Raw genomic sequence first — 144,179 nt, 5'->3', positions numbered from 1 at the left:
TAGGGGTCGTGCAATCACATGATCAGCACTCAGACAATAATATGAATGCTAATCATGGTTTCAACTCTCTACTCATTTTGCCTTTGTTATTCAAGAAAACTTCATCCAGTATCAACAGGTCAATCCTCAGACCGTATTCAAAGAACCAATTATCTGGATGAGAATTAACAGGATTATTTTAGCCTGATTACAGCATGTTAACCTGAATCAGTTAAGCCACATTTCAAGAACAGCACTGGTACCTTCTGGGGGTTTGAAAACATGGGTATGTGATCATCTGTATGCAGAAAGTCATGGAAAGCAGCTTATTCAATAAAATATATGATCAACAGTATGAAAAGCCTTGGACAGATTTACAAAGAGTGCAACACAATGTTGCTTTTTATCAAGCAAGTCAATAATGTCATCCACAACAGCAGTTATTGTACTATGAGTAGGACTAAAGCCTGACTGCTTTGGATGAGGGACATTATCTTCCTCCATAAAGATTTATTTAGTATAAAATGTTATTTAGTATAGCACCTTTCACAGAAATAAAGACTGTAAGTACACACACAGCATAAGACCATAAAACATAAAAACAATAAAAACATAAGCCACAAGATGAAGTTAACATGTAAACAAAACACAGGCAACACACAAAGAAACACACAAAAGAACAATCACTAGACATCTTAAGGTGAGACAAAAGCCAATTTGAAAAGATGGGTCTTAAGTTGATTTTTAAAACCTTATACAGAGACCGCAGATGGTATGTCTTAAGGAAGAGAGTTCCATAGTGCTGGAGCCACTACTACAAAGGCACAATCACCTTTTGTTTTCAGTCGAGAGTGAGAGACAGCCTACCAAACATATCAAGCATGATTGTTGTAAAAAGGATCTTTTTTGCATTAAAAGGTTTACTGCTGGCACACCCTGTTAGCCCCCTGGTTAAGACACATGGCACATAAACACAACCTCCATGTTTGTTTCAGGGAGCTGACCTTTGTTGCATGCTTCCACTCATTTCATCTCTAATAATTCACTGTTCAGCTGCTTATTGTCAAACCCAGTTTGCTGGAGTTTCCTTGAATACACCAACAGAAAGAAAAGGTAGTTTTTTTTTTGTCCAAACCAATCAATATGACAAATTACCCCCATGTGACTGTGACACTAATGATTATGATTTGGTACATGACAATATTCCAAACAATCTCTGCTCACAGCTACATTGTCTGTTAATGTGACTTCTACAGAAGAAGCAGCAGACTAAATGTTCACTGTGATGTGCGTGTCAAAGACAAAGAAAGAGGTTGACAGTGCTGGATGAATCACCAGTAAAGATCTGTACCATCTGTCTGCTGAATGTGCCACTCCATCTGTGGAAAGCCTCATGCACCCATGTTGATGCCAACTACACTTGTGAGTCGAGATGAATTTTTACAATGTGGTTACACAGCAAATATGATGTTGCTCCTGATAAAATGATGATTTGGTACTTGACTACTGTATATTCCTAACAATGCTGCAGAGAATGCAGCAAAAATCAATCCCGTCAATTAGTCATTAGCAAGCCTTTACCATGCCCCTCTGTTGCAGGTTAATACTTTGATTATATTATTGCAGCATCATATCATTTTTAATCTGAAAACATAACAAAACTACTCGCAAAGAATTGAGATACAGTAAGACAAAGTATGGTTTATTGTTGTAAGCCTCTTTAGAGGGACAGCAGTGATCGGTGATATTGATTAACCTACTTACTGTATCTGACCTGGCTGACTGATAACTAAGAGCCACGCAGCTGATACTAACCATTAGTTTAAGCTGACTGCTAACTGTGGCAGCTGTACTGTTGCAGTGATGGAACAGTTCTACAAACTGTTCTAACTGTACCTGTAACTGTTTGTGACTGGTTGCTAATGGATGATGTGATAGCCCTCTGTATCATGTATAACACCCTCTGTATCACTGCCAACCATTTTCCAAAGTATATCATAGTGCTGTAGGTTTATGAGAATGTCATATCTAACAATAGCTGTTGCCATTAATTTCCATATGGTAACTAACCAACCACAACATTGACTGTTGTCAAAGTCATCACTGTGTGGTTAAGCAGACCTCAAACCAATCTGCAATCTGCAGTACCATGGGATAAAAACCAGTGGCTTCCTGAATAATGCAAATAAAGAAATAATACCACAGTATGCCTTGAACATGGATGGCAGTAATGTAAAGTATAGAAACAGTGCACTGTAAAACATCATACAGGAATTTAGAGGAATCAACTAATATTTTGTAATTAACTTAAAGGGCGGCTCCATTATTTTTTGTTTTGTTGAGGTTTTTGTATCATTCCATAGCTTCCCAGTAGTGTTCCATATGTATTCAAATCCAACAATTCAAATTTTGGTCAAAGCACATATGTTTTAGTGTCAAAATGCCATTTTCCCAAGCCCTTCTAAGCAGTGACTGTGCACTCTAACCCATGTCACTACTTTTTGCTAATGGCTGAGTGGGCGTTTCTATTTGAACATCCCGGGAAAAAATGCAGATGGAGTCGTCCTTTAACATATATATTAAATATATTATTTTAAGTTCATTCAACTAAAATGTTCAAGTTTTTATTTCAATACCATTTCAGAACTCATATTTATAAAAATCTTCTAACTTGAAGTATTTTGACTTGAAATGATGAGTTGAATGAATGTACTGCTGAGAGTTCACTCAACTCATTAAATTTAGTTTCTAAAGGAACATGATCAGCACATCAGCAGATTTCCCAGCATGCATTGTTTAGTTAAAACTGCAGAGACTCTTCTTTCTTGTAGTTTGAAGAAAACATACAGTACATGATGGAAACTTGCTGTGTATCTTTAATATATGCTTAAATTAAGAAACAATAAAAAGAATGCAAACCATGTTGAAGGTCAGTATTGAATTCAGTTGCAACCCGCGTATACTTGTAAAATAACTTCACTGAATGTTGCACATCAGTTGAGCAGCAGCAAATATATCTTCACTCTTCAAATTCAGAAAATATAAATGACAACCAAAATGAATCTAAATCAAATTTACATTTTCAAACAACTACCTGATCAGTTTAATAAATTAACAGATCTAAATCTGCCAAACATAGACAAGGCACTTATAACATGAAATATGTAGTCAAGATAAAGTTTGGTGTATTAGAAGAACTATTTGTATTTGTTGACTAACATTTTAAGGCAGCCGTTTCACTCATACTTGTAAGTTGAAACAGCAAGTTACATTTTACAGTGTGAGACCAAATCTGACTATTAATAAAATGATCTGGTCATCCAATATAATATATAATATATTGGACAGATTTAATATTATGAATACACTGTAAAATGTATTCAAATGCAGATCAAAATGAGCTTTTCTCATATAAAAACCAAAAACTTAAACAGAGAGAAACAAACTAACCATGTGCCTCATTCTGCACCAGGTGTCAGACTATTCACTAGACTGCTCCAGCTGCTGAAATGTAGCCGTCTGAAATATCCAGATAGCAGAACAATAAACATACTGTATATGCTTTGTTAACAGCACCAGTTTTGGTGCAGGCCCCCCAATAAGGGGAACTGAACATTAGAGTGTGAAAATGGAACAGTTCATAGTTGCCCTTCAAAACATAATCTGGGAGGAAATTCACAGATTGTATGGCACTACTGAGCACTGTGAGAAGAAAATTAGTCTGTCAGATAATGCTTTAGATTACACAACATACAGTGTAATTTTTTATACGGTGTACCAGTACAATATATATATGGATACATATATGTAGAGGAACAAGAAGTGAAGATAGGATATACAGGGAACTTAAAAAAAATTATATTGTAAGTATTTTTTTAACAGTTTAATGGGTGCCTATTCTATCCTAATTACAGGGTAATATTAGAATATTACATTTGGGAGAAGACGGGGTAATGAGTTCTTCAGCACTTTATAATTCTACTGTGATTTATTTCAAAATTATCATATACAATTTACCAACACTGGAGGGGTGCAGTCAAAAACAAAACGAGAATAAGTTTAGGGTAGTTATTTAATAATTACAGGGTACATTTGTGTTTGCACTTTGGAACAAACAAAGGTCGAGGGAAGACAGCATTGTCAGCAACATATTGTAGGCCAATAGTCTGTATGTTACTGTGTATATTGTAAAGTAAGCCTGAGGTGGTTCAGGTTTATGTGGATTGACACTGTTGTTGCACAGGGTGCTTCATTGTTTTTATGGAGTACAAGAAGTAGAAAAGCTATTATCAGCTCATAATGAGATTTTAACAGTAAATACAGAACCATCTAACAGCAGATAAGGCAGATAATTGATTTTATGTGCTGTCACAGTACTCAGGAAACTACAGTTTTGTTGCTCAGTGGGTAATATTAGAATAGGTACCAAGTAGTTAAAAACACTTATGGTATAAGTTATCTTTTAGTTACTCCTAGACACCAGATTGTAGCTCAGTAGGTCACACTGTACCCCTAAATATTAGAACAGGTACTGGTTAGTTAAAAAATATAAAGTATATACCTATACTGTATATAAAATATAAATTCTTATAAGTTCCCAGATTGTTACCCCCTTCTGCTCTAACTTCACATCTTGTTCCATTGCTGTGAAAATGATGCTGAATTTACACATGAGCTGTTGTAACAGGCTAAGGGGAACTCAATGTTTATTCTGGGCCTTTTATTACCACCAGGCCTTCATTTGTTTGTGCTGACCACTGATATTATTTGAATACCAGCTTTTATTTAAGAATTTACAGCCAGTCATTGTTTGTACACCCAGCAAGCTGAATTGTGATTAGATTGGATTGGATTGGATATGGATCTGGGTGACACATCATCCCAGGCTGGTGAGCATCAACCCATTAGGATACAACACTCTCCTATTTCCTAGCATTGACATGCGTCAGTAATTATAATCATATTCACTCCTCAGATCAACACTTCCTGGATACTGTACCCTGACTGCTTCTTCTGTCTGTATGACACAACTGCTGTGTGTGTACTTACATCCTTGAATAACATTACTGCTCATTTCCATTCATCTGATTAGTATTCATGGGGGACTATGTTCTTCTAGGTCTTATTTCTCAAGAACCACATATATATGTATCAATATAAAACAAAAAGGAAAAAGGACAAAAAGGATTTTAAAAAGTAAATGGTTTTAATCCAGACAGAGACTTCACCAGTGAGACTAAACAGAGGATTAACCATATAAGCAGTTTACAGCCTTCCATTGGTTGATTCTGCTGACAATCAAACGTGTCTGCTTAAGTTTAGTAATATTAATCGTGTCATGTGCCCCAATTCCACCAAATTCGACATTACACTTCCTTTGTTCCCCAGCAATGCACCCGCAAAGTGTGGAGTTGATATGATGAATGGTTCAAGAGATACGCAAAGGACACACATACACACAGACATACAGACAGAGATTCCTTCCTTTAGTAGATAGACATAGATCTTTCAAAGGATTAACCATAAGATAGAAAAGGACACACATCTTAGTGTATATAACACTCTCTCATCACTGCTCTCATGTTGTGTGTTGTCTTTTTGTCTATCTGATAGTTCAGCATTTGATAAATGTATTTTGGTTCAACAGGGTGTGTGGCACACAGAGATGATGTGGTCCTCTACAGTCAGAATTAATATGATTTTAAAAGTCCTAAAATCTACACAAGGTCCCATGAACAGAAAGAAGTTTACACACTTTTGGATTGGTGGACTACACCCTGACAGTTCCTGTCTATCCTCTTTCCTGTTTATCTTTGCCATTTTATGTTTGCTTCCATCTGGTGCACTCTTGTGCTACATTATGCAATTTTTTGGCTTGAGGCAAGAGGTGCATTGTCCTTCCTCTCCCACTCCCTTAGCTGGTCAAGTTAACACAACAACACGTGTCAATCATACTCATGAGTCTGATCATCAGTATGTTGAGGCAAGATAAAGCCACCGCAGACATCAGATGGCAAACACAAACAATAAAGAAGATTAAAAGACTAACTGCTTCTCCGGGACAAAAGGTTCATTACAACCCACAACCTAGAACCTTCAAATATAAAGCAACAGTTTAAATACAAAGTTTGTACTGAGGGTGGCACTAAAGGAAAGACCATGAGGTCATTTTAATAAAAAGGTTTATTCTCCATCAGACAGACATCAGAGTATGTTTTAATGTTTTCTGTTATCAAGTTCTCTGTGTCATAACACTGTATCTGTACAGTGCTCTCACTGAATTGAAGGATGTGATTATGTTTTTATGTCAACCCTGTCTCCGAGAATGTCCATACACAACTAAATTGTTTTCCCAATGACGTTGCTCTGGCAAACGTAATCTCTACCTGGATTATTTTCACAGGCAACGGTTTTTCAAAAGAATGAATTATTTATAACTCACTGAGGTGAGGGTGGATGGGGGCTTTATAAGATGCAGGACCCTGACACCACAGACCCGGTTCACATCCTGAATCCTGTGTGTGTTCAGGTATAGGTAACAAAAGCACATTGGTTCAGGTTAGTGAAAGATGGTGGTGTGGCTTAAATGTTAAAGAACATGTCATGCTTCAATCTACTTTTAACTTAAAGCATGACTTAACCAAGACCATGATCTTTCTCTAACCTTAACCAAGTGCTGCCAAAGTCTAAACATAACCATAAAAAGATTCTTCTAGCGGATATTTTACTACAAGATCTGATATTCTGGTGGGAAAAAAAGGTTTTCTCTGAACAGTTCACTCATATGTTCAGTATCAACATTTACAACTTGCCAAATATGTTTTTAATTAACAACATTTTCTCATTATGTTGAGAGAAAACGTGACTGAGCAGCATTACATTTCTAGCAAAATGTATCTGCTGTGTATGAACATAATTCCTAGGTGACAGGGTTGTTTTTTCATGCAGTGCTATTGTCTGTATGAACACAGCCTGAGGTTATGAAACATCTAATGAACAACGCTGACATTTCAGCCATATGGTGGTGGTAGAGGAAAGCACCTGCAGTGGCCATAATTGAAAGTGTTCATCTCTTGGGAGCATGAATGACAGTAAATTCTGAAAATAACATGAGGGTCACATCAGAACATTGAGTCATGTGTCTGAGACAGGAGTGAGGAAGTGACACAGGAAGAAGGTCCTGCGTTCTGGGTTAGTGCACTGCATACTTCAATGAGAGGGCATCTCTCTTTTTTTACTTTAACACAGCACTGTTCAGCAGCCCGTTTCGTTTCTCCTTCAGCAGGTGACAGACCACTTCCTCTAAAGAGTTCTGGTTGAGTATGATTGCTGTGTTCACAACTGCAAAATTGAATTGTGCCAAGGAGAAAAACCAACCAGAGTGGGAGCAAATGGACTATGCGACACAGGTTTGATGACATCCTAAAAATATTGGATGGACCAGCTGACCAACAGGCAAACCAAAGAAGTGGAGGAGGGGATGTGTCACCACCAGTCAGCCGCACTGTAATTATGGTGTCAAGGCTGAATATGTTTTCACTGTCCACCGCTGCACACTCAGAGCAGGTCAACAGTGCTCTGTGCATGACATCTGTGTTCCGGGCTATTTATATCACTTCAATTAGTAGACCTCGAATCACACACACCCTTTTCACTCATGTCTGTTTTATTTCAACTATACATCCTTCAAACAGTAGACATATCTAATTATACAGAATAAACACAATTTTCTTCCAATTACTATCATTATTTCCAGGAAGGCAGAGTTTAATGTCTGATTTTTATCAGCATCTGTCATCCACAACAGCACAATATGTATGAGGTCCTTCCCTTTCAGCTAATTAACTCCCCATCCAAAGGTGGCAGGTCTGTGTTCCATCTGCAGGCTCTATTGTCAGTGACAGGCAGTGCCTATGTGTGATTACATATACCAGATGCAGGGCTAAACCTCATGACATTTTGTATAAACAGCACCTGTGCTCATGCCATGTAAAACTAGTCGCTCATATTTTGGTATCCAATACATCCTAACAGTTAATGTAATGTTCCGAAACCGACAATCCAACATCCACCACTTCACGCCATGATCGGTCAGAAATGAGAGAGGAGGCAAGGCGTGAACTTCTCTCTCTAATTCTCTTTTTTCATTCTTGACACAACTATTTCTGTCACTTTTCATGTGAACAACAGGAGTACAACACTGTGACTGCCTTCCAGGAGAGACAGTCTGAAAATGTGCGTCTTGAAACAATATCACGTCTCCTCCATCTCTCTGACGGCCAACTTTCCACTCTGTCTTCAAGTGTGGCTGTTCGGAACAGCTATAAACAGTAGTTTAGTCCAGGGGTTCCCAACCTAGGGGTCGGAGCCCCTCCAAAGGGTCACCAGATAAACCTGAAGGGTCATGAGATGATTAATTAGTTCTGATACACAAATCTGTTTTCAGTTTTTGGACTTTTTCTCTAATCTTTGATTTTTGGTGAAATATTGGATCATTTGAACATTTATTGAAATGAAAGCATGTTTAGAGGGAAACATCACTATTTGGTGGAGCTGTTAACAACTCATAGACATCTGAAATGTGACCTCGACTACACACTGCTTTTTGTAAGACGTCAAAAGCCAAAAAGGTTGGAAACCACTGGTTTCATCTTTAACAATGTGTTGTATTTTAAAAGCTTGTTATATTATCCATTGTGTCAAATGTTCATCTGAAAAGTAACTAAAGCTGTCAAATAAATGTAGTGGAGTAGAAAGTACAATATTTCCCTCTGAAATGTAGTGGAGTGGAAGTATGAAGTACCATCACATGGAAATACTCAAGTAAAGTACAAGTACCTCAAAATTGTACTGAAGTACAGTGTTTGAGTAAATGTACTCAGTTACTTACCACCACTCCTGAAATGGAACTTGAATGGGCTGGATTTTGGGGAAAAAACATGAAAATCACTTGAGTCTGTTACTTCCAGATCTGAACCAACTGGCAAAACATAGATTTAAACTCGATTAGCTTCAAACTGGAACACTAAACCTTCCACTGGCATTACAGCAGCCTTTCACAGAGACATTCATGTGTTTCAGTGCCAGTGTTTCCTTTTTCGGTTCAGGTTTTGTTTTCAATGCCAAATTTTATTTTCGATGTCAAAATTTAACTGTTGCTGTTCTGGCCCAATATATCGGAAATGTCCCCCCAACCCCAGGGAACATTTTGCACTATATTAAAAGGCGATTCAAATACTTCTCTCTTCTCTTTACTGAAATCTCTCAGGACCTGTAGCTGCAGTGAACAACATGAGTCACGACTCCTCTGATTTCCCCGCTTCACATGGCAAACAAAATGTCACAGTGTTCCTTTAAAGCTGATGGGGATTTCACTTTCACTATTGTACAATGTGGGGGTAAGATTTAAGGTTGTAGACATCCCTGCTGACATTTCTTTCAAAACCTTCTAACTTCATGATGAATATACCTCATCTGAGAAAGATGAAGAACATACGCACACACACACACAAACACACACACACACACACACACACACACACACACACATACACACACACACACACAACATTGGAGTGCCACAGATACAATTGATCCTTACATAACTCCTCTGGTGAGTCAGGAGAATTGACAGCCGTGCCAGTCTGCCCTACCCCCACCACTCACACACAAACAATCCCATCTGGATTACTGATTGTACTAAATTATGTTGAGATTATGCTTCCTGCTGGCAGTGACATAAGAAGCCGTCTCACTATCGGACCTCAGACACGGGGATGGACATCCTTGCTTTTCTGAAATGTTAAACCTGAAATCAGACACGAGTGATGACATTGGAAAACTGAAATTACACATCTGAAGTAGGGCAGGGGAAAATCTGGACACATTATGTAATATGGCATTCAATGCTTGGCATCTGTTTGTCGTGATTCAGTTCAATATCAGACAGGCTTTTCACAAATACACAGGTTTATATTGTAGACTGTAGCCAGAAACATGACACCATCCACGTCCAAGCTTGTGAGGGAAGATTAATAATAACAGATTTAGGATTTTATGAAGCATATATGAAAATATTTTCATGTGTTGCATTTCAATCATATTTTCTTATGAGACGGTTGTGCTGTCCCTACATGATATCTCTGTCACTGCCATACCCCAGGTGTGAAGTTACAGCGTGTGCATGTAGAAACATTAGGCACAATATAACCCCTGCAGCACAATAATGCAGAAGTATAAATGAAGCTTCACACATCGGGGACCCAGTGCAACTCTCGTGGGACTTACATGACTGAACTGTAGTCAACACTTAACCAAAACCATTCCACAGCTCTCTGCTGGTACACCCTGAAGACAGGGGATCTTTTCAGTGAAAAAAATGACATTTCAGCTTTCTAGAACTAAAACTAAGAACTAGGACCTTGTTAAGACCTCACAAACTAAGAACTAGGAATTCAGGGTAAATGGTAAATGGACGGTACTTCTATAGCACCTTTCTGGTCTTCCAACAACTCAAAGTGCTTTTACACTATGAATCACATTCATCCATTCACACACATACGCTGAATGGGTACAGGGGCTACCATGCAAGGTCCCAACCTGCCTATCAGAGGAAATCTAATCATTCATATACATTCACACACTGATGGTACAGCCATCAGGAGCAATTTGGGGCTAAGTATCTTGCCCAAGGACACATCGACATGGGGACTGGAGGAGCCAGGAATCGAACCACCGATCTTCCGATTAGTGGACGACCCGCTGTACCTCCTGAGCCACAGCTACCCCACAAGTCTCTGGGTGTGGTTAGTACACCCCCTAATATCACTGTTAGGGGGTGTACAGTTCATCCTCTGTCTCAAACAGGCCATTTTAGCTCCTGTCTCTTTAAGGCCCCCCTCCCAATGAGCCCACTCTGTTCTGATTGGTCAGCTTCTGGAAGCTGCATCACAGTCGACTTCCACTGGCCCTGGAGGTTACATCAACAAACCATGAAAGAAACTATAGTATTAGGGTCAACTATTTTTTTCTCGTTCTTTACTCGAACTGTCAACTTCTCAAATATATCTGTACATGTTCAAGCCGGAATCCAATTTGAAAATATATTGTGCCAACAACATTTGGAAAAACCTTAGCAATAACCTTAGCAACCAAGGCTGTGGAATGGCCGGCCATTTATGAGCATGCACAACAAGCCGACATCAGTTCATCAGCGTGATAGAAAAAACTGTTGCAAACGAAGTGTTCATATCCCTGACTTTTGACTTGCAGGGAAAATTTCTACATATGTTAACCTCAAGTTTTGGAACTTTGACTATGTTTAGCATTGATATCCGACATCATAACAGTATGTAAATAACAGAAAACCACACAAAGCATAATATGTCCCCTTTAAGGTGAAATTATGATTCTCCAAGCTGCACATAGGCATACATACACAGGGGTTGCTCAGAGACTTCCTTTATACTTGTATGTAGCACATTATATTTGTTTCCATCTCCGTTTTGGACCCACCTCACAACAGCAATTGAATCCAGCAATCAACTTACACAGTGTGCATGCTGGCCCCTCTGCAAGCCTCTGTGACATACAGTTACCCATAACACCCTTTTGTGCATACGTTTGCGGTGACATTGCGGTGACATTTAAATGTGTATCTTCGAAGAACCATAATTCCAGCTTTATATGTTATATACTTACTATATAAATATATATATATGTATATATATGTATATGTATGAGTAACACAATTCTGACCAAACCTGTCACACCTGAAGCTGGGTGTTCTCAGAGGGCAACAGATGTTATCTGTGTACAAATAAAAGAAATAATGGAAAATATCCAGGTATCAAGGGTCAAACCTCATCATGTATGTTTACCTGGAGCAGTGAGAGGGCAGCTGTCACAGGAGAGGCCTGTTTATGGAGGAGGAGGGACTCCAATTAGATTAGAGACTATCAAACACCGACAGTTTCTAAGGCAACACACATGGCCAATATTTTATTCACAGGGAAACAACTGCAACTACATTCACATTGACACTACAGAGGGCTGTAATGTGACAGAACGATAAAAGGAACAGCTTCTTTTAGATTATATTCTTCAGCTGCCTACCAGACTAACTGACTTTACAGCTCAGTCACAGTAGCTGCTGTTAGAGGACTTGGGCATATAAAGCAGCTAGGCAATTAATTTAACTTTTACACTGTCTCTTTTTTAATCCATTCAGAGGACTTAATGTTGAATATTATACTTCACTCACAGTGACCTGGCAATAGCTCATATTATGGTTAGGTATAGTAATATAGGACTATACAATGTGACCTGACTGATGAGCATACCCTGGACAGGAGAGGAGGAAACTAATCAGTGGAATCACTGAATGAAAACCTTCAGACTGTAGGAACTCTCTGATAATACTCATGTCACTGGGTTACAATGTCCAAAATTTTGAAAAACAATTTCTAACATTACTAAATAAATCCATATCTGTATCACAACATTCTTCCCCCAGAATTCCTTTTCGACCCTGGTTGTTACACATTTAGTCACTATTTGTGCATAGTCAGACCTCCAGTGGGCTACTGGCCTGGTTGCTGGGAGATTTGTAACCTTACTGCATGATAACATTGTTTTGGTTCCTCACTGACTGAAAATTGTGTGGTCTGGATGATAATCTATGAGTGCTGAGTAGCTGGCGGCTACATAGAATATGAGTGGATTTCAAAAAAGTGAAAAAAGCGATTCACTCTATAGGTGGTTGTGTTCCAAATCCAAGGACAGAGTTGTCACAGTGCAAACTGCATTATCACATCAACTAGCGCTGAACACCAAAGAAGGAGATTAAATCTAGAAAACTATGGATTTGATCACATGTCAAATATGCTTATTGTCATGTGATCCCCCCTCTGTGGGTCCATTACAGATGTACATTCAGGACATGTTTAGCCTAGCTTAGTACAAACACTGGAATCAGCTGAAGACTGTGTAAGAAATCACTCCCTTTTTGTTAAATAGTGCATGAATGAACAGATGCCGACATACTGATAGATTAGGTTTACTGTCGGGTTTTCTTCCCCTGAACATAACCAACACCTACTACATTTTCTACCAATAGCTGCTGTGATTTGTCCAACAAGTCCTCCAAATTAAAGGTATAAATACGTAGTTTGAACATGTGACTCCAGAATAACACATAGGAGCGTTTTCTAATCAGCAGTGATCGGCAGGACATCATTTGTCTGTGCTTCCCAAAACCGTTACACATCACTGTTAAAAAATAATTATGTTTTATGGTGTAACAATACTGTGGTTGAGGTCTGGTTAGGTTTAGGCACAAAAACCACTTGGCTAGGTTTAGGGAAAAATCATGGTTTGGGTTAAAATGATCTCTTTGTTAAGATTAGAAAAACATGTGGTGTGAGGTAAAGTTATGCAAACTTCATCATCATGGCAACAATAATAACCACAAGGTTAAGGTTAGGGGACGGTTGTAGTTTTGAAAATATTGTCCCAACTTGTGGTTGGAAGCAGGAAACAAACAGTGTTCTCTTGTGGCCGAGTCCACTGTTAGATTACACCACCCACCCAACCCGCCACATCCATATGAGGAAGTCTGTCAGCTTCTGAAGACATCATCTCAGCTGTGCCACTACTCTGGGTCATAGTTACTACAGCCAATAGACTGCATCTGTCACTCAAACTAACTATGTGTCATTTTTGGGCGACTGACATTACCACCTGTTCTGTTCTTTTTCTTGGAAGGACAGTCCCGATTTGCCTTTTGCAGTGTCCTCCTACAAGAAATGTTCATGTACTGTGCTACAGAGTCTTGACTAATGGTTTTGAATAGATAGTAAATTAAGTAAATTCAGTACAGTTCAAAAAAGACTACACTGCATGCATCACCTCTAATATGCAGGAATAGTTAAAAAGACAAGGACTTGATGTCCCAGTAGCCTACTGGTTAAGACGCATGCCATAAATCCACAATGTCTGGCAGTGGACCTTTGTTGCATGTCATTCCCTGTCTCTCTCTTTGTGTTTCCTGTCATCTCTCAACTGTCGCTGCCCAGTAAAGACATAAAATACCCAAAAATATATTTCAAGACATATACAAGGATTTAAAAAAACAAATTATCTGCTGGTCAACATTTATGCCATGTATGACTAAATAATCTCAACTCAATTTTGGCCTTTTCTGAGCTATCAGCTGCATCTCATGGCCTTCATCAGCAAATAGGGTTGGCTCAGGTGTCATCATGGGACCTATTTCTGTATGGAACTTCAGTCATGTGACCCCAGGTGATCATGCATGGGGGCAGATTATGATCTTGTTCAAAGATGTTTTCGAGCAAAGACCTGGACACAAACCCACTCATAGCATCCACTACGAAGAGGTCAAAGGTCATTGACCGGAAGTCAGTGGACAACCAGAGAAAATCAAGGAGAACACTCACATTTGACACCAGAGACCATCTTTGAACAGAGACAGGGGTAACCATCTCCTGGGCCAGCTCCATTCACTGAATGAATACCCTGAGATGCAGTTGAAAGCTCTGAAAGCTAGTAAGTGGCAAGCTAGTAACAAATACATCTAAGAGTCACCTGGTCCTGGTTCATGGTAGAGTTCAGACAGATACACAACAAAGACAGGACTTTTGAAATGCTCATTGCTGCCATTGCACATGTGGTTGCTGGCAAAGAAACTGATTCAAAGCTTTTACTTCTAAAACCGAAATGTCTCAGATCAAAGCAGATCAAACAGATCAAAGCTACCAATTTCATCCTGCTTCCAGTTAATGTGCTTAAAAGACAGGTTCACGGTTTTTCAAGTCTCTCATAAAACATCAGTCAGGAGCCCAAATGAACATTGAAACATGTATTTCTTACTGTAATCATTCCTTCTGTTCAAACTGACCGTTAGAAGATCCCTTCATAATGCACTTACAATGTAAGTGCTCCTTCTGTGCAAAAATGTATTTAAAGTTTATCTGACGCTAATATGAAGCTTCAGTCTTTTTAGTGCCAAAGTCCCTCTTTTTGTTACTTTACTTCCACCGCAGCTCAACAGGGAAACACAAAGAGGGAATTTGATGCTAAAAAGACTGTAAATGTGGCAGATATCCACTTGATATGACTAACTCAGACTGCTGAAGGCTCATATAAGCTTCACATCAACTTTTAAATGACTGTGTGGACACACTGTGGATTTTGGCCTCCATCACTTACATTGAAAGCACATTTGAAGGAGATCTTTTAATAGCCAGTATGAACAGGAGGAATGATTAGAGCAAGGAAAACCTCTTTCACTGTTCATATGGACACTTGACTGTTGTTTTAACACACACTTGGAAAATTGTCAACCTATCTTTTAAACTAGGCATAACTCCTCCGTCAGCACTGGTCACAGAGAGGACACTGATATTGATCTTCTCACTCTGGCTAAGATGGGAAATGCACATCAAAAATGTCAGACTGGACCTTCAACTGTTTAAATACCTTATAACCATACACACATACTAGTACACGTACACTTATGCAACACAGGCAGGAACAGGCAGCGGTGTAACATTCAAGTAAACCAGGTTAACAGGAAGTGGAACACATTCCAGTGTTTTTTTTGTCTTGTTCTGAGTGTTTCCTACCTGTAAGACACCTGCTTCCTGAAGGTCAGCTGGGCAAACTCTGCTTCCACCTGGGACACTGACAACTGGCCCTCCTCCATCTCTGCCTTTCCTCTTGGTACCTAAAATAAATACAAACATATATTACTTTCCATTTTATATCAAGCAACCTACTGGTGGCTATTTGCTGGTCAGTGGAGCGCTGTTTAATGTCAGATGTGGTTTAAGCACAACTTGTTTACAGACAACAAAGGATTCATAGCAGACATAAATACACATACATAAATACTGTACTATTATGACCTATTTCCTAACTAAACTAGGTGATTTTTGACTATATGTTATGTGTAGATAGACAGAAGGAAGCACAGTTTTACAACCAGCTCACACACCCACACACACCCACCTGACAGCTCCCTGGCAGCAGCGAGCTTTTGGCGATCACCTCGGCGGCGAACACGTCCTCCTCCTCGGCCACGTCCTCCAGCCCAGGCCGCTCTGCAGCCGGAGGAACCGAATCTCTCATCATCCCTGCGGTCTCTCTGTCCTGTATCTGTTTAACTATTAATAATGTTACAATATAGTAACTGTGTTATCCACACTATAAACGTGACTGTTTTTTTTAGAAGTCGCTGTTTTGGTGCGGATTTAAATGAAACTCGTTTGTCCCATCCTCCGTCTACCGACCGCGGTCTGTAATACGGTAAAGTCGGTCAGTCAGTATGAGAGATGACGGACAGATGAGGGACTGTAGGCATGAGATGTAAAAATGGCAGTAAAACAAAAGTGGTCAAAGGCAGGTGTTTGTCCTGTAGTTCCACTATGCCGTCAAACTACAAGTTGCAGAAATCAGCTGTGAGCGCGCTCTCTCTCGCTCTCTCACTCTCTCTCTCTCTCTCACACTCCCTCTCTCTCTCTCGCTCGCTCGCTCGCGCTCTCAAATTCAAATAATCTTTATTGGCACCAATGTTAAAGTTCCCTCCTGACATGTATGAAGACATAAAACACTCTGCTTGGAACAATGTGTGTCTGATATATTTTTTCACAAAAAAAGAATAATTACCATTTGAAATCCTTAAAATTACATCTACTCCTTCTTCCTCATTAAAAATTCCAGAAGCCATGAATATGCAAATGTATTTCATTTCAGAAGTTGAACTGTACACAAGATATCTCCTACTTTGTAACTGTAATGTTACTACATACAGCTTGGTAGTTTAATCTATAATGATGCATCATAGTTTATAGGTTGATATATCTAGTATCTAAAATCTTACATTCTTAAATCCAACAGCTCTTTTCACTTAGAATATATTTTTACTTATTTCTTATTGTAAATTTTTATTCATATTATTTACGATCACCTGTATTTTGTGGTATTTTCTTTTACCTTCTATATTATGATTGTTATGCACCACAAAAAGGCAAATTCCTTGTATGTGCAAACCCAGTTGGCAATAAACCTGTTTCTGATTCTAATAAATATGCAAATTTAGCTGAGTAGAAATATAAAGTAGCATAAAATGAAAATATTCAGTTGAAGTACCTCACTTAAGTAAATGAATTGAGTAACTTTTCACTGGCTGATTCAGTGAAGCAGAGGAAAAGAAAGTAAATGATTGCAGATATAGAAATCATTAACCTCCATAGTGCCAGTGGTGGAAAGTAACCAAGTACAATTACTCAGGTATTATCCTCACAGTTATGAGGTACATGTACTTTACTTGAATATTTTCATTTTATGCAGTTGTACACAGACCGAGTTCCTTATATTTCAGAGGGAAACACTGTACTTGTTATTCTACTACATTTATCTGACAGCTTGTGACTTGTTACTTCATAAATTCAGACTTAACACACAAAATATAGGATCAACAAATAAAATATGATGCATTACTACAGATAAAATTATCCAACATTATCTAGAATAATTAAAATGAGCTCCACCTTGAATAGACATAAAGTACATTTTGTTGGTAATTGACTTTTACTTTTAACAGTAAAAAACAGAGTATTTTTAGAGTGTGGTATTAATAGTTTTACTCAAGTAAAAGGTTTGAATACTTCTTTTAGCATTGCCAATGTCAACATTCTCAATTAGAGAAATAAGGCATGATGGAGCCCCCAAATCACAAACTCCGCCTCTGAACAGTACAATTTATTACAACATATATACAAACACAAAATGATTTAACAAAGTAGAATGAACAAGGAGACTCGTGTTCTCTTTTTAGTTATGGCAAACAGATAAATATTTTTCTGCTTTCTCCTACAATGTAAGGAAGTTTGCCCTCATTTGTGTGGTGGAGGATTTATGGACATTAGATGATGGCTTTGTGAAGAAATGTATCTCTTATTTCTGAATAATAATAATAATAATAATAATAATAATAATAATAATAATAATAATAATAATAATAATAATAATAATAACAATAATAATAATAATAATATAGATGCAGACAAAGATGGCTACCATAATGTTTCTGTTAATTTATCAGTCATGTTACACAAATAATGGAATCTGGGTTTCAGTTGGGTAATTTGTGTTTCACAGTGTTATATTTTGTTGAAAGGCTTCAGTCCTGCTGTGATTCTTTTTGAGAGTTTTGTGATGGTCGGGCAGATGGTCTTCTTAATCAGTGATGGTGACAACAGGTGTGTATCATTACCTGCTATAAGCAGTGAGTCACAGCTCTGTCAAGTTGAAGAAGCAAGGATAAAACTGTTCTGTAGTGAATGACATTCTGTTTGATTTGCTGCTCTCATAGCTGTGTGTGTGTGACCGAGGAAGTCTGTGATTGTCAGCAGTAACAGAGAAATTCTACATCAATTGTATCTATATGTTTTGAAAGCTTTGTATCAGTCTAGCTCACTAGATGGTATGTTCTAATTAGGTGAGGCTGAGAAGGTAGAAGGCCAGCTTGCTGTGAGGCTGCAGATTGTATTTGTTTGTTTTTTGCTTTAGCTGAAGTTATTTTTGTTGGATTTCCTGGGATTCATTTTTGCGTCTGTTTCACTGGTTCATCCATCCATCCATCCGGGATTGGGTCACAGTGGCATCAGACTGAGTAAGGAAACCCAGACATCCTTCACCCTGGCAACGCCCTCCAGCTCCTCCTGGGGATCCCAAGGCGTTCCAAGGCCAGGACAGATATGTACCCTCTGCAGCGTGTTCTGTGTCTGCCTTGGGGTCTCCTACCAGCTGGACATGCCTGGAACACCTCCAGAGGCAGGCGTCCAGGAGGCACCCTAACTAGGTGCCCAAACCACCTCACCCCAGCTCCTTTCAATGCAAAAGAGCAGTGGCTCAACTCCATGCTCCCCCTACAGTGTTCCTGTGATCCTGGGAGCTCTGGTGTCAGGGGCAACAGCCCCTGATAGGGTCTCCCAAGGCAAATTGGCCCAAGGTGAGGATCCAGACCAAGAACAATTCATAGACCTTAATGAAGCGTTGAACCTCGCCCGGAAGAGGTTACCCAAGAGGTGACCCATGGGGCCTGGTCGGGCACAGCCCAAAGAAATAATATGGAGTCGCCGCCCTTTGGGTCTACCATCTGCAGGGATAAAGACTGGGGTCTGGTGCATTGCCAAACCGGTAGCAGGCAGGGACGGGGACCTGCTGATCCCAGGCATCATAAACTCTTTTATTGGTATTTTTGTTAAACGTCACCTTTTTGCATATTGTCCTGCCTGCTGACCTGCTTCCTCAACATCCCTTTAAAATTTCCAGCGCAAAATAATATCATCTGCCTTTTATATGGGGTGGCAACACTACAGTCAACCTTCATTCATAGGGGCTTTATTAATGGTTCATTCTGATTTGACTGACCTGTGTTATGGGTTGCCAGGTTGTGAAAAAAATCCTCTGGTTGCGTTTATCCTTCTTCTTCAACCCTCAATGGACCATTCAACCATGTGTCACCTGGAAAAGAGCTGAAAGGACTGGACTACATTATATTTACTGCAACTTAACATCTACAACTGCAGACGTGATTGACATTTATGATTACAGATCACATACTAACAGTTTGTTCATTAGAAAGTGAGAAATCTGACTTAAGACTGACTTAACATTCGTAACTGTAGAAATTATGGTTTATTAGAATCTAGACGCATTAATGACCCGACTTTTTTAGTGAATTAAACAAAACAGATGTGACAGGAAAGGTCAAGAAGCCATAGGCTCATTCAAGACCTCCCCCTCCAAATAAATATAACATGATTTAGTAAAATAGTTTTCTTAAATTACATTAAGAAATGCACAAAATGAACAGAAGAGTTCAGCATTCAGCAGACAATAATCCTAAAAATATTTTTGGCATACAGCTTGGTCTGGTCTCTTTGCCTCAGTCTACTAAAGTCTCTTATTTCTCAGTCAGAGATGCAGGTGTGACATCACTACATTCCACCTACTCTACCAGCTAATGTAGTAACCACTACATAGCTCACAAAAATCTTATGCAAGAAAGTCTGAGGTGTGCTACCCCACATATCTGCTGTCTAAAAAACTGCAGCCTGTTCAGCATCTACAGGACCACCAGGGAATCCTCCCACAGCTCTTCCCTGAGACACTGGGGCTAAACCACAGTGCAGAAACTATAAAAACATCACAGAATATTATTTCAGTAGGCAACTAAGTGAAACAGGAAGGATGTTTGGTTAAGTCATACAAAGCTGTTTTAACTTCTGTTTTAACTTCTGTTACTGTAACTCCTCTAGAAAGAGCAGTTTAAAATGCAATGGAGCTGAAAGTATTTAAATTGGTTCTCTTCCTTAAACACTGACATGTTATTCTCACACAAGTTTGGGGTTTCGTTGTAAAGGAACAACAATTTTGATGGAAATGAGGATTTTCTTGAGGGAAAGTCTACAACATTTTACAGTTTTTACAATTGGTTACCTGCACAGTTCAAGTCCACATCTTCAAAACTCTTCAAACAATCAACTTTAACAACAGGAAGTGAGGATATAAACATGTAAAATGTTCTGCAGATCCACAGAGTTTTGTTGCTTGTTTGTTTTTGAGTGAGAGTATTCAGGAAATTTGAAGGCTGTAGTTGCTGAATGGTTTTTTATGTGAAAACAATGCAAATGTGTCACAGTCTGGTTCATAATTGTTGCTGTTGTGTTGACTGTGTGAAGAGTTTTGAAAATGTGAACTCAGTATTGAACTATGCTGGTAACCAACTGTAAAATACTGTGACTATTGGAGCACAGTTCCATTCGAATCAAGGCAGATATTAGGTGTTGCCAATTTGTCTGGTATGTGTTTTGTTTTTTTTAATTCTTGTGTCTTTCAACTATCTCTCCATAGCAGAGGTGATCGCGTCCCATTTTTATCCAACATCACATTCTAAATGTGACATTGTTTTTCAACCATCTGTAGAGTATAGTGCAATTGCATCAGTTCAGGTAAGAAGGTACCCTTTATGTAAGTGTCTGTGTCCTGCAGGTGGTTGGCTCTGACTAGCTGCCACCAGGGAGGCCTTTAGTAATAAGACACCCACTGTTCTTAGTGAGACATGGCTGTCCGTGGGTTAACAGATTTATATTGTGCATGTCCAAAATAATGAAAGGAAAAAAATAGCACAGCTGTACAAAAATAGTGATTTGCTTAAAACAAAAACTGAGGTCAAAAGCAGAATATGAGCTACAGCTGCAAATGCTGACCAAACTGACACACCACTACACCTGCTGGACCAGACAATGAACACAACAGTTCAGTTTATTCTATAATATTCATTTACTAGAGTTAAGGTTAAGTCAGGATTTACCTGAATTTGATTTTTATGCCCCAATATGAATTATGTTGAGTTAGTACTACTCAGTTACCCAGCCTATATTATAAACTCATAGAGAACTTTATTGGGAACACTTAACACTGGATGGAGCCTCCCTTTGCTCTCAAAACAGCCTCAATTCTTCAAATGTTAGAAACACTCCTTTGAGATTCTGGTTGTTATAAAAATTATGATTACACTGTGTATGAGTGTTTATCTAGATCAGGATAAATTGTTCCTGCCTTGTACTGCAACTCTGCAACATCAGCAGACTTATCAGCTAAGGTTAAGGGAAGTTCAGCATTATATTTGTAAGAGGAAGATGTAGAAATTAAAATTCGTTGGAGACAGGGTGTCTCTGTCATCTGGGGATCAGTTGGGCAAGATGGCTCCTGGACAGGACAACTGAAAACCGACATGACGTTATCTATAAGTCTGTATTTTGATAGATTAAGAAAAGCACTGTAACACCAACGTAAGGTGTATAAAACCCTGTTATAGGCGCTCCTTAAGGAGCCTTTTTCTTTGTAACCTCATCCTGCGTGTTGCATTGTGAAACGCTCCTTCTTGTACAAGAAAATAAATTCTGTTAAATTTGATACTTCAGCTCCGGTCTCTATTGTTTAATGGTCATTAAGAAGAAATTTTTTTAACACTGGTACATGTTGACATGATTGCATCACATATGTTCTGCGGATTCGTCAGCTTCACATTCACGCTGCGACTCTTCTGTTCTACCACATCCCAAAGGTGTTCTATTGGGTTCAGATCTGGTGACTGGGGAGGCCACTGAAGTACACCTGACTCACATTCATGAAACCGTTTTGAGACAACTTTTGCTTCTTGACATGGTGCATTATAATGCTGGAAGCAGCCATTAGAGGATGGTAAATTGTGGCCATAAAGGTCAGCAACATACTCAGATAGGCTGTGGTATTCAAGCTATGATTGATTGGTATTAAGGGGCCCAAGAAAACATTCCCCACACCATTACACCACCAGCCTGGACTGTTGACACAAGGCAGATTGGGTCCATGGATTCATGCTGTTGACGCCAAATTCTGAGCCTACCATCTGCGTGCCTCAGCAGAAATGGAGATTCATCAGACCAGGCTACGTTTTTTCCTGTCTTCAGCTGTCCAGTTTTGCCGAGCCTGTGCCCACTGTGGCCTCAGATTTCTTTTTTGAATGACAGGAGTGGAACCTGCCGTGGTCTTCTGCTGTCCATCCACCTCAACGTTCCATGTGTTGTGCATTCTGAGATGATTTTCTGCTCACCACAGCTGTAAAGAGAGGTTAGCTGAGTTACCATAGCCTTACTGTTAGCTCCAACCAGTCTGTCCATTCTCCTCTGACCTCTCTCATCAACAAGGCGTTTCCATCCACAGAACCATTGCTCACTTCTGACAACACTCTAGAGACTGTTTGTGTGAAAACTGCAGGAGATCAGCAGTTTCAGAAATACTTAAACCAGCCCATTTGATGTGAGCATTAACTGGAGCTCTAGATCTGTATGCTCTGCATGATTCCATGCATTGCACTACTGCCACATGATTGGCTGACTGGATAATAGCATGAATAAGCAGATGCATATGTGTTCCTAATAAAGTGCGTGGTGAGTGTATATACCCCTTGTTAGAGCAAATCAAGGTAACAAGACAAAATACAAATGAAACCAGTTAGGAAAGTCTACCAGAGTGAGCAATAATATAATGACAAGTTAAACAAGGTAAAATAAAGGGATCATACAAAGTTCAGTTCACCTGGTTAAAACATACAATTTTCCCATTTTTCCCTCTTAAGTTACTTTAAGATAAAACCCATCCTGTCTGACAGTACATCATTTATATTCTGTATCATCTTGTTACAGCTCTTTATTGATCATTTTTATGACTGCACCATTCCATAAAATGGAAATATACTAGATGTATTTTGGTATTTATAAGGTGAGATGATGAGGCAGGTGATATAATATCAATCCAGCAGGGGGCAGCAGAGTTCAGCCTCTCTGATTCTCTGAGGTTGTTCTGACCTTGGAGAACTCTGAAAGAGCAGGAATATCTACTGAACATTTCCAATACATTGTTCAGATACAGCTATCTACTATTTCATGACCACATGCCATATAAATCTCCATATACGTAAACCTGATATATTCCTGTTGATGGAGTTGAAATTGGTTATGTTCTATCATACCTTGTCTCTAACACAGAACGAACAATTCTGGATTTCCTTGTTGCGTCACTAGAGAAGCTGACGAAAGAATAAAAATGATTTTGGATATTGCCTGATCCACCAGTGCATCTTTACAAACTCTGACTGGAAAACGCAAAAGTTCCCAAAGATTCACTTGGAGGAAATGTCTATAAAATGTAAGACAGAGGACAGAGACATTTCTCTTTTTAAATGGATAAAAGAAATACAGATGCTTCCATATATGTCATGAGTTCTCACTGAACTACACTGAACACCAATGGGAGACTTGGAGCAAAGTGTTCGACAGCGTTGTCCACCACCAGCATCAAAACAACAAGTAATGGCCTATCTTTTGGAAGAATGGTGTTCATCCCTCCAGTAGTTATACACACTTGGAGAATCTATGACAAGGAGTATTGAAGCTGTTGTTTAGCCTCATGGTAGAACACCTTACCAACACACTTTATGTAGGGATTTACATTCATTTGTCACCCATCTGTCTTTTTTCTTTTGGTGATTGAGGTCATATATTTATGCAACCATAAATATAAAGCATTGTGTTTTGTATATGTAATAGAAAATACCCTGAGTGAAGTGTTGAAATAGGTAGAGGCACAGCACTGGAAAATGCTTTTAATGTCTACTGGTGCTGTCTACTATTTACTGCTGATGATGACTTTAAGGTCAGATTTTCCAATAAAGTTTGGCATGACATTTGTCTGCTCCCCACATGACTGTCATCATGTACTTTCTTACCTCATGAGAGAGAGGAAAAATCAGTGAATGAATATGAGCATGTCCACCCTGCCAGAACCAGAGGTCATTGGCCAAAACAGCCTTTCAGAACTGCGGAAACACAGAGCACACAGGCATTGTCTGTGCCATTGATAAAAACACAGAATGCTGACTCTGCTGAACTGTGGCCAGTCTAACCGCATCTACGTCCGGTCTGCAGCAGCTAGCCGACCCCGAACCCCAACAACCTCCACCAACTGTCCCCAAAACGGCTGCCCGGCCCAGTTGCTCTTGGCCTGTGGGTGCATGGAGCCGCTAAGCCCCTGTGCTGGCTGGCCAAAGCCCTGCGGGATTAGACTAATGCAGGCGGCGGGAAGCCACTGCTGGTGAAACAACAGACATGCATGGGAAGTGACCCCTCCAACATCTTTACATTATAGTTCACTCTTAAATACAAACTACGGCCTCAAACATTACTATAAACATGGATCAACTATAAATAATGAAAACACTCAACTCATTATATTACTACTCAGACCTCCACCCTCACTGTTGTCCTTTTCTTTCCAAATAATCTATTCTTACTTTTATGATTTAAATATATATTTAAACATTTTCCACAAAGGTGTATATCCCACCTTCCAATGATACATAAATTAATGTTTCTATATCTTTAAAAAAAAAAAAGAAAAAAAAAAGAAGTGAAATGGAGGTTATAGCACCTTTAAACAACAAGGAAATTCAAAGTGCTTTACGCAGGATATAAAAGGTCTTAAAACAAGATGAACCCCCAGAACCAGGCCTGGGAGGTAAGCTTGCTGAAGAGCGCTTGCTTACTGGGCCTACAGCCCAAAGGAAATACATACATCATGGGCCGTTGGGCAGGCAGATGAAGGAGGGGACCTTTGAGTGACCCCAGGCTATGAAAACTGTTCTGGGTATGTGGAATGTCACTTCTCTAGTGGGGAAGGATCTGGATTTTGTGCAGGAAGTGGAGCGGTACCAATTGGATGTAGTTGGACTGTGAAGCAAAACTCCTAGATAGGTGCTAGACTCTCCTTCCCATGTTTCCCATGCTGAGATGCTCTGACATGCACATGAGCATTCTATAGCTCTGCTGGAAGACTTCAAAGTATATGTGGGCAACAACAGAGAAACCTGGAGAGGGATTATTGGTAGGAAGTGGCAGTTGTAGCCCATTTAAACCACAGGGGCCAGACTGGAGTCAGGTAAATTCTCTTAAACTAAGTGCTCATTTTTGCCCTGGAGTGGTTCAGAATGTGTCATTTTACCAACAAAGTTAACTTCAAATTTATAGTACTGTACTATTGTGACAACAGATTTATGTTCTCATCAAAAACAGACAACATATCATATGATTTACATGTATTTCCTATGACAGCCTGCAAAGAAAGCATTATATAATCTTTGCCTTATCTAGGTTTCTGAAACCAGGAGAAGGTACTTACATGTGCAAACATAACCAGGACACTCCAAAAACCCGATCATAACCAGTATACTAGTGAGCATTATGTTTGCTGGTTATGTTTTGCAAATGTAAACATGTTATCCTAGTTTCAGAAACCTGAATATGGCCTTATCCAAGTTTTGAGAAACCTGGATATGCTACCTGGAGTACTACAATAGAAGCTTAGCAAACTGAAGGAGTCCGAGTCCTTACAGGTCTAGTTGGCCAACAGGTCATGTTGCAGGAGGAGTTTGGGGGGTTCATGGACAAAGACTTTCACTCAGCCTGGAGAGTTTTTGGCAAATTGTCACATCTCAAAAAAGAGGCACGATTTAGCTCATGTTGTATCCAGCAGGGGCATGAACTGCTGAGTCAGACTCAGAAAAGGCTGAGCCTCCATTCTCAGCAGGAAGTCAGTGCTTGTTTGGCTCTGCTAGGGCCTTGTAAGCTACTCTGATGTGATTTTTTTGGACAGAATCTCTAGTTGCAGCAGAGGTTAGAAGAGTGTCCAGGATGGAGGCCTCACTGGGCTCTGCACACTTGCTTTTCTATCATCCGATGACCATCTTAGCCAAAGAATATTTAAGCCCCTTAAACTGTTTTGTCTCTCCACTGTCATTGCAGTCTATGTCAACTATTTAATCAACAAGGTCAATGCCAGAGACTGTCAAATAAAGCTTTTGAATTCATGTCAACTTGTGTCTTCCCTGATTGACCTGCTCCTGTTGGCTTCATCAGACCATGACCTCTCATGCACACTGGGGTGGTTTCCAGTGTGAGTGTGAGGCAGCAGGAATGAGAGTCAGTAGCTCCCACTCTGAGGCAAGAAAACATTGGTTTTCTCCTTCAGATTGAGAGTCTTGTTCACGGATGAGGGTTAAATTGAATGTGAGACTGAGGTGAATTGGTGTTGTGTTAGCAGTAATGCGGAAAATGTACTGGACAATCATGGTGAGGTGGGAAGAGGAAGCTTTAATGGTTCTAAACTTCACCTAAAGCTGTGAGCTTTGGATAATAGTTGAAAGAGTGAGATTAGAGATATAAGACCAAATGTAATTTAAGACCCTAACAAGACCCGTGACGATGCTGTTGTGTGGTTGATGTGCAGATCCATCAACACACTTGTTTAGCTTTTTTAAGTGATTATACTTAAAGATCGGTGGTTTGATATGAGACATTAACTGTTTATTAGCAAAGTGTTGTTATTCATTATCAAATAAATTAGAGGGAAAAAAGGGTCTTCTCCCCCCGGCCTTCAAAAAAGGGTTTGTATTGGCTCCCTTTAATTGGGCCCATTAATAAATTGCTTCCATTTTGGCCATTTGAAATAGTAATCATGATTTCAATTCAAAACCATCAATGGCAATTTTTCAGATGCTGCAATTCTTTTGATTTGAGTGATCTGTATTAATAAAATATCTGTAATATGTTTGCACCTCAAAGCATGTGTTCTCAATTCTGTTGTTGCTCCATTGACCCTTGTCCTCCCCTGGGCAGCAGTGTCTCTAAATCTGCCCTTCGTCCAGGCACAGAAGCAGAACAATACAGCAGCATTATGTCACAGACTGTCTAACTGAATAGATATGTGTGTATGTTTGATGCATTATCACACAGGTATCCCTCTGTGTCTGTAGTTCGCTTCCTGACCTTATTGTCTCTGTCATGCCCTCCTCCTCATCCAGCAGGGTTTGTTTTGGCAGCCCTGGGTGTCTGATGTGTGGGTGGCACTGAGTTGCACCAGGGTCTGGACCCGTCTGGCGGCGAATGGGTGCCCCCCCATCCTCAACCCAGATTCTGCTGACGGGGCCCAACCCACCATGAGATAATGCCATTCCAGAGGGATCGTGGCTAAAGCCTCTCTTTCTGGCTCTCAGGTATATAAAGAGGAGGCAGCTGTGGAGCAGAGTACAATCGCTCTGGAAACATTATTCACTCACTGCCTTGCATCATCAGTCTGTTCTCTCTATCTCGCCTAACCTTCCTCTCCACCTGCTGGACTCTGAGCTGAGCAGGTACATCTGCCAACCTGAGCCAAGCCAAGCTGTGCTAGACCAAACTTTCTCCAGTCACTATGGATATTGCCATCCAGCACCCCTGGTTCAGACGCGCCCTGGGCTCTGTCTACCCTGCCCGACTCTTCGACCAGTTTTTTGGAGAGGGCATGTTTGACTACGACCTCTTCCCCTACACCACCTCCACCATCAGCCCCTATTACAGACAGTCGCTCTTCCGCAACTTTTTGGACTCTTCCAACTCTGGCATGTCGGAGGTAACAAGACCAGATACAGGCTGCTTCATATTAGGAAGCACAGCATGACTCTGACTGCATTAGTACTTTGGATAAATATGTAGACAACTTATATGTTCATTGGAGAAAAGGTTTTAACTTTTTCACTTCATTTCATTAAAGTAAAGTGAAGTTAAGTTTAGACAGAGAAAGACTGTTCATCTCTCAGGACAAACAAGAAAGTCTTTAGTTATGTTAAAAGGATGTCAAAGCTCATCGTAACTGTTCATAGCATTGCATTTTGTACTTGCCTACAAAGATTACATACATGTCTTTGTACTTTTATGTGATCATTTTTGTGAGTCCTAAGTTTGGTTGCTCTACCTCAACATATAACGTCTGATGTGCTTGACATAATCTTAAGTGAAGAAATTGCATTTTCAAAAGTTCATGGAAAATCTATATTTTGACAGTGTTGTGATATAATGGACCCTCTCTGTGTTTGTGTGTATCCCTCAGGTGAGGTCTGACAGGGATAAGTTTGCCGTCTTCCTGGACGTCAAGCACTTCTCTCCTGATGAGCTCAGTGTGAAGATCACTGATGACTATGTGGAGATCCAGGGCAAGCATGGAGAGAGACAGGTGAGTCTCACACCCGACTCACACACACAAACACACACACACACACACACACATAAATAAAGTTAGTATGTGTGTATTTAATAAGGCATGGGGTTAATTTACACAGCAGACAGGGTATCTATATTTTGATTCACTAACCTTGATGCTAAAACAACTAAAATTAGGATGTTGTAGACTCAGCTATAACAACTTCAGTGTGTCTAACTCATATTTCAGAAGCTATTCGAGCTGACTGGTAGACCTTTTCTGGAAGGTCAACACTGTTCTTTGGTGTAACTGCACAGTCACAACAAAATTATTTACATCACAAGATGTAAATGGTGTAAATGATGACAATAAAATGTCTTGGTGTCGACAAGGTCAGATCTTTACCTTCATGGACTAAATCATTTTATTTTGTATTGCGAGTGGGAACAAGAGATAGAGTAGGGAAAGCTACAACAAATCAGCAAGAGTATCTTGAAGACAAGTTTGATGGGTGTTTTGTTTCTGATATAAAACTTAAATGACAGAATTTCCTTCTTGGAGTGAACTGTTCTTTTAATCAATATGCCATCATGGCTTTAACCCTGCTGTTTTTCAGGATGACCATGGTTTCATCTCTCGTGAGTTTCATCGCCGCTACCGCCTCCCCTCCAATGTTGACCAATCATCAATCACCTGCTCCCTGTCAGCTGATGGTCTGCTGACTCTGATTGGGCCAAAGGTCTCTGGGGGAAGTGATTCCAGCCGCAGTGAGCGCAGCATCCCTGTCACCCGTGACGACAAGCCCAACGCTGCTGCGTCCTCCTAGAGGCTACGTGGTGGGTGTTGGAAGGGCCCTGCCCACCTACAATCGACCAACTGGGATGGATGACTACAGAATCTCTATCCTCCTCTTCTTCCCCCTTTCCCTTAGAGGATATCTGTGTCCTCGCTTCACTTTCTCCTCTGTAGATTATTCTTAGTACACTCTTACAGTATTACTAGTATCATTGTTTTGAGTTTAACAAAAATCTCCCCATGAGGATGGTTAAGTAAGGGGCGGCTGGAGTTTTTCAGGAAAAAACTCATCTAAGGACGAGACATTCACATGACGTGACTCTTCATCCTGCTGATCGTTGTTGGTCTGTTTCAGAGCGAGCCCTCTGACAGTGCTGATGGTTGGGCTTGGAGGTAATTGTCACACGTCTTGTCCCAGATTTTCCATCAGTAAAGTTCTCTGAGCCCCTGGCTGCTTCCATTCTTGTGCGGACTCTTTGAACCCTCTCCTCTCTTGTCTTGAATATATCCTGTCTAATGTAGGCCTTGTTCAATGGATACCTGCTCATTACTGAGAAGTCCATACTAAAGAATTACATAATAAAGCTGTACAATTAACAAAAGGCAACTTCTGTGTGTATTTATTCTTTACTCTTCATAATAATCAATGTGGTGCTAAATGCTAAATATGACATTAGTGCAACTAATCTGAGTAACTATTACAGTGTTTCTCAACCTTTTGTGGTGCATTGTGAACATGCTTCCCCTTAGGCAACATATAGAAAGTTCCAATCTTTAAGATTTTCATGAAATCAAACCCTGTTTACGATATATATTTGAATATTTAGGGTTGGCATTTTTTCCAGCAATAGCCATTAAATGTATTTACATTCAGTAATTATGTCTCTATAATGCAGTTTTTATCGTTAGTGGTGGAGTTTGCCATTTCCGTGCTGGATTGAAATGAACTAAAAATGAGGGATTCACAGCAAACGATGCAGCATGTAATCCAGCTAAACTCTTTGTAATGTCACTGACATCACTGTTTACTGTTCAGTTCCCTACTTCTGAGTCAGAGCTATGTTGAGTTACTGCTGCTACTTATATTAATACTAACCCAACATTTACTGCTGCTTCTAGTTCACATCAAAAGACTTCAACAGGCAAAAATGAGGGGGCTTTTTATTGTGAAGCAGTTAATACGTCTAAAACAAGACATTGGCATTTTTGCTATTTATCGCCAACCCCTCAACAATGCAACCAATCAAACTAAAAAAAAAAGGTTTGTGGTTTCAATTATTATTGACCGACTTTTTTATTCAAAAAAATGTGAGTTTCTTTGGCTGCTCTGTAAACAGATACACCAGCAGCTCATCTGTTGTATTTGTGACAAAATAGCTGCAAAACAGCTCCCAAATTCTGGGACCTGTAGTATTAAATTGCACCTATAGTTAACACCACTAACCACAAGTGTCACCAAATCAACCAGGAATTAAATCTAAGGGTTAGAACTTTAAAGGTATCTCCTATCACTGCTGTGCAGATAATACTCAATTAAACATTGTAAATCAGTGTAAATGTGTCTATATTACATGACTGCTTAAAACTATCAAAAATTTGATGGATCATTTTTTAAAGCTTACTGCTGATTAAACAGATGTTCTCTGCTCAAGGAGCAGGACAACCTTGGTTCCTTCTCCTCATCTATTTAAATCTCACTCAGAAAGTTTTTTTCCAGCTGAGGAACTTTGCTAAACCCACACCCACTGTGTCTTTGCTGAGATGGAGATGATCATTCACACTTTTATTTCATTCCATCTAGCTTTGAAGTTGCAACTCCTAATCTAAAAATGTTAAGGTTAAGGGCCTTGCTCATCATTTTCTATGAAATAGAATGATAGTGCTCTGAAAGTGTGCAAACATCATCTTTAATTTTCTTGTACAAACCTGTATTATCAAATTCACATTAAGTGTGTATCAACCAAGTAAGACACAGTGACGTGAACAAATGTGAAGGCTCAACATTGAACAGTGCAAGTAAAATGGTTATAAAAGTTTAGAAATACCAGTGAGAGGCTCTTCCTACTTTGATGAAAACTTTCATCTCTACAGTTTATTTTCAGTTACCTCACTTTGCAAACAAAATGTGCTAATAACAGCACACAGACAGAAGTAATGTGACATGAAGAGACAACACAGGGGGAGGACTGGACTGAAGATGCTGAATCCACAGCTGAATCTCAGAGGCTGCTCTGTTTACACCCCTGACCCTGGAAACACACAAACACCCTTCATTTCATCTGTCCTGCACTTAGGCATGAATTATTTTCTATTATAGCACTGCAATTTTAATATTAAACATAAACAGATACAAGTTTCAGATGAGAAAGTACAAATGTATCAGAAGTAAAAAAAAAAAAATTACCAACACTTTCACTGGAAAAGGCAAGCACTTTGGCTGCTCCTTTTTCTCTTACTTAATTGCAGGATACATTGAGGATGATGAAAAAAGGAAAATCTCCAGGGCTGGATGGGTTACAGCCAAAGACTGTTAAAAATAATTGACATAGCCACCGTGACATCACCCATTGGTTTGTGGACTCCCGTTTTGAAGCCTCAAGTTTGTATTTTGACTGTTGCCATTTTGGATTTTTGGGGCCAGAAGTGACCATATTGGACGAGAGAGTGGAGCTGACCCTAGCACTATCTGCTAGCTTGGTTAGCATGGTGCATTTACAGTCTATGGTTAACTGTCATAATTCTAATGCTAATTTTCAATAGCGAAAAACAGGCTTAAAACCATTGAAACAAAATGTACTTATTGGTAAAAACTGAACATCTGACTCCTTAAAGGATCTTTTAGTACAACAAAATGCTGAATAAGACTTTTTTAGGCGACCAAAATATTACAATTAACTTTCATGAACTGCAAATACACTGAAATAATGACAGCTATGGCTACGTCTATACTCTGTGAATCTGGGGTTTCGCCATGGTTATGTTACTTAACAAATGTTGTCGCCATAATAGCAATTTGCCTGTGAGCGGCCACGCCCTTAATTATGCATAACTTTAAGCCCTAATAAAATTTAAACAGGTGAGTTACATAAAAATTCTCCCCCCATACAGTTGTCTATGAACGGGGAAATGAGCTATCAAGACCAAAACTGTTTTTCGTACCAGGCTGTAAACATGTTTATTTCTGCTGCAAAGTTGGGCATTTTAACATGGGGGTCTATGGGGACTGATTTGCTTTTGGAGCCAGCCTCAAGTGGCCATTCGAGGAATTGCAGTTTTTGGCACTTCAGTGTTGGCTTCATTTTCAGCACTGGAGGTTGTTGCTTGGTTACAGCCAGAAATATATTATATATATTATATATATATATATATATATATATATATATATATACACATTATATTATATATTTTGGATATTTTGGCATGATGTGACTACTTTTCCATCTAGTGTGAGCAGCTGTCAGTTAATGTGCAATCCAGAATTGATGCTTCTAATCAATGACCCTTCCTGTAATATGATTTTCCATCAGAAATGTATCTGGCTTGTAAGTTGAATGAACAGCAGCAAAAAAAATGTGACTATTGACAAATCAAAGGGCTTATAGTCTATTAGAGATTTTAATCATGGAATTTTTATCAGCAAAATGAAATGAGGCTAGTACAGACACCATTGAGGCTTGGAAAAGTTATATAGGCATGGTGCAAGACCATATTCTCAAGATGAATTCTCTTTTTTGGCTGGTCTGTCACTGCGTCACTGACTGAGTGATGAAGCTACACCATTGGTTGGCCGAAGTATCCCAGAATGCATTTTGCACCAACTGACAGCAAGCATCAGAGATCAAGCTGTTGTAATTTTTCGCTGTAAGGCTGATAATATGTAACTTTATTAAGTTTTTATATTTTTTCAGAAAGTAACCATTTAGATTTCCGTAAGATTCCTGTGTGTGGTCAGTTTATCCAAATTTCGCCTATCTAAGAAGAGAGGATCTGTGCGCCATCCCCAGTGTAACTTCCTGTCAAATTCTGTTTTATGCGTGTAGAAATAAAGCATTGCTGTATATAAATATAAAAATTCCAAGTACAAATATCTGTGAAATGTGACAAATTAGAGGAAACAGGAAATATTTAGTTCTTCCTCAGAAAAAAATTCGAGGGAACAGAAAAAATTTCACTCTCTCCTAGAGGTGGTGACATCATCAACTGACTGCTCTGCAGACAGGCATATTGGATTCACACTCTGAACATGGTGGAGCCCTTTGGCATTAATGAGGAACTGAATTTTTCATGTTTCCTCTGAGTTGTCATACTTGATGGATGTTTGTATCTGTACTTTATGTACTTTTATAATGTTAATCCTTTGGCATGAATGAAGAGCTAAATATGTCATGTTTCCTCTAATTTGTCACATTTCACAGATATTTGTACTTGGACTTGTTGGATTCTTATCTTTGTAACTTTTAGAGAGGTTTATGTTCTTTTGTTTCTGACATGATGTTAGGGGTGTGGCACTTGGACACTGACAATGGCAACTCCCAACCTCTGATTTATTATCCAATAGATTTGAAATCCTGTTCAACCAATTATTTAATGACAACTGGCACACCTTATCTAGGTTGATTACATATGCTGTCTGCCTCATGTCTTTGTTCACTCTGACTCTGATGAAGAGACACAGTTATGTCGAAACGTTAGTCTGTTTGCACAATTAAAGGCTGTGAATTTATCAGTGTCCTCCACTCCCTTTTGTTCTCTGGAAATAAATAAATATTGATCAGAGTAATGACAAACTGTAAAGAGTGTATGAGAGCGAGCTACAGTTTGTAGTTTGGTAGTGTGATTAAAAATGGTGATAAAACACACTACAATAATAACTTCTCCATTCCCAAACACAGCACAGCAGTGTTTCCATTTGGTCAACGTCAAACAAAGGTGAACTGTGCCCTGCGAATCTGCCAGAGCAGCTGGAGATCTCACTGAAACAGGAAATGCATGCATGAATTTGTCTGAAGTGCAATGTGACTAAACCTTAATCCACCAGGAATGTGAACTTGTATGTATGTGATTGGCAAATGCAGCTGGATGGCAGCAAATGTTGAACCTGGTTCAACTTTTTTGCTGGACAGCCCTCTGCGTCGGTGCCAACGGACTGCCTCCATTCAAGTGAAATAGAGGAGTGTGTTTTTTCATGCAGGGCTAATGTCGGCCTGAACACTAAGAGAACCAGGTTGCAGCGACATGGCGGACAACAGTCATTGGCCCAATCGAAGTATCCCCCCTGAACCCTAAACCCTGAACCCTCACGGATATAATTGACGTCACCTGGTAAGTGCTTGAGTGTGAGAGGCTGTAAAGGCCCAAAGTGGTATATAGGAATGGGACAGCACTTTGTGACATATCATGTTACCTTGACGACACCAAAACATGTTGTGTATGATCGTGGGTTTGGGACTTTTTATTTTACAGTTTTTACTTTCTCCATGGCCAAGGCATTTAAGATTCAAATTCAGTACTTTATTGCCATATCAACATGATTGATTGGAAATTGTCTTAGTGAGCTCACTTTAACAAAAACAGAAAAAGAAAAAAATAGTAAAACCATCTGTAGACAGGAAGTCATGTGACAACATCTCGCCCTTTCAGAACAAGAGTAAAATTTCCCCCCACAAACTATTTAAATGCATCTAAATAATTAAACTATTTAATTAAATAAAAACCAAAAAGTAAAAAGTACTTTTTCTGCATACCTGTCATTTCTCACTTTAAATCTCAAAATAATGTTTAGGATTTACCTTAAAAATCATTAAATATCAAAAAATATTTCTATTAATGAAAATCAAATTTGTTTTACATCAACATTCTACTTCATCAACTTTGCTATTTTCCCAATGACTATATAAGAACATAATACTGTAGGCCTGGTTTATAACTCCTAAAAAATGAATGGCTAATACTCAGTTTTAAGTAACAGTATTCCTGTTTACCAGGCTGAGGCTCTAAATATCCTGCCTGGCCAAAAGTATGAGGACAACTGAACATGTGATAAGTGATATGTGATACCATGGACATTAATCTGCTGCTATAACAGTCTTTACTACTCTGGTTTCAGTCTTTTATGTCTCACCTTTTAACATCACAGATAAAGAACCAGTTATAAAAAATAGATTCAATAATAATAATAATGATAAAAAAAAACATGAGCTTGGGATGTCAGCCTCCCTCTCAAACTACAACTTATATGAATCTAATTGCACTGGGGAAAAGCACAGACACTCCACTCCAAAAAACTGTTGGTCCACAGCTGAGCATTAACAGAATGAGTATAGAAATAAGTTATGTAAATGTAAATTTAAATTTGTTCAAACACATTTATTTTGACACTACTCTCAATAAAAGCATTTCTGTGCTTTGACTTATGCACTTGTGACTGTGGTACCTGTTGGAGTGCTTGCAGGTCTTCCAGGGTCTGCTGGGCAGCCAGTCTCAGGCTGGGCTGCACACTGGAGGTGAGCAGGCTGACACGAGCCTGGAAGTCTGGATCCAGCAGAGAGGAGCCCAGCAGGAGCAGCACCTCCTCCTCCAACAACACTGACTGCAGAAGACGCAGAGAGTGGAGACACACCTCCCAGTCTCCATCTGTCACACAGACCAATAAAGATGAGAGCTATGCAGTGTGGAAGCTGACAGCTGGACACTCATTTTTTGAGATGGTCATCTCAAGAAAAATGACAAAATCATTTTCCAGAAGGGTGCCCCAAAACAACATGCATTTACATTCAGCTGTCAGCACACTTTAGCTGCTGTAGTAATTATGACAAGAGCAAAGGAGGAAATCAGGTGATATTATACAGCAACAAAGTCCATGTATGGAGGAGTTCTGTTTGTAAGACTTGTTGGCTGTGTAATGCTTATTAGTTTGTATAAGCTATGTTTCAATTCATAACAACAATGTGATATTCCAAAAGAAAATTTGGCATGTTCTCACTTTAAGATTGTGTATTAACACCCAAGTGCTGTATTTGGTTTTGATCTCTGCTGTTTCTGCAGGATAATTTTCACACAGCCTCATCCATTGCCCACCTCATATTAGGAGAGGCACAGGTGTAATTAATTACATTAACAATAGCTTTGTTCTGTTCAAGTGTCCCAGTAAGTCATGACAGTGTGACAATGAGTCATCAGGCACAATACCAAGACCCTGAAACTGAAGTAGCTAAATGGAATTTAGCCATCATTCATTTGATTATTTAAACCTGTGATTTTCCTACCATTACATGTCAAATATTTGCTGTGAAAAAGGGCTATACCTCATGTGACTGGTTATGGGTCACATAATGGTTTTCTTGCAAAGAGTTTCATAATTACTTCATGTTTACGTCTTTTTGAGGACCTGAAAAGATGTTACTGCTTCCTTTTTAGCTAGGAAACACCGCCAGCTGACATCAATGTGATTAAATAGTTGCTGTGTCACATTGCATCTGATTAGCTGACTAAATTAGATGTGGTTTAGAACAGAACCTGGAGAAAGTGTGGTAAGTTGGACCCGATTGCTGTGTCAAAAGGAGTACTGGTTCAGCTGAACTGCAGCTAAACCAGATGTATGATTTCTTTCTGAATTACATCTAGAGATGCCTCATCTTCAGTCACTCTTGGGCTGAATCAAAATGTCCACCCTCCACTTGCGGACTGAGCCCATTTGGGACTTCAGTCATATGTACTGTGACATGCTCACCATCATCATGTCAAGTCTGCCAGTGCGCTGAGCCACGAGGGGATAAAAATGGTACTTAAGACCCCAAGTGCTTCCACGTAGATAAACTGAAATTCCAGACCCTGTGACTCATTTCAAAGAGTTTTTTCTGAACTCTTCTTAATGGTTTTGACTAGTGTTCAACTGATTATTCAGTCGGCCTATCAATCACGCTGATATCTGGCATTTTGAGATAATCGGCAACGGCTGATTCCTGCGATCATGAGGCTGATAACCTTGTGAGCGATGATGATCACGGCTGTGAATTCTTGTGGTAGATAAAAAGGTCTACATTTGACTGCTAGAACCTTCGCTAATGCTAGAACTTTCGCTAATGCTGAGCAGTGTGCAGGGATGATCGCTGTACACCAATGTTTAATATAAACGCACAGGACTTCTTTTCCTAGGACGGAGACGAGATGACAAACCTTACTCTGCCTCACTCTGCCTCTGATTGGTTAATATTCATTGCCTTCACTGGTTATGTTTAGACATGAGGAGTCAGATGTTTAGGGTTAGGGTAAGGATATCAGGGTCAGCCAATCAGAAGCAGGGTAGGGGCGGGTCTTTGCAGAAAATTACATTGCCATCCTATGAAAAAAAAACTCTAACTGTAACACCCTCTAGTTGGTAGGTTGACAGTGGTGGCCAAATCACTGCCCATCTGCTCCTGGCCTCCAGCATGCCTCCTCCCTTCTGTTCCAGAGTCAGCAAGAGGCTCATTCTGCTGCCTCATCCAGCCTGCAAGCTATTGTCTTCCTCTCCTTTCCTGCTATTTCTAAGGCTGTGAGCATCTTCCACACTGATTGCACTGGGAATCCTGTGCATCCAACCTCGACAGGGAATAGCCAGGCCTGCAACCCTTTGTCCTTGCACTCCTGGATCAGATCCTTGGTGGTTTTTCTTCCATGGGTCTTCTCACACCCTTCCTTCAACCAGGATTATGTCCTCATCTGCTCTGACCAGATGGCCAAGTCTGGCCTCAGGGATGTTTGGATGACTGAGGGGAACTGCAGCTTCGTCACCAAGTCCACCCTCATTTCCCACCCTTGTGCCTTCTGGTAGATGTTACTCCTGGCCTTTCTGGGGGCTGATGGTTTCTCCCCTGCCCTGATGAACTGGATGAAATGTTCTGGTAACCCATGGACCTCTCTTCACCCCTGTATCTACTTTTCCCCATTGCTAGAAGTGGATGATTCCAAGGCCTTGGCTTCCAGTGCATGAGTTTCCAATGATGCCTTTCAACTTGAGTGCACTTTCTGCCTGTGCCACCAATGCCACCGGGGAGGGAACCTCCTTTTAACTGTTGCGCTCCAACCTGCCAGGTGGGGGCATAACAGACCAAGGTTCCAATTTTTTGTCAAAACTTTTGACCTCAGTCATAGCTTTACTGTCAATAAAAAACACCAAAGAGCCAGCGCTTATCATCCTCAATCCCAAGGCATACTTGAACATTTCCATAAAAAAATTGTCCATGTCAAGGAAACACTTGAGTAAGAAAGAGAGTGGGGTGAGGGGTTACCAGTCTTCTTCCTCCTAGCTGCCTGAGAATTGCTGTAGGAATCCACAGGTTTCAGCCCTGTAGAGTTAATTTTTCATCACCAATCAATATCAAACTGTGGTGATGTAGTATCAGAGCAGTCTGGACAGTTGCAGTGTCCAAGCACAGTGTCCGAAAGGGGTGTATCTGTTTGATAAAAGAGCCTCTTCCAGGCAGACTCCTCCTCCTCCCAACAGAAATAAGCAAACTGAGATGTCCTTCATGATGGCAGACCACATCAATTTCTAGGTCAACTGAGGATAGAGGTGATGAGAAACATCCACAATGTGTCAGTTCCACTGAAGCCATGGAATTCCCACCTCACTACCCTGCAGCTGTGTTCTGCTGAATGGGCATTCTGAGGCATTTGGCAGGTATGGCTAGCATCATTAGCATTTCTATTATGTGATTAGCTGCTCTTCCCATTTACATGGCAGACAAGGTGTTAAAAAAGTGTTAACGGTGTTAGATCTTAAAATGAAATAACAATTCAATTTTCTCCATTTTGTCCTTTTTGGAGTGGCCATAATAATATAAAGCACATTCCATTGGCCTTTTCTTGTATTGTGTGGAAAATGTGGGCTCTGAAATGGACCAACAGGTGTCAGCATATAATTATGTTTTATTTTTTAAAGAAAAAAATAAAAAATATGTTTATAGCTTGCAAAAATCTGACAAAAATCTTCTCGGCATGGAAGGGTTCAAGAATACACATGCTCAACATTGTTCATCAGTGGTGCCTGTTGTGCACATACTGCATATGAATGGACAGTTAATGGCCTTGATAAGGTGAGGGAAGCTGGGACCTATATTGTGGAAGCAGAGGGTGAGACTATTTCACAAACCTTAATGTGTGTGTGTGACTTGCAGTTTAGTCTTCCTACTGGTCTCCTTACCATCCAGCAGGGTCCAGATAAGAGACAGCAGTCCTGGGTTCTCACTGATGTACTTCACCCCCCTAACACTGATGCTGACATTATACAGAGCCATCAGCATCAACCTGTAGCAAAACACCAGCAGTCAGCTCTACTGTGTACTGCAAGAGGACAGTACTGACACCTACTGTCCACATCCAGACACTAACATGCCTAACTGAATCTAAAATGCTTCTGTTGAGCAGACTTCATCCACTATTTGTGGATCCATACACTTTTTAAAACTTGATAATACTGCAACACAGCATCTACATTCCTCACCTGCTCTCAAGTCTAAGGTATAACTATAGTTCTTCAGGGTACAATGCTTCATTTGTCAGCTCGTAAAAGGCTTTAAAGTAATTTGGCCATTCTTTTTGGTAAGAAATTCTAATTATGCACCTGTTTTGTTTGCAAAAATGTCCACACTCCACACTATCAAAGCTGACAAAACAAAATCACCACTTCGTAGCTGTTCTGGAGCTTTTGATCATATCACATAATCTTCATCAGCAGATGGAGTTCGTTGTCATAGTATTATAAATGTTTAAACTTCCATTTATTTTCAGCAAATTTCCCACCTGCTAAAGAAGATCATGTGGTATGATTGAAAGCTCCACAACAGCTGCTAGTGTATATGTATCAAGATTGTTTTCTCAACTGTTGTTTCCAAGGTCAAGAGAGAAACTCAATAAGGATGTTTGTGAGTCTGTAATTAAAGTAAATTGTGCCTATTTGAGGATTACAGGGGATTTCATTCATTTTTGTGACATTGCTTGTCTCATTGTACTATGTGTTAATCATTTTTAATATACAGATATGAAGGCAAGGGGCCTTATGCAAAAACATAATGGTATTCTTCTCCTTCTCTAAACTTCTTTTTGTTCCGTGAGGTTTGCTTGCACGAGTGTTCCAAGTCAGATTTATCAAACTTTCTTAACTTGTTTCAGCCTGATGAATGTCATCTATTCAAAAGGAGGTACGTGTTTGGTAGATTTGATCATTAGCATAATCGACACCATGAAAATTTCCATACAAAAGGACCTTTTCCGCTAAGTTTTGTGGACAGGTTCCATTGACAAAATGTTCTCAAAGAGTCAAAAGAATTTGACAGCGCTGAGCTTCAAGTCAAATTCATTCAGATGAAGGCATTATGATTTAAGGTCAAATGAGTGTTTTTGCCTTGTTTAGAAAGTCAGTTCGAAGTACAAGAAAATTGGTGAATATCACAAATTCTCCTAAACCATTTGTTTGTGCTATTTAAAAGCAGCTCTGTTCATACAAGTGCTTCTTGCATGAGGTCTGATGTCAACAATGAAACTACCAGAGGTGTCTTCATACACTTTCAGTTTGGGGAAGACACCAGGCTTCATCAGCTCCAGCAGCTTCATCAGAGTGTCCAGCAGAATGTGAGCCGAGCTGGACAGGAAGTCACGCCCACACGTTACTGCTGCTATGTCTGGTTGACAGGAAACAAAGACAACACAGGCGATTGGGTTATTAGGGGACACCTGGTGTTTCTGTGAACCACATACACATTTCATGTTCATTTATGTTGATCTCAGGCCACAAATGAACAGCTGACATCAATGACTCAACACATTTGAACTTGTTTGATATGATCACAATGTCATGACTGCAGTTGTCTGTTCTTCTCAATCAGACTGGGAAATGATATTATGACAGTACATCCACATCAGCTGCTGCTGTACAGCTTGAGGCTGTTACACTGAATTATGCCCTGTATACATATTAAGTAAGATCCACGTCTAAATCATATGAGCTGCTGTTACTGAGTAGATCCAGGCAAGACTCAGTGGTATAAAACCTACTGGTATAGAGTGTTTATTCTTAAATGATCAATAGAAAAGTGGTGCAAAATAAAACTGTGTGTGAACACACCAATGTGTTGCAAAACAGAAGCTGTGAACTCACTTGTAATGGTTCCAGCCAGAGCCAACACAAACTGGTGCTCCTGAGAGTTGTGGTCCTCAGTTTGTGTTTTCACCTCTTCATCCAGAGACCTGACAAAACTCTCCAGAGTCTGAGCAGCTACAGTCAAAAAGGACTGCAGCTTCCCCTGCACCATCCGCGCGCACACACACACACACACACACACACACACAACCATACATAATGTACACACATCAGGCCATACAACTCCAAGCTGTCACAGCTGTCACATATCAAATGTCATGGTTTTACTATGACAGACAGACATGTGGACACATCTCACATCAGCCAGCCAGGTTGTGACTGTGTCCTCCCGGGCAGAGCAGCTCCACAGCAGATTGCAAGCTGCAGATCCCAGACCAGAGCAGAAGTCTGCCTGCTGCTGCAGCTCTGCTCCACTCTGCCACAGCTGCTCACGCAACAGCAGCTTCTCCTGCACACACACAGACACACAGACACACACAATTTGGAAGTTTGTTGTCAGGGGTCCATCACCAGCCAAAAAGTAATAGTTCAAAGCTTTCTCCTGCTTTTCTTCATACACTTATAATGACCTGCTGATTGACTCTAACATACTTTAAAAATAATACTGATAATGCTATTAATAATAATGACACCAGACTATGCAACTATCATGTTAATTAGTGGATTATTAATGTTGTAATGCATGTGACACATGGCAAGGTATCCTGATATGATAATATAATGGAAGAGGTGAAGCCAAAAAACACATTTTTGTGGAATTTCCATTTTCTATATAGGGACATTTTTTTAATGTTACTGCTATATATTTATCATAACGTTTATTTAAAAAGGACAGGCTATCTGCATGGCTATATTGCAATAGTAGAATGAGAAATGTGTTTTCTTGTCAGCTGAAACAAATCTTGAAAGGACAAGTTCACAATTTTTCAAGTGTGTCTTAAAACAACAATCAGGTGTCCATATGAACAGTGAAAGAGGATTTCCTCACTGTAATCATCCCTCCTGTTCATACTGGATATTAAAAGATCCCCTTCAAACGTGATTCCAGTCTAAGTAATGGGGGCCAAAATCCACAGTGTGTCCACACAGTCATTTAGAGCAAAAATGCATTTAAAGGACCAGTGTGTAGAATTTAGTGGCATCTAGTGGAACAGACTTGGAAATTGAATATAATATTAATGAGTAAGTTTTAATTAGTGTATAATCACCTGAAAATAAGAATCTACAGAGGGAGCAGGTCCTCTTCCACAGAGCCAACTGTGTTGCACCATCATATTTCTACAGTAGCCCAGAACAGACAAAACTAATGTTTTGTTCATATGAACAGTGACGGAGGTTTTCCTCACTGTAATCATTCATCCTGTTCATACTGGCTATTAAAAGATGCTCCAAATGCTCCAAATGCTCCAAATGCTTCAAAAGCTTCAAATGCTTTCAGTGTAAGTGATGGGGGGCAAAATCCACAGTGTGTCTACAGTCATTTAGTGCAAAAATGCGTTTAAAAGTTAATGTGAAGCTTATATTCAGCTTCAGCAGTCTGAGTTAGTCATATCAAGTGGATATCTGACACATTTACAGTCTTTTTAGCATCAATTTCCCTCTTTGTGTTTCCTCAGACAGTGTTTCCCTGTTGAGCTGTGGTGGAAGTAAAGTAACAAAAAGAGGGACTTTGGCACTAAAGAGACTGTAACGTAGAAAGATACCTACTTGATTTGACTCATTTGGACGCTGAAGCTTCATATTAGCTGCAGACAAACTTTTAAATACATTTTTGCACAGAAGGAGGACTGTATTTTGTCCCCCATCACTTACATTGTAAGTGCATTACAAAGGGATCTTCTAATGGTCAGTATGAACAAGAGGAATGATTACAGCAAGAAAAACATGTTTCAATGTTCATTTGGGCTCGTGACTGTTTTTTAAGACTGACTTGAAAAATTGTGAACCTGTCCTTTAAAGCTGGATCTCGTTGTGTAACAGTAAAGACATATGAGCTCTCTCTCATACCTCTCTCTCTTTCTGACATTCAGTCTGCACTGCATCCAGTCGGGACTGAAGATGAAGACACTCCTGTCGCAGCTGCTCCTGTTCCTGTGCAAGTTGCTCCTTCACTACATGCACACACACACATACACACAGGTTTCTCCTGCATTTCTATAATGTCACTGATAATGACCTGCCGATTGACTCTGACATACTTTAAAAATCAGTGACAATGGACTATATAAGTGTCATGTTAATTAGTGGATTATTAATGTTGTAATGTTGTGATTTGTGACATTACAACTAGTTTGGAGCCAACGGTGACATTGATAACATTACATAACATCTCGTGTTATTTACAGTTCAAACAAACATATTGGTCTTAAAGCAGTATTTTCTAGAGTCAGAAATACACGAATTTCCTCATTATCATCAGGTTTATTATAGAGTACTAAGTGCCAACCCAGCTTTCTACCTCACCACATGGTCACATGATTCAGGTATGAAGGATGAATCCTTGGTTCCACTGTTCATGGAACATAAACTCAGTGGACAGTATCACACTGACAGCTCTCTCAAACCACCTTATTTTCTGTTTCATGGTTAAGCTTCATATATGCATACGTGTCTGTGCTGCTCGAGATTTACGCAGCATTTCAATCAGGTCCCCATTCAGAACTCTGGGCAGGAACTCCCTCAGCTGCATGACTTCTGTGGTTAGCTTCTCTAAATCTCTTTTCCTCACTCTAACAAAACCATCCTGAAAGAAAAAACAGACAGAATGTCAATACACACATGGATCTGGAGAGATGTTATTAGTATTTTAAAAAGGTAAGATTGCAATCCACCCACTATAGTGGAAATAGTCAAAGAATCATCAGAACCACAGCAACTATTTAATCCAGTACACACTTAGGATAACAACACTGGAGCTATAAACACACCAGCAGTTAGACCTCTTTCTTAATTATTGATAATCACATCAGTTGAGGTTGTTGTTGAAACTCTTTATCTTTATATTTATAATCTGTCTTTCAACATCTAACACTGTACACATAATAGAATGATTGAAACTGTCCGTCAGGTAAAGCTGCATAACGTAGAGATGAGTTCTATTCAGGAACCACCTGCAGCATCACTCACCTGTCAGTCCCAGCCAGGCGAGGTGATTCTAATAGTTTGTCAACATGGGCAAAATATTAGGAACACTTTTGAATATAAAGCAGCCCAGAACAACACCACTATACAAAACAAGACTCAGAAATTAGCACAGAGTTGAAGCCACACCTGTCTGACAGTCTTAACAAAGTTATACTTAAAGTACAGCTGTTTAATCATTCTCCCTCATTTAAAAATATAAAATCTATGAACATATCAATATTCTTGATTTCAAAAGTTCAATCGCTGGACACAAGATGTCTGTTGTGAAACACATGATCAGTTGGACTGACTGATTGCCTTGGCCAGTGAAGAATATTCCACTGTTTGACCCTCAAACATTGCTCATTGCTTATAGTTTGTATGTTTATGACTGTAATACTTTCACTGCTGCACTCCTTGAATTAGGGAGTCCTGCACAAACAGAGTGTTTACATGATGTAAGAGATGAACTATGTCAGATAGACAAGTCCCTGAAGCCCTCATCCAATATGGAAGTGAGCATCCACCAACACCTCCAACTGAGAGGCAAAACTTCAAACTAAGGGTAGCTATTGTTTTATTTTAAGTACAGCAAAAACAATAGGGAATGTGTAACTGCTTGCATAAACCATTGGTTAGCCCTGTAAAGTAGTCTGCTATAAATAGATCAACCACAGGTTGGACGTGTGTTGCTAGAGTAGCAGTATTATTGCTTTTACCTTTGCTCCATGACACAGAGCCAGCGATTTCCCGCCTAATGCAGCTGACATCTTATGGTCTGTCTCCTTCTGCTGCTGATTCTACTTTTCCTGTGAGGTCAAGGTATGGTTAATGTAACGTTAGCATCACTAGTAGCATCACCAGTAGCATCATAAATTGTTTACCACACTGTTCGTGTGGTAAAATGTACCAACATGCTACAGCAATATACACTATATTACTAGAGACCTGTTTAAATGATTCACGCAGGGTAAAAATCCTCGAGCCCAGCAAAAATAATATTTTCAAAGATAAATAAATAATTTTCCTTACTTCTGAGTAGTTATTCTTTTAACCTGTAGGGGGTGTAACGGTGGATAATGCTCCTAACCGGGTTTTAGCCACCACCCTGACTAGGTTTTAGCCTTCATCGTCTAAACTCATGCAAGCCTCGATGTGGCTCCGAGTGGTTTTGCCGCCAGCCAGACTCCAGTCCGGGTTTTGTGCTTCTCCGGCCAGCCAGAGCCGGCCTCCTCTTCTTCCTTTGTGTTTGAACTATGATTTGAACCGTGTGTCGTCTGCTCTGTGGGACCGGGAACACCTGAGAGGAACGTTTGTGTCTCCGACTTTCACAGTTTACTCATGTCTGTGGGACTAGAACCAGACTTCTCCGGTGATGAGGTGTTTACCAGCCAGTTTCCCATCCACCGCGCCTGCCGGGACGGAGATGTTGGCGCTTTGGCGTCACTGTTAGAGCAGCTCTCACACCGGGCTCCTCTGACCACTGAGGACTCCTGCTACGGATGGACCCCCATACACTGGGCAGCTCACTATGGACAGGTAGGGATTAAGTTACTAACGCAGATAGATTAAGAGCTTTGCCTAACTAAAAGCAGTCTTCCTAAGGGGTAAAACTCATTTGGGGGGTGTTTTCTATATTGTTCTTACTGTCGTCTTGCATGCAAAACAGTATAACGTTACAGGACTTAATTTAACCACAACTTGAATCACGGCTTCGCTAATTGTTGCCAGAAGAGTTTTCAACCACAACATGGCGGTGGACAGTAGCGACTAGTATGAGCCTTTTTAAAACGTTGATATGTGGTGTAAATGCAGTGTTATTAGTCAAGAAGCCGTATGCAGCATTGAGTCTAGAGTGTTGTGAGTGTGGTTTGCTGCTCAGCGGCTGTAAAACTGTTGGCTGTGTCTGCGCAATAAAGGTCATTTTGGACGGAAAAAAATAAATAAAGTAACGGGTTGCAGCTTTTTCATTGGTTCTAGTGGAGCCAATAGTTATTCAGGCGCCAAAACAGCACTGTAAAACAGGAAACCATACTGTAACCGCTATTAGCTTCAGTTAATGATACAGTAAGCATGGCTGTTAACACGTCCGTACAGCTTTCACTTAAAAATAACACCAACCTAACCGAGTCCAAAACCTATTGTAACCATTTCTGTATAAAATAAACTTATCCCAGTGTGTTTACTGAGAGTTATGTTGGAGGAACAGTAAGGTGTGGGAGTTTTCTGATGATGACACTTGGCCACAAGTTTCTAGTACAAACGCAACATTTTAAAGGAGAGGTTCACAATTTTGTGTCTTAAAACATAGTCTCACTGTAATCATTCCTCCTGTTCATACTGGCTATTAAAAGATCCCCTTCAAATATGCTTTCAATGTAAGTGATGGGGCCAAAATCCACAGTGTGTCCACACAGTCATTATGTGAAAAAATGCATTTAAAAGTTGATCTGAAGCTTATATGAGTCTTCAGCAGTCTGAGTTAGTCATATCAAGTGGATATCTGACACATTTACAGTCTTTTTAGCATTAAATTTCCTCTTTGTGTTTCCTTGGACAGTGTTTCCCTGTTGAGCCGTAGTGGAAGTATAGTAACAAAAAGAGGGACTTTGGCACTAAAAAGACTGTAACGTTGAAAGATGTCAACTTGATTTGACGCTGAAGCTTCATGTTAGCGTCAGGTAAATTTTTAAATATATTTTTTACAGAAGGAGGACTGTGGATTTTGTCCCTTATCACTTACATTATAAGTGCATTATAAAGGGATCTTCAGTATGAACAGGAGGAATGATTATGTCAATGTTCATTTGGACATGTGACTGTTTGAAGTAAGATTTAGGGCATTGGCAGAAATATGATCAGAAACTGAATTTAATATTCAATATGTTCTCTAGAGTATGGCTCTAGAGAGGGCCTTTCACGTTCTTCACGGGTTTCGTGCCCACCGTAGGTTCTCCTACACGCTTGGTGGGGGGCGAGGGGGGTACTCAGTCGGTTGCAATCTGCAATCTCACCACTGGATGCCACTAAATTCTACATACTGGTCCTTTAAATCAGACTTGAGCAATTGCAAACCTTTTCTTTAAGCTTGATATTTTCAGCATTAAAGAAAAGTTTTAAAGTATAATTTTTGAGGTACTTGAACTTAACTCGAGTATTTCCATTTAATGCTACTTTATACTTCCACTCCGCTACATTTCATTTTACTCTACTACATTTATTCCACTGCTATGGTTACCAGTTAATTTTTCATTTTTTTTTTAGATGTGAATATTTGCTGTTTATCCCTGTTATATATGACATAACAACATTTTATCCTTTTAGACAAAACAACCAACTTGAAGACGTCAGGGTCTCTGAGAAATTCTGAATGCCATTTTTTCACATTTTTTTAACATTTCATTGACTAAACATTTAATTGACTAATCGAGAGAATAATAAAAATGAAAATATTTGCTAGTTGTGGCCCAAGTGTGGGGCCATTTTGCATAATGAGTACTTTAACTTTGATACCTAAATTAAATTTCACAACTAATACTTTTGTACCTTTACTAAAGTAAAATTTTGAAGGCTGTCGTCAGTTTACTAATAAACATTAAACACACATATACATAACACAACATATACAAGTATTCACAATAATTGGTTGTTTAGAATAAGTTAATAATATTTCCTTAGTTTAAGAACTTTAATTTAACAAGTTAAACCTTTTTATTTGAGCTCTTTTCCCTTTGACTTTTTTATTGTTTCATGTGAAGGGTAAGTATCTTCTTCCAGTCCTTTTTTCAGATAATTTGAACCTTTAAATTGCCCCTTTTTCAAGAAAAAAACATAAAATAGACCATTCAACTCAAAATATAGGCCTGTGGTAGGCAAATGGTGGCATGTGGGCCAAATCCGGCCCTGCAGCAAAAATATTTGTCCCCCTGATGAAAGTTTTGACTTTCATAGTTTACATCAAAACTTTAACATCATTTTTCACAAATCTACTGTAGATAACAAAATAAACACAAAGCTCCTGTAAATCCCAATTATTGTAATATAACATACTGCCATCATAGGAGGAGAGGCATTAAAACAAAAGATGCACCAAACTATTTAAACAGTGAATGGTGCTGAAATGAAGTCTAATAAACCTACCAGAGTTTAAAGTTTAATGTGTAAATTCCACAACTTTAGCCTATGCAGCTATAACAGATTGTTCTTCACTGGTTGGCAACTGAACAGAAATGGTGTGTTGATACCATTTTCCTCCTCAGATAGTCGTTACTAGTGTTATAAATCTATTTTATTCTTAAATGAATGAAAAGAAATAAAGAAAACATATAGGCTTGTCTTTCCACTGCACTGGTTAACGGCCCTGCAATGAAAAATTCTAAAAAAAACTGTCCTATGGTTGAACCTAATTGCTGATATAGGCTATACAAAGCATAACACTGGTAGTTGTACAATGTTGTACTCCAACAGGATATCCTGTTTCCGTTTCAGTTTAGTATCTCTCAGTTCAATTAAGTCGACTCTGAAAATGAGGAAAAATCCGCAGTCATTCAGTAAGTCAAAGCCTCGCAGTGGGTCCGGAGGCTGGGATGTTTCTTTTTGAATCCTTGTGTGTGTGTGTACAAGCTCCGCATCTGATGTCATGTGTGTGTGCTCCTGTCTCCAGGCCAAACACACAACCATCCAACTTCTTGTCCAATCTGCAGGGTGGAAAAAACTTGATCAGCATGATGGAAATAAAGCTCCTTTTTATCTAAAATCTACAATCTAGTTAATCTACACAAAGTTACTGAATGTTCACAAAAATAACACTTAGAATGTCAGAGAAAAAAGTTTTCTTATTTAAATGAAAAATAGTCTATGATTTTAATATATTTTAGGACTATAGATTATTTATCGCCATGAATTATGTCTTTTTATTAGTTATTTTTCATTAGTGTGTATATATATATATGATATATAGTGTATATATATATATGTATGACTATTGCTCTATTTGTAACCTGGGTTACACAGTGTAACTGGTGGAGGTCGTCATTTTGTGTAAATACATTGGGAAGTTCAGCTGAAGCTAATATGAGAGAGATCCCGTGGGTGTCTTCCAAAGTCTTTTTATTATAAAATTCTCTCAGTTTGTTTCCACATACAGAGTTTGGTTGCTGAGCTACGGTGAAAGGATAATAACTCAAAGGAGTAATATTGCACTAAAAACACAGTAACTTTGGAAGATATCCAAAGTCTGACTGATGACACCTCATACTGACTTCAGCTGAACTTAAAAATGCCTTTTTTTTTACATGGAACAAGACATCTCTTATGTTGCAGCTGTGTTATGCTGGGTGGTCGGTACGAACAAAAGAAATGTCAGCGACTGATTACACTTTCATAACATACGGGCGTTTGAAGTTAGTTTTAAGACAGACTTGAAAAAACATTAACCTAACTAACACATCTGACATTTCAACAACACCTAAGTCTCCTAGTGCTTTATTACACCAGCATCTCTCACCTGCAGGGTCGACCTCATACATTATGGGTGATTTCTTACAACATGAATCAGTGCCCACCAGAAATCTCCTATCAGTATTGTTTAACGGTTCACTAACCTGACCCTCCTGTTGATTTGAGATCCTTTGTTCGCCAACACTAACATCTGTGTCTCTGTACACACAGCTGGAGTGTGTGGTGCACCTTGTGCAGGTGGGTTGTGAGGTGAACACGGTGACCAGCCGCTTTAACCAGACACCGACACACACTGCAGCGTTCGGAGGACATCCTAACTGTGTGGTGTGGCTGACTCAGGCTGGAGCTGACGTCAACAGGCAGGTCAGTCAGATGTTTTAGTGTGTAATCACACTCAACATGTGTCACATCTGGATCTGTTACTGTATTTTTATTATTGAATATCTGATGAAGTTTGAATGGCACCAACACTGTCCACTAGTGTGGTCTTGTGTATGGAAATGGGACCTATGGTAGATCATCTACTAACTTACAATTATACATGTTTATGAGAAGTGCCTTTATCTGCAGGATTACACCATGAACATCTTTTTACACTAAATCAATCTTTGACTGTTTGTCTGTTGGATGCTTGAATAGATTTGTTAGTTCATCTGTCATGTTCGAGTGTTTCTCTCATGGCAGGGTTTCATTTTATCAAAAGATCTGTTTTAGAACTGAATAGCATCTGTGTTTGGTAAATATTACGCTCATTACCTGCTTATTGTGTGACATAGTGGTGTAAATTACATTTGTGAAATGTGCTAAAAAGCCGACTGAAGTAGAAAAGGTCTGATGTCAGGAAATAACAAAGGTAATAACTAGTAAAATGTTCTTCTGACTGTATAGTTTCTGCCTGCATCATGCGTACTGCGTGTGGAGCAGATGACTATATAAAGAAATCCGTCATGAGTTGACATCAGCTTGTCTGGAAAGTAGAAAAAACAGTTGGAAACTGAGTGTTGAGAGCAGTCTGAAGTCTCTCAGGGGTTACTTCCACATACGTTTACCTCATTATTTGGCCATGTTTAATATGAACATCTGACATTGTAACATGTATATTTGACTGAAAATAAGGAAAAGCATAATAGGTCTCCTTTAACTTCAGTAAAGTAATAATTGCACAATGTAGAAAATAATCCATTACAAGTCAAAGTCCTGAATTCACTGTGTTCAGCTTATTTACATTAAAGTATGTAAGTACTAACAGCAATGTGTACTTCTAGTTCCAAAAATAAAAGTACTCATCATGTAATGTTGTGTTTGTAACGGCCTTAAATCTTACCTATATAACAGTGTTTTACATTTAATTCCAGGACTTTGTAGGCGAGGCTCCCATACACAAGGCTGCCAGGTCAGGTAGCTTGGAGTGCATCCAGGTCCTGCTGATAGCAGGTGCCAAACCACAGTAAGTATCCTGCAGTCTGACCTCTGAGCAGCAACTCTGACATGTCCAGTGTGAACCACAGCAACAGAGCTGCTCAGCTGCAGCTGCAAACACACACCCAGCTGCTCCAATCTGCTCCTCACCAGGTTTGATGGAGAATAATCACAGCACATCACAAAAAGAATCTGACGCTGAAGGATAGTATGTCAGTACAGCACACGTCAGTCATCATTCAAATGTCAAACAGCCATGAACTGTTGACACAGTAAAATAGATCATTTGAATATAATATAAATATAATATTGTTAAATGCTGACACATTTCTTAGCGCTGTAGCATTAGTATTGTGTTGCTCTGCTGCTGTGGTGTTTTTTCTGTCTTCATTATGTCTCTGTTAATGTCATATCAGCTGTTTGGCAGGGAACAGGATAGCTGATTTTCATCTCCTAATGATAGAAGCACAATGATATCTGGTGTGTGTTAATGTGGGTTCTCAACCATTAACCAGAACGGTGATTCCTGAAGATTCACTTCCAGATTTCATTTGTGATGATCCAAAGTGTTACTGACATTCTTGTTCGAGAGGTCCTGAAACAAAGGAAACTCCACAGGGAACAGGTGGAATTATCTCTTCAATCTGACTGAATAAATCACTTTAATAAGTCAGATGTTTCATTACCTGTTCCCTTCCAAACCTGCTGATTGAAAATGGATTCATACAACTAGGTCATATTTTATACAGTGATATTAAGTTGTAGTTTAGTTGGACAGTTATTTGTTCATGTTGTATTTTCTTTAACAGCTTCACAGGTAAAATACTGTACTTACTCATATGTTATATATGATATTGGAATGAGAGGGTAGACATTATGCAAAGGCAGAAAAGCTCATGTGTTTCTGTTTACTTGTGGCACACTGACGGAAATTTATTGAGATTCCAGGATTTCACTCGGTGAGAAATTATAACTTCAAAATATGTGTAAAATCTCTGATGTTTCTTCTCATTTTGAAGCATTTATAAACCTCAAACACTGACCATGTCTCAGAGTGTTTTAGGTGAGATTTATTGTTTGTGATGTTCTTCTGCAGTTTAGTGTTACAAAAATGATTTAGAGTTTTAAAAAAAATGGGAAAACAAGAACTCTAACAATGTCATTAAAATGGAAAAAGTGAATGCATTCATTTGGAACGGTGTTCATGTCAGCTGTATTTACAACGTGTTTGGTTTCTGGGTGTAGGGGAAACAATTTTGATTTCTCTTGAAAATCAGACACTGCTGCACAGCAAAATTGACCCCATCCAATAACGGCAAGAAAAAAGAGACATTAATATTGTGTTTCGTCTCTGTTTGTTCCTGTTTTGTTCATGTGTTGTTTGTTTGACTAAAATGTGTCCATCGTATCGTATACCTGGTCAGATTCTTAGGCTTATTTGCTTATTCTTGGTTTGGATATTTTGTAGGTTAAATTATAGTTTTGAAGCGTATGGCGCAATTGCATTTAGGGTGTGTCCAAATCCACCTATGCTATTTTAACAGCAGAAAAATGGTTGCTGCACCAGGCGCATGGTTCAGAGGGGTTGTCCATAGTCTCTTAATTAATCATAGGTGTGTTTTGGGCGTAACATGCAATAAACCAGAGTGTCATCGCCCATTCCCTTTAAGAGCCAGTCAGTTCAGTAATGGAGTAACAGGTCAAATCAGCAGAGTTTTAATTGCTGAAAGTATTGAAACCTGATCACTGTAATCTCAAAAATGTTAAAGAATATTTGTTAAATCATTAATTTTAAACATGTAAAAAATCATCAACACAGTTATCAGGACTTGATCAGCACCAAAGTTCTGATCCTGCTGCTGGAAGCAGCTAGAAGCTGTACAGATTTATTTCCTCATTTATTTCCTCATGTGTTCCTCATGTCATCATGTATTGATGCAGCAGGAAAGTCGATCTGTGTCTGATCTGTTGTTGTTTGTCTGTTTAAATACCTACGTGTATTGCCACGATTTGGTCAAATAATTAAACAATTTAATCCCTAATTACTGCGATTAGTTAATTCTGATAAATATTATGACTAAGCATTATGACATGTATTTTTTAAAATATGCTGATATACATAATAATATTCTTTCACATTGTAATCCTTTTATTTGTAATCTTTTGCATGTTTGTGTGCTGCTGTGCGTCCTGTGTGTGTAACAAGCAGAGTGTATGTTGTGCAGCCGCCTGTGTAGCTGCATATTACTGTCTTGATAAAGCTCCTTAAAATAACAGTCAAACATTTCACCATTGACTTCAGTCCAGGTTTTTGTTGGTCAATTGTGCAATCGCTCTCTGCGGCCCCAAGATAGCAATGCACCAACAATGCGCCTGACCACAACTTAAGAGCAACACCCATGGGCGCAAGTGCCTCTGCTATTTTAACAACGTGGGCGCTGGACAGGAAAATGACAACTGCGTCGGTCTTATGCTCGTGTCAATATTCTTAATGTTTCTTGGTGTGTCCATTGTGTAACCACTTTGGTTCAGACTGAAATATATCAACAATTCTTGTACAGACTTTCATAGTGGCCAGAGGATGAATCTTACTCATCCTGATGATCCTCTCACTTTTCCTCTTTTCACCATCATCAGGTCACTTTTTAAAATTTGAACAATGCTTTGGTTTATGACTAAATGCCTACAAAACTACTGACATTCCCAGCAGCCTCAGCTGTACTTTGTGTTTATTGTAGATCAGACTAGAGACTAACTGGTGAACACAGAGGTCCACTCAACCTACATATATCCACCATCATCATTTCATATGTGATTATATGTCAGATGGCTTTTTGCTTTTTCTGCTGCCCTCAGGTGGTTAAAAAAATGAATGCAGCTCTAATATTTAACTACACTGATATCTCTTTTTTTCACATGAACATCACTTGAGTGCAGTTGGTTTTGGATCTCACTTCAAGAGAAATCAAATGAGTGTGGTTTGAGTCAGTTTGTGTTAGTGTCAGTAAATCCACATCATGAGCTTTTCAGCCTCGGGGTGTTTCAGTCAACAAGGGTGTGTAGAAACTTGTACTATCTGTTTACTTTCAATTTGACACTGTTTAATTGGTCCTGTGTTACAGTTGTGAAGTACATATTCAGATTTGCTTGTTGGATCATGTGCTTTGATGTAAAGAAAGGATAACCACTGTGCTGGCAGAGACAAACCCCCTGCACGTTTTGATGTTTTCCAGCTATTGAATATAAACATGATTTTTCTCGAGTAATCCCAGAAAGGGGGAGCAATCCAAATAGGCACTGCAGAATCTGCCACACGTGCATCAGCGAGCATCTTACAGTTGTGGCAATGAGTGTTCACTATCGCTTCCTACAGTTTCTGCAACTGGCAAACTGGCGAGGTATTTCCTGCAGTGATTGGTTTCAATGCAAAGAAAACACTTGATGATGATGATAGTCATGTCTAGACCTGCATGCTTAGCTTACAACTAACTGTTATTGTGCTGACATTCAAACCACTGTGCTAACTAACTGTAAACTGCCTCAGGAACTACTGTAGAAATCACAGGAAGCTCAGTCTCAGCTGGAAGCTTATTCTGTTGTATTAATGGGTGAAATAATCAAAGCATGTCAGGAGCTGAATGAAATGAAATGCTTCCTTCAACAGGTTCTTTACTGAATGACAACCTTTATGACGGTTAATACACAGGCTTAGATTTAGTTAAGTGATGACATGTTGATACCGTGTAGGTAGGAACTCTACTTACTGTAGAGGAAAAGTGAACATGGAAGTTCATTTTTGACAATGTGGCAAAATAATCAAACTCAAAGGTCTGCTTACTACCTTTTTCAGGAGCTTTTATCTGCATCTCACAACACAGTGAATGGTAAACGGAGCTGGCTCGGGCGTCGTCACATGAACTAACTGTCAATCAATCAAACCTTATTTGTGTATTATCTTCGGTACAGGTTAGTCACTGATGACTGACAAGCTGATAATAAGACAGAACAAACATAGACAGTAAACACTATTTGAGACTAATGTACATGAGAAATAACAATTATAAAAATGTAATAAAATTAAATGGGCTATCAAAATAATAAAGTGGATTGAAATAAAAAAGTAGATAAAATAGATGAGAGGGAAAATAATGTAAAATTCTACAACATAAATACAATAAAAGAAGTGAATGAAATAAAGTAGATAAAGTTTGGTTCTAAATCAAAAGCTAGGCTGAAGAGGTAGGTTTTAAGTTCAGGTTTAAAGACATCTGTGATAACTGTGACCTTCAGGGGAAACGTTCACCTTTTTCCATCGGCACTTTTGGCTCCACTGAGTCAAACCATGCCGTGTTGATTTCCATTTCCATCAGTTTAAACGTGCCAAGTTTAAGAGATTGACCATCTCTGAAGTCAGGTCAAAGCATGTCTGACCTTCCTCCAAACAGGTTATAGGCTTCATAATCCAGACAGCAGCTACTTCAGACCATCTACCTGAAACCCTTCTCCTCTCACTTAGTATATAGTTTAAACTCTCTCTCTGCACTCACTGTACTTACAAACTCCATAACTATTATTTAATAACAGCCTTGAACATTTCATCATTGAGTGTGGTGATGGTTAATGCAGAGAGTCTTTTATCACTACACACTATTAGTTAGTGATGCTGTGTAACACAGAGGTGCAGGTGGTAGAGGTTAACATTCATGTGTATTATTTAGTCACTGTTAAAGTCATCTTCCACACAAAATCATAGTAGAGTATGAGAGATTCTCCTCCAGGCATAAAGTGGTTGAAACTGGCTTTAGTTTGCTTCCTCATGAGGAACTGTGGCCATGTTTATGACTCTGTTAACCATTTACTATTGACCTTTAATACACATTTTATATATGAGCAATATACTTCAGGCATTCAGTATATATTTCATATATGTAATTTGCATATAATTTGCAAAAACTGCAGTAGATGAAGCAGATTACTCAAACAAGGGCACACAGTACAGCATTGTTCTGTTCATCATTGTAACACACACACACACACACATGTTAATGTGATGGTTAGATAAGGAAAATGATTTCTGCTTTCCCTCTGAAATTGTCCACCATCAATATATGAAGGAAATAAATAGAAGTGGCCATCAGATATATTTTGATACAAACATCCAGAGAGAATGATGATGTTTTGTGTCTCTTACACATTGGTATCACAATGTACATGACGGCTAGAAACAGGCTGTCTGCAACAGATCTTAAATGCTCGCTCCCACCTCCATTCTGACTTATTGTTATGATTGGGGAGCAGATATTCTACATGGGGGGGTTTGGAGACTTCTGCTTACTCCTGGCTGGAATGGTAATCTTATAGTTGTGTATTTAAAAAAAAAGACAGTACATCACTAGCAGCAAGTGACATACAAATGAGACATCAGTATTATAATGACTTAAAATGTTGCATGAGGGCATTTTTAATACCAGCTTCTTGTGCTGCCACTCCCTGGTCACTCACTGCAGCACATCACCACACCACTGTTAGACCCACTCTGAACAAGTGGGTGATGCTGCAGTACTCTGACGTCAGTGCCAGCCTCCACAAAGCTACCGCCACTGATTTCGGCACATTTACACACACATAAGAAAAGTATGTGGTGCTGCTGTCTTGGCCAGGACAGCCTGTAAAAGTGAATTTCATCTCAGTGAGGCCCTCTCCTGGTTAAATAAATCAATACTTCATAACTTATACAGCATCCTCTCAGCCAACTCCATGACAACTGAGCAAACTCTGTGTGCTGCTGAAGACTGTGAGATGCGATAGAAAGCTCCAGAAAAACGACTTGTTGTAATTCTATATTTTTGCTATTCCCATAAAATCCCATGTTCAGACCCAAAGCAAAGCCTGATACATCTTATTCCTCTGTGTCATAGAGCTCCAACACAGCAATGACTCACACTGTTCATCATCATAAACACAAACACACAAACACAACCAGAAATACTCACAACAACACCAAAGTTGGATTAATCCACTGCTGAAAATAGTCCCCACAGATTTCCTCCTGTTTGAGTAATGTTTATTAAAAACAGTCACCAGCTGTTTTAGGAAATTACTGAACCATTTAAAAACAATCAAACTATATTTGTGAGTTGTTTGGAAAGATTTTTGTCTCCATTAGGAACCAGTGGACTTGTTTTTGGTCTTTTCATGGGATTTGTTGACAATTTTAAAATTCTGTCAGCCATCCCCCCAAATTCCAGTTGAACAGCTTATAATCTAACAATACTTTGTTAAACTCAGCATGTAATTGAGTAACTAAAACTTATACAACATTAAAATGAAACATCTTCATTTGTTGTTTCTTCTTATATTGTATTGTTTTGTATTGAGGAAGACAGTTAATATCAGATTTTAATCAATTCAGAACCTGTTAGGAAACATTTCATTTGATGTCAGATGTTATGTAAATGTACGGGGAGTTAAACTGATATCTGAGTTAGATTCATGGTAATACCACTGTGATCTGTAAATGATATATTATTCTTACATTTATTTAATTAAATGTGTTTAATACATTTGTAGCTTTTGTTCATAAACATTTTAAATCACAAAATATTGAATTTTTGAAGATATTTTAAATAGTAAAATGAATTGTATTGATATTTTCTAATGTAATCAATATGAAGCCTTCATTCTACTGATTCTATTATCACTATTAAGATGTAAGATTTTAGTCATTAAATGTGAGTAAAGTTAGATTGTGTTGCAGGGGGAGATTATCATAACCACAACTCTACATTTTGACAATAAACAACAAACAAAACTGATTTGATTTGATGAGTCATGATTATCTCCCACTGTAATATTCAAACTGAGAGCGAGTGTAAGCCTTCACCCAGTCATTAGTGCAGCTTCAGATAGAGACAAACTGTTTTGATGACATATTGTGGAAGTTGAACAGCAGAGCACGTGCTCACTCTTCCTTCTCGTTCAGTTTAAGGAATGCCAGCGGGCAGACAGCAGCAGACCTGGCCCAAGCTCACGGCTTCCACGACTGCTCTCACTTCATCTCCAACGCCCACAAGCACCTGCTGCAACTAAGCGGACTCCACGTGAACGGAGTGCAGAACGGAAACGGTCAGGGCCTGCTCAGCAAAGCAGCCAGCAGGAAGAGGCTGCTGACCGCCACTGAGGCTGGTCACATGAAGAAGGCCAAGAGAGGTAACGGAGAGCAAGTAGTCGTCTTTTTCTAAGCATATTAGTAGTTAAAAGATCAATGTGTGAAGTGAGGTTGCAGATTGAAACCAACTAACCAAACCAACCAAAAGAATCAAATTATGTTGATTTTAAATTTTCCAACTTGTGGCCATAAACAGGAAGCCCCCCCGACAATAAATGATTCATTTCTTTTTAAAAGGCTGTAATTAACCACTCAACATCATCATCATCACACCTGTATGATGATTTCCATCTACATTCCTTAATGATTTGTTTCCATCATCTCTGTGTTGCAGATGTGTTGCTGCAGATGCAGAGCAGTGTAGGTGAGGAGCTGGACAGCATGAACATGGAGTCTGCACAGGAGCTCAGCTCAGGTGAGACCAGAGGGTCATGTGATATTTAGGATTCATTTTTCTGATAGCTTCCGTGCAATACAGTGTCAGACCACACAGAAAGCATGCGATGGATAACTTAGCAGAAGTGTCACATGTTGTGTACATGAGGAGATTTACTTTGAAACTTTTTAAACCCGGCAGATGTCGACACCAAAGCCGTCACCAACAGTTATCACCACACGCTACCAGCTGCCGACCAGGATCACAGCGCACCGATGCAAAGCTTCTCCACACATGACAAAGCGTCCTGCCCTCCAGCCAATCAGCAGCCAGCAGCCGCGTCCGGTCAGCGCGCTTCAGCCGACATGTGCGGCTCCCTCCACATGACCGGGAGCCCCAGCAGCTGCGTGTCCCACCGGCCGGCCTGGTGGGGGCTGATGGGGGCCGACTGCGGGGACTTCCTGCATTACGGACACTACCACGGCTTCGGAGACACCGCCGAGGAGCTGACCGACAGCAGCCGCCTGGAGTACAAGAGCAGCATCCAGGCGGAGCAGAGGTACAACCAGGCGGTGGCCAGCAGCATCCACCTGTACCACGGCTCATAAAGACGAGGATGGAGCCTCACAGCCGGCCTCATGGACACATGCAACAAGTCTGTCCACCTGCATGTTGCTTTTAAAGGAACAGTCTGACATTTTCTGTCAAATCTAGAGTCACTACTATGGAGATCCAGGACATGTTTATTCTTGTTTGACTCATCTTAACTCAAAAGTCCACTTACTAGTGTTTGAGCTTTCAACCGCATCTCATGGTCTTCATCAGCACATGGAGCTGGCTGGAATCTGAACGGAGACCAACGTTACAGTCACACACCCCCGACCCCATATTCCATCTCGTAGCTTAGCTTCACTTTACGCCTCAAAATCTTCTGAATCTTAATTACACAGTGACTGTTCATTTATTGGACAGATATTTATGGTTCTACTTCTCTCACACAGCAGTTGTGTCCCAACTTCACACCTCATACTAACTGTATACAGTATGTGCTGTATATTCATTGCAATAATTTCTAGTATTCTGCAGTTTGTTTAACACAGTTTACAGTTGTATACTAACAGGAAATAATGCACCAGTCCAACCACAACAGTGGAACGTCTGTCAGTGAGAGAGCAAATATTCAACACTAGATGTTTTTTACTAAACATTTTGAGTTTACTTCATTTTCTGACATTTCCAGTGTGTCCAGTTCATTTCTCTAAAGTCCCGTCATTTGCACACATCTAGAGTTCTGAGGTTTAGTGGATGAATCGATTAGTCAATCAAGAGAAAATAACTTGGCAACAGTTTTGATAAAGGAATAAGGGTTTGTTATTTTTAATTTTGCTGGTTGCATGGACTTGAAGCTTTTCTGTGTCATACGTGACAGTAAACTGAATATATGTTGATAGTACAAAACAACATTTAAAGGGCTTTAAGCAATTCTGATGGACATCATTCACTACTTTCTGACATATTATAGACAAAATGATTCATTGAGAAAATCATCTGCAGATGAATGTCTCTTCTTGGGTATAGTGGTGACGAGCTTACATAAAGATACAGTATTTAAATCTCATTGCCACATTTGATGGAGCTAGGCTAGCAGTTTCCCTCTGCTTGCAGTCTTTGTGCTAAGCTAAGCTAACCGTGTGTCAGACTATTAGAAGCACAGAAATAAAATGATATTTACTTATATTGTTTGGATAAAAAAAGGTCAAGGTCTACTTATGAGGTTATTCTGGAGCTTTGGACCACAGCTCATGGTCTTCATCAGCAGATGGAGTTTTGTCAGTTGTCATGGAGATGGCTGATATCAAAATAGGTTGACCTTGTTATCCGACTCTCAACATGTCAGACTGCTCCTTTAAAGCCTTTTTTTTTTTTCAACTTAAGATCACACGTACATTTATTTCCTGCAATGTATTTCTGTATTTAGAACATTTATCTTCATTCAGTTAGTGCTGCCGTTGACTGGATCGTACTTCAAGGGCTGTGAGGTTTGTGTTTGTGTGTGTGTGTAGCTGTTGGTGTGTGTTGTGTGCTGATCTGCCGTCCTTCAGCAGGGAGGAACAAGAAAACTGAAAACTCCTTGCTAGCCTTGATCTACCAAAGGGAATATAGTATGATTGATTAGTGTTTTTGTTGCTTTTCTCAATTGAAATCATTTGTTATTTATGTGTTAGAGCAGATGAATGTTATTAGTCCTGGCTGTTGTGTAACTTTATAAAGTATATTGTAGGCTTTTTTAGGACTCTTTGTACAGTATGCTGAAAACATGTCTCTTTTTCTAAACACTATGTCAGCTGTTTGGGAATGTGCACTGTGTGCCAAAGACTGACTTACACCAGGCACTGCTGCATCTGACCACTGATTGTATACTATACCATGTTCTGGGTCTGCCTCTTTTCCTATTAAAACACATTTTGCAGTTTCATAAATATGCTACAATGTGCAGTGTCGTTGATTTAGTAATGTTGTGAGGGATGTTATCAATTTAGATGTCAAGGTTTTGGTCAAACTGCCTCCAGGAAGGACATCTAGACCTGACAAGAGACAACATGGTTCAGTATGTCAGTATTGTTCACACAGTGTAGCTGATAACGCCGCTAGCTAAAGGTTTAGAGTCTGATTGTAACTCTAGAATGATCTCTGCTGCTCAGAGAAGCTTTCTAACCACAAGAAAGCTGACAGATCGGCCAATGAATGAAGTTTTCCAACAAGCAGACTGTATATATCAGACACAAAGTCAAGAGACATTAGCAGCCGTTGTGATGCTTCCTCGGCAGATGGTCTAACCTTCAGGTGAGATTTAGTTTTTGTCATCTGCAGCCAAGGTCAAGAAGTGATTCAACTAAATAACTTTAATTCCCCTCAACTCAAAAATCTTTTTCTTCTTGTTCCTTGACTGTGATGTTTGAGAATGATGTATGTGCAGTTTTATCTGTTCTCACATTCATCTGCTTTAAATCTGAGTTGAAAGCATGTATCCATGAGCATCATTTATGACATCACAACTAGTTTGGAGCCAAGTGATGTAGAGACTTGAAGCCTCCAGTGCACAAACACTGAGACTGGACTTTACAGTGAAGGAGGAGACATCTGGTGTCCAGCAGGAGAACATGTCTGTGAGGGATCTTTAGGAGAAAATTAAGAATTAAAGACAAGCTATTGTTTATATAATTTAATAAAAGTACTTAAAAAATACTTGCAAACCATCAGGCCATGATGTTTTGGCCTTATTGTTGTTGCTGCTGGTTGAAGGGTTGGGCTGGTTGTTCTCCCAGTATTTTAAGATCCACTCCAGACATGTATTAAAACCTTTATTCTCTGCTTGGAACAATAATGTGTGTCTGAGAATAAAAGCACCTCCAAAACTCTAAGACACAAGTTATACTGAATATGAACATACAAAGCCTGATCCTCATGTTTGATGATTGATTGATTTGATTCGACTCCTGCAAGACAACAGACATGCAGCAGCAGTTGGAACAAAGCAGACTGTGTTTCCATCACAACCAAACTAAATCAAAACAATCCTTTATTTCCAATCTTAAAATATCACATTACATCATACAGTATCACATTACAAACACAACAGCAAGAGTAGTTCATTTCAAGTGAAGCTGTGAAGCGCGTGCATATCATCTCCCCAAATCCAGTTTGATAGTCTTCTGCAGACTGGCTATACTGGCATCCAGAGCTGCCAGGCCGTCTCTGAACGCTGCCTCGTCTCTGGTGTCAAAGGTCGAACTTGACCTCATGCTCCACTCGGACGTGACAGATTCCACGTCACTCTGGGAGAGCGTCGAGTCAAACAACCGCCTGCGCTCCGTCCCCATCTGCCGCCCATATGACTGGACTTCATCTGAACCGAGGCGGTGTGACCTCACATCAGGATGTGTTGATGTTTCTCTCAGTTTCTTTTCATCTGCTGCGTTTCCTTCTCTCTCTGCGGCCACGCACGCGTTGCGGTCAGCAACGTGTGTGGGCTCCAGCTGATCCAGAGACATCAGGTACTGGGTGATGCGGTCTGTGGGGAGCTCCGGTGGATCCTGTCTGTGCTGGTGTTGGTTACAATGTTGCTTTGTTGGTGAAGCGTCTGACGCTGAGCTATCGTGACGGCGCTGAAGAATCCTGAAACAGACAGAAGAAACATGAGAGGGAGGCTGTTGGTAAACGTCTCTGCTACAGTCTATTTTATTCACAAGATCCCCTCATTTAGCTGGCATTGTTGTGGTAGAGGAGAACAAAGTACACACACACACACACACACACATTAAGGTCTACTGTACCTGTTGAGGTTTTCAATCTCTTCTAGTCTTTGTTGGACAAGTGAGGCCAGCTCACTTTTCTCTCTCTCACTGTGCAGCAACCTGCATCTAGTGGCCTCCAAGTCTGCACAAAAACACACATGTATGATGTCACTACAATAACACATGTACATGCACAGATGTGTTCACTGTTGTGGCTGAACATGTGGATTCATCCCTCTAACATACAGTAAATATGCAGGTGTATTGGCTGACAGTGTGTGGACAGTGTGATGTCAGTAAGCGTGTGGTGCAGTGTCAACCTGTCTTCATGAGTGCATTCTCTGCCTCTCTGTCTCTCAGCTGGCTCTGTGTGTCCTGCAGGGCTTTCCGTAGTTCTGCGAGGTCATCCTGGAGCTCCTGCAGTCTGGACTGAGCGGAGGTGAGCTCCTCCTGCAGAGTCGACACTGAGGAGAGACCATTAAACACGTCACGTGTAACACCTTTAGTGTTAAATGTGAACAACACAGGAAGCAACATAAAACACACTCACACACTTTACCTTGTGAGTCACAGAGTGTTTCCATGTTCTGTTGCCTCTCGGCCTTCTCTCTCTCCTTTAATTGCTGGTTCAGAATCCTCACACGCCTGGAACACACACACACACACACACACACACACACACAATTTGAATCATAAAATCACTGCCTTTTTTTTTAGTTGTGATCATTATACACAGAGTAACACAGGGTGACAGATTACAAACTGTACAAATGTTTTTCTTCTTCTTCAAAATAAATGTTGCATCCTGAAGAAGAGAGTTTTTTAATAGTTTCCTTGACAGCAGACTGACATGCAGTCATGTATAATCTCTCTATCATCACACTGTGTGAGTGTGTGTGTGTGTGTGTGTGTGTGTTACCTGCGGAGCTGACTGTTCTGGATGTGTAGTGACTGGAGGTCTGCTGCACTCTCAGCTGGACTGTTTGAACTACTGACGTTCATCAGTGGTGAGGACACAGTCTGCTCCAGATGGCTGAGCAACCTCTCTGCTACACTGCCTGCACACACACACACACACACACACACACACACACACACACACACACACACACACACACACACACACACACACACACACACACACACACACACACACACACACACACACACACACACGTAATACTGCATCATACAAAAGAGAAAAAAGCTCCCAAAAAGTGTCTGTTACAGCCTTGTGAAACAGAACTGCAGACAAATGTAATATTAAACAATATTTAAAGCCCCTTATTGTTTCTTCATAACACTAAATATACATTACTAAACAGTCAAAACATCTTCAATTCTTATTTTTTAAGAGTGTAAGACTCAGAAATGTAGGTGTGGTTGATCAGATTTGATTGACAGCGGCCTGTCAACATAAGCAAACAACCCTGCATCTGTCATCATTTAATTCAAGTGTTGCTAAACTCTGATTGGTGCACAGAAATACATGACATCACTGTTTCCCAACTGAGTATCATCCACATCAGGCCACTGAAAACCTCTCATGTGATATAGAGCTTCAACCATTAGTTGATTGATCAATTAGTTGCCAACTATTACATTAATTGGCAACTATTTTGATAATCGATTGATCGTTTGAGTCATTTCTCTGATTCCAGCCTCTTAAATGTGAATATTTCGGTTTTTTCTATGACAGTAAACTGTGGATCTTTCGGTTGTGGACTGTTGTCGACATTTTAGAACGTCATCAAACAACTAATCAATTAATCAAGAAAATAATTCAAATAATAAATAGATGAACTGATATGAAATAAGAAACTAAACAGATTCTACAGACAGAGATCCATACTGTTCAGAAAGACACTTGAGAGGACAGACAGGTTACCTTGTCCAGCGATCAGAGCCTTGAGTTCTCCCAGCAGATACTGAACTGTCCTCTGCTTCACTTCTGTCTCTGCACTGCTGTCCTCCCCGCTGTGTGTGTCCTGAGGGATTGTGTCAGCCTGTCCAGCCTCCAGCTGCAGCTTTGACATCTTCATGGTGCAGGTGTGGATGTGTGTGTGTGGATCTCTGACACCCGTGTGTGGATCTGTGCCAGAGCTTTGGGTGTTGGTGTCTCTCACAGGCACAGACTCCTCCTGCTCTCTATCACAGGAGGAGCAGCTTCTGTCTGCTTTACAGAGTGTGTGTGGAGCAGACTGACAGTCAGTGTGAGAGAGAGGCGGCTGGTCGGGGTGAGAGGGGGGCTGGAGCAGAGAGTTAGACTGGGACACAGAGAGGAGGATGGAGGGCTGGGGCTGAGGGGGACAGATAGAGGGCTGGGGCTGTGAGGGAGTGAGGTAGGGGAGCTGACGTGCTTGGTTCTGTGATGGAGATACAGGAGACTGCAGCAGGGTGTGTGTGTGTTTCTTAGGTGGATGGAGCGTCACTCCTGAGTGTGCAGCTGGACTAGAGAACAGATGTGGAGATCTCGGAGTTGTGCTACCTGGTCCACGATGAACCGACTGTGAGCTCTTCTGATCTGGAGGTGGAGATGAAGGGAAAATGTGCCAACATGTGACAACTGCAATTATAAGCACCTGCAGTATTTTATACTGCATCCACCTGCTCCCACAGTGCAATATAACAAGCCTGCAGTCTCTACTCTGGACTGAATCTCTCTGTAAAATGCTTCTATAGCATATATCATTTTTGATACTAGTACTGATGTGACACTTGGGTTTAAGCATCCAAACTGATATGAAAGTTGTCTAAACCAGAGGTTTACATCCACCCAGGCAGCAAGGAAACCACATGATTCAGCAATAAAAGCTGAATAATAATGATATAACTTATAGGCTGTTGTAGTGGCCATTTGTCAAGAATCAAAATCAATAAACTAAAACTCTCTCTTTTACACACACACACACACACACACACACACACACACACACACACACCTGTCTTTGTAGGTGGTTTCTTGCTGGTCTTCTTCCCCAGTGAGGTGGATGATCTTGATTTGGCTGCACCACCCTTCACTGCCCTGAGAGGGCTTGGTTTGGGCTCTACACACACACACACACACACACACACACACACACACACACACACACACACACACACACACACACACACACACACACACACACACACACACACACACAGGAGTACGTACAGCAGGATTTTGTGTCACCAGATAAATCAAACAAAGCAGTCACTATTACTTTTTTAATTAATTGATTTATCATTTAGTCTGTAAAATGTCAATTAAGAGAGAATCAGCAATCCTCACAAAGCTGGAGCCAGAAAATGATTGAACATTAACATGTGTAGGGAAATAAATGCAGGGGTGACAGAGGATGTGGTAAAAGGTTAGTGTGCAATAATAACAATAATAATATCCATTAATCAACTGGCAAACTATTGGCTGCTCTCTACAAGGTCATTATTTCAAATAACCCATCTGACCTGTATTCTCAGCCTGCAGGATGCCACTGAGCAAGGCAGCACAGCGGTCTAGACCCTTATGGAGATTGGTGACCTGAGAGGAGAGAAAACAGCCGTTAGCATCAATCACAGCTTGAGTTCCAAGATGTCGTCATCATATATTCAAAGATGATCAAGTGTTGAGGTGTTGTTCTTGAATGCACCAAGGGAGTCAGCAGACTGTATGGAGCTGCAACACACCCCTGCAAAATGACTCATTTCACTATTTGGAAAGTCTAGAGGAATTACATGATTAACGGCCAAACGGCCAGTGCAGGAATGTCGCCCCCAATATGAGCTTTAAAAACTTCTAAATGGACCATCTCCAGAATAAGGCCAAAGCGCATCCAACCCACCTCCAAGCGGGTTGCGGTAACGTCTCGCTTACCGCGACCAACCCATGACGACCCCCCTTCTCCCACTCAAACAAGCATGTGTTGGGAGACTCAACTCATGACTGTGGTGAAGACCAGAGAGAAAGCTGTTTTAAAAGCCTCTGTGTCTTCAGCTCTCAGTACTTTTGTAGCTTCAAATAGAATTTCAGTGGTTTGAAGTTTAGTTTCTCTCCTGTGTTTCTGTTTGTACTTTCAGATATCTGCCTTATTTTACCGTTTCCTGATTGCTTTCAGCTGTATTGGAGCCGTATTAAGTTACCGCTGATGAAAACACTTTTCCTGCTGCTGCTTCATATTAAAAGCTTTCCACTGACAAACAGTAGGCATCTATTGTGAAGAATTTATAGGAAATTAAATGTCTTTATCCACCATTTTACATCCACGACTTTGACCACTAGTCACAGCCATGATGTATACAGCCCGCTGCTTTTCAACTCAAGACAAGCACATCCTCAGTTAAAGACACACCTTCAGGTGAGTAGCTCTGTTGTAATGGATATGCAAATCCCTGCTGTGCTGAGCTGTCAAACCGAGTCATGCCAAGCCAGCGTGTATGGAAAAGGCCTGTTAGAGGGTGGAGTACGTATGACATAGAAATAGTAGTTTCCTGGCTGGAGCTCCAGGCCTATGAGTACGTGCCTAGCCTTAACCGTAACTATGAACCCAGCTGGCCCCAGTTCCTTGCGGATAAGTTTCCAAAGGAAGACGAGCCGTGCGTGTGCTGGGCTTGTTTAGGGTGAGGTTTCTGGATGTCTTCTACCACCTGATTGGGCAGTGAGTAAAAAAAATCTTTTCTCAGGATACCAAGGTGGTGCCTCAGAGGGTAAACCAATGGATGAGCCTGTCAGAGGGCTACATATGTACTCATAGAACTAGAGTTACATCCAGGTAACTTCTGTTTTTCCTTGTACACTGAGGGATTATTAGCAACATTTCAGGTGTGCTCACCTTCAGTTTGACCTCCAAATAAAGCAGCTTAGATCATCTGGTTTCCTGACCAGTCTGACCTATTTTAATGATGTCCCCTTGTTCCTGTGTTAATACTGATAGAAATTATGGATAAACCTACAAGAAAGACCCAAGTTATGGTCGACCACAGTCATCCCTTAGTTGTGGAGGATCCCAGTGGTTTCCTGGAGTATGTGCTGATTATGGATGAACAGAGACTTTAGTCATGGAGGTTGCCATCTGAAGGCTCCAATAGTGAGTGAATGATATCATGTGCGTATGTGAACCATGAAACTGTCATGAAATGTTGTTATACTGGGGCTGAACACAAAGGACATTATGCAGATCATATACTCTCTATTTTGTTGAGAAGCTTTTTTAAGATTTTTTGGAAATCAACAATTCCTGTAACATAAAGAAAGGAATCATCATGAGAGAACATTCAGCATCTGTAATGTGCTGCTGTGTTCATTACCTGGTCTTCAGAGTCTGTGGAGTACAGAGAGTAGGCTGGCTCAGGGCAGGCAGCTGGCACGGGGTTTGGAGTGACTCTATCACCAAAATATTCATGAGTTAAGGGAGTGCTAACAGGAGTGAACAGAGCATGTAAAGGTAAACATTCCTCAAGTGAAAGGCTGGTGGACTTACCTTCTCCTAGCTGGCTGCACTCTGACTCCTCCTGTCAGCCTCCCTGATGTCACCACCTGTCAGTCAACAAGACACAAACCTGGTATTTGAAAAGAACCCTCTGAACCATGTCTGCAAGACAGCACTCTCCACCTCCCTGTCACTGTGTATGGTACCTGGCTATACTCAACACTGGAGCTATGTCATGAATACAGTTAGTTCAGAAAAATTCATTTTGCATTAAAGAAGGAAGGAAGTACACCTCCCTTCCTACTTTGTTTCCCTTCTCTCTCCCAGCAAGTCTAATCTGGTCCTCCTCTCTACGTCAGAGTGCTGGAGCAGTGCAAAGTAACATAACATGACCAATGATGCAGTGAATTATTATATCTGTTCAGGCGTTTCTTCAATAAATCTAGAAATATTTGTGTAATGTAAAGTAAGGAGGTGTACGCGTGCCCGCTAATTTGCTGAAAAATGACAGTTTACTAAAGTATCAAAATGAGACTTCATCTAATGTTAAGTTAAAGAGTTAAAACCAGCTGGAGAAATCTCACTATGGCTGCTAATGTCTCCTGTATCCACAGGCGAGTGTGAAACAACCATCTTTACTATTGACAGCAGTGAAACATCTCTCCTGCTGTCTGTTGAGTCACCTTTACAATTTTACAACTTACAATTCAAAAGACAATGACATGTTAGTTGGATGTCTTATTATAACTCAAGCTTGATATGTTAGCTTGTCTTACCTTGCGTTTAGCCGTTCCTTTCATGTTTTACGACAGTTGTATCAACCGCACTAACCTAAAGACTTCAGCCTGCTGCTGCTGTGCAGTGGAACAGAGTGGTGATTGTGTGTATATTTATGGTCACTCCTGACGTTCAGGTTTGAGGCGTTTTTTCCATGAACTACTTGTTGCTCTGCAAGTTCCGGTTAAAACAAAAGTTTGAAACGGCAAACAAGTGGATGGCCAATCAAACTGCTCCTGTCACAATGACGCAGCAGATCAGTACCACATGGTCGCTGTTGGTTTGCGTTATTTTTTTCTCACCCGCATTCTGCGAAGACCCGCCTGCTCTACTCATAAACCTAAACAACCTAACTAACATAGGCAGCGAGTACTAGCCAATCAGAGACAGAATAGGGCGGGTCTTCGCGGAATGCGGGTGGGAATAAATAAGGCCGCTGTTTAACAGCTCAGTAGTGTTTTAATGAATCGGAGTTTGTATTTACACACAGTTCACAGCCAGCACAGCGGTGTGGTGATGTCCTCCAACATGACAGAAGAGAATGTGAAATAACTCTGCATGTTTCTCTTACAACGAACTGTTTGACAAACATCCGCACATTATATTGTGAACAGAATCATCAAACCAGTTTGTAGTTACTGTTCAGACACTGACTACATGAGACATTTCTACTGGTGGCAACGTTTGGTTCAATATTTGAATGTACATTTACTAAAATTCTGTTTGTAAAATATTTAATAATCTATGATGAGAATGTCTCGTAATTTGTAGACTCACCTTCTCTCTGTAATACTGATACCGGTTAAAGTTGTTGTTTCATGCCTCCTGTATTATCCAGACATTCAGTTGACATAAATTAAACTATTTTAACTAGATTGGGAATCAGAGAACAAACTAAATGTTAACTTGGGAGTGATAACCATAGATATATTTATATCTATGGTGTTACCTGAGTTATAAAGCTGATGTGTTTATCGGATTGTGCTGCGTAAACTCGTTTAAAATGGACGGTCTTCTGATAATGTATCTTTCCAAAAGTTATGACTATTGACTGATAATAGCTCAGCTTAATATTTTCCTTCACTATCATGTCATTGACCGTTGCTATGGAGACGACGCCAGCCAGATAAGAAGCGCGGAATAGTTCTAATATGCCATCATTGATCAATAGGTCAATAAGGTCCGGGCCACAACTGGTGCAATGCTAAAGGTATTCCAATTGTTGACGTCTGTTACAAGACTCTTAACAGCGCTTCAGTTTCTGTATTTCATGGTGACACATTAGGTCACTCTTCAGTGATTGAGTTTGGTGATTGGGCTTTAATTGATCATTGATGAACCCTAATTGCAGGTCTGTCCATGTTGTCTAACCCCACAGAGGCAGTCTACAGCCTGCTGCCACAATGTGATCACTATCAACAGTTTAGTAGTACCTGATCTGTTGAGATTTTTTTAGACATTAAGAACAGAAGTGAGAGACACCTCCAACTTTACTTACACTAATACATTTGTCTCATTGATGGATTTAAATAATGCAATTAAGATGAATACATACAATCCTCTATACACAGGGATTCAATATCTTTCTAACCTCATATGATTTATCCATCAAAATTCAATCCATTTCAATCAGGCAGGAATGAGACACTTCATTTATACATTCTGGCTCTTTGACAGGGAACTCACTTCAAATGATCAAATGCTTTTGAAACATTACCAGCCAAGTATAAACTACTTGTTCTGAACACATTTGACAATCAATGTGGGCTTTGCTTTGAACAAATATTTATTGATCTTTTTCTGAGTAGAAAACAAAATATAATTGACATTTATAAGTTTTACTTTTTGGTCGTCAGACACAGTTTCCTTTTTTAAACATTTTAAATGCAAGTGATGATTAAAACAATAAAAAATAAAACAAACTTCACAAAATGCCAGTCAGTGAAGAATGGAGATGACAGATTACACAAAAAAAACTGGTTTTCCCATTTAACATCTCACTTGACATTTTTAACTTTGTCCGGCATGAGACAAACTTTTTCTATATTCAAACAGAAACGTGATAAAACTACAATAAACTGAACACCTGAAAATAAAAAGCAACTCAGGTCAATGCTGTGTGGGTGTGCTGCTCCTCTATTCCCATTCCTCATCATCATCAGCTGCAGTCTGAACAGCCGGCTGGCTCTTCACACTGTTGTCTTGGAAAGATCCTCTCTGTGGACACAGGACAGTGAGGACAACCAGCCACTCTGACATCTCAAAGCTTCTAGACAAAACCCTCGAGCCGAGTATTTTTAAACAGAAAAGTCATTCCCAGTTACCTTCCTGGAGTCTGTGGAGGCAAAGTTCTTCCTAGGTGGGTTAAAGCCAGTGGTAGCAGGTCCGCTGAACGCAGACTCTTCTAACCATGAAGGCACTTCCTGCTGGGCCTGAAAATCCCAATCAACATGAGGAAACAATGAAAGCTGACGCTGACTGTGCTTGAAGTCCTTCCAAGTGGTTCCAAAAGTCTGAGACCACTTTCTCATTCAAGTAAATGGGAAAGTGGTCTTAGACTTTTGGACCCCACTGAATGTATAAATATTCCAATTACTGCTTGATGTGAATGGTAATATAAGGTTGGTGCTCTCCAGATGACTTTCTGGAGCAGACAGCTCTTACCTTGGACAGGACTGTGACCAAGGAGCGAGCCAGTTGGCCATCAGCATCAGGGTCATAGAAAGACACTGCCCTCCCTGTGTTACCGCAGCGGCCAGTCCTCCCAATACGGTGGACATATTCATCAATGTTGTTGGGGAGGTCAAAGTTAACCACATGCTGTACATCTGGAATATCCAGACCGCGGGCAGCTACAGAGGTTGCTACTAGGACTGGACATTTACCAGAGCGGAAGTCTGCCAGAGCCTGCTCTCGCTCCCGCTGCTCTCGGTCACTGCCAGACAACATAAAACGTCACTATCTGCATTACAACAAACTGAAAATGAGCCCAGAAACATCATTTACCCGTGAATGCTGGTAGTTGGAACTTTCTCTTGGCACAAGAACGTGGCAATAAAATCAGCTTGTCGTTTGGTCTCCACAAACACCATGGTGCGCTCCGTTCCTGCAATCACCAGTCATTAAAATCAAGACTGTTAGACAAACACTGGCTCATGCTCCATTGTTGAGAAGTTACATGTTCCGATTTGAGCTCAATGGCCAGCTGATATAAGGTCCTACAAGAGCTGTTGAGGGCTGGGTGTTCATCAGAAAACTTGTCTTTAGTGTCTTTTCTTAGCTGTTAGGATTATAATTACTCTGACAAGACAAATACCCATGAAATAAAACATTGTGAAATACTTAATCATATGTTATATTTTCTTTAAAATTAGTTTTGTTGTTTTTTTTTTTACCAGTGGTCTTCAGGAGGTCAAGGAGCTGCTCTCTCTTGGAGAACTTTGTGACTTGGATAAATGTCTGCTCCACATCACTGCAGGCTCCACCCACCACACCCACAGCCAGGAACAAATAGTCTGTCTTGAGGAAGTCAGCCGCCATCCTGTAAAATCACACATGCACACATACCAACAAACAATGCCACTTCCAGCACAGTTTACGCCATCAACGGTGAAAGTTTGGGCTGACAATGGAGCTGACCTCTGGATGTCTTCAGGGTATGTGGCACTGAACATCAGAGTCTGACGGTTCTCTTTGGATGGCATTCCAGGTGAGCCCACCAGGCGGCGCATGTCAGGCTCAAATCCCATATCCAACATCCGGTCGGCCTCATCTAGCACCAAGTACCGCAGCTTACTCAACCCAACCTGCAGTCCACACACACACCACACACTTTCATGTTGAAGCCTTCAACTACACACTGTAAACATCAAGTGACTAAAAATTATTCTGAGTTAGTTTCTTAATTAGCTTACCTTTCCTCTTCCAATCATATCCAATAGCCTCCCTGGTGTTCCACACACTACATTGCATCCCCTTTCGATTTCTCTTATTTGGTGTCCAGTGCTGACTCCACCATAAACCACCACTGGACGCACACATGTCCTACAACAGTCAGAGGAAACGAAGATTAGAGGCCAGCACAGTGTGCAACTTCACACATACCATCTTTAATTTGTTGGGTGTATTTAACGTTTAGCCCAATAATTAAGAGGTTTAATGACCATTTATCAAAGCCAATGTCTGAACATACCCAAAGGCAAACTTCCTGGCCTCCAGGTAAATCTGGTTGATGAGCTCCCTGGTTGGGGCCACAATGATTGCTTCAGGCTCCTGCAGCTCGCTGAAGCGACTTGCTGCCACACCATCTGCCATCAGCTGCTGCAGAATAGGAAGCAGGAATGCAGCCTGGAGGAGGGAAGATACATTTACAAGCGAATCCACAGAATAGGCAACTGCAGGTTATCTACAGGTCTTCAAAAATCTGAACAAGCATTTGATGTAGTTTCCTTGAGGGTGGGGTGGGGGTTTGTAAATCCTGCTGTAGGCAGTATTTTACATAGGTTAATCCATCTATCCATGTTCTTCTGCTTGTCCACACAAGCCTCCAGACAGCAACTGTTTTGGTGGTGAATGCTGGGTTAAGTTTATATATCATGTTATGTGCTATGTACAAAAGTAGTTTATTACTAACAAACAAAAATAAAATCATAATTCACAGCTTTATCATCCCTACTGGTTTTCCATCACACTTTCATACTTTGGCCGGTATGACGATTAAACAGGAACACACTGTGTTCTATGTGGTATTTAGAAGGTTTTATAAAGTCTTAAATTTAACTCTGAAGCCTGCAGAAAACCAGATTGACACTGATCTCACCGTTTTACCAGATCCAGTCTGGGCACAGGCCATGAGATCTCTACCAGCAGAGATGATTGGGATGCCGTGCTTCTGCACAGGGGTCGGCTTCACATAACCAGACTTGCTGACGTTTTTTCTCAGGGACTCGCACAATGCTGCCTCATCAAAAGTCTGAGAGAGAAAAGGTTGTAATTGTGACATGAGACATTCATCACTTAAACAGATGACACATGCCAGCTTCAAGAGGACAGTGCACATTTGTTGTTGCCTTGGACACTACAAATAACTCACTAGTTAGGGTATTAGCACAAAGCATCAGCTCAGTCCACATATCTTGTGGATGGAGACATCCCAGTGAGCTAGCAGCTTGTCAGGAAGGTTAACTCATCTTCAGCCACAACACAGGACTCACAACAGGACAACACAGGTTCAAACCATCCATCAGCCATACCAAATTGTTTTGTAACTAATACATTTATTTAATCATAATACAATTAAACTGAGAGGAGACTCAAGAATCAACTTGATTCTGTAGATGGTTAAAACAAGTGTTGTGATTTCATGTTTTTGATAACTTACAGCCTTTCATTTCTGTCTGACATGTCTTCTCACAAAACTCAGAGAATTTTTATTTGCATTCTGCCTTTTCAAATCCTTGTAGCATGCAGGAATGTGGAAAACTTACCATTAAGGCTGTTTTTTTCAATTCACTGATAAATCAACAGGTCTATAATCCATCACCACATACCAAAGCATCTTTAAATTGCTTATTTTGTCTTACTAACAAACTACAACACACATAAAAACAAATCTTCAAATATAACAGATTGTAACCAAGAAGTATCTGATAAATCAACTTATCATTTCAGCAATTCTTACCATGACAGCTTGTGGTGGATTGGTTCCACTAACATCCACCATGATGTCATCATACTTGTCAAAGTTGATCCCTGTTTCATAGTGGGAAAAAATGGAGTCCTCATCTTCAGGGAGGGTTGGGGGAACATATGTGATCTTTGGTCCTGCGAGTCAAAGAATAAAAATTCTTTCTGAGGTGCTGGAGAGGAAAAAGCTTGATCCTACTGCAGGGCAGCTCAACATATTTACAAAGAACAGTTCTTTAACTTACTGTCACTATCATCCTTCTTTTCTGGATCTTTATCTTCCCCTGCATCAGATAGAGATGTCAATTACATCAGTGATGTGTTTCAAATCAAAACTGAATGGCTAAAATCATTTACTGCATTATCAAAACAAAAACTATATTACAACCTCGAGTAAAGATCTCCTCATCTTTTCCACGATAACCTGCAATGACAACACACAACTCTTACAAACATGAAATAATGGCTCTTTCACAAAGGCTGGCAAATGCTGGCTCATTTACCTCCTCCAAAGCCTCCTCTGCCACCCTGGTCGCCACCTTCAACACAAGTTCAATCATTGATGGTCTGCCCCTCTCATTTCAAAGCAAGATTGGATCACATCAACAATACATTTCTTTGCATTCTAGAAGACAAACCTTAAAAAAAAAAATAATAAAATTTTTTTTTTTTAAAAAGTGTCCTGCTTCACTATAACTGGACTGAGTTGTGAATTACCTTGGCTGAAACCTCCTCCTCTTCCTCTGCCCCCTCTTCCTCCTCTATACCCTGCTCAGAACATTAAGTATTGAATTACAAAGATTCACACGGTAAATATTAAGTATTCCTTTGTGGAAAATTCTAACTTGAGGTTTAAAAACAGACATTACAATAAAAACCTGTTTTTATACTGTGTGTGCACATACCATTTTCACGCATTCCATTGTCATCTCCTGTAAAGTCAAAGCAGTTCATTTAAAGTCAGCAGAAATGTTTTTAGGTAAACTGCACCCAGAAAAGACCTGATTCCAGGTCTCAGAAACAAAACACATGAAAACATAATCACCATTGAATTCACTTTGATCCATTCTGCAAAATCCTCTGCCGCGCCCTAAAGGAAAACATAATGTATCAGAGCATCAGGACACCAGATTTCATACATGCAGTTCACAGCATTAAGTATAATTACAAATGTACCAAATGATCATCGTCATAACCTGTTAATAAGATACAATATTTGCTCTCTACTTTGTTCAATGAGCCAAGTCATAATATAATTGTCAGAAGCCTACATGTATCCTTGGTCTACATTTATCTCATTCAGGATGTTATCTGGAATGTTTCTAGTTTGAAAGGTTTTTTTTAATGTTTTGACTCTGTGAGACTATGTGTTTGAATCCTTTGTAATTGCAAGATGATTACAGTCCTCCATCAAGAAGCAAACTATAAATTTTCAGAGCAACCTTTCAAGCCTACAGAGGACTTGAGTTTGATATTCAGAATAGGATTTCAGGAGCATATTCCTTCAAGTCTAAAACATATCAAATAGAATCAAAGCATTACCACAATAAATATCTTTTTAACTATTTCAACATTTACTATGGATACGTTGTTGGTCTACTGGATTTAATCTTTTCCTCAGGTTGTGATTTTGATTTGCAACAATACATTTTTCTATCTGTGTGGGTGGATATCACAGTTCATGTCTCACCTTGGCCTCCTCTACCTCTGAAACCACCTCTTTCTCCTCCTGCATTGTTCCATTTGTCCTCATCTAGTATGAACAAATAAGAGGATCAGTAGCACTGAACAACTCTTAACAAGATTCAAGTTAATGTAATAGTGCCAGTTCTTACCATTCCCATCTCCACCTGCAAAAAGGTCAAAGTGCAAGAATTAGATTCTCTACTGCTCTCATGAAGTATGACTTAATCCCATCTAAGCATTGGTTTGAAGTCCTATTGTGAGGTCTCATTTTATATTCACACTACACCACACATACCTACTGGTTTTAACTAGCTAGAGGTAGCAACACGGAAAAGTAAAGGAGTCTAAATGCCCAAGTACAATTCGGCACACTTACTACAGTTGATGCATTCATTTAGCCATACTTATTGGAGTGCATTGTTCATACAGCTGTATTTAACATTTTTTTAAGCTGTTTTGCAATCTATTACATTCAGTTGTTCGTTTGCTCTTTACTCTTTAAAATATCTCACATCACAAGTTACTAGAGGCTAAACAATGTCTTGCAATTGGCATTTTACATGTTAAATAACAGACACTTGAATATAAGAAATGCCTGGGCACCTGAGGAGTATGAGCTTTTAAATCCTCCTCTCCCTCTGCCTCTTCCACCGCGACCTGGAGAGAAACAGAAAAACATTCTTCATTGATCTACTCTTAGGCATACTGTAGATGTAATCACTGTCCAACCTTTCTACACTTACCCCTTCCAAATTCACCACCATTGGTGTTCCAGAAGTCTCCTTGTGTGCCTAAAAACAAGGTGTTCATTTCCAACAAAATATGGCTATCCAATCATTCTAATTGCCTGTACCTGTTCCGAGAGGTGATTTCAGCAAGTGTTGACAGAACAAAGTCAAACACGGATGTACAATTACTATTGAAGCTTAAAATGTAGTGACAAATCATCACTTATAAACACTAGATATGTTGGGCACTAACAGTAAACATACCTTCACTTGAGGTGTGGCTGGTTAGTGTAATAGTGCTAGTATTTCCCTGTAAACATTAGTAAATTCATATCAGAAGTTGACTGGTTGGCTCCATGGAAAAAACAACAACGTTGGATTTAATTAGCAAATGACTCGTTTTGTTGGCGCTGTGACAGTAAACTTGCTCACCTCTTCTTCCCACTCATCCATTTTTTTCACCTGAAACAAAAAAAAAAGATCAAGTCAACATTCAGGTGCTAGACATGTATTAGAATTGCAACGACATATGGACATATGTTATCAGAGTGAGGGGAATAGCAAACCAGACATTGAAAAAATATCATTATATGAATAAATAAAGACAAATATACTCACAAATTACATCTCATGCGACATTAGTAATTTGGAAATGTTTGTTCGTCTAACATCCCTTCATTCAGTATCTGCTGCAAAAACATTAATGCGCAGTATTCGGCGGACCATCGCGCGAGTTATGAAACTACTGTTAACAGGACAATAGGTGAACAAGTTAAAAGATCTAATTTAAACTGTGAACGGGCAACTGACAAATATCAAATAAATAATGTAAGCACTAGGTTGTTAGTTGGTACTTGAATGACTGTAAGATTTTGTTCTGGCCCCTTAATAACCAACCTTGTCTAGTTTATAAGGGTGTTTCCGGGTAATATAATTGCTACCGTCCCTTTGCTAACTAGCATTAAATTTGCAAAATTAGCTGCTACTTTAGGCTAGTGTTAACCCCGAAGAGCAGGACGGCTCAATGTTACCCCCGTTTGACACCCTCCCTATCACAATATCCAAATAAAAAAGATATTCGTTAAATAATATTGTTCAGCAATGTAATTAAAGTTATAACCTGGATTTTTAGAGTTACGAACACGTGCGAAACTTGACACCTGTTAGCACGTGATGCATTCCGTGAAGCTAGCGAAAATTAGCTAATGCTAACGCCAATTCAGCATTGACAGCAAACTACAAAAAATATGTAATATCGACAAAATATCCGTTATATTCAGCCTAAAAATGGTGCAACTGATGGCGGTAACAACGACTAGATAACTTGAGCATAGCCATACTTATCAAAAGCTTCTCAAGCAGAAGTCTATGGTGTTATCCGTCCGGTCGCTGATTTGTGTAGTGCCGTGCGCACACTTTGCACTCCGACCGGTAGAGCCACTACTTCCGAGGGTTTCCCGCCCAAGTGGACCGCTTTGAAAATAAAACTAAAGGTTAAATAATAATAATATAAATAATAAACTCAGGCCAAAGGTTAACCTTTGTTTTTCCGTGACTTACGGCCCCTGAAAATGAATATTGTATTTTGAGGTAGTCAGTTTATTTGGTAAAAAGTTGTTGCGTTCAGATTTTGCATGGGTGTTACTTTACTGCCATCTTCTGGACTGTCTCCTCCATCGTCAGGTTCCTTGTATGGGATACACTTGTGGAATACTTGAGTCCATGACCACTGTAAAGTAGCATATTGTTTTTGGTTTTTTTTTTACCTGTTTTTTTTAATGATTCCTGAGCCATCAGAATGGAAAACAATATTATACTCCTTTCATAAATTATCATTTTTATTATTATGTGTTACTTGGATTAATTCCAAATCTATCAATGTTGTTTCTGATTATCATAAACCTTTCACTGGTAAACAAAACACACACACAAACACAAAAAAATCGTCTTTCATTTCTCAACTGAAAATTTAAATCCCTATCATGGACCCCATATTTCCACTTAATTTATTCCTTCTTGCATTTTCTTAACTGTATGATCCTCATTTCTCACTCTTCCATAAACCCCATCATCTGTACAAACACTGTATGCCCTTTATCATGATAGAATAAAATATAGGGTTTTTCATTCTTGCTGTGGTGTCCAATTTTCCACTATAACCAGCTCAGATTTTTTTATCCTAATCTGGATAGTTGTCCCGTTCAAAAAGTTAATTAGATTTTGTTCTACTTCAAATTAAATGCAAACGCATACTTTCTACAGTATGTCCTTTTTGCCTGCTTCATCGACCATCTACCTCTCGAGCTTGTTTGTATTGTATCATATGCCTCATTCTATTTCATACTCCGTTTTGACATAACACAATGGCTCTGCTTGTCCTCTTTATTCTATCTTTTTTAGTTCTGTTTTGTCTCTCAGTAGTTTCTATTTTGTCTGTTACAAGGGTTGTTACAACATTGTAAGTGTAACCTTTTCCTTTCAGTCCCCACTTCAGCTCCCACATACCTCTGTTCACTTCCCATTTCTGATATTCTGTTAATAATTCAAACTCTTAGGATTAGTAGCACATTCTCCTAACCCTTCATATCTCCTGATCAAGACTTTGTCATTATTCATATTTAACATTAATTTAGATATGTTGTATATTTTATAGCTAACAATAAACTGGCTCTTCAATTGTGATGCACACTTATGCAGTGTTTTATATAGTCTGTAGTGCTCTCTGCTGGGCAAACAGCTACACTATTTCAACATGACCTTAAATGTATTCTTGGCATTTTTATACTCCAAATTGTATTTCACATAAGGCCATATTGCCAAAAATAATCAACATGAAAATATCACTTGGCTCAAAGTGTGTGTGAGCCTCACAATAATGCATTGATCAACTCTATTCATGCTTTTTATCCTATTCTTACAGTCTTATTGCCAGTGGTCAGTTCAAGCAATGTATTAATAAATGGAGAATACTCCAGATCTGTTTTATGTCTTAATTAGACATCTGGTTTAAAAGTGGTTTCTTCACACCACAGAGGGTATGATATGACAAAGGCAAGTAGGTCCAGAAGATGGTTGTGCTACATTTGTGAGGCAGGAGATACAGTTGTGCAGAAATGTGAGTAACAAGAGGTACTTACTATGTGCTGAATTACCATAATTTATCTCTGCCTGGAGCTGGATACACTAGCTTTAAACACTTAATAGTATTGTGTGGCGAGCACGGCAGTCAGATGCTAATGGCATGTGACAGAGGAAGTGAACGACAACAACAGGTTGGTATGCCACAATGACCCAGGAGAGGATCCAGAGTAGATATGTCAACAGCCCATCATGTCTAGAATTCTGTTGGCATCTCTAGTCTCTCTATTATTCAGTGTTTTAAAGTGGCTTGAAGGAGAATAGAAGGGGCAATGCCTGAGAAGAAGTCAACTGATGTTTGCCCTGGTGAACTGGTGAACATTCTGTATATGATGATACAGCTATGTACTGCAAAGGCAATGCACAGAGAAAGGGAAGAATAGGGGTCAATACGGTCAATAATTATGCTTTGGTTCCTAATATGGTTAATTCAGCCCTGCATGACCTTCATGGACAGTTCATATTGAAAAGAAAAAGATCGTAGGCAAATGTGTAACAAGTAGTTCATTGTATTGTTTCATCACTGCACCTTTACTGTTTATCATATGGTTTAATGTTTAATGTATTTATTTATTCATTATTTATTTAATCAAACATAAATGTTGTTGTTGGATATACCGTACCTGATTATAGCTTCAAGCTAATTCGCATCTGTAGTCCCTTGGCAGGTCAGAGCAAAGAAACAGCATACACACACACACACACACACACACACACACACACACACAGACAGACATTATCCCTACATATACACACACCACACAGACACACACAAAGTGCAGTCTAACATCTGTGCAATATTCCAGACTTTGTGCAAAAACTGCTGTCTGTATAATGATTTTCTATAGGCTTTAAAGTCACTTATTCTGTCTTTATATTTATTTACTGTTTTTACTATAATGAAATGTCCCAGCCAAAGTATTCCACACGTGTACTTGTATAACCGGAGTGAATGTAAACATCTTGAATAGAAGCAATATAAGAAAAGATAAGCGATGTGATTTAAACTTTGTAAAAGTTCTTCTGATAACAGCAGGTATGTCAGCAGGTGTGACACATGCATGGTGTGATGAGAAGGATGAATCCAGATCCAGTTTCATTATGATCCACTCCGGCAGGACTTGGCGCTACACCGCAGTGCATTGTGGGGACGTGGGCTGATGGTGAAGTCAAGATGGCCGCAGACCTCCGGCAGAGGGAAGAGCCTGCAGTCGGAAGGCCGTGAATGAAGTTTTTAACAGAAAATCCTTCGTCGCTGCCCGTTTAGATTTAAATCACCGTGCTGCTCAAGTTGTACTCATCCTGTGGAGGACTTGATACATTCACAAACAGCAATAGAATAACAAACAACTGAGGATAAAGTCTCGTATGAATCCCGACGAGAAGGAGGACCGTGAGTGTGCGCCGCCACAGGCCGAGCCTCGCCCCGCCGGAGGAGCCTTCAGGTAGGCCCGCCGACAGGAGAGAGCCGCGGATGAGAGGGGTAGCTTGTTAGCTCGTACTGTTAGCTGCTGGATGCTACTGCTCTGTTGTTTTTATGAATACATTTATGTAGGAGTTCACAGAAAGCATTGGCTGATTTATTAAAAACCCGAAAATTGTAACTAAAGCTACTTTGGAAATGTCAGTTCTCCATGAATAATAATTAAAATAAGGCCAGCGGGTGAGCTAGCATTTGCTATATTAGCGTCAGGATCTGCATGTCCCTGACATTTCTCCTGCTGGCTGGCCCTGTTGCCTCTGCAAGATTGGGGTGTAGGATTTGGTTTTAAGCTTATTATAATAGTGAATAATTAACCATGGCTACACATTTAGCAAAGTGCACTTACTGTGACCCTAATAACTGTGTGGATAATGTAGTTGCATGTACAAGACACCGGCTCTGATGTTGCTTTTTAGCCAGCATGTCATGCCCCTTCCCCCTGTAAAGCATCTACAGTGTCTAAAACTGAATGAAAATATGCTCTGATCTTGCCCGAGTCCCTACTGGGACCCAACACCGGAGCCTACAGTGTTTGTTGTAATTCTCATGTCAATGCAGCACATCGTGACCTCTGCTGTACTTCTTATCCTTATTGTTTGTTGTTCAATTAGAGAATACGAGGAGCCTGAAATAGAAAACCCAGAAGCAAGCCGAATGTAAGTCAAACTCTCAACATACTAGATGTGTTTGTTAGCATGTGATACAAGCTGCGCATCCACACCAGTAGCTCAGATTACTTTTATTTTTGTCTGTTCTCACTTCTTGTTTTCTATTCTTCCCTTTATTGCCATAATTGTGGTTGTCATAACAATTTTACAATATGCACATAGTGAATCCTAGTGATAAGCCTTTACAATAATACTTTTTGCACAGAGTACAAAGATGCATGTTATCTTCTTCTGAATTGATCCTGTTGCAGTGCTCAGCCCTAAGTAGCAGTGGCTATTTAAATAACACTATTTGAAGATTGTTGGAATTGTGCATGGAACATAATTCAGTACATAAAATTGATTGAGGCTTACCTATAATATTGGCCAGTGTTTGATTATTGCAGATATATTGTTATCGGACATGGGCATGTATGATGCCCAGTAAGTAACAAGAAATTGCAGTACAGAAATATGAAAGATATTATTGATGTAATTTTGAAAGTGTCTCCATCTCATAGTTTGTCCAGCAAATAAGTTTATTTATTTATTTTTCAACTGTAAAATGTACATTCAGTACCTGTCTTGGTCACAGTTCCTTAATAAACAAATGGTCAAATGGTCAGCAAACAAGTAATCTACAGATTCAGAAGGCAATTAGATGTGGGTTTAGCCTGTAATGTTCACACCAACATCAGAATTATAATTAGGATTAACAAACTTTGTGCTTAATGGAAGTTCCTGGAAATGCAAACAAACATGTGTGACTCATTTCAGCCAAAGTCCATTATTCAATGCAAATTGAATGGACATTGTGGTATTTTAAATGCAGTTTTAACCCCCACATGACCAACTCTGCAGTCATTCAATCATCTTAAGGTGTTTGATGACATGAACGCTTGCAACTCATAAACATGGGAATCGTATCATCCGTCCCAAGATGTGAACATTGGCACTAATTGCTGTTATGATGAATACATTGAATTCATGCACTTCTAACCTGTTGTGCCTTACTTCTGAACGCAGGAAGCGAGCAGCTGCCAAACATCTAATAGAGCGCTATTACCACCAGTTAACCGAGGGCTGTGGGAATGAGTCGTGCTCCAACTCATGGTGTGCCTCATCAGTCGGCTTCAACCGCATGGATAACAATGCAGCGGCGGTCAAAGCCCTGGAGCTCTACAAGGTCAATGCAAAGCTATGTGACCCCCACCCCTCGAAGAAAGGCACTGCTTCAGCCTATCTAGAGAGCAGTGCTCACAGCAACTCAGCCTGCAGCAATAGGAAAATGAACCATAAAGATGTCCACTCTGTACGAGACAATTTCAAAGGTGAGTTGATGCCAGACATGCAGGATTTACACGTTAGTCCCATGCAGTTGATTATTGTGGGGAGTATAATCTTTTAGTTGAATCAGTTTTGTTTTTCTTTATTTTTTAACCATGTAATGTCTGATTCCGTGTGTAGATGTAAATTACCTGACAGAGGAGAAAGTGTATGAGATCTTGGACATCTGTGGAGAGAAGGAGGATTACTCGCCTCTGATCAGAGTAATAGGGCGGGTATTCTCCAGTGCTGAGGGTCTGGTTCAAAGCTTCCGGAGGTCCAAACCTCACACCAAGGAGGAGCTCAAGTCTCTCCAAGGTAAGGATGAGGACAAGGATGAGGATGAGAAGGAGGCAGCCGCCTGCTCTGCTACAGCTATGGAAGAGGACTCCCCTGCCTCCTCTTCATCATCACGGCTCGGAGAAGGATCCTCAGGGGAAAACGATGTCCAAAAGCTCGCCCCTGATGAGGTGTCGGTGGACATTGAAGCCGTGCGGCGGGTTTACGAGCGGCTGCTGTCCAATGAGAAGATAGAAGCCGCCTTCCTGAATGCACTGGTCTACCTCTCACCCAATGTAGAGTGCGACCTGACGTACCACAATGTGTATTCACGAGACCCAAACTACCTGAACCTGTTTGTTATAGTGATGGAAAACAGCAACCTCCACAGCCCAGAGTACCTGGAGATCGCCCTCCCACAGTTCTGCAAGGCCATGAGCAAACTCCCCCTGGCAGCTCAGGCCAAACTGGCTCGTCTGTGGTCACACTACAGTGCCGAGCAGATCCGGCGCATGGTAGAGACCTTCCAGCAGCTCATCACTTACAAGGTGATCAGTAACGAGTTCAACAGCCGCAATTTGGTCAACGATGATGACGCCGTGGTGGCAGCCACCAAGTGCTTGAAGATCGTCTACTATGCAAATGTGCTGGGTGGCGACCTCGATATGGAACACAACGAGGAAGAGGACGAGGAGCCCATTCCAGAGTCCAGTGAGCTCACCTTGCAGGAGCTGCTTGGCGAGGAGCGGCGAAACAAGAAGGGCCCTCGGGTGGACCCGCTGGAGACAGAGTTGGGGATCCGCACTAACGACTGCCGGCGGCCGCTCATTCCGTTTGAGGAATTCGTCAATGAGCCTCTGAACGAGGTGCTGGAGATGGACAAGGACTACACTTTCTTTAAGGTTGAAACTGAGAACAAGTTCTCCTTTATGACCTGCCCCTTCATCCTTAATGCCGTCACCAAGAACCTGGGTCTGTACTATGACAACCGCATCCGCATGTACAGTGAGCGGCGTATTACAGTGCTCTACAGCTTGGTGCAGGGTCAGCAGCTCAACCCCTACCTGAGGCTGAAAGTGCGCCGAGATCACATCATCGACGATGCTCTGGTCAGGGTATGTGTGACCAAATGCCACTGCAATACATACAATTTGATGTTCCTGTCTTAAGTCATTTTTGGGACACATCACAGTTTATTAACAAAGCAATCTATGTCTCTGTAGCTGGAAATGATCGCAATGGAGAATCCTGCAGACTTGAAGAAGCAGCTGTATGTGGAGTTTGAGGGAGAGCAAGGTGTAGATGAAGGAGGTGTTTCCAAAGAGTTCTTTCAGCTGGTGGTGGAGGAGATCTTCAACCCAGATATTGGTAAGAGAACACAAACTGGGTTTAATATTGCAGAGCTAACCGCATGAGTAGGACCCGCCTTTGAAGCTTTGATAAATCAAAAACACCAACAGCAGACAGTGGCTGCAACAATTCATTCATAAAAGGCTGTTGTGTTGCAGGTTCAAACAATGTTAAAACCTGGCTCTATCCTGAAAATCAAATTAATATTTACAACGGACAGTTAGGGTTATATCTTTAACCTTGAGCATTTACTTTTTCATGTTGAGTGATTTATAGTATGAAAGTAGTTTAAAGTCTAAACTAAATCACCAGTCTGGGCTGATGCTTATGACTAATGCATGCCTGCTTCCTGCTTTTTCTTATCTATGAAATTGTTTTCAATTGTTCACCAATACACCTTAACTAGAACTATAAGAAATATTATATTATTCTTGACACTATTGTAACTCATTAACCCAATAAGTTCCATTTGTCTGCTGAATAAGAAAAATGAATTTACTTGTTGCCTTACTCTGGGGAAAATTTGTCAGGGACACTTCGGTATATTTGGTTGAAGATATTTCTGAAAATAGATGTTATTTCCAAACTTTTACTTTCACTTTCACTCCAAACTTGAACTTTCACTTGCCATAAGGAAGCAGAAGTTGTTGATTGCTTAACAGGCAGGAGTTGTTAACTGGTCTCAGTGTGAGCATTGTCAGTCTGTGGACATTTGTATAGTTAAAACCTGTATCTCTGATTTTAGATTGACTTTTGTTCAATTTTGTGTCCTAATTTTTGCTGTGTTTGAATTTATTTTGGGCGCTGCAGTGTTCAGGCACAGAAGTCAGTATGAAATGGATACATATGTCATTTTCATCTCATTTTCCTATAACTTACCTGCAGTCAAGACACAGTGAGAAATAAACAAATGAGTTTTATCATTTGATAATCACAGTTTTCTGTGTTTACTGCAAGTTGTAAGAAGTATACTGTAAAGCTACAACCTACCTGCTGTAAAACTTTGCATCTCTAGTTTATAGTTTATCTCTAGTTTTATTGGACATGAAATGGCAATAAATGACTTCATTAAGGCCAGTGAAAGATGGCTGAGCATAGATTACAAAGAGCTTGTGCCTTTCTCATTTCACCTTAGGAGGAGTTGGCTGGTCAGTATGAGACATCTGATACCTACATTTAATTTGTTTGGATTGCATTGCTGCCATTAAATCTATATTGAAATTCAAGTATGTCTGAGCTCAAACAAACACAAAAACATTGGATTAGCATTGGATCCATCTTCAGTTGTCAAACAGTAGCTGATTATTGTAGATATTTTACTTTCGTTCCAGTTAAACAAATATATGAGATACGTCAATGTGATTTGCTTGTTTCATTTATTTTCACAAAATAATATAGGCCTAGTCATTTACATGTGATGTTATGATAGCCAGCCATGTGTGAATGGTTTCCCAGAAGCACTTTTATGTGTTGTTAAGTCAGTTAGGGCAAAGAAACCTTTAATATGCTGAACTTCCTTGTGACAGTGCTCTGGCTATTATTTTTATTACTATTTTTTTTATTGCCATGTGGTCCTGTTGAAGACCCAGGGCCAGGGTTCACCACTGGATTCACGTAATTAATATTTTGATGACACTGTTTTTTTTTTTGTGTCTTTTTTTTTTTTTTTTTTACTCCTGCAGGCATGTTCACATATGACGAGCGCACCAAACTGTTTTGGTTCAACGCGTCATCATTTGAAAATGAGGGCCAGTACACTCTGATCGGCATTGTTCTTGGTCTGGCCATCTATAACAACTGTATCCTGGATGTCCACTTTCCTATGGTGGTCTACAGGAAGCTGATGGGCAAGAAAGGAACTTTTAGGGATCTAGCTGATGCCAACCCGGTAAGATCTACCTCAGCAAATGTTTGGATTGCTCTTTAGCTGTATAGTTCATGTCGCCATGTAACAAATACAGTCTTTAGAGATGGAAGTTTACTTTTAGGAACATTCATGTTTGTCACATGTGAGCAGTGCCAATTATGAGATTTGACTTTGCCTGACTGTGTTGGAAAGGTTCTGTACCAGAGTCTGAAGGAGCTGCTTGAGTACGAGGGCAGTGTGGAGGAGGACATGATGATCACTTTCCAGATTTCACAGACAGACCTGTTTGGGAACCCACTCATGTACGATTTAAGGGAAAACGGGGACAAGATTCCAGTCACAAATGAAAACAGAAAGGTGAGCCCAACAGAAAGCATGAAGCTTTTCCATTGAATTCTCACTGCAGTGAAACAATACTAACATACAGAACTGCCAATGTTTAATAGATATGACAAGAATTATTAACTCACCTCCAGGTCTTGCCTTGAGATGAGTTTGGATCCTAGGTCTTGTTAACAGGATCCATGTTGTGAGCAGGATTCAGCTAGAGCTGCAACAATTAGTCGATTAATCGATTAGTTGCCAACTACTAAATTGACCACCAACTATTTTGATGATTGATTAATTGTTTTTTGAGTCATTTTTATAAGAAAATGTCCTAATTCTCTGCTTCCAGCTTCTTAAATGTGGAGATTTTATGTCCTCTATGACAGTAAACTGATTTGGGTGGTGGACAAAACAAGACATTTCAGGATGTTATCTGGGGCTTTGCCAAATAGTGATCCACATTTTTCACCATTTTCTGACATTTTATAGATCAAACAACGAATCTATTACTTGATAATGTAAATAATCCTTAGTTGCAGCGCTAGCTTCAGCCTCAATGCAGTTTTTTTGCTAGACTGATACTTATCTCTGTTAATATTGTATTGTACTATGTTACAAATGTTTTCAGTGTGGCAGGCCAATTCTTGTATCTTGCTTGACTATGACACACAAGATGTTGGATATCACCTCTTTCAGCTTCATTGCCATCTGCCTTGACCCAACCAGTCAAGGCAGATGGCCGCCCACCTAGAGCTGGTTTCTGCCCATTAAAGGGGAGTTTTTCCTTACCGCTGTCGCCAAGTGCTTGCTCATGGGGGAATTGTTGGGTCTCTGTAAATGAAAGAGTACAGTCTAGACCTGCTCTGTGTGAAAAGTGCCCTGAGATGACTTTTGTTGTTATTTGGCGCTATATAAATAACAGTTGATTGATGATTGATTGGCTTTTATCGACAATATCATAATGTATGTGATATAATCTAAGGCTGGTAATACAGTGGATACATTTGTATGATCATTTTGTTGGAGATGCAAAATTAGGCAGACGGGTTTTATTAATATTTCATTGATTTAAATGCTTTCCAGCACAGTGACGTGGGGATTTATTGACTCTACTTGTGTTCATAGATAGAAGGAAGCCGCCATCAAGACCTTCCAGTCACAGCTTTTTAACGTTGTTTCTGGAAAGGCACCTTGCTGAGGAGTTTTTCAAATCCGTTGGGACCACAAATGAAATTACATTCATTTATGCTGTATAGGGCTGTCAAAATAACCCCAAATTATCTGGATGGCTGGATACCACTAGTAGTGTGGATGAGCTGGCCCCTTTTTAAAGGCTTCAGAATTTTGACAGTAAATAGTAACTGTCCTTGTTGTCCTTGTCCCCTGTGTGTGTCTGTGCAGGAGTTTGTGGCTCAGTATGCAGAGTACATGCTGAACAAAAGTGTGGAGAAGCAGTTCAAAGCATTCAGGAGAGGCTTCCACATGGTCACCAACGAGTCACCGCTCAAATACCTGTTCAGACCAGAGGAAATCGAGCTCCTGATCTGTGGAAGCAGGGTGAGATTCGCCAGCACACCACTTGAGTACGTTAGCAAGTCATTTATATTTGCCTAACTTCCATCCGTGTTTTGTCTTCCTCGCGTCCTGCAGAACCTCGACTTCCTAGCACTTGAAGAAACAACGGAATATGATGGAGGGTACAACAGAGATTCTCGAATCATCAAGTAAGAAAAAAAGGGTTTGTGTGAGAGTGAGTGTGTCTGCAAGTACAGTATGTACCTACAAGTAATGAATATGGTTTGAATGCAAACTTGACTGACTTGACCTTGACTATCAGGATAATGGTGAAAATAATGTAGTCAGGATGAAGGGGTGTGTTTTTAAGTTACCAGTTACATTGTATTGATTGAATTTGGAATGTTAACACTGCACATATTCTGACTGTTGTGTCTGTGTATTTTGCATCGGTGTAGAGAGTTTTGGGAGACATTGCACTCATTCGGTGAGGAGCAGAAGCGCCTCTTCCTGCAGTTCACCACCGGCACTGACAGAGCACCTGTGGGTGGGCTGGGCAAGCTGAAGATGATCATTGCCAAGAACGGCCCCGACACAGACAGGTGAGTTGCCTCCACCTTTATAATCCTGCACCTTCGCTCTGTCTGCACATAATAATCCAACACAACACGTCAACACAATGCGGAAGCACTTAACACGTTTTCAAGATTCAATTTGTACATTTAGAATTGTTTTGTTGACCATAGTTATAATAAACTATTGTATAAATCCAAAGGACATGTAGACTTTTTGTCATATTGCAGGTTTAAATCAAGAGATTCACCACAGAGCAAACAGCCAGATCATGTTCAGAGATGAGAAGGAAACCTTTATCTGCTCTTTAAGAGTGTTCTCTAACCTGCATAGTTTAGAGCAGTTGATCGGGACTCAGCTTGGTTTTCCTCCTTTAGTAAAAATTCATTGGGCAGATCTGAACACAGTGATCATACTCTGGTGCCAACCGAAACAACTGCAGAGTCCCTTTAGAGGAAGTGGTCTCAGTTTGGTCATAAACGAATTCCATCTCACCCGACTACAAGGTGCACTCTGGGGGTTAAAGATAAACAGCTGCTGTAGCTCTGTGGAGAATGAGCAAAGTATGTACACAGGGTTTTGACTGCCTATCTAACTCAAAGGCAATCCGCTGTTGTATTACCGTCCGCCACCTTTGCTGCAGAGTTATCTTGTAGTTCATCTTATGTCATGTTTATTTATAATCATGTTTTGATTTAAGGACTAAATAATAACCTTTTTGTGAGAAGGTGAAGTATATTGTGAACTTTCTACGCCGTCACTCGGAGACTAACATTAGCGGAGTGGCAAACTCCAGCAGTAACAAACGAGACCGGCCGACCAACACACACTGCAGCATTAAACAAACCGACGCTCAGTCTGTTTCACCTCTAAAACCCTGCGCCCTGCTCAGCGTCTCGTACAACGATGTCTTTCCCCCCGGAGCTAACGGTGCAGCTGCTCTCAGAGGCTGCTCTCTTCACTGCTGGAGACATGACGCTAATAACAACGCAGCAGAGCACTCCGCCTCCCATTCATTTTGTTATCCTCATACAGGCAGGAGACTGTAGGATGCTTTCAGATGAATTCATTCATTCATTAATGCAGCTAACTTAACCTAAATAAAAAGGCTGCAGACCATTTATCTTATCTGCCAGTTATGTTTCATATTGTATTTCAGTGGACTGAGGACAGCAGTGAATGGTTTGGAACACAGTATACTGGAGCAAGAGACTAAAAACAGTGCCCCCCTTTTCTATTCATTCAATCAAGAATCAGTATGAATTGAGAATCAATCCTCAATCAGATTGAAGTATTGTGATAGTAGTAAATTAGGAGATAAGCATATCGTCCCAGGTCTACAAAATAAACACCTGTCAATTGTCACAACCTTTGTTTTTCATCTAATTGTTCCATCATGGTATAAAATATGAATCCCTACCATGCTATGTTCTTGATATTTGGGTCTGTTTTTACGTTGTTGCTCCTGTAGCAATCCAACTATAGCTTTCATATAGACATTTGTGCCAACAGACTATTTGAGTTGTGTGTTGCCTTCTGACTTTGTGTGATCAGAAACTGAATGTTGTGGTTTGGAATGTTCCGTTTTTAAATTTACATTTTTTTTCCACAACATTAATTCTTCTTTTCAAAGAGTTTCACACTGACATGGACAGACATAGATAGGTAAAACTGTGGATGATTAGGATCTAAGGCTTTATGTTTGATGCTGGTATGTGTCGAGACAATCAGCGGAAAACTGACTTTGCTTTTTGTTGTTGTTGTTGTTTTTCTTGGCAGGTTACCGACGTCTCACACTTGCTTTAATGTCCTGCTGCTGCCTGAGTACAGCAGCAAGGAGAAGCTGAGGGAGAGACTGCTGAAAGCCATCACCTATGCCAAAGGGTTTGGCATGCTCTGAGCCCCTGCTCCAAACACACTGCAAACAGACTCCTTCTCAGAAAGCCCATCAAACCCTGCCCTGCCCTTCCTTTATCAGACACAATCTAAAAGGTGACAAATGACAGAACAGAGTATGTTTCAAGGTAAAGCAAGTAAACAATAACAGAGGAGAAATGGTTCCAATTAAGCGCTCTAGTAGTCCTTCTACTGTGCCTGCATCATCCCACATCAGTCAGTGTAAGCACAGAGACCTCATGATCAAAGTACCCACCCCCACATCCACATTATGTGGATGTGCTGCAGCCTCCCCTTCTTTTTTTTTCTATGTACAGAGAGGATCATTTTCCTTATTATTTATTTTAAGGTTAAAATGGGTTATTTTTCATGCCTGCCTGTTGTGATAGCTTCCCTTCTCGGGGGGGGGAAAGGGGGAGGGTTAATATTAAACTGTAAATTTGGGACGATGCATTAACAAGTCAATATAAACCCCATTTATTGAACAAACACATTAAGTAGCCCTGAACTCAGAAAATCTAGTTTTAGAGTAGTCTGTACCACAAAATATTGTATTTGCCCCACTGAAGAAAGAGCTCTCGCTGACCATTCCACTCACAACCATTGGTTATTCTAACAAGTCCATTTTTGATCAAGGTAAGCATTTGGAAAGTTACTCATTTGGTCCAAAATGGCACATTATCAAATAGCTGTTCTTCTCTTTTGTTTTTTGGGCCTTTTTTCGTTGGGGGTGGGGGACACACACACCGCAGGTTAGACTATAATCTTGTCAGAGCTGTGTAAGTGCACTTAGACATTTTCAGAATGTTTGTTTTTTGGCCACAGGTTGCCATGATTGTTTGAAGCATTTTATTTCCATGTCTTCCTGTGTTGACGATTCTAAATAAAAACAGTATTTATATATCGGTGCGGTTGGAACTACAATACCGTATTGTGCACGTTTTGGAGGATGTACACATGTTAGACCAGTCACTGATGATGTTCTCAGCAGTGTGACATAGAGCTCTTCTTGTGCCAACCAATACAGTCAGTTGATTGGTTAAACCCCAGTAAGCACTTTGTGTTGTCTATTTCTGACTTAGTCTTGTATGAATAGACAGCTCACACTGCAGAGGCTTTGTACAGTATAACCCCAGTTTATTATCCACATGTAGAGACAAGAAGGCAATGTATATTAGTGTCTACAGACCTTTCAATGGTCACTGATAGCTTTTGTAGCTTGTGATCATAAGTCCAGCAAACTTAGTCTCTGACTGTGGTTACACCTGTCATTTCAATGGAACATGTATCCACTGACAACACATACTCCCAGATAGGTGTCTGACTTCATAACAGATCCCAGTGTGGTCAGACTGCCGTTTTTATCGGTTGCAGCAGTCCAAGCACAATCTGGACAAACTGATTGTCAAGTCAAATCTGTAACTCAGGGGGGTATCAGAAACCTCTGATACCTGTCCTATCAGTCCTTCCTTTGCAGTCAGATCCAAAGCTGTTGAAGCATGATGGAAAAGAATATCAGTGTAAAGCTGTGGTCTGATCTCATCTCTCACTGATACATGCTTGTGAGAGATTAGAACAACATTTAAAGGAACAGTGACGCTTTGAGAAATGTGCTTGTTTGCTGTCTTACCCCACCATCAAATAAGAGGATGAATTGAAATATACTCTAACTTGAGGACAAGATACACCTTTCAAAAACTCCACAGCTGTGTCACATTGTGTCTTTTAATTGAACGTGTATTTAGAGAGGCTAGGCTAACTCTTTCTCCCCTCCTTCCCACCTACATACCTCTGCACTGGATGCACAGAGTAGAAACTGATGTTGATTGTCTTCTCTGACTTGGTGGAGACAGTAAACAATCATATTTCCCAAACTGTGTGAACACATCACTGTGATAATACTTGTGTAATACTCCTCTTTGGATCTTGACATTTGATTAGAGTGAAAACAGGTGTAACCACTGTCTTTGGAAAACAAAAAGTGTAATGTACTTTTTCTGTTTTACAACATTGATTGGAATATCAACTGTGAAATCATCCCCCCACAGAACAGGCAGATATTTTGTATTTTTTTTTTTTTTTAAATTAGTTCTGTTTTTGTTAAGTTGAATATAATTGTTAAGGACTTGAGTGAAGTATGCATGATGTGATTGCACACACTCAATTCACTGGTTTAAATGATTTTTTTTAAACAACCTGGGTCTTGTTTTTATAGTTTTTTTTTCTGTTAGAATATTTTAGAATGTCACATTATGACACTGGCAGCCACAGCTTTACAACAGAGTGCAATTTAACCAAATTATTTAAACCACTAACAAAATGGAACCAGCAGAAATGTCAGTTGCAGCAGCTACTAGAGTGTAAACTCCATGTGCACATAACTATGGTAAGTATGGGGGGTCAAAGGTGATCCAAGAAAGAGCTCAAACAGACGTTTGATGGAGCATTTCAGTGGTTGTTTTGCATGTCATAGCCCTTTAACAAAAATTATATACAGTACCAGACAAAAGTTGTCTGGTCCAAACTTTTGGCTGGTACTGTATACTTTACAGCTCACATCATCATGTATACAGATAACCAGTGTGTAACTGTGTTATCTGTAATTTGAATATTATCACAATGAGGTAAACAGTATAGACTTCTCAAGCCAATTTTTACTTGAAATTCATTATGAAGTCGATATAACATAAAAATAATGTGATGGATTACACAAGCTAAGCAAGCATCAGGAGTCTGGTAATAGGGCTGCAACAGATGATTATTTTCATTATTGATTAATCTGCCAATTATTTTCTCAATCAATCGTTTAGTTTGCAAAATTCACAATTCATTCACAATTTCCAACTGTTAGTCATATATTATATAGCAAAGATTCTCACATTTGAGAAACAGACATCAGAATATTTGGCGTTTTTGCTTGAACAATAACTGAAATGATTTATCAAAAAGATTGCAGTTTTTCTATCAATCGACTAATTGTTGCAGCTCTAGCTAATAGACTTTCATTACTTTGAATAGTAGGGGAAAAAAACAAAACTGAAATATGCGTTTGAAAATGATCAAATATATCAAGTTTACACTATCTAGTTTAGGAGCTAAGGCTTTGCAAACACACTGGTATTGTGATTTGGGTAAAATGGGTCAACTGTGGACTCTGACCATGCACTCTTTTTTTTTTTTTTTTTTTTTGTAAAGCTGTCTACTGTTTCCCTATGACTCCTCATTTGGCATTAAATTGTACTGTAACCAATAGCAATGATGTGAGACAAAACAAACTCAATTCAAGGTCCGTTCATTAGCTTTTCGGAGCTTTCAATCACATGCCACAGTCTTCATCAGTGCATGGAGTTGGAGTTGGCGCAGGTTTCATTGCATGACCTAAGTGTGGAACTTTAATATGAGGTGGTTGTATATTGGGGGGAGATTATAGCCCTCCTGATGGTGTTTGGCGACACAAGTGGCCTCCTTGATCTTCCATCCTTAGGCCACTTGATGACTCCTGAACCAACCCCTTGAAAACTTAGCAAACTCCATCTGTTGATGAAAGTTGTGAAATGTTTATTAAAGTGTTGGGGAAAAAAGCTAGTGTGAGGACATTGAGTTAAGATTTTTTTTGAAGACCCAGATTATTAAAAAAATAATTAAAATCCTTTAACCAGGGCTATTGACATTATACTGTATATCCTTATTGAAAACAACAACCTACGGCAGTAATGACAGAGTGAGAGAGGTTTATTCTTATTGATACATTCAAAACTACAATGTGTCAAAGAGAACAACTGCTGATCTCTGACAGGCCTTTGGAGTAGATGGGTGTTCAGTATATTGTCATGGGCACTTCAGGGGTGGCTGTTGGTAGACGGTTGAACTTTTGACTTCTCACTCAGACGCTGGTGTCTAACCATGAGGTTCCTGCTGTCCTTGCGATGTGGGTCCAAGAGGACAATCTCTGATTTATTGAAACACTGCTCAGCCTGTGAGTGTGATGGTGCCCACAACATGCCACTAAACCACGGTGTTCAGACCACCACGGTACACAACAACCCTGAGCCATTCGTTCTGTTCCATTGCTCTTATTTTCTCATCTTCATGGTTTCAGCCAGACCTGGGCAAAATTATGTTTGAGAATACTTTTCATGGCTTGTTTTAGCCTGGAGTCACTTTGGACAGCACACGGAGTGCCTGAAAATGTGGACAAACACCGGACTGTGGCGAACAGTATGTTTGTAGGATTAAAAGTTTAGCTGGCGTTGTCATACTGCACTAAATCAATCATGTGGAACTCTGTGCAGGTTAACACAAAGGATTTCTTGTAACCGTTATTGAGCCCAGGTCTGGTTTCAGTTGTGTAACATTACTTTGTACCTCTGTTTGGTAACGCTGAAGATGCTGCTCACCTGGACATGTGAAAGGGCTCTAGAGCCTAGTGAAGGTAAAAGGTGAAAGGTCAAGCTGATCTTGGAAAGGGAAGCGGTTGTCATCAATTGGTTTGACTCAACAGTTACATGCTAAAAGATACAAACTGATGAAAGGCTAGAAGTATTCAGTGTTGTGAAAACATGCTAAATAAAGATGACTGCTTTTTTCCAACTTGTATTGCCTTATACTTGATCCCAGACAGTTGACAGAATTTCCCTCTCATGCTATTTCTGCCATTAAATTCTTTCTGCTGAAGACATTGAAGTATTTACATCAGGAGCATTTAAACATACATCACGCTAAGAAGCTAACTGTTTAGGACCACTTTCAGTTGTTAGTACAAAGTACAGCTGATGGTAGTGTCATTAGTTAGAAATGTTTTCACCCAGTAGATGTTGAGATCTTACACTGGACATGTGAAAACTTTGACCAGCAGGTGGCATTAGAGGAAAAGTAAGGAGATTACTAAAGTTATTAAAATTCATCCTCTAATGACCCTCAATATATCTGCACCAAATAGCATCATAGAAATCCATCTCATATTTGTTGAGATATTTCTGTCTGGACCAAGTGTTGACCTGACGTAGGCTTAGACACTTTGGCTCAAAGTAACTAACAAAGTACAGAAAATGCTCCTGAATGTGAACAAAGGTTGATGGGAGTGGCTGGTGTTATCCGCACATTTGAAGCAAAGAAAGTGGATCCTCATGTACACATTCATCTCCAATTATTTACAGGTTTAGGATAAACGCAGCATTCAAATGAAATAGACAGTCCTCACTCTGAACTTTGCAAGCTTCTTAATATTTAATGATGCAACATTAGGACCAACAAGGGCTTCAAATGGATGAACTTCCCAGCTATATATTTTATATAATTTGTCAGCATTTGACTTATATTCTACTGTATTAATAGTCCCTGTTTAATGACTGTTGTTACTGTTAATTACAAACAGTTTGAATGAATTAGTGACATGAATCAGTATTCAAACATTGTTTAGAAATTCTTAAAATGACAAACTGCCTACTCCGTCACTTAAAAGTCCAGATTCTATAAAAATGCAAATATTGTTCATTTTAAAATTTTAACTGCTTGACGCACTTCACTGAAAGATCCATTCTCAGTATATGTGAACTGGAGGCTTCACACTGGAACACGACTGGTTTACAAACTATTTGTGATGTCACAAATATATGTATGAACATATGAAAATACTTTATGTACAGGTGTTCAACTGAAATGTAAGGTGGGCTCAGAGAATTTTTCCTCCCTCAGCAGATGGATGTGAAAACAAATGCACATACATCATTCTGCACAGTGAAGAGAACAACATCACAGCCAAAGAACAAGAAGACAAACATGTTTTTGACTGGAGGGGAACTTTAATTGATTATCACCCGACCTGAAAGTAAAGCAACACCATCTTGCTCAAATCAAGATACAGTCCATACTTTCCCATGATGTAATAAGACTGTAATGGACATAGTAAAAATATGCAACCTTTATTATAAACATTTGAAAATAATTTTACAACTGAGCATCTCAGCAGAATTATGCCATAATTTCAAAAAGCTTCTTGTCTATTTACTTTTCAATTCAAACAGTTGATCCAGGAAATATTATATATATCTGGAGGAAGTGTTGGAAATCCTCCTAAAATGTCAATGAAGAAGTACAGTAAATTACTTTTTTGCCAAACAAATATAGACACTTGTTAATTTGGGCAGTTGTATGTGGGAATGTGTTATTTTTGGTATTTATCAGACCAAAATGATACTTTTTGATGTTCAGTATAAACATTTTTTTTTTTTTTAATTATTGGTTTATGAAAATGGTCAACTTTCAAGGAAACCATACTATTTTACTGTGTATAGGAATGATGAATGGAGACAAACGCTAACCAGCTGCTGGGCATGACACATTTGGTGGACACTAGTGTGTACAAAGAGTCCTTCAGTACTGTGAGAAGTCCTTTAGTGGAAAAGTCCCTAGGCCTGGCAGTAGTAGTGCCAAGGCAAGCTCTACTCATTGTCCACTCTGAGAGTGCGAACCTGGTTTGACATATTACTGAGCCGTTGCTTGAGTTTCCGCTGGGAGGATTCATACTGTTCTGTTAGCTTTCGAAATTTAAGCGACATGACTTCATAACTGGCTTCAATCTGATTGACTTTGTCCTCCAAGTCTTTGGCATCAGTAGCATTGACCAGCGACTCATCTATGAGGTTATCTTTCATAAGGATGGCCCTCCCCTTATCCTCCAGGGCATATTTAGCATCAGGATACTCAATGAGTGCCTCCATCAGATCGTCCTTGGACAAGGCAAACAGGTCAGAGTAGCCCACACTTCGGATATTGGCCGTTCTCCGGTTACCTGCCTTACTGCCCTTGATACCAAGAATGCTAATTTCCCCAAAGTATGCCCCATCACTGAGGACCACAAACTGGGTAACCCCGTCATCTGCTACTACAGCCAGCTTTCCTTCTTTGATGATGTACATTTCCCTGCCGATGTCACCCTTCTTACAGATGTAGTCGCCAGGACTGAAAACTTGAGGCTGAAGCTTGAGAACCAACTCAACAAGTAAACCTGCTTCACAGTCTTGAAAAATGCGCACTTTTCTTAGGGTCTCCAGATGTACATTGATGGCAATCTCAGCCTTTAGCTTGTCTGGAAGGTTCTTCAGCACCAGCTTTTCATCACATGTTTTCTCCTCTGTCCAGAGGTAGTCAAACCACTTTACCACCCTTACCTCCAGGTCTTTGGTGACCTTCCGAAATTGCATGTACTGCTTGATGGAGTCAATCTTAGCCTGGAACTCTACACGTGCAGCATTCATGTTGGAAATCATGGCACCAACATTGCCTACAATTGTAGCAAAGATCAGAACCCCAGTGAGGAAGTCAGCTACAACAAAAAAGTATTCAATGTCTCGAACTGGGGGCGGTGTCTCACCAATAGTGGTCAGGGTAAGTGTGGACCAGTAAAAGCAATAGATATATTGCCTGGCCAGTCGAGAAAACTCAGGATTCTTTGGGCCTGGATATACCCATGTGTCTGAGCCAAATCCAAGCACCTTGGAGATGGCAAAGTAGAGGCAAGCATTCCAGTGGATAATGATGATGATATAAAGTACAAGGTTACCAATTCGGAAGATGTTAGGGAAATTGGTTCGAGTTTCAGTCCGGTCAAAGAACTCAAAGAGTCGCGCTAACTTAAAGAGACGGTTGAACCTCCACTCTGGGTTGTCAATTCCAATTGCGAAGAATATAATATCAGTGGGAAAGATACTTATGACGTCCATTTTGAACTGTTGTGTTTTCATATATTTTTCTTTCAGGACCTTCTCATCCCTTACTAGCAGCCCTTGCTCCAGAAAACCTGTTGACATGCAAGAAAATGATTAGCATTAACATATATTCAAAGTCTCCTGTAATCAAAAACTTCACACATTAAGCAAAGTTCTCCTCACTGACCTGTTCTAGCTCTCACAAAGGTGTCAATGTAGTAGAGGACATCTGAGATGTGGTCCAAAACCAACCACAGTGTTGTATTTTTATACTGTAATTCATTAAAACAAGCCCTGTATGGAAGCAAAGAAGATGACAAGATTGACCATCAAAAACCTCAATAAAAATATGGTAAACAGGAAATGAAAAACGCCATAAATAAATTCAGACCTGGCCACCAGCAACATCAGGTTGTAGAACACTGGGACAGATATTGTGCACAGCCAGTAGTAGTACATATCTGTGGCGGGATCCATGATCCACACTTCCTTTCTGAATGAGAAAATTTTTGTTGTTGAAATGATTTATACTCAGCAAAGTAAGGTACTGACAAAGGTTGTTGGTATCAGTGCTGAAGAATTTCAAACTATGTCCAGTCTTACTTGTACTGGAAACTGCTCTCTGTGTACAATTAAGTTCTTCTGGCAAGGATTAGAGAAATTTGTTTTTCCAAACAAAAATGTGATTTTTGGACACTTTATCACACAAGGTCCATCTATTTTTCAATATTATTATTAAAAATTATAAATCAAGTACACCAAGCTGTACAGGCAAGCATACTACTGTACCTTTAACATTACTGTCAATGTTACTACAACTAGTGCTGCTACTGAAGCAAATTTCAAAACCTATGATATTTATACATTACTTTTGGAGTTATGACTCAATTTGAGAAACTTAGCCCTGAATGTTTTTGACATACTGAGTCATCTCTGTGTATTGACTAATGAACATTAGATAACAACATTCACGCAAAAGCTTGATATTATGTCTTTATATTTGCTCATGTCTGATACTTAGAAAGAGCTCTTGATATGCAATCTTCATTTCAACCTTTTTAACTCTGCTGTCATTGGTGGGCCCAACTTAACAAACTCATGTTGACAAACTGTTCTTAAAGATACCAAATCTGTCAGGCTGTAAAATGATGCACAAATTGCAGCCATAAAAATAGTATGAGGTGCTTACGGCTCTTCCTTCTTGTCATCCTTTTTGTCATCCTTTTTGTCATCTTTCTTGTCATCTTTCTTGTCATCTTTCTTCTCATCTTTCTTCTCATCTTTCTTCTCATCTTTTTTGTCATCTTTCTTATCATCCTTCTTGGGTTCGTCTTTCTTCTCATCTTTTTTGCTGTAAATGTTAAACAGAGACAGGTGAGGTGAACATGTTTTATCTTGTTGTCATGCAGTAGTGTCAGAGAGCCTGAGGGGGGCACTGTGACACAACTTACTGTATATTGCAGGTGGATCGGTCCTAATGCTCGGAGAACTGAATCACTGACTTCAAGTGACATTGCCTATGTGATCAGTATAAATGTGTGCAGAAGCATGCTGTATGAGGAATGGGACAGCTTTATGAGGTTACATTGCCTGGAAAAAGTAATTTATCATCAGCAAGCAAAGTGTTAGGCTCATAGTTAATATGCAGTTTAATATTGTAGTGTTTAATGTAATAGGGATAGTTTTGATTAAAGAAGTTGTGGGACAGACTCTTATGGACGTATCAGGAACATGTAGAGTGTGTGACTCTGTGAGGCTGGACATTGGGCCCAATTGTATATACAGTCACAACAGAATGATTTCTGGTAAAGTAACAGATTCTGTTCATATCTGTAATATTTCATTACATCATGTATGAAACTGTTTGAATTTTATCAAAGCAATACTGTACCAAATTTAATATTGTAAATTCATACAGTTGGAGGATTTTGATGATTTATATTAATGGTCAACTGAGCTTCAAATTAGGATTAAGAATTTGAAATCACATTTGAAGGCCCATTGATGGTGAGGTCAGTTTGAGTATCTGTCCAACACTTTGGTCAAGAGTTAGATATGTCAAAAACTGAATAGATTAGCATGAAATCTGCCGTGCATATTTGTTGTCGCCAGACCATGAACCCTATGAGCTTTATGATGTTACCAAGAGGCCAAGTTTCCATTTGTTTCCAATTGACCAACTCATTTGGTCCATAACAAAGCATCTCAAAATCTCACAGCTGGGCTGTCTTTCTTTGAATGTTTATGCCGCTGATGTTAGTGACCCTTCTGATCTGTCCTCTAGCACCACATATCAACATCTACAGGACAGATTGTCAAGACATTTTCTGAGCACGCTCATAGGAAAAACACTATAAATTTCATTGACCAATGGCAATAAACCTCATATTTTTATACTGGAGAGACTCTAAGTGTGTATTCAACCAATGAACAGTTTGTTATGACAAGAAAATCATATTTCATTGCAGTTCTTCAAGTGCAGTTCACTGTTGGCTCTAGTCTCTATAGTAGTATATAGTATATAAATCTGCTGGAGCAGATGGGACACTATCTCTATCTCAATGTAATCAAGTCTTGTGATTAAAGGTATACTGGAAAACAAACACTGACAGATGATCCATATATCATACCCATCATTGTTGTTGCAGTTGTTCATGTTTTGTGCAGCCAGGGGCCACCGACCACCACTAGAAGAAGAACAAATAATCGCATCGCATGAAATGAAGACATGTAGCAACTGACATCAACAGAAATGTAAGAAAGATTATCATTCTGAACAGCTAGAACAAATACTGTGACAGTGTGTGTGTGTCTATAAATCTGTTTACGCGCAATGTGGGGACAAAAAGCAAGTCCCCATAATGTAAGTCAATAATTTTAGGGTGAATACTTGGTTTAAGGTTAAGGGCAGGTAAGGCTCAGGTTAGGGTGTAAATAATTGTGAGTCAATGTAAGTGAAGTGATGGAAACACGACTGTGTGTGTGTGTGAGAAAGAGAGAGAGAGAGAGAGTGAGAGAGATAAGCATTTTATCATGCACTTGTGTGTGATGCTATATCCAGGTGTTACAGTTTGCTCTCAGTTAGACTTGGTTGAGGGCTTTGTATAGTTTGTTATCTGTCATTAATAATATTGTCTTTTGCTTACTAATGGTCAGTTAGGCCTACATCTGATATTTTTCAACAAACAAATGAAGTCAGCCAATAAAACTGGCATCATACTGTCATGACATGTAACAGAAGATAAATAAATATAATCACATGGGCTGTAGATAAAAATGTTGCTCTCTACTACATATACCAACATATACCTGGCCTGGACTTGGAGTGATGCAAAGAACAGCATTGGAAGCAAAGAAAATGAGTGGTGTGCACATTTAACATTCAAGTCTGCATACTGAATTTTGTAAACTTAACTGTCATGACTTTGCAAACATTTGGACCTACAATGTCTTTGTCAGGCAAAAGGAGACCTTCTTTGCCTTTTCCCAACCACAGCTCTCATTGCACACCTGGCCATCTGAGGAGAGGAGATCTCTCTTTGAATGATCTCTCCCTAAGTTTCTTCAATTTTTATTCTTTCCCCACGTTACATTAGATCTAGTGACTAAAATTAAAGGGTATCAATCTAGTACCACATTGTACCAAAACATAGCTCAGGTATTGTGCAGTAGTTGATGATGATGTGCGTGTGGATGGTTGTCCACCAAAATATATTACACCTTAACATACAGTACTTTGCTCTGGTTGTCTCGGGGTATGACAAATTGGTTAGTTCAGCCTTTCCAGGTTTAGCAAAATTGTCTGTCCCCGAGTGAATTCAGCTTTTCTTTAAGACACTTGATGTAACAATTTGTACATTTCATGGGATGGTATTCAATGTAATAATATTCTTTTTCACCTTCATTGAATTCTTTTTGGTGAGCAAGATATCAGACTGTGTGGAACCTTAAATTGTGCTGAATACTGACTGAGTTGCCAGTGAGTTGTGCATGACTATAGAAAACTGTCAAGTACTGAAAGATAGAACTGAAGGCTTGGTCAGATTAGCAGTCTTGTTTACTTATAATTAGAATTGATTGTGTATCTATGGGCTTCCACAGGGCCAGTTCACCCAGCATGTATAATAACTCAATCTATAAACAGACTTCTGGGCGGTTGTAATATCCATGGCTGTTGCCAATCCAGGCGTCTTGCATCTAATTTTTTTTTTTTAGCAAACTAATTTTCCCAAAACTTTTCAGTTTCAGACACACATAGTATCGTCCTCCAGCAGTCTCCAAGATACACTAGGATGTGGTTGCCGGTCTACAACTCACCTGTCCTTTGTCCTCTGGCTGCTGAGGCTGGACTCTGCAGGGCCAACACTGCTCCTCCCAGAGTGCATCATGTTGGACAGCCTTGGAAAATAAACCAAATTGACCTTATTAGTTTATCAGCAAATGGGGGGGGGGGGGGGGGACTGGACATATTAACACATAAATATACACCTAGGATTTGTTAAAATAAACAGGAATCTCAGTTGGTAGAGTATAGGTTGTACCAGGTATGGAGACATTCACAGAGTCAGTGGTGAGACTCACCTGGACAGAGGTCCTGTCCCAGCTAAGGATTTGTGATCCTGGGCGTCCATCAGCCTGGAGACACAGTGCAAGACAGTTGGATAACAGTTAAAAGTCTAAACTGTGTGTTGCATCTTGTTCCCTGACCGTGATGTTCTCCTCACTGTGCAGAATGATGTATGTGCAGAGTTTGTTTTCACATTCATCTGCTGAAGAGGGAAATATTTTCTGTGCTCACATTAAATATCAGTTTAGTTAACCAAGCAGCTTTATCATAGTGACACAAGCTCTCTGCTGCAGATCAGATTCATTAAAACATCATCACATGAGTTTTAGCTTTGCTTGCTTGTCTGTTTTTTGCCTGTTTTGCCTGTTTGAGTTGCTGCTACGTTGCACTGCTCTTCATTTAAACATTGTGGCTGCAACATTATTATTATTAGTAGTAATAGTAGTAGTATCATCATCATAACCTTCACTTAATCAAGTTGTCTCATTGAGTTCAAAATCTCTTTGTAATTCATTCCATTGATATGGTACAAAGTACTTGAAGACAGTCATCCCAAGTTTAGTAATTACACATGGGCTATATAGAATTAAACATTTATATATGTGTGCATGTCTCTCTTGTTACCAGTGAGGACCACCCTACTGTTTCATACAGTGTATTTATCTCAGCAGCACAGTGACATACTTTAATACTGGACAGTGTCAGTGTAATCTAATAAGTCTCTGCTCTTGGAGAATTTAACACAGTACTGCTTTGTTCACAATGACATTAAGGCCTGTTTTTCTGTGGTACTACTATTAGTGGTTCATTCCACTCAAAGACGCTCTGTAATATGAACAACTGCTTTATAAATGCAGCATACTGTTACTTGTGCATACAAGTCAGACACATGAGGATGCCACTTTCAGAGTGTGTCTTATTTTTAGAGTACTCTATTTGGGGTGTGTTTATGAGAAGAATTATTTGCCCTTCCAACTGATGTCACATTTGCAACTTTGTGTTTTTTGTCCTTCTAAAAGCACTTCACAAGTTGTGATCATTTTAATAAAGCCACAGTCCATGGAAGTTACTTTTAATTGTTATTTAACAAGCTAACTTTCTCTTGTTTGCTGTCCTTTTCTCGCTCCTATGGCATGTTGAAATGCAGAAAACATAAAGGATCATTTTTGAAAAGTGAACAAAGTGACACCTGTTTTTATTGTCAGTCAGCTAGACACAGTGTTACCTTGACTTAAAACTCAATACACAGCCAATACACTCTGTGAGACTGTGAAACATTCAATGCCAACATTCAATGAGAGCAGTGCACTTAAACATAGGTGCACCTTGGCACCCTTTCTCTTTTTGATATTCAGGGTGAGGACATTAAAGTTTTTCAAGTGTGTCTTAAAACAACAGTCAGGTGTCCATATGAACACTGAAAGAGGTTTTCCTATTATTACTCCTGTTCATACTGGCAATTAAGAGATCCATCCTTTAAATGTGCTTTCAGTGTAAGTGACGGGGGTCAAAATCTTTGACACTAAAAAAACTGTAACGTTGAAAGATGTCTGTTTCAGTTGGATGGCTGAAGCTTCATATTAGCTTAAAACAAACGTTTAAATACATTTTTGCACAGAAGGAGGTCTGTGGATTTTGTCCCCCATCTCTTACATTGTAAGTGCATTATGAAGGGATCTTCTAATGGTCAGTATGAACAGGAGGAATGATTACAGCAAGAAAAACATGTTTCAATTCCATGACTATTGTTTTACCACTGATGTGGTATAGGTTTTATTTGTCACATGCTCATTCAATATGTGCATCATGCTATTTGCAGACAATGTCTGTTTGGTTCAGTCATCTCTGCTAAACACTGGAGTATCATGCAGGCAAGTGTGTCACACACAAAGCACAGGTGAGACTAATAACATTAACAATGCTCCATTCTAGAATTATTGTAAGGCACTGCAGTGATTGATCATGTTTTTAGTACCTGTATTTGACAAGTCAAAATGTCTGCTATAAATGAGGTAAATTCAACTTTTGCTTTACTCTGCATTGTTCCACCTGGTAATTTATGCTCCCAGCTGCCTTGGGAGCAATTGAGAGTCCCCAGGAGATGACTGAATAATGATTTCTGGGCTGCTCTGCTTGGTAACAACCATGCCAAAGACAAGCACCTCCAACATGTTTGAATCAATTAAAACACCCAGGTCTTAGTCATTAAGTCTGTCTCTCTACTGGTTTTGATTTTCACCGTCAGATTTAATGCTTTTATGTTTTATCAGAGTTATATTCTGGTCATTAAGAAACATTATTTAATCTTAATTGTATTTCTAACAATTGAAATTACAAATAAAGTCAATCTTGATACTACACACGTTTGTACAAACAAAGCTTAAAAGTTGGTTTCACAATTTTTCACGTGTCTTAAAACAACAGTCAGGAGCCCAAATGAACATTGAAACATGTTTTTCTTGCTGTAATCATTCCTCCTGTTCATACTGACCATTAGAAGATCCCTTCATAATGCATTTATGACGTAAGTGATGGGGGACAAAATCCACAGTCCTCCTTCTGTGCAAAAATGTATTTAAAAGTTTATCTGCAGCTAATATGAAGCTTCAGCGTCCAAATGAGTCAAAACAAGCAGATATCTTTCAATGTTACTGTCTTTTTAGTGCCAAAGTCCCTTTATTCATAGTCCCTGTATTTATAGTTTACAGTATTGTATATTTGGTTTTCTGTCCAGCCTGTAACAAACATACATATACTGAATATAAAGGCCCTTCAGTTGTAGTGCCTACATCCATACCAGTCAAAATGATGATTCAATATTAGTCCTGCTGATTTCATTAACAGCAGACTATAGTGAAGTGACAGCTGACTCTTGTTTGTGTTTAGTCCCATTAGCTCAGCATGTTAACTCAAATCCTTTTCTCCCAGATTACAACGGCTTAAATTAGAATTTTCAGTCCTGTGTGACTTGTTCAACTCTAGACTCAGAGTAGTTTCTAATTCTCCTTCTTCATATTGAAACACTAACACTGGCCAGAATCTACTATGTAAACTTAGTTTACCTGAATGTGAGCGATGATGATGATGAGCAGTGCAGACAGTGAGGGGAAGTCACGATGAGCTCTGCATTAATCCCATGCTGCTTCTTGTCTGTTCTCCCTCGTTCACATCAGACATGAGACTGTCAGGAGATCTGCTAAAGTATGTAGATCGTTCTGTGAAACAGGTGATATCTGTCTTCTAACAGGAGAAAACAGTCATGCTTTCTATTGATGAGATCTTCCCCTGCTGTAGAGGAGCTCCTTCTGTTCATCCACTCTGCACCACCTCCCAACAGAGGATAAAGGGAGGGGAGGAGGGGGAGGAGGAGGGAGGAGACATTGTTTTCTATGCCTTTAAACAAAAGTAGCTGAGAATCAGCCAGATACAGCATATCAATATCATGACACATTTTGGATATGAAATCATGATACAGCTTACCTTTGTTGGATTTTAAATGCTTATTTAACCGTCCAACTCCAGTTTCATCACCGTGTCAAGTTTTCCATGTGTGTAAATAAGCTCTAAAGAGAACTAGCCACATCTAAATCTCCAAAATGTTTGCAGACCAAACTTCACTCTGCATCTACCTGCAGAATGTCCCAGCAACAGAATAATAATAGTAGTTTAATTATTTTGTGTAAATATGAAATTATTAGTATTTTTTTCTTGTCTGTTCTTTCAATTCTACAATTTAACTAGTATCCCACCACAAACTAATTCAGTTACAAAGCAGTTTACAGTTTCTGCATAAATGTTTTAGCTGATATGACTGCTGTACTTAAAAAAATCAAATTGCTCAATGATAATTTAACTTTGAAAACAAAAGGCAGTTAGTTTTCATAAAGTAGTGAAATGAATGAAAAGCAAAGTCTGTCTGGACAGAAAAAAACACATTTGAAATTTACAAACAGCACAGCATGTTATGATAAAGTCCTCATAATAATATAAGGTATTTGTGATTCAGAATGGTTTCAATAGGATGAAAAGGGAAGCTGCACCATTATGTCTTGACTTGATTCATTTTATCCAAAAGGAAACTGATATGCAGAAAAAGAACATATGCAATAACAATAAATCAGTGACATGGTCCACACATGGCAAATACCCCATTACCAGTGACACCATATATGATATCATACTATAAAAGCAGAAGAAAACAATGCAGAAATAAACAGTGCAGAATTCTTCACAACCAGCCTGCAGTGCTTACACGAGCACACACAACTAATGTGCAGAAGCAACAAAAACACACTATTTTAGTTGTAGTGCTAATGAGAGTTGTAATAATTCCATGTGCATAACTCATGTCTGCAGAAGGACATATGAACATGTGTCCCCTGCTGCAAATCATTTATGTGTTTTATAAATGCTTGATGGGATCAAGTGGTTTCTGGCTCTGTTACTGGTGGAATGTTGTTATTTACAGTCATATTCAGGGGGGTATATATATATAGACATACAGTATAAGTATGACTGGGTAGATAAAAAGGACTGACTTGAGTTGGAGCCACCTATTTATTTATATCCCTTCCAGTCTGGGTAAATCCTCTTAGTGTGTGGACAGCTAAAGTGAGACATCAGACTCCACCTACAGAGCAGGACAATCCTCCAGCAGCCTCAGCTTATCTGAGCTCTGCTTCAAATGCTTCCCGCAGCCTCCAAAGCTTTAACCTGGACTCTGAGCTCAGAGAACCTGCACTGCTGTGAAAGTGAGAGCAAATGAACAGCTCAGGTAGAGGTGTGACAGTCCACGTGCAGAGAACACACACTCTGGTTACACCGGTCAGTGCTATGGTCTTCTTCAAATTCACTTTTATTGATTTTGTCCAATGACAGCTGAAGAATATAGAAAAGGCCCTATTGTGTGTTTACACCACTACACTCTGGATTGATGACTCTCTCAATTTCTCAACACACATCCATAAACTCCGAAAAAAAAATGAAATCGTGCCTTGGTTTCCTGTACAGGAACAAATCCTGCCTCACACACAATTCCAAAATCCCCATGATTAAATCTTGCATACTACCACCTTTTGACTGTGGTGGCACCATTTACTACTCTGCTTCTACAACACACTTCCTGGCCAAACTGCACATCAAAAGCACTGTTATACACTTATTTACAAGACCCTGATCGGACACACCACCATATATCTTACTAAACTCATCTCTGTCTCGCAGTCTATCTACAGTCTACGTTCCAACAACTTCATCTCACCGCAGGTTCTGTTAACCCACACTAACTCTGGCTCCAAATCCTTCCAACATGCCACTCCCTTTGACTAGAGCACACTGCAACATTCAACATAACCTTCACCTCACTAACTTTATCACACTGCCATGCTTCTTTAATATACTGATCAATACACTTGTGCGTTCTTGCGACTGCTACTAATTGTTACCATCTGTTTCTATGGATATTTTCACCACTGTTCATATATTCCTGTTGTTGTGACACTCTGTGAATAGCTATGCTTGTAAATAGATATTCCTGTGTTACATACTGTTTATTGTCATTTTGTAATCCTCTTTTGTGGCTGTGCCATCTTGGCCAGGTCAGTATTGTAAAAGAGAAGTTGTTCTCAGTGCTTTAACTAGTTAAATAAAGTAAATAAAATAAATAAATAAATGAAAACACCAAATAGGAGCTGCCAAAATGTTACAGACTACAGGACAGATATGATTGAGTACCACTCAATAGAGAGAGAGCAGAAACACAACCTGGAATCAATGAGGGAGTACCAGAACCTGATCCAACCAAATCGGTGTCAAAATCACCTTGAAACCATTGCTATACCACACACACACACACACACACACACACACACACACACACACACACACACACACACACACACACAAACACACACACACACACACACACACACACACACGCACACACACACACACACACACACACACGCACACACACACACTCTAGTACCAGGAAGTTTAACCCGAAAATTTGGTATCTTTGGTAACTTGGGATCTCAACTTCAATTTAAAAACATGAACTCTCTTGCTTCACCCATATAAGTGTTTTCTTCTGTCAGCTTTGTTGCACATGTTACAGTAATTACACATATAGCTCCCATCAATCAGACTAACCAAAAACACCTGTGAAGGTGTGCATGGCCTTTAAAAGTAAGTTTTGTCAGTTTAGACAGTGCTTGGCTGACAAGTTCAACATGAGTTGAGGGAGGAACCAGAGGGTCCAGCCAAGCTGAGGAGGTTACGATTACATGGTAACACTTTAACTAGAAAATAACTCAATAATTTGGCACTAATTATGGGGCAAACACTAATGTCCTTGAAAGAAGAAGCCCAGTTTAAGATAATTAGTATGTAAAAGCAAAATATTCATTATTCATTTATTAGTGGAAATCGGAGAAGGTGGTCAATAATGCCAATTTTATGTAAATAGCTTTGGAAACAGCCTGCTGGAAGACAGAGGAGAATCTGGATGGTAAGGAAAGATGGATTAAGAGAAATCTGAACAACTTTTGGTGAATAAAATGTCACAGATATATTTAAAATAGACTCAGTATTTATAAAAATTGAGTCAAAAAGGCCATAATACCAGATCATTAATGTCTACCAATTCATTGGACATGTACCAACTGAACATCCCAAACTGCATGTTTCATTCCAGAAAACTAATTAAAAATGATTTTAAAATGATTATGAAATACAGACCTGTAGAATAAAGCATTGTCAGATCTCCTGAGATTAAGACTGCTGTACTATAGTACGTGTGCATGCATTACTGTACTTAATGTTAGCAGTAACACAATCACATGAACTGGACTCTTGAGACCTCCTGGGATACAGTCCCTCTTCAGTGGTGGATTTTAAATGCTTATTTCACTGTCCAACACCAGTTTCATCACCGTGTCAAGTTTTCCATGTGTGTAAATAAGCTCTAAAGAGAACTAGCCACATCTAAATCTCCAAAATGTTTGCAGACCAAACTTCACTCTGCATCTACCTGTAGAATGTCCCAGCAACAGAATAATAATAGTAGTTTAATTATTTTGTGTAAATATGAAATTATTAGTATTTTTTTTCTTGTCTGTTCTTTCAATTCTACAATTTAACTAGTATCCCACCACAAACTAATTCAGTTACAAAGCAGTTTACAGTTTCTGCATAAATGTTTTAGCTGATATGACTGTTGTACTTTAAAAAATTCTCCTCTGGAAGACAGAGGAGAATCTGGATGGTAAGGAAAGATGGATTAAGAGAAATCTGAACAACTTTTGGTGAATAAAATGTCACAGATATATTTAAAATAGACTCAGTATTTATAAAAATTGAGTCAAAAAGGCCATAATACCAGATCATTAATGTCTACCAATTCATTGGACATGTACCAACTGAACATCCCAAACTGCATGTTTCATTCCAGAAAACTAATTAAAAATGATTTTAAAATGATTATGAAATACAGACCTGTAGAATAAAGCATTGTCAGATCTCCTGAGATTAAGACTGCTGTACTATAGTACGAGTGCATGCATTACTGTACTTAATGTTAGCAGTAACACAATCACATGAACTGGGCTCTTGAAACCTCCTGGGATACAGTCCCTCTTCAGTGGTGACCTCATGCTGCAAGAGTCATAACTGCACTCCAACCAATAAAGTCATGACAGATTCAATAATCCCACCTCACTTATTCTATCAAACTGATTTATGTCTATAATTAAGAGCATATGGGTTTATATATTGGACAGACCTGTTTCAACAGGAAAGATATGACATTCGTGTAAACAGTATGTTTGTGTTATTCTTGTTGAGTGTGTGCTGTGAGGTTGGTCAGATTAGCTGCTGTAAATGAGATTAGAGTTAATCTGTTGATGCTTGTTGGTGAGCGGACAGAGAAGTAATGAAATGATGGATCACAGTTCACTTGTTGATGTGGCTGGTGTGGAGGGAAATCTGTTACAGCCCGGTTGGCAAATTTATTTCAAGTAGTGTAACTCAAAAACTCTCCAGTCTAATGGCAGGGATGAGCGTTCTCTGACAGACTGTCTTGTAATATTTGGGGTACTCTCAAAATGTTGATATTTACTTGCAGAATTCATCCTACATGGAAATGTCTATTAGTCACTTTTTTGCACTGCAGTGATAGGAATGTAGAGAGAAATCTGTGTTAGAATTGAGTCCAGTTGCCATGAAAGTGAAAGAATTGACAAGAAATACCCTTATTTCAGAGTGTCCAGATTTAATGCAAGCACTAAGCAGAAACTAAAATCAATTTTGTGAGGCATGGTTATAAGGACACTTTCTGTACATTTCCAGGTCTATATTTTTAATCTGGGGGTATACTGGAATATCTTTGAATGAATTACAGCTCATAAAACTACTTATTTATCTCATACTGACCCTTCATGCAGCGCCTCAGTTCAGCCTCTGTCTGACACAGGCCGTTTTAGCTCATGTCTCTTTAAGGCCCTCCTGAAGAGCCCACTCTGTTCTAATTGGTTAGCTTTAGAAGATTACTTCAACAAACCATGAAACAAACTATAGTAGTAGGATTTCACTACTTTCTCTTGTTCTTTACTCCAGATGTCAACCCCTGAAATCCATCTGTACATGTTTGAGCTGGAACCTGATCTGAAATATGAGAGTGGACAACACAAACAACACATGGAAAAATCTTAGCTACAACAGGCCTTTTATGAGCATGCACAATGAGCTGATGTTGGCTCGTCAGCAAGGTAGAAAAAACTGTCACAAAACAAAGCGTTCAGAGCTGGTTGAAGCCCTGACATTTGACTTGCAGTGAGCATTTGGTTGAAACTTTGACCATGTTTAGCGTAGATATCCGGCATCATTACAGTAAGTAACAGAAACCACAAAAAGCATAATATGTCCCCTTTAATGTATGTTCAGATCAGTTTCAGTTTGTTGATCACTAACTTATTTCACATTGTGTTTATTTTAGTTTCAAAGTTCATTGTTCATATCAACAACAGTTGATAAAACAATCACATCAAGGTCCATTTAGTTGCTGTTCTGGAGCTTTCAGTCCAATCCTGTCTCCTACAAATGACATTTATATGCTACTAAATTGCAACGGCAAATGTGTTTTGCAGGAAATTCAATGAGGAGATGTTGTTAATTAACATCATTGCCAAGTTGGAAAAATGTTGGCACTGACCATATGAGTAAAATGTTCAATGACAACATATTTCATTTTTTCCCACCAAAATATCTTGCAGATACAGAACAAATCTGGAGTGAAGCATGAGACATTGCCTTCAATAACACAACGCCAGTAAGAAAACAATTTAGGCGTATATAAATATTATTTCTGGAGGACGGGGTTCACATGACCTTCAACAGCAGATGGAGTTTACCCAGAACATGTTCTATTTTTTCAGAGCACTGGACTTTATCCACGTCAGTCTGCCGATGAAGATCATGTGATATGATTGAAAGCTGCAAGTGTTCAGTTTGTATTAGTTCATTATTATTACAGTATTAGTGGTACTTTTAATTTAATTTCTGTAACAGTTTCAGTGGTATTTAGATTACATTATGAGAAGTACAGATCAACTCTGAAATGACCTAATGTTTTATTATTTATTATAACTTATAATAGTTATTTTATTATAACTTATTTTACTGTGATGTTTCTACTCTTTCTATTTTGTTATTGTTATGTTTGTCTACTTCTATCTTTGATTGATATCAAAGAGGAACTTCTGTTACTAATTTCTGTTACGATGTGACAGACAACACATTTCCTTGCATTGATTTAGTCACATACAGTATGTGATGCAAGGTGGCACACAGGCCTCAGTGAGTCTCTCCTGCAGTGATCAGGTCTGTTGGATCTGGTCTCCGGGCTGCATCACTCATTTCACAACACTGTAGGTCGTCCATAGATAATCAGTGGCCCCATGTGCATTTATAATTGCTAAGCTGCTCTGGATTCAGCTTGTTGTCTCCAGTGTCTCCCAGGTTGCACTGCTCACTGAATCCTGCTGCTGTCAGGACATCAGTGGGCAATGCAACAGAATAATTTACTACTTTAAATCATGAGACCAAAAGCTTTTCACCTCAAAATATGGATCTAATAGTATGAATCTGTTATTTTTTGCTATATAGAATAACACTGAAACATTTGTATTGTGGGTTGTAATGAAAACAGCAATAGTGGGAGGACACGCTGGTAATGAATATGCCTATATAGTGATGAATGTGTCATATCTCCAGCCATTCTACCAGTAATGCTTTGAATGAAATATTGAAATAAAAATGGAATAAACGTTAGTTAAACATTCTGGATATAGATATATTACATCTGGGACACTGTGTGGGAATCAATCAACAGCAAGCTTTTGTGTAAAACCAGAATCTGTTGGAGGTTCACTTTCAGTGGCCTCAAACTATGGCATCACTGTTGCTATCAATTCCCAGTACTGCTGATGTGTTAACAAGCTGCTGACAGTCAGCAGTGATCTGACTCACCAGTTACATTCATTACAGCCTCAGTGCCAGCGCTGCCTGCCTCCCCACAGGAGCACCCTGCATCATCCAGCTCTCCTTCCTCCTCAGCCTCAGACACAGACAGTCCTGCTGCAGCTCAGTTCACCTCCACAAATGAGACGGTCTAGCCTCACAGAGAACAAACTAATGGAGCATTCTGGTGCTCATCATCAACTTGTAAAGTGAAAAAAAAATCCAAATTATTAAACAGTTGACAAAATGGAAAGACCAGAGATAAACTGGGACACGTTGTGATGTTAGATATGACATCTGTGATTACCATGTCCAGGCTGCTGCTAGGTACAAACAGGTTACACATCTGGCAGCCGCAGTGGCCACCTACTTCTATAAATGGTCAGCCAGGAGCTATTGTACCAGCCCTTTGTCAAATTTACATGTCACCTTGGGCTATGGGAAACAGTTATTGGCATGTTTCACAATTGTCAGAATGTGTCACAATTTTCTGACATTTTATAGACCAAACAATTGATCCATTAATTGAGAAAATAATCAACAGATTCATTGATAATGAAAGTAATCATTGGTTGCGGTCCTAAAGTCAAATGACATTCATTTGTAACTGATGACCACCTAAATGCAAATCCTTCCATCTGGAGAGGTAGATGCTTCTATCAGACCTCTACACTGATGCAGCAGTCCTGCCCTCTTGTGTTCAGGTGTGTTCTGTTGCAGTAAAGGGAAGAATTTGCATATTGAATGAACAGTTTAGCTTTAATATCTGCAAGAACTGCAGATATTAAGAAACTGCAAGTTTTCCACCGGCATGGTAGAAAGCAAGAAGAACCAGCAAGCAGAACAGCAAACAGCAGACAGCCCAAAAACAGCAAAAATGGCTTCAGATAAGACAGTCACTCAAGTCCTGAAAATCAAAATCCACAGTGGGATCAAATCTGGTGCCAGCTTGTCTCTGTGTGTGACTGGCTCTTAGGTGGGGGTTGTTTATCCAAATGGTACTATCAATTCACACTGGGGTGTGAATTAGTCTTCTTATCTTGCTGGCTCTTGTAGCTTGAAGGATCAAAGATTGTTTGGGTCAGTGGTCTGGTTTGGTGACCATGCAGGAGATGAGGGGTTCCTTACTTTATGGGCCAACATTCCTTGGGTGTTGAAGAAAGAGCTGGTCTGTTGTTTGAGGCTTGTGCTGTCTGCATTCGAAACATGCAGGGACTTTATCCTACACTGTACAGCAGTGGTCAGCAATTAGGTTCAACTATGGGTCAGTTTGTCCAGGATTTTCCATTGCGGGGCCATTAAACGGTGCAGCTGAAAGGCAGGCTTATATGTTTTGTTTATTTCTTTTAATTCAGTTAAGTATAATAGAATAAATAATAAAATAGATTTTTAACACTGTTAAGGTCTACTGTATCTGAAGGAGAAAATGGCATCAACACATTATTTCTGTTCAACTGCCAACCATTTGTGTTTGTGAAGAACAAATCTGTTATAGCTGCATAGGCTAAAGTTGTGGAATTCACACATTAAACTTTAAACTCTGGTAGGTTTATTAGACTTCATTTCAGCACCATTCACTGTTTAAATAGTTTGGTGCATCCTTTGTTTTTTGCCTCTCCGCCTGTGATGGCAATATTAGATATAACAAGATTATATTACAATAATTGGGATTTACAGGAGCCTTGTGTTTATTGTTATCTACAGTAGGTTTGAGAAAAATTATGTAAAAGTTTTGATGTAAACTATGAAAGTAAAAACTTTCGGGGTCTTTAGGGGTCCAAATATTTTTTCTGCAGGGCTGGATTCATTTATCTATTTGCCTACTACTACTGTACAGAATGATGTATGTGCAGAGCTTGAAAATCTCAGTTTAAGGTGTGTGCTTACAAGCATGATTTTGTGACAACAGAACTGGTTTAGAAGCCAATCCTGGTCTAATATTCCAACCCAGTCTCATGGCAGTTCATGAAATAGTCACAAAATTTAATCCACAGATCTGTGTACATGGACACAAATTTTCCTTTTTTTGTGACACTCAGCATGATTTTCAAACTAATGTATTTCAGTTGGAATATCTTTCGTGCCTGCACCATGTTTTTTTTCTGTCAGTTGGGACTCGGGAGCACAGAAGCTGTATTGTTTTTTCTTATTTGTTATTCTTTTTTTTATCTATAACATACATTACTCAACATTTAATCACAAGATATTAAAGCCTTTTTTACTTCTTTATCTTAATTTTATCAGTAGCCTACAGTCAGTAGTCCGTGTCAGTCCAGTGGGCGTACTGGATGACGCCGCATGGAAGTATTTTCCTCACTGTCACTGTGTTAAGGTTTTCTTTTAATGATATCTTTAACATTTCACAACACAAAAAAAACAACAGTGTCCTTGATAACTCAACAATACGATAGGTTAATGTTAAGGCCGTCAGTTTTAATTATTTCTCTTTACAGTGAGGGGATCCAGTGGTTCTGTTATGCTTTGGGGGGCATGGTTTGGGTCCACTTGTCCCCTTACAGGGGAGGGTCACTGCAAATCAATACAAAGTTGTTCTGAGTGATCACCTTTTTCCTATGATGAAACATTTCTATCCTGATGAGAGTGGTCTCTTACAGGATGACAATGCCCCCATCCACAGGGCATGAGGGGTCACTGAATGCCTTGCTGAGTACGAAAATGATGTGAATCATATGCTATGGCCTTTGCAGTCACCAGATCTCAACCCAGCTGAACACCTATGGGAGATTTTGGACTGATATGTTAGACCGTCCTCTCCACCACCATCATCAAAACACCAAATGAGGGAATATCTTTTTGGTGTTCATCCCTCCAGAAGAGTTCCAGAGACTGTAGAATCAATACCAAGGTTGAGGAACACCATTCTTTGACCAATTGCCATTTAATTTATTTTTTTCTTTTTTGGAAAAATCGTATACACTGCATTAGAAAATCTGTAGTTATCAATTTTTGCAAAAATGGTGGTCTTGACTTTTTGGACTTCTCCACCTTCAATAACAAAAACAGACACAAGGCACTTGGTGAACTGTATAACTCCATCAGTGAGAAATAGACAGCCAATCCAGATGGATTTCTCATTCTTGCTGGGTATTTCAACCATGCTGACCTAAAGTCAGTATTACCAAAACTACACCAGCATGTTTATTTTCCTACAAGGGGAAATAATACACTGGACCTTGTTTACACAAACCACAAAGGAGCATACAAGGCTTCACCCCTCCCCCACCTCGGCCTCTCTGAGCACATCACTGTCATGCTAAAGCGAGCATACAGACCATGGGTGAAAGTCACTAAACTGGTTCACAAACAGATACACTTCTGCTCTCCAGGACTGTTTTGACACCACTGACTGGGCCATGTTCAAGCAAGCAGCCACATACAACCAAGTCACTGATATACAGGAGTACACTGAGACTGTGACAACGTGCATCACCAAATACACTGTCACTAAGACCATCACCACTCACGCTAACCAGGGGAGGTTCACAGACTGCTGAGGACCTGGAACACTGCCTTCAGAACTGGTGACGCAGCTGAACTGAGAACAGTCAGAGCCATCCTGTCCTGTGGAATCAGGAAAGCCAAACGCCTGCACACCAAAAAGATAACCTGTCGTTTCAAAGACAGTAGAGACATACGGAGCCTGTGGCAGGGGATCCAGACCATCACTGACTACAAACCTCCACAGTCCTGTGAGAACAACATCTCTCTGCTGAACCAATTCAACAACTTCTTTGCATGTTTTGAAGCATTAAACAACACGCTTGCACAGAATTGTGCCTTTCCCCAGCCAGTGTGAAGAAGTCACTCTCTATGATTAATGCCCACAAGGCTGCTGGTCCAGACAACATACCTGGTTATGTGCTGGAAGAATGTGCAGAACATCTTCAACACCTCCTTGAGCCAGGTTGCTGTCCCTACATGCTTCAAAGCCACCACCATCATACCTGTGCCAAAGAGGTCACCCCCATCCTGCTTCAATGACTACTGCCCTGTTGCACTGACCTCCACCATTATGAAGTGCTTAGAAAGGCTAGTCAAGCACCACATAAAATCTATCCTTCCTCCCACCCTGGACCCCTTTCACATATTGTGCCAACTGGTCCACTGATGATGCAATTTCATCTGCCTTACACTTAGCCCTCACCCACCTGAACATGAAAGGCTCTTATGTGAGAATGCTCTTCATAGATTTCAGTTCAGCATCATACCATCATCCCTCAGCAGCTGATAAGGAAACTGGACCTGCTGGGCCTGAATACCTCTCTCTGTAACTGGTTACCAGACTTTCTCCTTGAGAGACCGCAATCAGTAAGGATCGGCAACAACACATCAAGTACCACCACACTGAGGACCTTGGTCCTCGGTGAGCTGCACTGCCTCCAACTGCAAGACTTTGCAGCACATAGTGGATGCAGTTGGGAAGATCATCAGTGCCTCACTCCCCTCCCTCCTGGACATTTACAACACCTGCCTAGCCCACAAAGCCACCAGCATTGCAAGCCGTCACACAGTCTCTTCAGTCTCCTGCCATCTGGAAGAAGATACCAGACCCTCCGAGCCAACTCCACTACACGGTTTAACAGCTTTTTCCATCAGGCTGTCAGAATGCTGAACTCTCTCCCCTCTCTCCCCTCTGCCTCCAAAAAGTCTGGACTGTAACTTAACTTACCCATACAACCTCCCTACACATCAAACACTGATCTATGTGGAACACCGTACAAGAAGAGGGCAGGGGTAGATGACGATCCACCAAAAGAAACTGAAAAGATTCTCTTTTTTGGGAAGGAGTTAAACTATTTGAGTGCGGTGCCCTAGATGCCCACCCAGTGCTCTAGGGAATCACACACAAATGACAATTCAAAGTGGAGTATTTTACATACATCTTAAAACATGTCTGGAGGGATTCTTTAAAATAATTAACTTAGCTGTGAGAGGAAACCAGAAAGCTTGAAAATGGCACAGAAAGGCTCCACTGGCTGGGGGATTTGAACCCTGAATGTTCTTGCTGTGAGGTGAGTGTGCTGACAACCGTGCAAAGATTGTTTTCCATACTGACCTTTTTCACAATAGTCATTTGGACATGTCATAGCAGTATCCTTAGCATGAACAGTGTGACTCTGCATGTCAGTAAAATGGTTTTATTTATTTATTTTGTGTGTGTGTGTGTATGTAATAGTGTGAGTGTGTGTGTGTGTTCCCACAGGCTGCAGCTTATCATGTGCATGACATCAGAGTGTGACAGGAACAAAGCTATCAGAGCTCAGATGACAGAGGGACATCCCTGCTCCTTATGCAGACGGAATGTCCCGCCTCTCCCCTCCTCCTACCAGCCAACCACAGAGCATCTGTCTGTCATATGATAAAGTGTAATCAGTGAAGATGACCTTGTGATGGTTGACAGTGTGTGAATGAGATAGGGGTCAGACTATTCCCTGCTTCCATCTCATCAGATTAGAGTGTAACTGTGACCGTGCTGACATTACAAGAATACTAACATTAGACACATCCATCCACTATTTGTGGAAGTATACTATATGTGAATAGTGTGTAGTACACACACACACACACACACACACACACACACACACACACACACAAACATATGTATGCTGTTAATCATTTAACTCTGCAAATTAACATAAAAACATGAAAAACATTTACCATAGTCGTTAGATTATTTAAAAAAAAAAAATCTGACTAACAGGGTGTAAAGGAGCACAACAGGGTGGAATTACCAACAATGACTCAGTGAGTTTCAACAATAATTTTATTATTAACTCACAGAACATTGAACATTTACTGAAAATACAGACCATTAAACACTTTTTAAACACACAGAACATTAAACAAATTAACAAATACACATCAGTGCCTGTCCCTACAAACAAAAGTGCTACTGTCCCAACTGAGAGACACACACTCTTTCTTCACAGGCCAGTATTTAATTTGATTTTATTTTTAAATTCATTTAAGTTAATTTCATTTTATTTCACTGTGTGTGTCCAGGAAGTGTTTTTGTGAGCCTTAGTGAATCTTTTACTGTCATAGGGAAAGATTGGTACTGCAGCGGTTGAAACATATGGCATGCCATGTGGCTCAAAAGTGTGTCTGTGTGACTTTTTAAGACCTTTTTATTACCACTTAGAATGAAATTTAATGCCAACTTCAAGGCCATATTGGCAAAAGTATGAGGGATATAATGGAAAATCAGTCTGGATTTTAAGGATTATTTACTAAGTGCTTGAATTTAATAAAATATTTTATTATAATACTCACATTCATATTTAATACACAATAGCTTTGTGAGGTGTTTGTGTGTACTCCAATAACATAATCAATAAAGATGTGTATTTGTCGTATAAAGAGCCCCGACTCCACTTTATGGCCTCACATAGCGTTTTTGGTCGCCAAAGCTCCTATTTGAACTGGAGCTAATCAGGTAAAAAAATAACAGGCATTACATGCAGGAGATTAGGATCAGAAAGTGCAGCAATCTACTCTTGTTGTGCAGTGAGAGTGTGTCAGTGAATGTCACTAGACACAAGAGCCTACAGTTTCCGGAGCTCTGCTCCCTTGGCCACAATCTGTTCATCCAGATTCTTGAGCTCAGCCAACTTCTCCTTGTGGCTCTGTCTGTATGGAATCAAATAAGGGTCATTAATATTTTGAGCTTGTGAAACGGTTTGTGAATGGGTAATAAAATTTGCAGCTGTAGAAATATTTTGTGGATGTGTGAGAAACTTTTGTGCACACATATAATTTGCACATGTGTAAAAAGTTTTTGTAGCTGTATAAATATTTTGTGTATGTGTAATTAAAATTTGTGTAGGAATATTTTCAACAGTGAGCTTTCACAAAGTCTGAGAGATGAATAATGGTGCAAGCTCTCCCGCGACCCAGGTTGGTTTAATTGTATTTGAGGATGCTAAAATGCTGTGTATTAAACTTGCAGTTAGTTTGCTGTTATTGTGAGGCAACACAGTTGTCCAAATGCTTATTTTCAAGTTCAGGAAGGCTGCTTTATGTATGTATAATAGAACAGTAATGTAGCTTTAGGATGTTAGCAAATGTCCACTAGCGTTACCAAAGTAGCAGCATCAACACTGGCAAGGAACTTTTCAAGCTGAAGGCAAACCAAGACTGAAGACATAGATAGATAGCCCTTATTTAACTAGGGGAAACCAACTGGGAGCAAAGTTCTCATTCACAATTGTGTCCTACAAATACACAACCAAAACAAGCCATATCACATATAGTGTAAAAAGTGTAAAATCAACAATCTTATACAAAACATAAATACAACACAAACACAAGACAAATGACTTTCAAAATACAAAAAAACACAAAGAAAAATACAATAAAATAAGTACATTACACAGGGACAAAGTAGTCATATTAAGAAAAACAAGAGCATTCATTATATAAAACCTTGTTCAACAGAATCTTAAACTGTTCTAGGGATAAAAATTTGTCTAATTTAAGGGAGTCCTGAAGTTTATTCCACCTATGAAGAGCAAAATAGGTGAATGCAGTTTTTCCCAGTTCTTTATTCATATATGGGATATCCAAGGTAATGCATTCTTATGAACGAGTATAGTATCCCATAGTTCTAAGTCTTACAAGTGATGATAAATAAAATGGTAGCTTATTTAGGATGGGTTTATAAATTTAAAAAAGGACAGTGTTGTTCCCTTTGAGTGGTAAGTGATGTCCACCCTACCTTCTCATGATGGGTTCTAAAACTGTCACCTGTAATAAATCTAAGAGAACTGTGATACACAGCATCAAGGGGTTTGAGGGTAAGGGCAGCAGCATGCATGTAAATTACATAGTCAAGCACTGATAGATGTGTTGCCTGTAAAATTGGGAACCTACTGCTAAAAGAGATGCACTGTTTATTTCTAAAAAAGAAACCTAATTTAAGCTTTTTAGTCAGTTCCTCAACATGAGTTTTAAAAGGCAATTTTTCATCTAACCAGATACCCAGGTATTTATAACATGGGACTTTTTTAATTTGAGCCCCAGATACTGTACTAATGTTAAGATTTAGAGGATTTTTCATTTGGGATCTGGTGAAGAGCATGTAATTAGTCTTATCTGGATTTAGTAAAAGCTTAAGTGTGATCAGTCTTTTGAATAGCCAAAAAATAAGTTTGAACTAACTTAAATTAGACAAAATATAGGGCACCAATGAGTAAATTAGTGTGTCATCAGCATAATAATGAATAGAGTTGTTGCTAACCACTGAGCCCAGGTCATTTATGTACAATGTAAATGGATAGTACCTAGTATTGAGCCCAGTGATACCCCTCTTGTAACTTTTAGGAAACCAGATTGACTCTCTGCAACTATTGCTTGAGTTCTGTAAGAAGTCTAGTAAGATAACTGTGAACCCAGTTACATGCATCAGAAGTATAACTGTCAACAAAGGGAATATCTCTACTGCTATAGTTGCCTTTGAGCCAGGTGTGGAATTGGTGTAGATGCCTGAATTTTACATCACCAAAACAGGGTGCAGGCAGCGGGCCAGATATTATGCATTGCTTACCAGAATGCAGCAGTCTATACACCAGGCAGACAAAGTCTTTCTTGAGTTCCTCCGAGCGCTTGTGGTGAATATTATTGATACCCACATGAACAACCACAGCAGAAGCTGAGCTGTCCTGTTCCAGGAGCTGAAGAGTAAAGGCAGTCATGTCCTTAACAAGAGCACCTGGGAAGCAAAATGTTTTACTAGTGGAGACAGCTACATGATGGGTTATGGAGTCTCCAATCACAACCACAGCAGGAAGCCATGCACCAGCCAAGGCAAGGGACAGAGACCAACAGGTGCAAGAGGACTGGCCAGCCTTGGCGATGGCAGCCCTCAGGGGGCACTCCACTGCAGCATGTGGAGAGCGAGCCACGGAGGGAGCAGCAGCAGAAATTAGGCCAGATGGGCACGACTGAGACCGAGACGGTTGAAAGTGGAGGACCCTGGGCGCACAGGAGATGGAAGTCCCTCCAGTGACTCCAAAGCTTGGAACTTGTTTTCCAACTGAAGAGGCTCAGGTGGAGACATATGAGGGAAATGCTTACCCTGTTGATGTTTGCCTTGACCAAGGTCCAAGGCTCTGGGGTAGAACAAGCTTGGGTTTTGGGTTTGGCTTCAAGTCTGAGGCACAGTTCCTCACTCAAAACTGACAGGTCGACAGGTGGAATCCACTCGCTTTCCATGGAAAGGATTCAGATCCATGGGAGGCTGGTATCAGAAGCTGATGCTAGGCAATACTCCCGGATACTTGACGCACCCAAGGCCCGATATGTGTTTGGCTTGGGTGGCAGCAACAGTTATAAGACTTAAAATAAGTTTATCCTTGTTCCTGAGTTCCTCCTGCAAGCAGCAGATGCCCTCTTTTAGCTGAGACTGTGAGAATGAAAGCTGGCAACTCCCACAGCCACCAGGCTACAAACAAATTCAAAGCCAAGCTAGCAATAGCTGTCAGTGAACCACAATCCAGGAACAAAGTTAAATATTCAAGTGTGTTATAAAAAATGATAAAATAAAACACAATAAAGGTAAAATACAACCAAGGAAGAAAATACAAACAAAAAAATAGCTTAGCTAGTTGCTATGAGCTGTGTGATGAGTAGTGCTTGAGAGATGAGGGCAGAGATTTTTGCCCTTATTCTGAAAAAGACAATAGCACTTAACCCTTTAACATCCACCCTTTTTATAGAATTTTAACCTATTTGGCACACCCAAATGGAAAAGCTTATAACAGAATAACTGTAAGGCCAAGATGCATGTATTAGGCTTCATTTGACAAGTGACATCTTCTAGTTTCTGGAAATGTGTTTGTTTAGCATGTGGCTAAAACACAATCAAAACTACATCAGTTCAAATAAGGTTCAAAAAAGTGTTTTTGGTCCTTGTTTATAATGAGTCATATTTGAATAACAATAATTAGGACATGCCTTATGCCAGAACTATGCAGAACACCAATACCTCTTACATCTTTTCAACCTGTATTTTCCAGACCTCTAGGCCTAACCTTATGGGAGCTAGGCAGCTTTTAGTTTGTGGTGTCACTGGTGTCCCCGAACCGTTATCTCCAGTTGGCCAAATTGTGCCAATAGCTTTTACTCATTACTGTGTGATGCTACCGCTTACAACTGGCTTAAGTGGGTCGCTGGCAACCCGGTGGATTTTAAGAGGTTAGTCAGAAAATGGTACAATCAGAATAAGGCCTAATTTTGGAATATCCAAATGGAATATGCTGTTTACATGACCTGTATCAAATTTGGAATATTGTCATAGTCGGAATAATAGTGGAATATTAATGTTCATGGTATATAGTCAATTTTGTGGATTTAGGACAGTCTAGTAGAAATGAGATTTTCAACTCTTTTTACTAACTCAAGTTTGTATGAGTCACTCACTAAAGAGAGTCAGTCACCCAGAGCCTGGGGAATCACCCAATCAAGTAATTAACTTGATACATCTCCACAAAAACAGAAAATATAAGAGTTGCACAATAGTGACATGCTGTCGTGCCACACCTTTGCAGTTCTCACTTACTAACTAATATTAGGTAGGAGTTAATGGAGACGAGGACTTGTCACTCCCAAGTCAGTAAAAGGAGGCGAGTTTCGAATGATTCGTTCATGATTCACACATCACTACAGTCTAGGGCCTGTGGGATTACAGAAGCTTCATTGTAAATTCAAAGATAGTATCAGGTTCATGCTGACTTGCTTAATAAGCAAAAATTAGCATTAGCAGTTATCTTAGGTAAGGTTAATGGTAACAATAAGCGAGTAAATTAGCAGGAAGTTGATTATATTTTCTGCGCTGTGATTGGTTTGCATTTTAATCTTATTCTGTTTCTTGGCACAGGTAGAGCTGATGGTGAATTCATCCCTGTGGGTGCTTCTACGAGTCAACGGTCCAGTGGAAGTGTGAGCAGTGGACAGGAGCATAGCAGAGGCTGTGGATAACGATGCAGAGGGTGTTGATGATCCTGCCACTGAGGATCCTGGCTTAAAAGTCACAAATATAAATGAACAGCTATTTAGAGGGCAATTTAATATGGCAGATATGTAATTTGATGTGGTGACTGTGGATACTTCACAGGTGGTCTTCATCTGATGCAGGGGCAAGCCTCTGTGTCTGTGGCCTCTGGAAAAAAATACAATTAAAAATCTCAAAGAATCCACATATTGAATTGTTACATGCCAATAGAAAAAAAAGAAAAGTTAGTGTTTGGAAACATTAATGATACACAGATGTAGCCTGTATTGTTATGAAATACTTGGCTACTTTTCTGTTTTCAGAAAGCAGCACTGACAGTTTGACCACAACTGACACTCATGCCAAATGGATTAACTGGACGAACAATACGCATATTTTGTATGTATTACTTAAGTGTAACAATCAACTCTTGCACAGCAGTGGAGTCAGTGATACATATTCATACATTGTCATGCCTCCTACTGATCTGTGTCTCTACAATGGCTCCTGAGTGGTCAAGGCTGGCACAGCAGACTGCAAACCAGGCTGATGTGGATCATCTGGCCATCTGGATCAAAGCTGTGGCATCCTAGGCCCTGATAACACTCATTTTATTACCATGGCCCTCTGAACTTTCAGGATGGAGCTGTATTCTTTGGCCTCCTTCAGCATCTGAAATATGAGAATGACAACTCATGTCTACTAGCAAATGGATGTTATTATTAGGTCATCCAAAGCTACAGATATGTCTGGTATAATAGCACAGCTTCTCATGAATGTATTTAGCAACTACACACAATGTGAATTATTTACTTATTGGCACAAGGGAAGACTGGATAATTTAGAACAATCTTAGAAATAAAGGTTCAACATCATAGTTATGCAATAATGTCAACTGCTGATCCATCTGGGGATACAATAGCTTGCTCAGGACAATTTTTCTCAGAAGCATGTTTTAATGGTTAGCCTAGCAATGCTTACATTATTTAATCAAGCATGCTAAGGCAGAGCAACCGTATGTAATACGGCCAAGCGATTGGTTTGCCTTCAGCTTGAAAATTTCCTCGCTGCTATTTTGGTAACACTAGTGGACATTTGCTAACATCTTAAAGCTACATTACTGTTCTATTCTGGGTACATATAGCAGCCTTCCTGAACTTGAAAATATGCATTTGGAGCTTTGTTGCCTTACAATAGTGAACTAACTACAAGACAACACATTAGCATCCTCAAATACAATTAAACCCACCTGGGTTGTGGGAGAGCCTGCACTGTCATCCATTTTTATTTTCAGGACCTACAAGGGGATGAACAGGAATGAATGCAACCGAACCATCTGTCCTCTGATTGGACAGATTGACTGTAGGTTTGACCAATCTTTGTGATTGTAACTTGCAGCTTGTAGCTTGTGACTTCAGTGTTGCATACACTTCTCCATGGGCTTGAAGGACAAGAACTCCTCATTCTTCACCTCCAGGGACAGTGATTGTGAAAACTCCTGGATGATCAGATCACCTGTGGAAAGAGTGAATGAAAAAGTAATATAATCTAATAATGAGTTGTATGCCTAAATGTTTCCTATGTCAGGACTTAATTATAAAAATAATGTAATAATAATTATGTACTGGCAGCAGTTCTTCCTGCCAACTGCTTGTCTCAGAGAAACTTTCTGCCTAGACACTTCAGTTTGCCCTAGCACAAGTCTGGATCTGAATATATCATAGCTGGGTTAAGACAAGTCATTTGTCTCACCATCAGGTAATTAAAGGGGCTCTTCTCCTGAATCTTCTTCTTCATTCTAGAAAGACCCTCCATGCATTCCTTTCTGAACTGGAGGACAGAAAGCTCTCCTGCAACGGGTCTACTCTGCTGCTGGTGCTCCTAAGGATGTTAATAGGAGCTGGCCTAAGTAAATGGTCTCCTCTATTTCCTCTTTCCTGCCAGCTGACCCAGTGAGAAGAAAGGCCAAGTAATTTCCACAAGAATGACACACACACACACACACACACACACACACACACACACACACACACACACACACACACACACACCTCTGATCATACATAATTCTCTCCACAATACCTTTATAGCAGCCTCTGCTCCAATGCCAATATCAACAGCTCTCGGATGAACCCTAGACTGCTTGTCGGTGACATGAATCTAGACAATTTGTAGAGGTGTGACATCTTGAATAGTTCTATCTTTGGTGAATTGCCTCAACAAACTCTGCAAAGACAAAAAAACCCAACATATTAATAGAGAATAAAAATAAGTTAACAATACTCAATAACCATCATTGTCTTAGGGGGCCACATTGGAAATAAGTCATCTGGCTTTATTATGTTTTTAATCATCAAAGTTTTTTAAATGTAGGCTATGTAAATGTCTGTATTCCTGTGAAACAACTTTATTATTTATTTTTATACATTATCAAATAAATTAAATCAATCAATCATTTTGAAGAGTTAAATAAATTAAATCAAATAATCTTTCAGTCATTCTCAGCTATAGTGCTATAGGCTAGCAGTAAATGAGGAGAGATTAAAAATCATATTCCTAATTCAATGAAAAGATTCACCTCATCTTCAGCAGGTCAGCCAGGTTGTTTCCAATGAAAGGCAGCACAGGCTCATCAGTCTGGTACTTGGTGAGGAAAGGTGTTGTGCTTCGTGAGACTGCCATGAAGAAATGCAACTTGGCCGGGATGAAAAGGACTTTGGCTTTTTCATTGTGACTGCCTCAACGTACTTTGTCATGTCCAGGCAGATGACGAGGGCCCTCTCCACCACTGGGAGGTTCTCGACCCAGCGGTGACCACAAAAAGGCCGAGCAAAGACTTTGGAGTGAGATTACAGAAATCCTCTCTTCTTGCAGGCATGCTGTGGAAAATTCTATGCAGAGCCTCAAGAACCTTCTTTATTTACCAGTGAATCTACACTTGAAAGCATTGTATGGAGGCTACAACTCCCCACAACTGCCAGCTTAGCAGCCCCAAACTGCTCTGCATGCTCCTGCTGCAACATCTCAAAAAAATGCCAGTTGACGTCCGGCCCGTACAGAGACATAACCATGTTCAGCTTTTGGAACAGCACTTCTGCATTGAGGATTGTTCATATAACACCGATTCTGACTTCATTTCACCGACTCATCCCAGTCAGGCTGTAAAGCTGTTAATTATTACTACAAAACTCTTCATAGATTAGTGTCTCCATACCTGGCAGAGCTCCTCAGACCTAAGATTGTTCCATGTACAGAACACTAAGACCACAGGATGATGGATCTTATTATTCCAAAGATAAATTTGTTGGAGGCAAAAACATTGTTTTTCTGAATAAATGACCATATACAATCAATGAAAGCAAACACCATTGAGACTGAAAACCTGTTTATTTTCACTCTCTTATAATTGACTATGTAATTCTGACTGTGAAATTGTTATTTTGGCTTTTGTTACAGCCATTAGCTGTATTGTAAAGTGACACTTAAAATACACTTGCATACCAGCTGCTGTGGCAGGAAGCTTTGGAAATGACTTCTTTACCAGCATTAAACAAATCATTTGAACAAACAAGAGAACTTTAAGTTCAGGTTAATCTATATAATATCATAGAAACAGATACTAAATGAATAATGCAGGGGTTTGTAGTGCCCTAGTAAGAAGGAGGCCTTTCATAAGTCTGTGCTTAGGGCCAAATCTTAATGTCACCAATTTAAATGAGTTACCTCAGAGATTACACTTAGACAGCATTTATTTAGGACCCCTCATCTCATAATCCATTCATACAGACACATTTTCACTGATATATTATACAACATTTTAAGAATTAAATGCTAACCTATGTATGTGCCCTGCAAAGAGCAGATGTCCATTAGGTTATTTTACAGATCTCAGGGGTTGTCCAGTGTTATATTCATGGAAGTTTCATTGACTGTAAAGAAACAAACAAAACTTGATTTTAACTTTCTATTATCTCTCTGCTCTGTAACCTGTAAACATTTTGAAATAATAATGATACAATACATCCATTATCGTTTGTAATTGACAAATATTCTTGCAGAAAAAAAGACAGTGAGTAGGTACTCCTTGTACCTAGCTCAATTGTTCTTTGTATCCAGCACCTATCCCAGTGATGTTTTGTGGATGTGCACACAACTACTCTGTTTCCCCTCAGTGACGATGCATCAGACAGTGCAGCTGCAGTGAAGCTCTCATCTCAGTGCCTGTCTATCTGCCAGGACTAAACATGCAGTGGTACCACTTGCATGTACAAGATAGCACAGAGACAGATGAAAAAGAACCCACTAATACAAATCTGCTGTACCCAAGCTCCTACACAAATGGAATTAATGAAGGACAGGGGAGTTTTATAGGGGTTGATACATTCTGTAGATTATGAAGTGCATGAAAACATCATGATAAGCATATATCAACTTTGGGTTTCTAAAGATGCTTCTTCAGTGTATGCTTACGCAGCCCCTTCATGACAGTATCAAGGAATTCATCAATGGCAACCAGTCATATAGATGCAGTGGAACCCACTGGGTTGGACTTCTTCTGTCTGACCTGGTGGTCTTTTTACTCGTTTGAGTGTGAGTGTGTGTATTACACATGCAACAGATCTGTGTGTTATAAGAAAAAAAAAAAAGTCCAACTAGCCGCCCCTATTAACTGTGTTTACATCCCCACCCAGTTCTTGAGAGCTGGATGGAACAAACAACATCCTGAAGATTTTCTCAGAGCCTTACCAGTAGTGGAGCTAAACATATTAAGTTTTTCTAAGGGTGTCACAGAAGGAAAAGTCATGTCATTCAAATCTAAAAGGTTTATTCTCCTGAGGGCATCTTAGTTCAGGAAATTTCATGGAGACTTGCCTACATACAGACTTTATTCACCTCTTTTCTCGTCCTTTCTCTCTCTCATTTACTTTTTTTTAGAATTTACTATGACATCTTGCCACCAAAACTGTAAACCTGTTGACTCTCATTGCTCACATGAGTATATTATGTTTGCTGTAAGACATTTCCACTGCTCTGGCATTATTTATTTCATTATTTTATTTTTAATGTAAATTTTAATTTTGTCTTGTTTTTGTTGGCTTTTTTTGTGGGAGGTTATTCTGAACGGTTTTTAAGTATTAAGAGAGGGCATACAGCCTGACCTTTAGTTGAGTTTATGTTGAATATGCCACAGTGTTACTCACCTCAAAGGTTCTCTTTTGTAATTTGACACACTGGTGTGTATACAAGGCTATAGGATGGAGGACCCAAATGCAGACACTGGGTCAGAACAGGGAGATGAAAGACTTTACCAGAAGGACGTTCAAAGAAACAGGCTTACAGAGGGGCAAGATGGACAGGCAGGTCATAAACAGTCAGCAGGTAGCAGAAAACAGAAAGATGGCAATGGGTACAGAATCAGGTTTCAGGAGCAGGAACAGTATCAGGTTTAGGTGGCTGAAACGCAAAGGCACCCAGCAACACAATGACGATCTGGCAAAGGGAAAGGGCTGGAGAGCTGGTTACATACTGAGGGACTGATGGAATAATGAGAGGCAGGTGTGTGGGCAGGTGGGGATGGAAATTAGTACAGCAGGTGAACAGGTGGATGTGGGAGTCAAGTGACCGTAATTGGTGGGAAAGTCCGAGGGCATCTGGTGGACAGGTGGTGAATGGCGGGTCTGGATTGATGCAGCCCTTGTGACAGGACTCTCATAAAACTGAGGGACATAAGAGACACATTATAAAAACAATCTGTGCAGCAGAGGTCAAAGTATCCTGACTTTTAGTCACTAGTATGTATATAAATATGGATGACACGTCTCCACCTCTTACCGCTATGCAAAAGTAAAGCCAAAATATCTCCTTTCCAGGAGCTACCATCTTGCTTGTGTGACATCATTTGGAGCCAGAGTCTGCGCAGTAGAGTCGGGAGGGCTGAAGGGGTGTGGTCCCACGGGCCGTCATCCCGCTGCCTGACGGAGGTTTTAGAGCGGCTGTCACAGCTGTCAATCATGACGTCACACCCCCTCTTTATATCGTCAAGTAGCTAATTAAAAACAAACTTATCAGAAAGACGAGCACTCGGACATACATCAACATGATAGGAACTGCCTAAAATGACAGAAACCGTCTTTGGGAAAAAAATTATTTGACTTGTACTTTATTTGACGAGGGGGCGGGATTCATGACCTATACTGCAGCCAGCCACCAGGGGGAGATTGAGATGTTTTGGCTTCACCTTTGGGGAGCTGACATGACGACCATCTTTATATACAGTCGATGATTAAGCTCCAAAAACACTGGATCCTACTTTTCCCATAATGCAGTTCAACAGCATCTTTTCATCAAACCCTCCCATCCCTGTCATTCACACCTCTAGTTCTAGTTCACACCTCTGGTTTGTACCTCAGTTTCTCTCGTATAAATTTGTAGTCCAAGCTCAAGCTGAGATAACCCTCATGACATCACTATGATGTCATGAGGGTTATTTTCTCAGACTCCTCTTTGAGTACTAACCATGACAAGTAAACTTATCTTGATGCTTAACATGAGTGAAATACCTCTTTAACTGCCGTTAGGGTCCATTCTTATAACTGTCTTGTTTATTGCCAACAGCCTTTTGTCATGATTAATAGATGGATAATTGCTTCAACATATTGACACTTGCAATAAAATTGATCTGGATTTTAATTTTTCACACTTGCAAAAACTATTATCTCTGCAAAACTAAGTGCTGCGTTAAACTATGTGTTACACAAAACACAACAACCTTTAATCATTTGTATCATGTACCATGTTAGTAAAAATAGTAATAAATTACTGAAAGTACAGACTTCATAGTGTGTTGACCAATCAGAAGCAGGGCTCTGGAACAATCAGTTCCAGTTTGTCACATGAACACAATTCATCTCAGTCTTCTGGAGAACCAACAGAAAATGATGTCTGATGATGTTGGGTATGTGTGAACATGGGCTTATTTCCACACTCATCAGTGTGAACACCAGCAAACCAAACTGGTGGAGACTTGTCATTAGTGGGATTCAATGCTGCCTCTGGAAACCAGCACATGAGGGGAAAGAAGTCAGCTGCTTATCAATGACAGAATGGCATATGTGTCATGACGTGTCATCATAGAGTGCCTTTATATTTACATTTTCTGAATATAGCATCAATGTTCCATGACACATAAACGCATGAGCTTCCCAGATAATTAAATGACACAAAAGGTTTATGTGATGAATCCACAGAGAATTATTACCAACTCTACAGTTCTGCAGAGCTTTCTAACCCCTTTTAGCTCATTGTTTTGGTTTTCTGGCATGTCAAACTCTCACCTCAAATTCTCATCAACCTAGTTTCAGCTGTTTTTAGTAAAAAAAAAAAAAAAAGCTGTGATGAACTGTCATAGAGACTTTTGTGTCCTCGTAGAGCACGCACACACACACACGCACACACTCTTCCTCAACTGTGATTGGCACCTTGCTTGTTTATTTATGGTTATTTATTTAAAACCGTTATTTATATCCTGGTATAACATGCTGCTACACTTTGGTGCAATATCTATACATTGACGATGCAATGTATGTTTTTCTTAAATGTGCAATATCTCCTTCCAACTGCTGCTCCAGCACTTCATTAGAAGTGTGGTAAATATTTTTTGTATATAATGTAAATCTCTATCTGGCCTTTGCTACTCTTAAAATTTAACTTAATTTATTGTAAATTTATTTTACAAAATTGTACACCTGAGTGAGTGAACCACACAATAATTACCATGTGCATGTATCTTGGGCCTGTGCAAATGGCAATAAAGTCTCTTGAATCTGAATCTTGAATCTACTGTATTTGGTTTATCTTGTAATACATGTAATACACATGTTTCAGCCCTGAGAATAGTCAACTGCAAATTAAAGAGACAGTAGACAGACAGAGACGTGTCTGGGTACAAACACTCTACTGTTGACAAACACTTTAGTGTGATGAGGAAGTTGATTACTTGTAAGTTGTGGTTTATGTCTTTAGGAGAAAGTTTTATATTTGCAGGAATATCTGAATGAATCTTTTCACTTCTCCTCTTCATCTGATTCCCATCATAGCTAAGGCATACGCCTTTAAATGGAGTGTGATGAAATCAATCCATCACATGTGGCTGGACTCTGTGTGCAGTGTGGACAGGATGAATTATCCATAAGAGCAGACTGGGCCAGCGGGTTCCCAGGGGGTCAAAGGTGATTGTGATGATGAAGTCGTTCTTCATGTCCTCCCTAACTGTTTTCCTCAGTGTTCAGTGGAGACACAGTGTCTTGACAGTGTGATGCTATCGCACTACTCCTTCACTGTTATCTGAGGCCCAGTGCAGAGTCTCCCTAACTGTCTTTCTCTCTGTCCTCACTGTCTTCATCTGAACTTTAAGTTTTCAACTTCAGACAGCATTCATCAGTGTGGAAGGATCTCTCAGCTTTCTTGCACGGTATATATGAAACAATAACATGTAATTGTGGATTTTGTCTTTTCAGTTACTTGCTTAATGGCAAATATCCATGCGGGTCAGGCTCCAGTGGTGGAAGAAGTACTCAGATCTTTTACCTGAATAAAAGTACCAATACAGAAATGTAAAAATACTCCATTACAAGTCAAAGTCCTGCATGAAAAAAACCTACTTAAGCAAAAGTACATAAATATTATTAGCTTGATGAAGTTAAAGTATTGCAGTAAAAGTACATAAGTATTATGAGCTTGATGAAGTTAAAGTATTGCAGTAAAAGTACATAAGTATTATGAGCTTGATGTAGTTAAAGTCTTACAGTAAAAGTAGTGGTTTGGTCCCTCTGACTGATATATTATTATATATGACATCATTAGATTATTAATAGTGAAGCATCAGTGTTAGAGCAGCATGTTACTGTTGTAGCTGCTTGAGGTGGAGCTAGTTTCAACTTCTTTATGTACAGTTAGCTAGTTTAGTCCAGTGGTTCCCAACCTAGGGGTCGGGCCCCTCCAAAGGGTCAGCAGATAAATCTGAGGGGTGGTGAGATGATTAATGGGAGAGGAAAGAAGAAAAAACAAAGTTCTGATACACAAATCTGTTTCCAGTTTTTAGGCTTTTTCTCTGATCTTTGATTTTTGCTGAAATATTGGATCATTTGAACATTTATTGAAATGAAAGCATGTGAGAAGTTTAGAGGGAAAAATCACTATTTGGTGGAGCTGTTAACAACTCATAGACATGTGAAATGTGACCCTGACTACACACTGCTTTTTGTAAGACGTCAAAAGCCAAAAAGGTTGGAAACCACTGGTTTCATCTTTAACAATGTGTTGTATTTTAAAAGCTTGTTATATTATCCATCGTGTCAAATCTTCATCTGAAAAGTAACTAAAGCTGTCAAATAAATGTAGTGAAGTAGAAAGTACAATATTTCACTCTGAAATGTAGTGGTGGAAGTAGAAAGTAGCATCAAATGGAAACACTAATGTACAATACAAATATTCAAAATTGAACTAAAGTACTTGAGTAAATGTACTTAATTACTTTCCACCACTGTCAGGCTCATGGACGGTTGGAGACTTCTATAGGTATATCCTTATATCCTTTGCTCCCATGAGATTTTAACAGCACACATATGCCTAAGACTCAAAATAACAAAATAACAAATTTATCCACCATTGATTGGTTTCTACATTTCACATGTGAATCTAATATTTCAGCGTACTTTTCTCCCTTCATTCTTAAATTATTATTGGTGCTACTATCTCCTCTCTTTATAAAGACTTTAAAGAGCTGAGCATGGCTAAACTATTCAGAAATGTTGGCTGGATATATTGGCGTTTCATCATTATTGTTGGTGGAGTTTTTTAGAAGGTAGGTATGGATTAAAATGGATGTTTTGATTTATTTGTGGGTGCTGTAATCTGTTTTACTGTGTGCTTATTAACATATGGATGATAAATTATGACATCCATAAAACTAAAAGCAAAAAAGCAAACCCCAGGTCATGTTTCAACCAATACCCCAACAAACAGAAAATGGGGTTGAAAACACAACCTCCATGGTAACAGTCATACACAAAACCTGGTTTATTGAGCAGCTGCTGATTGGCTTGCTGTCTGCCTACTTGGCTGTCTCTGTTGGCCCTTGTAGCTCCAGGTGACTTAATACCTGCTCTCTGGTGATAGGATCCTTATCCAGCCCGCCATGAGACAACATCCCTCTGTTAGCTACTACACAGTTTCTACCTCCTGTAATTACAGAGCCATGTGTCTGCAACTGATCCAGCAGCTTCCCCCTGGCCTGCAGACTGAGAACTGAATGAGTGAATGGTAACAGAAATCATCCAGTCACACTGCTCCTCCTCCTGAGCCAACAACAGCTCATTCATTCATCTCTCAAGTAAAGTAAGAAAAGAGTGAGGGGTTGTATGAGGCTTCAGCAGTCTGAGTTAGTCATATCAAGTGGATATCTGCCACATTTACAGTCTTTTTAGCATTAAATTTCCTCTTTGTGTTTCCTCGGACAGTGTTTCCCTGTTGAGCTGCGGTGGAAGTATAGTAACAAAAAGAGGGACTTTGGCACTAAAAAGACTGTAACTTTGAAAGATATCTACTTGATTTGAGTCATTTGGACGCTGAGGCTTCATATAAGCTTCAGGCAAACTTTTAAATACATGTTTGCACAGAAGGAGGACTGTGGATTTTGTCCCATTATGAAGGGATCTTCTAATGGTCAGTATGAACAAGAGGAATGATTACAGAAAGAAAAACATGTTTCAATGTCCATTTGGGCTCCTGACTGTTGCTTTAAGACAGACTTGGAAAAACTGTGAATGTATGACAACTGTCACATAAACAATATAAAATAGTTTTTTAACTTACCATTGTCCCAGAGACACTGAAGTAGCCAGATGAAAAACTAAAAAAGTGAACGAGTAATAGATGTCATTGCCCGACTCAAATGAGTGCCAGTACCATAAGCTTCTCCTGTATCATCCTGCATGTATCAACACTATATGGACAAAAATATATGGACACCAAAAATATTACAGTCACGTTATAATTGAGCGTGTCATTCTGATACCACAGGCAGTAATCTGCTAGAACAGCCTCCACTCTTCTGGTTTCAGGCTTTCCACCAGATGTTGGAATCTGGCTGTAGGGATTCACTCCCATTCAACCACATGAGCAATAATGAGGTCCAACTCTGGTGATGGGTGATAAGATCTGGCTCATAGCCGGTGTTCCAGTTCATTCCAAAGCTGTTGGATGAGGTCAGAGCTCTTTGAAGGCTTTTGCATACTGACTTAAGTTTTTGATTTAGACAGCCTTCCTGTACTCCCTCTGTTAATCAATTGCACGCTGCCTAAAACTTGACTTTAGCGTAGGAGTGACACAGAGACTGCCTATCTGTGTTAGCTCTGTGATGGTTGGAGATCTGCCAGGGTACCTCCTAGCGCAGGTCTTTGGCCATCATGAAAACTCAACATTCTCAAATGACCGTGACTGGGTGTTGAATCTATGATTTGCAGTCCACCTTACATATAATTTGAATGGTTACAAAACTCTGAATTTTTACTAGAATTTAGTTTAAAAGCCCCTCTCCGCTCATAAAATGTTTTTTTCTTCTTGTTCCTACAGTTGGATATTTGGGCTTCACTGTGCAGAATAACTTATGTTCAAAGTTTGTTTTCACATTCATCTGCTGAAAGTGGAAAGTTTCCCTGTGATCATTGAAAATGTGGAGCTATACGAGCATGACACAACTAGTTTTGAAGCCAATCCTGGTTTAGTGTGCAATTTACATAAGTGTGATGTGGAAACTTGAAGCATCCAGTGCACATAGAAGGAGACATCATGTGTCCAGCAGTTAAGTAACTTCTGAGATGAAATATATTTACATATTTATAGATTCTGGAATTTTTAATGAGGGAGAAGGAGTACATGCCATTTTAAGGATTTTAATGTGATTTTAATGTGTGATGTAATTAGACTTTTTTTTTGTGGAAAAACCATATTAGACACACATTGTTCCAAGCAGAGTAATGCATGTCATGTTTATTAGATTTAACAATCTAATAAACATGAGGAACAGATGTTTAGTCAGCCAATAAAAACACAATCACACAACCATACTAACACGTATGGCTTGATCAGATTTGTCTGTGAAGATTCTCAGTAACCCAGATAATAGGATATCTTGCTATAACTGTAACTGTACCTGCCACTGGAGCAGCCAAAAAGTCTACTTACTTTTGACTTTGAGTACATGTAGTTACTGTTTATGAAATTATACTCGTTGAATGTTACTGAATGAGCCAGAGGTGCTTAGTGAGTTTGTCCTATGGTTTGCTAGTCCCAGTCAGTTTTATTTTTAAAGTCGTGTGCTCTTTAAGACAGTTGCAGCCAGTGGAAGGTTTAGTGTTCCAGTTTGGAGCTAATCAAGTTTAAATCCAAGTTTTTCCAGTTGGTTCAGATCTGGAATTAACACAGTCCAGTGATTTTCATGTTTTGTTTTTCCCAAACTCCAGCCCATTCAAGTTCCATTTCAGCAGTGGTGAAAGGTACCTCAGTACATGAACTTAATTACTGTTCTTCAGTACAATTTCATGGTACTTGTACTTTACTTGAGTATTTCCATGTGATGCTACTTTATACTTCCACTCCACTACATTTCAGAGGGAAATACTGTACTTTCTACTCCACTACATTTATTTGACAGCTTTAGTTACTTTTCAGATGAAGATTTGACTCAATGGATAATATAACAAGCTTTTAAAATACAACACATTGTTAAAGATGAAACCAGTGGTTTCCAACCTTTTTGTCTTTTGACGTCTTACAAAAAGCAGTGTGTAGTCGGGGTCACATTTCACATGTCTGTGAGTTGTTAACAGCTCCACCAAATAGTGATTTTTCCCTCTAAACTTCTCACATGCTTTCATTTCAATAAATGTTCAAATGATCCAATATTTCAGCAAAAATCAAAGATTAGAGAAAAAGTCTAAAAACTGAAAACAGATTTGTGTATCAGAACTTTGTTTTTTCTTCTTTCCTCTCCCATTAATCATCTCACCACCCCCCAGATTTATCTGCTGACCCTTTGGAGGGGCCCGACCCCTAGGTTGGGAACCACTGGACTAAACTAGCTAACTGTATATAAAGTAGTGTAAACTAGCTCCACCTCCAGCAGCTACAACAGTAACATGCTGCTCTAACACTGATGCTTCACTATTAATAATCTAATGATGTCATATATAATAATATATCAGTCAGAGGGACCAAACCACTACTTTTACTGCAATACTTTAACTATATCAAGCTCATAATACTTATGTAAAAGTACATAAGTATTATGTAGGATTTTCATACAGGACTTTAACTTGTAATGGAATATTTCTACAGTGCTGTATTGGTACTTTTACTTAAGTAAAGGATCTGAATACTTCTTCCACTACTGACTTTGTAGAGCATATATTTACACTCAGACCTGAGGCACTTCAATACAATAGCAGACAGTAGCTATAGTGCACTATACAATAGTGAGTCATTTCAGACACAGCCTAAAGAACCCTGCAGAATTCTGGATAAACACATTTCATAACACATACTGTAGTTCAGGTGTATTATTGTGAAATTTCACAATATGAAAGACAAAGAACACACAAGAGAAAGGTCCATTATGATTTTATTTGTTTCTCTTTGATTAAATGACAAAGGTGGATGAGCTGATGGGAGGTTGACGGATGTTTAAGTTCAAGTTGAGTGATTTACATCAACATGAGATCCTATGGAATATTGCCAACATCATTAGTCATCTAAAGCCACTGAGCTCTCTGAGAACTCTTATCTTTTTTTGAAATGCATGAACATCAAGTCAATGTGGAATTAAACTGTCTGTTGCCTATTCACTCTACACCTAACTACATTCATGGCCAAAACACAAATCAAGTTAACCACTGAAAGGTTGCCAAGGCGAGACATTGACTTTAGCACTTAACATGATGAAATCCTAAAAACGAGTACTGCATTGCTTCTGATAAAGACTCTCTTCAGCTCGTCACTTTGGTATTGCATTTATACATTACAATATTCTGCAAAGAAACAAAATGTACAACTGCATAAATATAAAATTCTTCCACCATGTTTAATGGTAAAAACATTCAGAGAGTTACACCACAGTGCTGTGATGAATCCAGAAAAAAAAAAAAAAAAAAAAAAAAAATCTTTAAAAACGAGTTAGCACCGTCACCCTTACACAAGGCCAAAGTGTCTAACAGGCTGGACACACAACTCTACATTCAAGGCAAAATCAAAAGTAAAAGGCATGAAACCAAGTAATAAAACCCCTTCAAACATTTAAGTGATTTAACAAAGCACAAAAAGGAAAGAGGAAAAGTAAAAAGTCTCCCGTGATCAGATGTAAAAGACAAATAAAAAGAGGAAAGAAGTTCCCTGGAGTGCAGCCTTTTTATTACACAGATCAGCAGAGTGTAACCATGTCAAACTATTTCAAATCAGTAAGTGTGAGTGTGTGAGTGTGTGTGTGTTTATGCCCAACACACACGTGCCTACAACTGCTAAAGCTTGCTCACATTAGAAAATGAGGAACAGCATGGTTTGGAAGGACCGGGTTTTGCGACTACTGCACACTCCAAAAATATATACTGAAACCACACGAGGCAGCGATATGCAGAGGGGACAACGGAGCTTGCACGCGTCAGAGATGGAATTACACTTTACAGTCATCAATGAACAATGTCCCATGGCTTGTGGAAAAGTCTTCATTTACAGCAGAATAAATATTTCTTTTTTTTTTTATTAGGCCCATTGCTACTTTTCCTCTAAATTACATTCTAACGCTAGACAGAAGTGTAGAAGCTAGTGATGAAAGCAGACAGATTACACATCTGTCCCTTATCGGGTTTTTTGTTTAATTTATTCATTCATTCAAGACTAGTTGTGATTGACTTAACCGCTAAAGCCTACCCCCCCCACTTATCTCCTACGTTATATTGGTATTCGTTAAGGACAAAAAGGGGGTAGAAGGGAGGAGGGGCGGTCAGGGAAAGTGCTACGGTCCTGATGACGGTCATAAACTGTTAACCTGGATCTTGACGTCAAAGCGTCCCTGGTAGCGGTCCTTCTCGCTGTAGTTGATGTTGTCTCCGAACACTTTGCATTCGATGCGCAGTTCAGTGTTCAGGGTCAGGTTGGTGAACTGCAGCGCCACCAGCGGCTGCAGGTACTGAGGGTGGAGCAGCTTGCCGTAGTAGGGGTAATACTGCAGGGGGAAGCCACCGCCGAAGCCGTAGTACTTAATCTCACCAATCTTACCAGCATCCTCCTCTTTCTGCAGAAATGAATAGAGACGAATGTATCAAGTACAAAACTCATTTTTAGATCTGAGCATGTTTGTTATATGGAGAATAAAGTAAAAAAAAACGTGCATGTACCTTGCTGGTGCAGAAGATGGGGATCACATTGGGCTGCACCTTGGGATGAGCCTCTTCAGGGATACTTTCATTAGAGGTAGGAGGCTGAACAAAGAACACAAGTTAAGAGGTGAACTGGGCCTTGTATTCAAACACAAATCCTTAAAAAAAAAGGTGCAGCATGTAGAATTTAGTGGCATCTAGCAGAAATGGAATATAATAATCATAAATATGTTTTAATTAGTGTATAATCCTATAAAAATAAGAATCGTTGCGTTTTTGTTACCTTAGAATGAGCCTTTTATATCTCATAGAGAGCGGGTCCTCTTCCATGGAGGCCGCCATGTTGCACCGCCATGTTTCTACATGGCAGAACAGACAAACTAAACACTGTCACTAGAGAGCCTTTAGTATTTTTCGGGAGTTTTGCGGCCACCCTAGGTTCTCCTACATGCTTGGACGGGGAGGGGGAGGGGTATTCTGCAACCTCACTGCCAGATGCCACTAAATCTTACACACTGGTCCTTTAAAGGCCTTGCAGGGACACGTAAGCTAACATGTAGCCATTCTTATGGTTCTGGTTTGCTTGAATTCTTTGTGTGAAAAGAAACCGAACCAAGAGGAAAACACATGATAAATGCTATAATGATTAATTACCCTTGGATAGAAGTTGACAATCCTGTTGAGCTTTACAATCAGGCAGGGCTTGCCCTCCTTGAAACCAAACTCGCGGTCAGTGAGGCCGGAGCAAGGTCCCAGCAGGGCCCTGGAGAAACGGCAGGCCTTCCTGATGCCCACGTCGCTCTCCAAGTCACCCCTGTTCTTGTACTCAGCGGGTTCATCTGGAGAGGAAGTGCACATTAACGCAGGTCGGGATTCAACATTTAAAGCGTCTGATCACCTGTCACACATGGAAGCTTCTCTTACCACTGATGTGTGTTTATGCAAAATTCCAAGTAGGCCAGTGTTCTTATTCTTTTTAATAATCAGGTTTAGATTCAAGATGTTTGCAATGTTACAGCAATAACCAATTTCATGTTTTACTCTGTAGCATCATACAACTTCATTGAAGTGTTGAAGCTCTGTCTGCGTTTGGAAGCAGCTGTTCAACTCTGGAACTTTCGACAGGGAAAGAAGAGCCAATGAAATGAAACCTACCTCCACAGTCCTCAAATTTCATCTGGTCCCGCTGGATTTCATCGTCATACTTGGCTAGGAAATCCTTCAAGGCTTTGGTGTAAGGCAGGAAGGTCTCCATGTCGTTGAGGCTGAAGGACACTTCACCTTTGTCAGGTTGTGGGGTGTGTGTAAGGCCTGCAGAGACGACAGGTCAGTCGCTTGTTATCAACAGTGATGCTTCATTATTTATGGTCTCTGTCCAGTTACAGTCCAACACGCCTGCTGAGCAGCTCTGTTAACTGACCGCATGTCAACTCTCATGTTTTACATTTTAGTGCCTTTGATCATCATCATCATCATCAGTGATGTGAAAACTGCACAGCCAAAGAAATTAAAAAAAAGAAAATAGTGAATAAATGAACTCTTGAATAAGAGCAGAAAAATCACACATGCTTTCAAAGAGTGAAAATGTGACATTTGAGTCTCAAAGTTACGACACATTCAGAGACACCATGTTCCTGACTATGTGGGAAATGAACATTTTTGCAAATGTGTGCAGATTCAGATAAGAAGTTCAATATCAGTTTCATGTCTGTATGTCCAGGATACAGATAATGTTTCCTCCTGCTTCCAGTCTTTGTGCTAAGGTCTGCTGAATATGGTCTGGACCTTCAGCATCTCTGAACTGAACACACAGATGAAACTGATAGAGCTCTTGTGACTCTGGGAAAAAAACAACAACAACTGAGTGGTTCTTAAATTTCAGACCGGTCCTATAACCAAAGACACATCAGACAGCTCATTTCAACTCCTGATCTGTGTTGCTTTAACTTCATCTATTAGCTGAATGTTTAAAACACTGTGTCAACACCAGTCAGCTGACTAGAGATCAGATCACTCATCATTAGATTTCCTCGACTCAACTCAATGTGGATGACCTCAGATGACACAGTGCTGAGATACACCTCTTATTTCACCCTTACTGGTGTTGTGGTGAACTGTGAGACACACTCGCAGACTGCTACCGGCTTCCTTCCTGTTCAGATCTGTATACTGCACATGCTCAGTTTGGCCTGGTAAACTCCAGCCGACCTTCCCCACTACGGAAGGCAGGCTGTGGTGTGTTTGTGGGGGGGGGGGGGGGGCTGCTGGCAGTGCAGGTAGTGCACTGGGACCACGATATGTGGATATATCAAGTGTTGCATTTCCAAAACAATATGCAGCCATGTTATCTGAGGCCATGCTGAGCACATGTACCAGCAACTCATAAAGCAGATTTTTTGGAGAGCCATGTTTATGTATTTGTGTGTGTGCTTGGGCTGCAACAAATGATTCATTTCATTATCAATTGATCTTTAAAATTATTTCTTGATTAATCAATGTATTGTTTTGTCTATAAAATGTCAGAAAATAGTGAGAATTAGTCAGAATTTCCCAAAGTCTGAGACGACATCTTGAAATCTTTTGTTTTGTCTGGTCTGACCAACAGACCCACAGATATTGATCTTCTGATCATGTATTTGTGCTGTATTGTATGTGAGAAAAGCAGCAAATCCTCACTAGAACCAGCAAAGGTTTGGCATTTTTACTTAAAGAGTGTGTAGGATTTAGAGGGATCTATTGGCAGAAATGGAATATAATATTCATAATAATGTTTTCATTAGTGTATCGCCTGAAAATAAGACTTGTGTTTTCGTTAGCTTAAAATGAGACCTTTATATCTACATAGGGAGCGGGTCCTCTTCCATGG

General features: G+C 39.7%; 8 protein-coding genes across 16 annotated transcripts in view; 3 read left to right on the top strand and 5 right to left on the bottom strand.

Moving 5' to 3' along the window:
- The first annotated feature begins 27,614 nt into the window (after positions 1-27,614).
- cryaa (crystallin, alpha A) lies at positions 27,615-29,959 on the top strand. The gene is made up of 3 exons (XM_042405168.1): positions 27,615-28,056; positions 28,534-28,656; positions 29,240-29,959. Exons 1-3 carry the CDS (start codon positions 27,859-27,861, stop codon positions 29,447-29,449), a joined length of 531 nt encoding a protein of 176 aa, XP_042261102.1. The 5' UTR covers positions 27,615-27,858; the 3' UTR covers positions 29,450-29,959.
- Positions 29,960-31,309: 1,350 nt separating this feature from the next.
- Positions 31,310-45,809, bottom strand: LOC121892000 (heat shock transcription factor 2 binding protein). 3 transcript variants are annotated; one of them, XM_042404733.1, is made up of 10 exons: positions 45,713-45,808; positions 45,400-45,489; positions 44,165-44,300; positions 43,565-43,668; positions 41,856-42,005; positions 41,555-41,699; positions 40,961-41,078; positions 39,602-39,705; positions 35,852-36,051; positions 31,310-31,667 (listed from the first exon to the last, which is right to left on the bottom strand). In XM_042404733.1, the coding sequence occupies exons 2-10, from the start codon at positions 45,448-45,450 to the stop codon at positions 31,638-31,640; spliced, it is 1,038 nt and encodes a 345-aa protein (XP_042260667.1). In that variant the 5' UTR covers positions 45,451-45,489; positions 45,713-45,808; the 3' UTR covers positions 31,310-31,637. The 3 variants fall into 3 exon arrangements, with proteins under 3 accessions (XP_042260667.1, XP_042260668.1, XP_042260670.1); XM_042404734.1 differs by having other exon boundaries at positions 45,629-45,719; XM_042404736.1 differs by lacking the exon at positions 31,310-31,667 and having other exon boundaries at positions 35,965-36,051; positions 39,551-39,705; positions 45,713-45,809.
- Positions 45,810-45,893: 84 nt separating this feature from the next.
- On the top strand, positions 45,894-61,583 carry ankrd10a (ankyrin repeat domain 10a). The gene is made up of 6 exons (XM_042404732.1): positions 45,894-46,219; positions 50,351-50,503; positions 51,496-51,587; positions 58,542-58,768; positions 59,062-59,142; positions 59,305-61,583. The coding sequence occupies exons 1-6, from the start codon at positions 46,022-46,024 to the stop codon at positions 59,709-59,711; spliced, it is 1,158 nt and encodes a 385-aa protein (XP_042260666.1). The 5' UTR covers positions 45,894-46,021; the 3' UTR covers positions 59,712-61,583.
- A 1,083-nt stretch (positions 61,584-62,666) lies between these two features.
- On the bottom strand, positions 62,667-69,886 carry ccdc14 (coiled-coil domain containing 14). The gene is made up of 11 exons (XM_042404439.1): positions 69,583-69,886; positions 68,858-68,913; positions 68,685-68,760; positions 66,849-66,921; positions 66,341-66,445; positions 65,287-65,922; positions 64,318-64,456; positions 63,958-64,043; positions 63,719-63,862; positions 63,438-63,540; positions 62,667-63,279 (listed from the first exon to the last, which is right to left on the bottom strand). The coding sequence occupies exons 1-11, from the start codon at positions 69,604-69,606 to the stop codon at positions 62,787-62,789; spliced, it is 1,935 nt and encodes a 644-aa protein (XP_042260373.1). The 5' UTR covers positions 69,607-69,886; the 3' UTR covers positions 62,667-62,786.
- A 1,460-nt stretch (positions 69,887-71,346) lies between these two features.
- ddx4 (DEAD (Asp-Glu-Ala-Asp) box polypeptide 4) lies at positions 71,347-79,205 on the bottom strand. 6 transcript variants are annotated; one of them, XM_042404433.1, is made up of 24 exons: positions 79,023-79,205; positions 78,297-78,371; positions 78,115-78,141; positions 77,947-77,992; positions 77,698-77,745; positions 77,558-77,611; positions 77,104-77,118; positions 76,959-77,021; positions 76,314-76,358; positions 76,174-76,200; positions 75,986-76,036; positions 75,772-75,807; positions 75,657-75,692; positions 75,514-75,552; positions 75,264-75,406; positions 74,403-74,555; positions 73,776-73,930; positions 73,498-73,627; positions 73,223-73,389; positions 72,979-73,124; positions 72,590-72,689; positions 72,248-72,518; positions 71,908-72,015; positions 71,347-71,800 (listed from the first exon to the last, which is right to left on the bottom strand). In XM_042404433.1, exons 3-24 carry the CDS (start codon positions 78,133-78,135, stop codon positions 71,720-71,722), a joined length of 1,935 nt encoding a protein of 644 aa, XP_042260367.1. In that variant the 5' UTR covers positions 78,136-78,141; positions 78,297-78,371; positions 79,023-79,205; the 3' UTR covers positions 71,347-71,719. The 6 variants fall into 6 exon arrangements, with proteins under 6 accessions (XP_042260367.1, XP_042260368.1, XP_042260366.1 ...); XM_042404434.1 differs by having other exon boundaries at positions 78,115-78,144; positions 78,301-78,371; XM_042404432.1 differs by lacking the exon at positions 78,297-78,371 and having other exon boundaries at positions 78,115-78,144; positions 79,023-79,203.
- A 2,753-nt stretch (positions 79,206-81,958) lies between these two features.
- LOC121892101 (ubiquitin-protein ligase E3A) lies at positions 81,959-94,278 on the top strand. The gene is made up of 11 exons (XM_042404916.1): positions 81,959-82,265; positions 82,915-82,959; positions 83,977-84,281; positions 84,418-85,670; positions 85,779-85,923; positions 87,588-87,793; positions 87,965-88,129; positions 89,501-89,656; positions 89,750-89,823; positions 90,073-90,216; positions 91,967-94,278. The coding sequence occupies exons 1-11, from the start codon at positions 82,189-82,191 to the stop codon at positions 92,085-92,087; spliced, it is 2,691 nt and encodes an 896-aa protein (XP_042260850.1). The 5' UTR covers positions 81,959-82,188; the 3' UTR covers positions 92,088-94,278.
- A 3,605-nt stretch (positions 94,279-97,883) lies between these two features.
- Positions 97,884-128,567, bottom strand: LOC121891640 (cyclic nucleotide-gated cation channel alpha-3-like). Its single transcript, XM_042404134.1, has 10 exons — positions 128,464-128,567; positions 121,445-121,525; positions 118,743-118,836; positions 118,357-118,478; positions 104,371-104,424; positions 104,107-104,187; positions 100,979-101,188; positions 100,181-100,282; positions 99,977-100,083; positions 97,884-99,881 (listed from the first exon to the last, which is right to left on the bottom strand). Exons 1-10 carry the CDS (start codon positions 128,565-128,567, stop codon positions 98,524-98,526), a joined length of 2,313 nt encoding a protein of 770 aa, XP_042260068.1. The 3' UTR covers positions 97,884-98,523.
- A 10,979-nt stretch (positions 128,568-139,546) lies between these two features.
- atp1b1b (ATPase Na+/K+ transporting subunit beta 1b) overlaps positions 139,547-144,179 on the bottom strand; it is a 9,345-nt gene continuing 4,712 nt past the window's right edge. For both annotated transcript variants that reach the window (XM_042405392.1, XM_042405393.1), the window contains exons 3-6: positions 142,469-142,624; positions 141,968-142,152; positions 141,332-141,415; positions 139,547-141,228 (exon numbers count right to left, since the gene is read on the bottom strand). In XM_042405392.1, coding sequence (XP_042261326.1) covers positions 140,968-141,228; positions 141,332-141,415; positions 141,968-142,152; positions 142,469-142,624 — 686 coding nt within the window. In that variant the 3' untranslated portion in view covers positions 139,547-140,967. The remainder of the gene's footprint in view (positions 141,229-141,331; positions 141,416-141,967; positions 142,153-142,468; positions 142,625-144,179) is intronic.

The sequence above is a fragment of the Thunnus maccoyii genome, chromosome 24 (assembly GCF_910596095.1).
Source record: "Thunnus maccoyii chromosome 24, fThuMac1.1, whole genome shotgun sequence".
In the NCBI taxonomy this organism is placed as follows: domain Eukaryota; kingdom Metazoa; phylum Chordata; class Actinopteri; order Scombriformes; family Scombridae; genus Thunnus; species Thunnus maccoyii.
Note: the sequence above shows the minus strand (reverse complement) of the source record. Positions and strands in the feature narration are given on the sequence as shown.

Coding starts and splice junctions, on each gene's coding strand:
- ccdc14 (XM_042404439.1), bottom strand. CDS start 69,606: ATGAAAGGAACGGCTAAACGCAAG. Junction 66,446..66,848: donor CCTGCAGGCTGAGAATACAG/GTCAGATGGGTT, acceptor GTGTGTGTGTAG/AGCCCAAACCAAGCCCTCTC. Junction 64,457..65,286: donor GGCTCTGATCGCTGGACAAG/GTAACCTGTCTG, acceptor GTGTGTGTGCAG/GCAGTGTAGCAGAGAGGTTG.
- LOC121892000 (XM_042404733.1), bottom strand. CDS start 45,450: ATGTCAGCTGCATTAGGCGGGAAATCGCTGGCTCTGTGTCATGGAGCA. Junction 44,301..45,399: donor CTCTGTGTCATGGAGCAAAG/GTAAAAGCAATA, acceptor TTTTTCTTTCAG/GATGGTTTTGTTAGAGTGAG. Junction 31,668..35,851: donor ACCTGCAAGCACTCCAACAG/GTACCACAGTCA, acceptor GTGTGTTTCCAG/GGTCAGGGGTGTAAACAGAG.
- ddx4 (XM_042404433.1), bottom strand. CDS start 78,135: ATGGATGAGTGGGAAGAAGAG. Junction 73,125..73,222: donor TACCCTGAAGACATCCAGAG/GTCAGCTCCATT, acceptor GTGATTTTACAG/GATGGCGGCTGACTTCCTCA. Junction 71,801..71,907: donor CCTCCACAGACTCCAGGAAG/GTAACTGGGAAT, acceptor CTGTGTCCACAG/AGAGGATCTTTCCAAGACAA.
- ankrd10a (XM_042404732.1), top strand. CDS start 46,022: ATGTCTGTGGGACTAGAACCAGACTTCTCCGGTGATGAGGTGTTTACC. Junction 46,220..50,350: donor GGGCAGCTCACTATGGACAG/GTAGGGATTAAG, acceptor CTGTACACACAG/CTGGAGTGTGTGGTGCACCT. Junction 59,143..59,304: donor TGCACAGGAGCTCAGCTCAG/GTGAGACCAGAG, acceptor TAAACCCGGCAG/ATGTCGACACCAAAGCCGTC.
- cryaa (XM_042405168.1), top strand. CDS start 27,859: ATGGATATTGCCATCCAGCACCCCTGGTTCAGACGCGCCCTGGGCTCT. Junction 28,057..28,533: donor CCAACTCTGGCATGTCGGAG/GTAACAAGACCA, acceptor TGTATCCCTCAG/GTGAGGTCTGACAGGGATAA. Junction 28,657..29,239: donor GCAAGCATGGAGAGAGACAG/GTGAGTCTCACA, acceptor GCTGTTTTTCAG/GATGACCATGGTTTCATCTC.
- LOC121892101 (XM_042404916.1), top strand. CDS start 82,189: ATGAATCCCGACGAGAAGGAGGACCGTGAGTGTGCGCCGCCACAGGCC. Junction 82,960..83,976: donor AACCCAGAAGCAAGCCGAAT/GTAAGTCAAACT, acceptor TTCTGAACGCAG/GAAGCGAGCAGCTGCCAAAC. Junction 89,824..90,072: donor AGAGATTCTCGAATCATCAA/GTAAGAAAAAAA, acceptor GCATCGGTGTAG/AGAGTTTTGGGAGACATTGC.
- LOC121891640 (XM_042404134.1), bottom strand. CDS start 128,567: ATGGCAGTCTCACGAAGCACAACACCTTTCCTCACCAAGTACCAGACT. Junction 104,425..118,356: donor GTGAACCTCCCCTGGTTAGC/GTGAGTGGTGAT, acceptor CTGTGTCTCCAG/GCTGATGGACGCCCAGGATC. Junction 100,084..100,180: donor CTGATGTTGCTGGTGGCCAG/GTCTGAATTTAT, acceptor GCTTCCATACAG/GGCTTGTTTTAATGAATTAC.